The sequence below is a fragment of the Mobula birostris genome, chromosome 2 (assembly GCF_030028105.1).
Source record: "Mobula birostris isolate sMobBir1 chromosome 2, sMobBir1.hap1, whole genome shotgun sequence".
Lineage (NCBI taxonomy): Eukaryota > Metazoa > Chordata > Chondrichthyes > Myliobatiformes > Myliobatidae > Mobula > Mobula birostris.
Window position 1 is genome coordinate 28567458 of NC_092371.1, and position 144179 is coordinate 28711636.

A 144179-nucleotide genomic window follows, 5' to 3' on the forward strand; every position below is an offset into this window, starting at 1 on the left:
ACAAGGCGTGGGAGCACCACTACTTGCGGGTACTACCCCAGCAGGACCCAAGGAAAGAGCGAAGCTCGTCCAGTGGCTGGAAGGAGAGTTAGAGGGACCAGCGGTCAAAAAGTGAGCAGTGGAGAGTCTCTAAGCAGAGTGAGGCAGAATGGCATCTGGTGGCTTGGGGTAAAGGTGGCAGTGGTAAAGTCCCACTGGAGGCAGAGGATGGAAGAATATGCCCTGTTTAGAGGGAGGAGAGAAAGAGTTGACCTGCAGAGGAAGAGGCATAACTTTTCCGTGAAGAGAAAGTGAGGGAATGGACCTGTCTGTAAGGTAAATGCAGAGAGGTGGAAGGGAGAACATGAGGAGAGGATGTAGAAGGAGATGGGGCAGGCCGTGGACAGAGATAGGTGGTGAAAGGAGGTAGAGACTAGGTAAAAAGGAAACGAGAAAGACAGAAAATAACCTTGTGGGGAGTAACTAATGGGAAGCTGGGAAATGTGAAATAGGGCGATAGGTGGGGGGGGAGAGAGAGAGAGAGGGGTAGAGGGAGTGAGGAGAGAGAGAGAGAGAGAGAGAGAGAGAAAGAAAGTAGGTGGGAATATGCCAAGACCCTGTGGGAAGTGGGGAAGTGGAGCAGGGGCTTTGGGGGAAAGAGGTAAGAGCCCACGCCAAGGCAGGACAAAGAAGAATAGGCCCCTCGAGCGAGAAGTCCTTCTGGGGAGAGTCAGAGAGGGAAACAGCCCAAACGTGAGAGAGACAGGCCTGTTGAAACATAGAGGAAGGCATTGTGGGTGATGAAGGAGGTGGAAGGAAAGGAAGAGGGGAACCCAGTGAGATGGGAGATCTCTGTACCGGGTGACAGGGAGGGGGGTCCCTGTGACAGTTTATGAGAGTGTGCTCATGGCTTAGGTAATTGGGTAAAGGGATGTCTGAGAATCATTTGACGGAGGCTGTGAACTGGGTGACTGGGTGATCAGATTGGATAATGGTGTGTGGGGGTTGGTGCTGAGGTTCATGAGCAGCAGACTGGGTGATTACTTGGACATCGAGTAGCTGTTTATAAGGATCATGTGATAATTATCTGGCGATCTGGTGGTTAAATCTGAGGATCAGATGGTTATGCCTGGTAATCTATTGGTTATGGTTAGGGATTAGGTGATTGTGTCTGGTGATTAGGTGGTCCATGCTGAAAATCAGAAGCTTCCATCTAGTGACCTGGTGACTAGCCCCGAGGATCAGGTAGTTGTGCTTGGGGTACGAGTGGTTTCCCTGGGGTTTAGATGATAGTGTCTGAGGATAACATGAGAACTGGAAACTCTAATTTTCCCAGCAGGAGAGTGGGCAAGTGACATTGGTCATAATTCTCGTAAACAGGAAATGAAACATATAACCAATAGACCACAATCTAGAAACTGTCCCCACAGGAAGTCAAAATTCTGACTGCTAAGGAATTGAAACTAAAGTAAGTAGTTTCACATTCTTCAGAAAGGGGGGCTTCCTGTCTCTAACGGTCATGGCTTTAACTGGAGCTGTCCAGCAATGATGGGATTGGGGTGGAGAACGTAGTCCAGGACCTGAGGGCAACTGGAGGGGGAATGGGAGCAGAGACGATGAAGCCCAAGTGAGTCACCAGAATGAGGCAGGCTGAAGACCTAATGTAAAAACACAGAGAGAAGGAAAAGGACTAACATATTTGGCCCTGTGAGCCAACTCTCCATTCTACCAAATCAAAACCTAACCTCCACCTCAACTTCTTTTTCCAGAACATCTCCATGTTCCTTAGCTCCCTTTATATTCCGAAATGTTGCAGCTGTACAAAACATGGTTTAGACTGCACTGAGAGTATTGTGAGCAGTTCTGGTCATTGCAGTACAGGCAGCATTAGAAAGGAAAGACTCACCATGATGTTGCCTGTATTGGAGGGCGATAGTTATAAGGCAGGATTGAATAGACTAGGATTGTTCTCTCTGGAAGAAAGGAAGCTGAGGGGTGACTTTAAAGAGGTTTAGAAGACTATACGGGGCATAGATAGCAAGAGTCTCTTTCTCAGAGCAGGTGTGTCTAGAGCACAAGAAGTGACAGAATTTAAAGGGGATCGGGGGGCAGTGGTAAGTTTCTCACACAGATGGTGCTGAGTATGTGCATCGAGCTAGTGGCAGATGCAAGTACAATATTAAAAGGCATTTGGACAGGTACATAGGTAGGAAAGGAGTAGGGGGTTGTGAGCTTAATGCAGGTATTATGTTACTGATGAAGATAGGAATCATGGTTGGCAGAGAGAAGATGGACAGAAGGGTCTGCTTCTGGGCTGTATTACTTGATGACTAGGGTTGAGCTCTCAAGCTTTGATTTGACAAACTCATTGACTGACCTGCTCCAGGCCAGGGAACTTCAAAAATTCAAAAGCTCCTTCTCATCTTAGAGAGAATCCCCAGACTGCTCAATCAGGGGAAGCACCCACCTTCGGCGAGATTACCTAGAATGACAAAGCTACAGGCCTTTCAGCCCATCTAGCCTGTGCAGAACTCTTATTCCACCTATTCCCATCGACCTGTCACCTGGACCATATCCCTCTGCACCCCTCACATGCACATACTTATCCAAACTTCTCTTAAATGTTGAAATCAAATCCACATCCACCCCCTCCCCGGCAGCTCCCCACAATCTCATTCTTCTAACCACTAGAGAACAGCGGTTTTGTCCACCAAAATCTATTAGATGGCAAACCTCTCATCCACAAAGCCTGTGGATCTGCATCGCACTCCCTCCATGGCAAGTGCATCCTCTTTTAGTTAAGGAGATAGCGCCGATGACCAATGGCGATGCTTTGCAGACAGCTTACGAAACTACTAGATACTCTAGTAGCACATCCAAAATGCTGGAGGAACTCAGCAGGCCAGGCAGCATCCATAGTAAAAAGTATGGTCGACGTTTCGGGTCAAGACCCTTCAGCAGGACTGATACTCTAGTAGATTTACTTCTTCTAAACTGCGATCATTGCAGTGTGTAGCCTGTAATTTTCCTTTTAAGGACGTATATTTGAACCGACTTAACAATCTGGTACTTTTGCGATCTCCTGGGGGAATTTGGCAAACTATACTCTTGAGAGTGTAGGCTTGGCAGGGGCAGATGTTGCTGTGTCGAGGCCTAATGGTGGGAGATGAGTCTACGGTCAGCTCCATGACTCTGTGCTGAGGACAAGAGGTGAACCCGTGGTCTGTGCCGATTAAAGTGTTGAGCAGGATTAAAATCATCGAGGATGAGAGCAGAAAATGAACCGGGGTGTTCAGTGACGTCTGCCTGCATTTGGCCAGTCTCCCTCTCTTCTCGCTACGACTGTCGTGCGGGAGGTGCGGGAGTCCTGGGTTCCATGACGCCAGGTTCGGAAGCAATTGTTGCCTGCGATCCTCAGGCTCCTGGTTGGGCTTCACTCACCTCAGTGCTGGACAGGATCTGCAGCTGTGGACTCTCTGTCAGGGACTCTGCAGTTCAACTTCCATGTGTCTCTTCACTTCTTTATTACTTGCATGTTTTTGTCGTCTTTTGCAAATTGGATTTTTACTGATTTCTATTGTGTTTCTTTGTTTTGAAGCTGAATCTCAAGGTTGTATAATGATATACACATAATTTAATAATAAATTTGAACTTTGAGTGGTGTTGCAACATGTAACCTACTGGCAATACCTGTGTGAGGACAATTGCTTGAGTTGTTTAAAAATTGAACAATGTAGGTAGACATTTTTTTTTAGATGGAGGGAAACATGAAAAGATAGATGAGGCAAATTGTAACCAAGGTCTGACTGCAGCAGGCTTGAAGGCTGAAGGATCTGCTCCTTTTCCTGGAGAAGAATGAGGCATACCCCAGGACGCAGCTGGAAGAGTTACCTAGTAGCAGCAGAGTAAGGAATGGGAACTTAACACAGCTTGATCTTCAGTGAATTCAGTGAACTCCCTCTACAAGTTTGCAGATGACACCATCGTAGTGGGCTGTATCTCAAATGACAATGAGTTGCAGAGCAGGAAGGAGGTAGAGAGCTTAGTGCCGTGGGGTCATGACACCAAACTTTTCCTGTAAACTTCAGGAAGGGGGATGGTGCACGTGCTCCTGTCTACATCACTGGCGGTGAGGTTGAGGGCGTTGAGAGCATCAGATTCCTCGGAGTGAAAATCACTCCTGTCCTGTTCCAAACATATAGAGGTCATGGCCAAGAAACCTTACCAATGCCTCTACTTCCTCAGGGGACGAAAGACATTTGGCATGTTAACATCAATCCTTGCCAATTTTTACCGAGGCACCACAGAAAGCATCCTATCTGGATACATCATGGCTTGATACGACAACTGCCCTGTACATGACCACAAGAAACTGCAGAGAGTTGTGGACACAGCTCAGCACATCACGGAACCCAGCCTCCCCTCCGTGGACTCTGTCTATGCTTCTGTCTGCCTCAGTAAAACAGCCAGCATATTTAAAGACCTCGCCCACTCCAGACATTCTCTCTGCCCTCCTCGTCTATCATGCGGAAGATACAATAGCCTGAAAGCATGTACCACAAGGCTCAAGGTCAGCTTTGCCACTGTTATAGGACTATTGAATTGTTCCCTATGATAAACTGAACTCTTGACCTCACAATCTACCCTGTTATGACCTTGCACCTTATTGTTTACCTGTGCTGTGCTTTACTCTGCATTGTTATTGTCTAACCTTGCACTACCTCAGTGCACTGTGTAATATTCTGATCTGTATGAACAGCATGCAAGACAAGCTTTTCACTGCATCTTGGTACGTGTGATAATAAGAAACCAATATCGATAGCAAGACATTAGGGACTGTTATCGTCAAAGGTTCAGCACTGAGCCCTTGCAGCAGATATCAAGATGAGCCTCAAAGCAAGTGGAGCGATGGAGTGGTCTGGTGAAAGATTTGCAAAATAGTTGCCGAGCACTTGGCTGATGAATGATAGGGAGTTAGCTTACACTCTTTAAGGATGTCATTTTGAAAAGGGTTTCGGATAAGGGCAAAGGAGGTTAGCAGAGGAGTGGAAGTGCTTAGAATTTCAGTGTGGTGGGGCAGGTCTGTCCTTTGAGTTAATACGGACACTTACCAGCACTGTCCCACAGGGGAAGGGTTAGAAGGTGCTATCCACAAGTATCTGGTGTCAGTGGCAGGTCACAGACTGAGTTGGCTGCCGTTTGGTGCCTCAACGCACCTGTTGGTACAAAGAAGGTGAAGAATTGGAGAAATGTGACTCGGTTAATGAATCTTCAGGGAAGTCTGACCCAGTGGAGGGGCTGCTTCATTCCACGAGAGCACTGAGTATTGCTGTAATGTACTGACGTAGAAACAAGATTGAAGTTATATTTGGGTTTATTAAGCCCAAATGACTGGGAGGGTCTATACTGTACCGGGAGGAAGGCACCCATCCCTCTTCCAACTGCTCCTCCTTATCTCTCGCAGTCTTCCAAACATACCCAGCAACATTGAGTTGTATTGAGAGTGACTCCCAGTGGCCAATTGTTGACAGTTACTCAAGTGTAGAGTGTTGCCACTGTGGTTGGAGACAGACGACCTTTCTGTATTGAAAAGCAGGGTGCACAGTGCGTTCATCTATATCAGGTGGAGTTTTGCTGCATCATACACAGTGTCCAGTATCGAGTATCAAGTATGGCGCTCTGAACTCAATAGAACACCCTGTACCACATAGTTTCCCCTTTACTCTGTGTGATTTCCTTTATCTGTCAAGGTGAGAGCTTGGGTTTAGTTGTACCCAGTGATTTGTGACCAGTGAAGTACTCTGTATCCAGTGGACTACCTGCATCTGGTGTTCCTGTTTCACCCAGTGGGTTCTTATGAGTTTCCCATATCTATTAGGCTTTCCTGTTCCCAGTGGAGTCCCCCCACAAGGAGGCTCTGCCTATACTGTATTCAGTGGATTGTTTTACAGCCAGTGAATTTCCCTGCATCCAGTGGCCACTCTGGTGAGCCTAGCATCCAGCGCATTGCCCAGGATTCTGTTGTTTCTCCTGGAGCCAACCTGCCCCTCACACTTTCAGTGTTTCCTATTTTTTCAGATGTAAATTAATCCCTGTTGCCAGGACATTGACTGCTATTGATTGGCTGGCACTACTCTGTTGCTGGGGTGCTGGCAAATTTCTACAGATGTACCATGGAGAGCATTCAGACAGCATGCATCACCGCATGGTGTGGAGGCTCCTGTGCAGAGGGGTTCAGACTCAGTCAGATCCATCGCGGGCACAAGCCTCCCCACCATCTTCAAAAGGCAGTGCCTCCAGAAGACAACATCTGTCATTAAGGACACGCACCATCTGGGACGTGCCCTATTCTCATGATTACCATCAAAGAGGAGCTCCAGGAGCCTGAAGACCCACACTCAATGTTTTAGGAACAGCTTCTTTCCTTCTGCCATCAGATTTCTGAGCAGTTTGCCAACCCATGAACACTGCTTCCCTATTCTTCTTTTGCACTATTTGTATTTTATTATGCAATGTAACCTATAGTAATGTTTTATATCTTGCACTGTCCTGCTGCCACAAAACAACAGCGGTCACAACATATATCAGTGACAATAAACTTGATTCTGATTGCCCAACTGTTTCCAGGTTGTTGGCCTCGAAAGATCCTTGGCATAAAAAATTAACTGCTTCCCTTATCATAAATACAGCCTGACCATCTGAGTAATTCTAGCTATTCTAGTTTTGCTTTTAGTTTTCTAATCTTTGCTGTTTTCTTTTATTATTGGCCTCTGTTGAATGGACGTGATGCACTGAGTTCCCGTGGTCCCCTGGAAGTAGCAAACCAGGAAGACAAGCTGGTGACAAAGGCGAGTGGTATGTTTGCCTTCACTGGACAGAGCACAGAGTACAAGAATTGGGATGTCATGTTACAAGGTGGCTAGGAGACCATCATTAGAGAGGAATTGATTGACAAACTTGGTTCATTATGATGCCAAGACAAGATCAGAAGTTCTCAATGACATGATGACCCTGAGTAGGACAAGATTAATTTTCCTTTACTGGAAGTGATGCCCAGAACTGTATCCCCTGAACTGGAGGAACAGGTTTCCTCATTGTCCCAGAGAAGAATCACTCCCACCAACAGCCCACTCAGAGCATTACTAGTATTTATGATCCACTGCTCTGCTCCCCAGTTTGTGGAAATGTTTCCCTGATATCTACTCTTTCAAATCCTTAACCATTCTCAGATTACTCTTTTTGCTGGGGAAAAGAGCCTCAGCCTATTCAAACTATCTTGGCAAACAGAACTTCTCAGCTCCAGGATTTTCATTGTAAATGTTTTTGTACTTCTTCCACTGCCAAGAATTGCAATTCTGAAAGTTTCTGCAGACAAAATCTTAACCAAACACATGACTACATATTCTGAGGCTATGCTGGCAGCACTAGGACCCTGGAGGGATGCAGCTAAATTGGAAACAGATTTAAATCCTAACTGGCATTAAGCTTCTGCCCAGACATTATGTATGGTATTGGCTAGGTCCCAGGCTGAATATTTGAAATACTTGAGGTAATGAGATCTACCCTCACCAGACTGGTTACAGACGTGTTTCATTCCCTGTGTCTCTGCCGTCACACTTGCTGTTGCTTCTTCACCCTTGGACATGAGGACATGGTTTCCCGACCGTCTCGTCCTGGTCCTCACCCTTGCCACGATCCTACTGTGGCTGGGTTCAACCTCAACCCAAGGACTCAACTTCACGGGTGAGTTCACCACTCTCTCCATATCTCAGACGTTCTCATTACTCTCGAGTTGTATGAACAGTACCGGGAGAAACCCATTCTATGTAAATTCCTTTCATTTTCAGCAGGCAGCTAAATGCTGCTGGCTTCTGTGAGTACTGTATTCAGCTTCAGCTGCTAGGTCTTATTCCGAGCCAATGACCATCAGAACAACCCTGGCTGATTTATCTTCTCTCTTTGGCTTGATTTACCCCTTCCCTCACATCTTCCCCACTCTCTGTCTTCTATCTGCCTACGTCTGTCTCCTTCTGCATCACTCTCTCTCTCTCTTCAAATTAACTTATTTTCTCTTCTGTCTGTTCTTCCTGTCTGCCTCCTTTTCTGAGCGACACACACAAAAAAATGCCCAGGGAGTCAGCAGGGTAGGCAGCATCTCCTTTTCTCTTTGCTGTTCAATTCACTCTCTACCTTTCATAACTTTAGAAACATGAGAACAGAAGCAGGCCATTCTGTTAGCCCTGTCAGCCTGTTCCAGTGTGTAGAGTGTGCTAACCCCACACAGAACTACTAATAACTGTTTTTAGTTGATTACTATGTCAAATGTTGATTTAAGATTGATATCACTAGCACATGCCGAAGACAGTTCTGATTCCTTCCTGCCATCAGTGTATGCCAATGGCTGCCGACTCTTCCCTTGAATATCTTTGCTCTGGTATTTTTGGTCCTGACCCCTACTGTTGGATTCCTCAACTCACAAGAATCACTTTTCTCCATTGACTATTTTCCATCGTGAAAATTTCAATTAACTAACCCAGTCACCTTCTGTTTTCCAGCTGTCATTCTGTTAAATCGACATGGTACTCCCTGTGAGATAGAGGGTGGTGTCGGGAGTTACCACTGCACTCCTAATGCAGCCTTACTTGGGGTCCATTGCACATTCCCTCTCCCACCGTCCCCAGTTTGTCTAGTTCCTGCCTCTGTTATTTATCCTCCTTCTTCCCTTTCTGTTTTTTAAATCTCTTTCCCCTTTGTTTTCCTGACTCTTACACTCTCAAACTTCCTTGTTTAACTCCCTCTATGTCTTTTTTGCATTATACCTTCCCTTTTCCTGCCAGCTTCTCTCTCTCCCTTTTCTGCCCATCTCCTGGTGCCTTTCCTCCCTACATCAACATGGAAATACAGGGAAAGTTTGTGAAGCCTGAGCAGCTTGCAGTTATTCAACATTTTGAGCAATGTAATAATTCACAGGCGATCTACACAGCAGCTCAGCAGTATATAGATAAGTATGAGAAAGTATGATATAGAGATATCGCGTTACACATAGGGTGCTGTGATATCATGACTGTAAATTACACAGCACTCTATGAGAGATTCTATTCTGTGATATCATGGCTGTGCGTTACACAGCACTCTATGAGTGGTTCTATTCTGCTCTGCATCAGTGTCTGGGCCTTTAGTTCACTGACACATTGTAATAGCTTTACTAAAATCACCAGCATATCTGGCTGCACCCCATTCAATGTCTTCCATATTACCTAAATGCCTACATTACTGAAGTATCTTGTCTGTAAAGGTCATCAGGATGTTATAGGAGCTACTTAATTGCGAGTTATTTATTTTTTCCTCATGATAGAGAGTACTTCCTGCTGAATAGGGATGGTGGAGATCAGAAACTCCTGATACCCACATATTTTGCTTGAAGCAAAGTCTTGTCATTGACACATCAGAGACACAAAAGATTCTGCAGGTGCTGGAAATCTGGAGCACAAACACGCAAAGTGCTGGAAGAGATTTTGAAGAGTCCTGATGAAGGGTTTTAGCCTGAAACATTGACTGTTCATTCCCCTCCACAGATGCTGCTTGACTTGCTGAGTTCCTCCACCATTTTGTGTATGGCTCATGTCATCGGTCTTCCCATTTGACTCCAGTGATGAGTCTGCACTAGAAATGTAAAAGGCTTTACTTCTCCTTTCAAAGGTGAAATAAAAGACAAGAAATACACCAAGTGGCAGATTGAGGCTCTCAAAGTTACCTCAGGTTGTGGGAGGGGGAGGGGGGGAGCTGCAGCACCCCATGACAGTTGTCTCCCTCTGTGTAAATACAAGAGATTCTGCAGATGCTGGAAATCCAGAGTAACACATACAAAATGTCCTGATGAGGGGGTCTCGGCCCAAAATATCAACTGCTAATTCCTTTCCATGGATGCTGCCTGACCTGCTGGGTTCTTCCAGCATTTTGTGTTTTTCTGCATCTCACCTTGTCCCTGCCACACATTCCCCTCCAGCTAGACGGTTAGCTATGGCTTTATAATGAGCATCTGTTTCTTGCTTTGACTTCAAATCAACAGAGATTCAATTATAGCAACATGTGTTCAGACTCGACACAGAGACTCATTTCAGTGGCACTGAAGGCAAATGTCAGTCTGGGGTCCAGGGAGAAACCCACCCAGACTGAACAAATGCAGAAAGCAGCTGCAATTAGAGAAAATCGTGACTTTCTGAGAAATTGCTGAAAGGGTTCATTCAGCCTGGAAAATTGGGGCCTGTGCATATGTAATCTGTGAGTGAAGGAAAACAACAGCACCAACATATACATTAGAGAGCATTGTAACCAGCATAGAGTTCAGAATCCGAATCAGGTTTCATATCACCAGCATATGTTGTGAAATTTGTTAACTTTGAGGCACCAGTACAATGCAATACATGATAAATACGGGGGGAAAACTGAATTACAGTAAATATATAAATAAGTAAGTTAATGTAAGTATTGCAAAAACAAAAATGAATTTTAATAAGTAGTGAGATAGTGTTCAGGGATTCACGTCCATTTAGGAATCGGATGGCAGAGAGAAAGAAGCTGTTCCTGAATCGCTGAGTGTGTGCCTTCGGGCTTTTTACCTCCTTCCTGCCAGTAACAATGAGAAGAGGACATGTTCTGAGTGGTGGGGGTCCTTACTGATGAACGCTGTCTTCCTGAGGCACTGCTCTTTGAAGATGTCTTGGATACCATAGGTGCTAGTACTCATGATGGAGCTGACTAATTTTACAACTTTCTGTAATTTAAAGCTATAAGCTAAAAGCTGGTCCTTGACTAATGCCTGTTAAACAAACATACTGGTTAACCTGATTCACTCCCTCAGCTCAAACGTTCCTGTTCATTAATGCCCTTACACGGTCTTGACTATATGTGACTTCAAATCCACCCAAGTGGTTGAACCTCCTCACAGCCTTGCAAGTCACTGGCTCAGCATTCTGCCTCAAGGAAGCACCTTGGGATAAAGTTCAAATTTTAAGGTAAATTTATTATAAAGGTACATGCGTATATGTCACGATATACAACCGTGAGATTCATTTTTTGCAGGCATTCACAGTAGAAAAAAGAAATGCGATAGAATCAATGAAAAACTACACACAAAGAATGATAAGTAACCAATGTGCAAAAGAAGAAAAACTGTGTAAATAAAAAAAAAAATAATAATAATAACAACAACAACAACAAATAAATAATCCTGATAATGTAAGTTGTAGAGTCCTTGAAAGTGAGTCCATGGGTTGTGTTCTGTGATCAGTTCAGAGTTGAGGTGAGTGAAGTTATCCACACTGGTTCAGGAGCCTGATGGTTGTAGGGTAATAACTATTCCTGAACCTAGTGGTGTGGGACCTAAGGCTCCTGTACCTCCTTCCTTTCCTTCCCATAGTCAATGAATGTTGGCCTTTCCAGACATGCCAGATCCTTAAAAACTTATAAACTTAAAAATGTAATTGCTACTGAAAGTAGAAACTTTGAATTTTTGTTTGCAGAGTGGCCGTATCCATGTAGATATCAATTGGTTCATTTTCTATGGACTTGAAAATGGAATTGAACTTTGTGCATATGTTAGCAAACATCCCTGAAACATTATCTCTGTTTCTCCCTCCAAGGCATCACCCAGCACACTGTATTTCTAGCATCGACAGGTTTTAAGATACACTGAGTGTATATTTGTGGTTTTCTGATGCTGTTGTCCATCCACCTGAAGGTTCAATGTGTCACGCCTTCAGAATTGCTTTTCTGCACACTGCTGTTACTGTCACCTATCTGTCAGCTTGAACCAGTCATTTTCCTCTGACCGCTCTTATTAACAAGTCATTTTCGCCCACAGATCTGCCACTCACTGAATGCTTTTCATTTTGCACACTATTCTCTGTAAACTCTGAACAATGTTGAGCACAAAAATCCCAGGAGATCATCAATTTCTGAGATACTTAAACCACCCCTTCTGGCACCAACAATCATCCGCAGTCATTTCTTTCCCATTCTGATGTTTGGTCTGAACAAAAACCGAACCCCTTGACCATGTCTGCGTGCAATTTTCCGTTATGGCAATTTTCCATTATGTTGCTGTCACATGATTGACTGATTAGATAATTGCATTAATGAGCAGGTGTACCTAATAAAGAAGCAATTTAGCCCCACTTTTGACTTTTTGACCCGAGAAAGATCATTGTTGAAACTGGGACACTGCCCTGAGAAACTCCTATTGTGATGGCCTGGTGCTGAGACTATGGACCAACAATCATGACCCACTTACAGGGCCATTGATACCCAGTGACTTTGGTGCTATCAATGCTCCTTAATGAGGCCAAATGCAACCCTTGTGTCAAGGAGCATCATTTTTATCCCATCTCTGGTACTCTGAAGTTTGAGTTAACACCACAGTAGGGTTTGCAGCTGCATGGTCCTTGCAAAATCTGAACTAGGTCATTGACGAAAAGTTTTTTTTTAATTTAACCATTTTCTCAGGGTCTGGCTGTCACTAGGGCCACCATTTGCTGGCTATCCCAAAATGACCTTGAGAACGTGGAGATGATCCAGCTTCACAGGTTTGACAGGCCAATTAAGAGTTAATTCGATTGTCAAGGACATATTGAACTGATCAGGTAAGGGTGCCAGATTTCCCTCTGCCAAGGAAGTTCATGACAATCCATTAGATTTTGTGGTTGTCATTGCCAGAACTAGTTGTTCTAGATTACTAACTGCAGGGCTGCAGTGGAATTAGAACTGGCGCCTCTGGATTAATCGGTAATTTAACTACCGCACTACCAAGTACCAATTGATAATTCTGTAAACAACCCCTTCCATCACTTTAATGAAGACCAGGGGCATAAACTGGCTGAACTGCACTTGTCTTGCTCTGTGTGAACAGGACAATGGGCAATTTTCCATGTCATTGGGTAGATGCCAATGTTGTCACTGTACTGCACAGGCGTAGCTTCGCTATAACTGCTACCAGCTCTGAAGGGCAGATCTTTAGCTGGATGTTGCTGCCTGAATCAAGACAGCAAACTTCATCCCCCTCAAAGAGTAGTTTTATGTCATCATCACAGACAACAAGTTTATATATATAAAAAAATCCTGACTATTACCTGGATTTAAATTTTGAAGTGAGATTTGTACTTGGATCTCTGGATTACTAGTCTGGTAACTTGACCACTGTACCAGTATCTCAGTCAGTGTTCTTTGGAGGATGCTTTGTCTGTTACTAATGGTATATTGCTGACAGTGTTGAAGTTAGTCCTACTGGGGAGAAATAGTCTCAGTATCAATACTGTGATTATCAAAGAACTGGGGCAAACATAAATTGTATAATTAGCTAACAATGGTATCAATTTAGAAATTAGTAACAAGTGGAGAATCTACAAGTCAATGTGCACATGGGTTATTTTGAAGTCAGTTCTGATATTGCTACCTATCTTGGGTCTGCAACGATATAGACATCATTATCCAAGTAGGTATTAGTGTCAGTATATGTAATGACATCTGTCAGAGAGTGTCAATGTAAGCAGATATATTCAGGAATTTTTGTGGTCATCAACCTAGCCATTGGCATCTATTGGATTGTTTGTTGTTGGTGTTGGTACAGGTGTCAATTGAGATATGCTGGTATCTACTGAAGAGAATAGGAAGATCAATATGTAGCAGTGTGTTCTGTACCAGTACGGTTATCAACAGTGAGATTATCAACATCAAAATAAACCTGACAGGCAGTGTCAATGTATGTGTCATCACCTGTCAGGAATAATATCTGAGATGTGAATACACGTTTGTGACTTTCAGAGAGTGACTGATTAGAACTTATCATTTGGTCAGTAATGTTATTAACATCGATATATGATTAAAGAGGCAGTTCAGGAACAGATTCTTCCTCTCTGCCATCTGATTTCCCTCCTTCATACTGGCATCTGCTGTCCTTCTTCCCTCACACTGACATCTACCATCCTCCCTCCTCCACACTGGCATCTACCATCTTTCTCCCTTCTTCACACTGGCATCTACCATCTTTCTCCCTCCTCCACACTGGCATCTATCATCCTCCTCCCTCCTTCACACTGGCATCTACCATCTTTCTCCCTCCTCCACACTGGCATCTATCATCCTCCTCCCTCCTTCACACTGGCACCTACCATCCTCCCTCCTTCACACTGGCATCTACCATCCTCTCTCCTTCACACTGGCATCTACCATCCTCCTCCCTCCTTCACACTGGCATCTACCATCCTCCCTCCTCCACACTGGCATCTACCACCCTCCCTCCTTCACACTGGCATCTACCATTCTTCTCCCTCACAGTGGCATCTATCATCCTTCTCCCTCACACTGGCATCTACCACCCTCCCTCCTTCACACTGGCATCTACCACCCTCCCTCCTTCACACTGGCATCTACCACCCGCCCTCCTTCACACTGGCATCCACCATCCTCCTCCCTCACACTGGCATCTACCATCCTCTTCCCTCCTTCACACTGGCAACTGCCACCCTTCTCCCTCCTTCACACTGGCATCTACCATCCTTCCTGCTTCACACTGGCATCTACCATCCTCCCTCCTTCACACCGACATCTACCATCTTTCTCCCTCCTCCACACTGGCATCTACCATCCTCCTTCCTTCACACTGGCATCTACCATCCTCCTTCCTTCACACTGGCATCTACCATCTTTCTCCCGCCTTCACACTGGCATCTACCATCTTTCTCCTGCCTTCACACTGGCATCTACCATCCTCCTCCCTCCCTTCACACTGGCATCTACCATCCTCCCTCCCTTCACACTGGCATCCACCATCCTCCTCCTTCCCTTCACACTGGCATCTATCATCCGCCTCCCTCCTTCACACTGGCATCTACCATTCTCCTCCCTCACAGTGGCATCTATCATGCTTCTCCCTCACACTAGCATCAACCACCCTCCCTCCTTCACACTGGCATCTACCACCCTCCCTCCTTCACACTGGCATCTACCACCCTCCCTCCTTCACACTGGCATCTACCACCCTCCTCCCTCCTTCACACTGGCATCTACCATCTTTCTCCCTCCTTCACACTGGCACCTACCATCTTTCTCCCTCCTCCACACTGGCATCTACCATCCTCCCTCCTTCACACTGGCATCTACCATCTTTCTCCCTCCTCCACACTGGCACCTACCATCTTTCTCTCTCCTTCACACTGGCATCTACCATCCTCCCTCCTTCACACTGGCACCTACCATCCTCTTCCCTCCTTCACACTGGCATCTACCATCTTTCTCCCTCCTTCACACTGGCATCTACCATCCTTCCTGCTTCACACTGACATCTACCATCTTTCTCCCTCCTCCACACTGGCATCTACCATCCTCCCTCCTTCACACTGGCATCTACCATCCTCCCTCCTTCACACTGGCATCTACCATCCTCTCTCCTTTACACTGGCATCTACCATCCTCCTCCCTCCTTCACACTGGCATCTACCACCTTTCTCCCTCCTCCACACTGGCATCTACCATTCTTCTCCCTCACAGTGGCATCTATCATCCTTCTCCCTCACACTGGCATCTACCACCCTCCCTCCTTCACACTGGCATCTACCATCCTCCCTCCTCCACACTGGCATCTACCACCTTTCTCCCTCCTTCACACTGGCATCTACCATTCTTCTCCCTCACAGTGGCATCTATCATCCTTCTCTCTCACACTGGCATCTACCACCCTCCCTCCTTCACACTGGCATCTACCACCCTCCCTCCTTCACACTGGCATCTACCACCCGCCCTCCTTCACACTGGCATCCACCATCCTCCTCCCTCACACTGGCATCTACCATCCTCTTCCCTCCTTCACACTGGCAACTGCCACCCTTCTCCCTCCTTCACACTGGCATCTACCATCCTTCCTGCTTCACACTGGCATCTACCATCCTCCCTCCTTCACACCGACATCTACCATCTTTCTCCCTCCTCCACACTGGCATCTACCATCCTCCTTCCTTCACACTGGCATCTACCATCCTCCTTCCTTCACACTGGCATCTACCATCTTTCTCCCGCCTTCACACTGGCATCTACCATCTTTCTCCTGCCTTCACACTGGCATCTACCATCCTCCTCCCTCCCTTCACACTGGCATCTACCATCCTCCCTCCCTTCACACTGGCATCCACCATCCTCCTCCTTCCCTTCACACTGGCATCTATCATCCGCCTCCCTCCTTCACACTGGCATCTACCATTCTCCTCCCTCACAGTGGCATCTATCATGCTTCTCCCTCACACTAGCATCAACCACCCTCCCTCCTTCACACTGGCATCTACCACCCTCCCTCCTTCACACTGGCATCTACCACCCTCCCTCCTTCACACTGGCATCTACCACCCTCCTCCCTCCTTCACACTGGCATCTACCATCTTTCTCCCTCCTTCACACTGGCACCTACCATCTTTCTCCCTCCTCCACACTGGCATCTACCATCCTCCCTCCTTCACACTGGCATCTACCATCTTTCTCCCTCCTCCACACTGGCACCTACCATCTTTCTCTCTCCTTCACACTGGCATCTACCATCCTCCCTCCTTCACACTGGCACCTACCATCTTTCTCCCTCCTTCACACTGGCATCTACCATCTTTCTCCCTCCTTCACACTGGCATCTACCAAACTCCCTCTTCCACACTGGCATCTACCATCTTTCTCCGTCCCTCACACTGGCATCTACCACCCTCTTCCCTCCCTCACAATGTCATCTGGGAAGCAGGGCAGCACAGTGAACATGTGTTGTTGATTGGGCTGGACAGGGGCCAGATGCACTCCAGACCACTTCAAGATGGCACTGAGCTGCAGTCTGTGTTGAGATTGTGGTTCAGACTTAGTGCTTTTTTAAGTTCATAGGAATGGTTTTGGGGACAGGGAAGGGAGTCAGGGGTCAGTTTCGGATTTAGGGACAGGGAGATGGAGGAGTTGGAGGTCAAGCCTTCACTCCACACCCGCGTTTTGAGGGCTGCGATGTGGAGAGGTGATGAAGGACATTCGGAAATGAGGCCTCCACTCTGCGGTCAAAAGGCCCGCGACGTAGATATGGGACACAGGACATTGGGAGTCCAAACCTCAGCTCTGCCATCAAAAGGCCAACGATGTGGACATGAGGACAAAGGGCATCTCTAGTTGTTGTGTTGCTCCAGGTCAGTGCATGTCCTTGCGAGCAGGAGGCTTGAGGAGGCCTGACGGCTGGTCAGTTGGTGCAGTCAGTTTTTGACCCCCAGCATAGTCCAGGGTTTGATACAGAAGATCAAAACCCAAAACCAATCAGAAGTCCAGAAGTCATGATCCGATGGCTGCATTTTGGTATAGTCCTGGGCTGATACAGAAGATCAAAACCCAAAGCCAATCAGAAGTTCGGAAGTCATGATCCAATGGCTGCATTTGGGTATAGTCCTGGGCTGATACAGAAGATCAAAACCCAAAGCCAATCAGAAGTTCAGAAGTCATGATCCGATGGCTGCATTTGGGTATAGTCCTGGGCTGATACAGGCAGAGGCTAAAGAGCAAGGCTCCAGAGATAAGGACAATGTGAAGATCATTGCGGGAGGCAGAGAAACAGCTAAGGGTTGCTTCGAGTCTGTGGACTGGGCCGTGTTCAAGGACTCACCAGAGGATCTGAATGAATACGCCACAATTGTCATGGATTTTATAAAAGGTCGTAGATGAGTGTGTCCCCACAATATCATTCAGCGTCTTCCTCAACAAGAAGCCCTGGATGAGATCCACAATCTTCTGAGAGCCAGATCAGTGGCATTCATACCTGGAGGCCAAGTAAAATACAAGAAGTCCAGGTATGATTTCTGGAAAGCCAGCTCATGGGCCCAGTGGCAATTCCGGACTAAACTTGAATCAATGAAGAATACTCAATGGCTGTGGCCAGGCTTGAATGCTATCACCTCTTACAAAGTGAACTCAGGCGACATAGATTGCAGCAGGGCTTCGCTTCCAGATGATCTCAATGCCTTCTATTCTCATTTTGACCATCAAAACGTAGAGGAAGCTTCACAAACTCCCACAGTCCCTGATGACCCTGTGATTTCAGTCTCTGAGGTTGACGTGAGAATATCCTTTGGGGGGGCGGGGTGAACTCACAGAAAGCATCCAGCCCAGATGGATTATCATTGGCTCTTCAACCAACCCTGGAACATCTGAACAGCAATGATACATATATCAGGATGCTCTTTATCAACTACAGCTCGGCATTCAATGTTACTATCCCTTCAAAACTAATCAATAAGCTTCAAGACCTCGGCCGCAATACCTCCGTGCGCAATTGGATTCTCAATTCCTCACTTGCAGACTCCAGTCAGTTCAGGTTGGCAACTACATGTCCTCCACAATCTCCATCAGCACAGGTGTACCACAAAGCTGTGTGTTTAGCCCCCTGCTCTACTCACTTTGTAATTATAAGGGTGAGGCTAAGCACAGTTCCAATACCATATTCACTGTAAGTGTGCTGAAAACACCACTGTTGTTGGCCGAATCAAAAGTGGTGACAAATCGGCACGTAGGAAGGAGATTGAAAATCTGGCTGAGTGGTGCACAACAACAACCTCGTGCTCAATGTCAGCAAGACCGAGGAGCTGATTATTGACTTCAGGAGGAGGAAATTGGAGGTCCATGAGCCAGTCCTCATCAGAGGGTCAGCAGCTTGAAATTCCTCAGTTATCATTTCAGAGGATCTGTTCCGGGCCCAGCACGTAAGTGCTATTACAAAGAAAGCCCAGCAGCACCTCTACTTCATGAGACGTTTGCAAAGATTTGTTATGACATCTAAAACTTTGATAAGCTTCTATAGATGTGTGGTGGAGAGTATATTGATTGCATCGCAGCCTGGTACGGAAACACTAGTGCCCTTGAATGGAAAATCTTACAAAAAGTAGTGGTTACAGCTCCGTTCATCACAATTAAAACCTTCCCCTCCACTGAGCACGTCTACATGGAGCGCTGTCACAGGAAAGCAGCATCCGCTGTCAAAGACCCCCTCCAGCCAGGTCATGCTCTCTTCTCACTGCTGCCATCAGGAAAATGGTACAGGAGCCTCATGATTCACACTACCGGGTTCAGGAACAGTTATTACCCCTCAACCATCAGGCTCCTGAACCAATTGGATAACTTCTCTCAATTTCACTCATTCCATCACTGTTCCCACAACCAATGGACTCTTCATCTCATGTTCTCAATATTTATTACTTAGTTATTATTCTTTTTTCCTCTTTTGTATTTGCACAGTTTGTAGTGTTTTGCACACTGGTTGTTTGTCTGCTCTGTTGGTGCGGTCTTTCATCGATTCTGTTATGATTCTTGAATCTACTGAGTATGTCCGCAAGAAAATAAATCTCAGGGTTGTAAATGCGACATATATATATATCTGATAATAAATTTACTTTGAACTTTGAACCTCAGAGATCTGTCCTGCTGCTGGAGGATTATCCGTGCGTGGGAGTGAGAGAGAGGAAAGGGGTTTGCTTAGTTGTGTTCTGTGTTACTCTGAGCATTATGGGCATACTATGTTGGCCTCCAGCGTGTCGGCTATTAACACAAACAACTCATTTCACTGTATGTGTTGATAAGTAAATCTGAAACTGAGATCCCTTGGTCACGGTGTGGTCTCGGTTCGGCTGCTTTCCACGAGTGGCCTCAGTACCACGGGCGCCAACAGGATTGAACTGCCTTGCCCTGTGGAAAGATCCTGGTGTCTGGAGCAGTGCTGCAAGAAGATCAGGAAATAAGAAGGAATGTAGAGACATCAGTGCTCTGAGAGATAGCTGGGACACTTTATCTCAAGGAGTGTTTCCCATATTGCCTGGGGTGCTCCTTGTTCAATTGTGAGTGACCTGAAGATGTGTGTCATAATCCTCGTTCAGGTTTCTGCTGGAAAGAATGAGCAGTGTGTATCTTGGCGTCATCTTGTGCAAGAAATGTGTCAGAGATATGACATCCGAGCTGGGTATATTGTACTCTGAAACCCTGTCCAGTTTTCCAAAGGGTGAGACCTACAGGAAGTGTGCTCAAAAATAATTCAAAATTGCTGTGATTTATCCATAAAAAAACAGAACAGGGAGAATTTAGGAGGCAGGTGCCTTCGGTCGGCATATTCCCTAAACTAAACGTCAGTTTCCACTCAGCTTCCATGTCCCTGCGCTGAAAGCAAATCTTGTGACACAGGATCCTGCAGACATCTTCAGTGACCTTATACATAACAAGGCTGGACAAGGATTAGTAAATATATAGCACTTGACCCTACTGAATCCATTTATAAATGTTTCAGACTGATGGTAATTGGATGCAGTGAAATGAGTCGTTTGCTGGAACATTACCCTCCAAAATCTGGACCATTAGTGAGGACAAGAACGGTAGAGCACAGGAACAAGCCATTTGGCCTACAGAGTTGTGCTGAACTAACTAAATTAGTAATCAAATGGCCAACCAAGCTAATCCCTACTGCCGACAGAATGCCCATATCCTTCCATTTCCTCTATGTTCACATGCCTCTACCAATGCCAGTGCAATCCAGGCATCCACCAGTCTCTCTGTAAAACACTTGCCCCACACATCTCCTTTGAACATACCCCCTCTCACATGTGCATGCCCTCTGGTATTAATCATTTCAACCCTGGGCGAAAGATATTGGCTGTCTATCCATGCTTCTCATAATCTTAGATACCTCTATCAGATCTCCCCTAAGCTTCTGCTGCTTTATCCAACCTCTCCCTATAGCACATGCCCTCTAAATCCAGGCTGCCTGCTGGTGAGCCACTTCTGCATCCCTCTCTAAAACCTCAACATGGGCGACCAGAAATAAATGCACAAAAAGATCAAATTTCTATTAATTCACTTCAATGTTGTCCGCCCTGGTTTTACCACAGTTGGGCTTCCTGACACTGACTAACCCATTTCCTGCACAAAGGCCCTTGCTTTAGTACGATAATGAGGCCAGTTCTGTTCAGGTCTGCGGAAGAACTTCTTCAGTCAGAGCACGGTGAGAGTGTGGACGAGCTCCCAATGGAGGTGGTGGATGTGGATTTGATTCAACAATGAGGAGAAATTTGGGTATGTACAAGGATGGGAGGGGTGTGGAGGGTTATGGATCAGGTGAATGTTGATAGGACTAGGCAGAATAATAGTTCAGCACGGATTAGATGACTGAAGGGCCTGTTTCTGTACTGTCGTGCTGTAGGACTCTGTTACTCTATCTGCTGACTGCAGGACTATGTCCCTGTCAGATCTTCTGTCACAGGTCATAATTCCTTCCCCCTTTGGAGGCCTGGGGACATTACTTTGGCTGATAAACTTAGGGAATGTGGCCCTGTCGGAGGAGCCAATTTAGTTGGACATAATAATTCTACTAACAACAAGAACAGGGAAATTCTTTCCACTGCTCTGGAATGATACAGTATTTGTTTCCAACACACATCACAAGACCAGCTTTTCCTGTTTTTAACTCAGTGCAATTTGTGTGAAATTCCAGGGGGGAAAATAGTTGCTCACAATGAATTCAACAGTAATTGTCCTTCAAAAGCATTTCAATGAGTGTAAAATGTTTTGGGATGTCCCAAGATTATATAATATGCCATTGAATTGGAATGTTTCCTTTGCTTCTTCCCCATGACCACATTCTCTTGACGCTCTAATGTCTCCGGCTCAGACTGTGTTCCATTAAAGGTCACTGTGATTTCCAGTTCGTATCGGCTAAATCCTTCATGATTACCTTATATAGGTTTGTGATACTCAGTATAAGTGGAGAATGACTATTGTGTGCTTTGTGTTTGGCAGCGGTTAAATCCGGACGGTGTCCACGGAGACTGGTGGTAGCGGTGACAAAGCGCGGATGCAAGTGTGACGAAGACTGCCCTGGCGCGGACAAGTGCTGCGTGTATGATTGCGGCGCAGTCTGTGTGCCTCCGGCATTCAGTAAGTATTTCTCACCTCCACCTCATCCCTCACCTCATTCACAGGAGAACAAGCCTGGTCTTCATAACTCGTAAAAATATGAATTTGCACTTTGGAAAATACCTTGGATGAAGTCACAGCAAACACCCGGTGAACACACTTGTGAGTAAGAACAGAAGCAACAGCAGCAGGAGAAAGCCACTTCCTGAACCAATCTGACATCACTCAATCCCCTTCAGAGCTAAATTCTCTCCATCTCTGCCCTGGATGTACTGTATTTGGTAACTGTACTGTGACAGTAACAGAGAATTCCAGAAATTCTCTATCCTTTGGATGGAGATATTCCTTTTTAACTCAGTCCTGAATCAGGTTTTTATTGTATTTTTCAATGAGATATCACCTCTCATTCTTCTAAACTCCTTCATATTAACTTGCAATGATTCATGAGGAGCTCAGGTCCTCTAAATATCTACACCTTTCTATCTTAATATGTGAGAGCACACTTAGAATTTACATCTCAGAACAAACCAAATGACTATATTTAGGAAGACAACAGACACCATTGCTGAACATTCCTAGGAAGTGCATCACAGACTGCATCAGGGATCATCTCAGAGCACAAACCCTAGGGTCCTTCACTGTTGCTTTGAAACTCGGTATATCATCATGGTCAAAGTGATAATGAAGGATACTGTGTAAACCAAAGCAATGATAGCCTGGAAGATCTTCGGGGCTAAATTATCTTGTGTGGAATGTCCTGCATTCACATACTTTTCATAAATGTTTAGTGTCAGCTGCTTTGGTTCACCTGGTCTACATTAAGGGGCCCTACACTCATTTCTAGAGCAACTGGACAGTAAAGAAGCCTATGTTAGATGATTGTTTATTGACTACAGCTCTACCTTCAATAATATAATTCTCAGCAAGCTCATCACCCAGCTCTGAGAGTTGGAAGTTTCTCACTGCAGCTGGGTCCTTGGCGACCTCAATCAGGAAGAATAAGCAGCAACGCCTCTGCCATGGTTATTCTCAACACTGGTGCCCCGCAAAGCTCCACCCTCTCCCACTCTACTCCCTGTACACTCGTGACTGCATGGCCACGTTCTGCTTTAACTCCATATACAATTTTACAGATGGTCCCACTGTAGTGGGGCGAAGCTCAAGTAACGTTAAGTCAGAGTATAGGAAGGAAACAGAGCAATTAATAACATGGTGTCATGGCAACAGCCTTAATTTCAAAAACTGCAAATAAAAAGGACCGGTAATTGATTTCAGGAAGGCAGGGGTAGTGCACATGCTCCTGTTTACATCAACAGTGTCAAGGTTGAGAGATCTGAGAGCTTCAAGTTCCTAGGAGTGAACATCACTAATAGTCTGTTCAGGTCTAATCACATAGATGCCATGACCTAGACTCACCAATGCCGCAACCTCCTCAGGAGGATAATGAAATTTGGCGTGGTCCCTATTGTCCCTTGCCAATTTTTATTGATGTTCCATAGAAGGCTTCCTAAATGGATGCATCATGGTTTGGTGTGGCAATTGCTCAGCCTGAGACCACAAGAAATGGCAGAGGAGGGCTGTGAATACAGCTCAGAACATCACAGGAAACCAGCCTTCCCTCCATGGACCCTGTCCACACTTTTCACTGTCTCAGTAAAGCAACCAGCATAATCAAAAACCCCACCCACCTTGGGAATTCTATCTTCTCCCCCTATCCCACTGGGCAGAAGAAACAAAATCCTGAAAGCATGTACCAACAGGCACAAGGATAGCATCCACCTCATGTTATAAGATGAATGAGTACAACATAGGGGACTCTTGACCTCATAATCAACCTCATTATCATCTTGCACCCCATTGTCCACCTGCACTGCACTTTCTCTGCAGCTGCTACACTTTATTCTGCACTCTGATAATTTTACCCTGTAATACCTCAATGCAGTGTGTAATGAACTGATCTCTGTGTGCAGTATGCAAGATGAGCTTTGCATTGTGCCTCATTACATGTGACAATAATAAATCAATTCCAATTCCAGTTCATCATACTGAGAAAGAACATTACACCTGGCTGCTCTACGTGACGGGAGTACACCATCACATTGGAGACTGTATCAGCACGATGGTACGCTCTTCACTTGCCAAGATTCAAAAGAACAGTTCAGCATCAAACAACATACAGATCCTGGGACATGGGCAGTGGATAAGGTGCACCATCCACTGCTCGGTTCAGACTAACCTTGTAACCACCAGGAAGACGAACAGTCTCTTCACACTCTGGAAATATATCGATTGGTTTTACCAAGTCCATGTGTTCACATTTACCAGCACGCCGTGCCATCCTGTCTTCAGATTAGGTCTTACAAACATAGAGCATGGAGCACTCGTCTAGGTCTGCAGCATATCAATACTACATGCTGCTGAATGCAATCAAGAGCTTTATGCTCCTCAGTGTTGAGACAGGAATCCTCCAAAAATTGCACTAGAATGCTGTCAGAGCTACATTCCTGTATCTGGTTGAGCTGAAGTGTCTTCAGCCAACCTCTGTTCAGCAACAATAGTCTCCATGATCACTGGCAAGAGGAGTTTGAGCAGAGATCCTTCAACAGGACTATGTTTCCCATGTTTTGTGATATCTTTCCAACTTTAAATATATTCACCCAAATCTTGTTTGCTTTTTCCTCAAACACCATTTGTAGTCACGGTCCCCTAATCGTGTGTGATGAGAACCCCTTTTGGAAGCCTGTTATAGTCTTATCGTTCCCCAGCTTACTCAGCCTTTATTCTCACCTCAGCCTCATTACAACAAACAAGCTACTGAAAGAAATTCGTGGGCGAAGCAACATCTGTGATGGGAAAGGAATTGACAATTTTATATCAACATCCAATACCAGGTTCCAGCATCTCAGTCTCTTCTGTTTCCAATTCATCCTCATTGCCAGATTCTGTGACACATTAGGTTTTTGACTAGAATGAGAAATCACGTCCACTATTTTGGGTCTTCGGTTTCCCTACTCAGAGGAAATTGGGACCCTACTTGAGAAATAAGACCATAAGAAATAGGCACAGAATTAGGCCATTCAGCCCTTCAATCCTGCTCTACCATTCAATCAACAGTGATCCCTTTCTCCCTCAACCCCATTCTCATGTCTCCTCTGTGTATCCCTTAACCCCCTTCCCAATCAATAACCTAACAATTTCTGCCTTAAATTCACACAATGACGTGGGTTCTTCTGCTCTCTGTGGCAACAAGATCCACAGATTCACCACTCCCTGGCCGAAGAAATTCCTCCCAATGAATCCCCCCATTCATGGAATATAAAGATCTCCACTGGAACAGTAAGTCCTCTATTGGTGGGATATTGACCTCTTCACTTCCTCACTAATGAGACATCAGCTTCTCCACTAGTAGAACATTAGCCCTCCACTCATAGGGCATGAGGACCTCCACCTTTGAGACATTAGATCCTGCACTTATTGGCCCCTCATACAAGTTCATGAGGGGCTTTGGCTGGCCAAATATGAAGAGGATGCTTCTCCTTGTGGGAATATCTAGAACTAAGGGCTTGAGTTTTTCAGTAACACCTGTTGATTCTGAAGAAGTGTGGTGTTATACATGGGAGCCCAGCTATGCTATGTTTTAAATCACATTGCAGAATATCGCAAGCTTTTAAGATCTGCTTGAAACAATTTTAGAGACACACACAACAATGTGCTTAAACAATCACGTGGATAATATTCTTGGCCTTGTGCTGACACATTTCCCCTTTAGGAGACCCTGTTGTTGCGTGACCATTGGCCCCAATTCTCTAGTAACGGTTCCTGCAAGGCACTGTGTCGACTCAGTTGTTGCACGGACAAGACCCTCGGGCCTCAGGGTTGCCTGTTGAGAAGCCGGAATTGCTGGTGTGCCACTAGATTCCGGACTGGGTTGGCGGCTAGCCCTTCCAGTGTTCACCGCTGGGAAGACAAAGTGGATTGCGTTCATCTGTGGTTGCACTTGCGCGAGATGAGGAACTGCTGCAGCTTGTTCTTGCAGAAACGTGGCTCCAGAACAGCATCCAGTCACCATCAATCCACAGGCCATGACGCTCAGGGACTTCGGCTATTTTTTTTTGTAATTTTTTTTCTGCTGTCATAATTATATGTGCTATATGTACGGTGTGTGACTGTTGATACTGGGTTTCGTACCTTGGCCCTGGAGGAACGTTGTTTTGTTTGGCTGTATTTCTGTGTATGGTTGAATGACAATTGAACTTGAACTTGAGCTGACCTATTGCCAAGTTGCCAATCTATGTCATTATTTCCTTAACATTCGGCAAAAGTGTTACACTACATCAAAATTGGGATGATCCTTTAGGACCAGAAATTGATCTAATTACTCACAATCTGTACTTACGGTGCACCTTGAACTAGGTAAAACAAACTCAATGGAGAAGCAACATGTCTAAAACTAAGACACAAGAGAGATTGAAGATATTGGAAATCTTGAACAACACACATGAAATGCTGGAGAACTCAGCAGGTCAAGTAGCATCTCTGGAGGGGAATAAACAGTCGACATTTTGGGCCAAGATCCTTAATCAGGACTGGGAAAGAGGGGCGCAGAAGCCAGAATATGAAGGTGGATGGAGGTGAGGGTAAGTACAAGCTGGCAGGTGATAGGTGAGACCAGGTGAGAGGGAAGGTGGATGGGTGGAGGGGATGATATAAGAGCTGGGAGGTGATAGGTGGAATGTGATAGGCTGAAGAGGAAGTAGACCATGGAAGAAAGAGAAAGAGGCTAGGTGGGAGAGGGGGGAGGGGGGGAGGTAACCAGAAGGAGGTGTTGGGAAAGTGAGGATAGGAGTGCAAGGGTAATCAGAATGGGGAATGGAAAAATGGAAAAAGAGAGAAGGGAAGTTGGAGGGTGATTACTGGAAGATAGAGAAATCAACATTCATGGCATCAGACAGAATATGAGGTGTTGTTCTTCCAACCCAGTGTTAGCCTCATTGTAACAGTAGAGGAGGCAATAGACAGATATCAGTTTGGGAATGGGAAATCAAATTGAAATTGGTAGCCACCAGGAGATTCTGCCTTTTGTGGCAGAGGAAGTGAAGGTGCTTGACGAAGCGGTGACTCAATCTTCATCAGCTCTTACCAATGTAGAGGAGGCCGCATCAGGAGTACCGGATACAATAGAAGACTCCAACAGACTTGTAGGTGAAGCATTGCCTTAGCTGGGAGGATTGTTCAGGGCCTGAACGGTGGTGAGGGAGGCAGAAGTTGCAGTTGCTACAGTGGCAGGGATAAGTGCCTTGAGGCTGACCAGTGGGGAGGGACGAATGGATGAGGGAGTCATGTAGAGAGCAATTCTGGAAAGTGGAGGGGGTGGAGGAAGGTGTGTTAGTGGTACGATTCCTTTGGAGATGGTGGAGGTCGCAGAGAGCGATGTGCTGGATACGGAGGCTGGCTGTTATTATGTAACGACAATGGAAACCTTATCCCCGTAACAAAAGTGGGAGGATGAGTTGATCGCAAATGTGCACTCTACCTTCTTATGCTGGCTCTGCTCCCCTTCCTTCCCAGTCCTGATGGAGGGTCATGGCCCATCACATTTCTATTTCCCTCTGTAGATTCTGACTCAGCTGCTGAGTTCCTCCAGCATTTTGTGTGCGATGCCTAAAACTAATGAATCTAGACTTATGAGCTAGTATCAAAGTAAGGAGAAGAGTTGAACAAGGGTTCGGGGCAGTCTTCTGTTGTTATGCCCTTGAAACAAGGAGCACCAGATCAAGAAGTGTGCAGGCCAATTTATTTTACTGAATATTGTGAGAGTTGTACTTCACAGTCTGATCCAGTTCCAACTGCAATGTGTTTAACTCCTGTAGGTAAGCCTGGGATCTGTCCTCGAAGACATAGAGGAGTTGGAGTGTGTGCTGAATATTGTACAGATGACAGTGACTGCCCAGATGATGAGAAATGCTGCAGCAATGGGTGTGGGCACACATGTGCCACTCCCCAACAAGGTAGGCTACACCTGGAGCAAGTTACACCAAGAGCACAAAACATAGAAGTCAGATAATCTCCCCATCTGAATCGCTGATACAGATTGTGATAGCCCTAGATCCCATCCCCATAGCAACCCAACCTTAGCCTCCCAATTGGAAATGGGCCATTTATTCCTACTCACAAACACAAGAAAACCTGCCAATGCTGGAAATCCAAGGCAACACACACCAAATACTGGAGGAACTCAGAAGGTCAGGCAGCATCTATGGAAAATCTTTTTCCGTAGATGCTGCCTGATCTGCTGAGTTCTTCCAGCATTTCGTGTGTGACACCATTTATTCCTACAACCTGCTTTTCACCGTATAATCAATCCTCAGTCTCTGCCAATATACTTACCCTAAATTAATCTCAAGGTAGTGTTTGGCAATCTATACATACTTTGATATTGAATTTACTTTGACTTTTACTTGACTATACTCCTAACTCTGATATTGTTGATAAAGCTTGTGGGGCTCTGTATAGAAGACCTACTGAAATTCAAATACACCACATCCATCAGTTCATTCTCATTTATTCTGGTTGCTGCAACTCAATAAACTCTAATAGATTTGTCAAATATAACTTCCCTTCAAAAGTCCATGTTGACTGCACCCAATCTTATTATCTTCTAAGAGCCCTGTCACCACTTTCTTGTCAATATATTCCAGTATTATCTTAGTTTGATTTCCTCATTCACAAATATAATTTCTTCCATCTCAGTCTACAAGGGATCCACTTTAATTGCAGATAATGTGTCGAATCAAATGCCAGCTGTTTTTATATTTCTTTCTAGCCTATGTTTATACGCACCTTTTCCTTTCTTTAACACTGTTTTACTCCTACTGTGGTTAATTCTGACATTTTCACAGACCTCAATCTTTTTTAGTAAAATTATAAGCCTTTTCCTTCCTATCTTTAGTGTTTCCTAGTAGCTTTCCAGCTGGGCTAATTTTCTTGTTATACTTTTCAATGGAGTTTTTCAATCTAACAGAGACAATCAAAGCTTATGCCTCTCTAATGTGCTTCATTCAAATTTATGGTGGATTTCAGATTGAAATAAATCACCTAAAACTTATATGTAAAATTAGATTTTTAATCTAATCTGAAGGTCTCGACTGGCAGCTCAGTATTCAGTGATACAGGAGTGACAGGGGTGACAGGGATACAGGTAAGTGAAGAGGGTTGTTGCCTGTTTGATAGCACAGGACAAAACAACAGTTTTTAGAAGTGACCTTCTTTGAGGATTGTCCAGTGAGTCCATAGTGTGGGCACGTGGCCAAGTGGTTAAGGCATTCGACTAGCAGCCTGAAGGTCATGAGTTTGAGCCCCAGCCGAGGCAGTGGATTGTGTCCTTGAGCAAGGAACTTAACCACACAGTGCTCTGCGACGACACCAGTGCCAAGCTGTATCGGCCCTTGCCCTTCCCTGGACAACATTGGTGTCGTGGAGAGGGGAGACCTGCAGCATGGGCAACTGCCGGTCTTCTATACAACCTTGCCCAGGCCTGCGCCCTGGAGAGTGAAGACTTTCCAGATGCAGATCCATGGTCTCGCAAGACTAACGGATGCCATATGTTTAAAACTTAAAAACAAGAAGGAGAGCTTCATTCTATAGGGCTGTATTGTAAATCCCTAATAGCAGCAGGAACTTGAGGAGCCGGTGTATAGAGAAATTGTGCATGGTTGTAAGAATAGCAGGGTTGTGTTAGTGGGAAATTTAATTTCCCTGGTATTGACTGGGACATCTAGAGTGTTAATGGCCTGAAAGGGCAATTTGTGGAATACATCCAGGAATGTTTCCTGAGTCAATATACAGAGGGTTAGACTAGGCAGGGTACAATATTGGACCTCCTCTTGGGGATCAAAGCAAGTTAAGGAACAGAGGTGGCAGTCAGAGAACATTATCACTCTACTGAGCATAATTCTATTAGTTTTAAGATAGTGACGTTAAAAGATAGGACATGTCAACAGGTTAGGGTCCTAAACTAGAGCAGGACTAACTAAGGGAATTAGGCAGGAACTAGCAGAGGTTGACCGAGAGAGCCTACTTGAAGGGAAAGGAACAAATGGCAAGTGGGAGGCTATAATGAGATATCTAGAGTCAGGGACAGCATGTCTCTGTTAGAGTGAAGAGTAAATGGCTATGTTTAGGAAACCTCGGCTGACAAGTGATATTAAGGAGTCTGTTCAAGTTAAAGAAGAAAGCATACATTGGGTTTAAAAGGTTGGGAATGAGTGAATCCCTTTTTCAATATTTGAAAAGAAATGAGGGAAATTGAGAAGGCTAAAAGGAGGTGAAGGCAGGGAAGGGTATGGAAAATCCCAAATAGTTTTATAGATATATTAACAGTAAAAGGACAGCTAAGAAGAGAGTAGGACTCCTCAGAGATCAGCAAGGCCACCCAGTCTCCAGCCACAGAAGACAGGGGGGATTTTAATGATTATTTCTCCTCAGTGTTTACTGAGGATAAAATTATATTTCTCAAGAGATAAGGGAAACAAGTGGAAATGTTTTGGAGGACATTCATGCTACCAGGGAAGACACATCTGCAGCCTCATATGCACTAAGGTAGATAAATCTCCAGTACCTGACTGAGAACATCCTTGGACATTGTAGAGAGGAAATTGTGGAAATCCTTGCAGAGAAACTTGCTCCATCATTAGTCACTGGTGACATTTCTGAAGAATGCAAAGTGATTAACGTTGTCCTATTGTTAAGAAGGGTAGCAAGCACAAGCCAGGGAACTATAGGCTGGTCAGCCTGACATTAATAGTGGAGAAGTTATCTGAGGGATAGGATCTACCAGCATTTGGACAGGTAAACTCTGAATAGGAGGGAGGAGTCAGCATGGTTTGCATGTGGGAAATCATGTTGGTTGAAACTTTTAGTGTTCTTTGAAGAGGTAACCAGCAGGGCAACTGAGGGTAGGGCAATGAATATTGTCTATTTGGACTTTAGCAAGGTCTTTGACAAGGTCCCACTTGGCAGGCTGGTGTAAAAACTTAGGTCCCATGGAATCCAAGGGGAGCTAGTAAGGTGGCTTGGAGGGTGGTGGTTGAAGATTGTTTCTTAGAATGGAGACTGGCAACTAGAGGTGAGCCACAAGGGTTGGTGTTGGGACCCTTGTCATTTAATAAATGATTTGCATGTGAATACATAAGGGTTGATCAGCAAATTTGAAGATGACACAAAATTAGGAAGTGTTGTTGATAGTGAAGAAGGTTATTGGAGATAACGGGAGGATCTTGATCAGTTGGGGACGAAGGTCCAAGGAATGATAAATGGATTTCAATATAGATAAGTGTGAGGTGATGCATTTTGGTAAGTCCAGACAGAGTATGACTTTTATTATCCATGGAAGGGCAGTAGCAAAAGTACTGGAACAGAGCAACCTTGGAGTATAAGTGTGTAGTTTGTTGAAAGTGCTGTCAAGGGAAGAATAGGTAGTGAAAAAGGCACTTAGCGCACTGGCCTTCATCGGGGGAATGAGTATAGGAGTTGGGATGTTATGATGCAGTTGTATAAGTCTTTGGTAAGGCCAATTGTGTACAATGTTAAATTCTCTAGGGGATTTTCCTTTATAATAAATAAACCTATAAATGGTAATGGGATTGACCAAAACTAACCTGTTTATTTTCATGTTGTATGTCTACCCTGCCCCTGAACCATTCTAAAGTCCAACTGGACATCTTCAAAATGTGAGGGCTCAAAAAGGCAGCATTTATCGTTAAAGACCCCCATTATCCAGGACATGCTCTCTTCTCTTATCAGGGAGGAGGTACAGGAGCCTGAAGGCACACTCAATGTTTCAGGAACAGCTTCTTCCACTCCACCATCAGATTTCTGATCCAACCCATGAACACTACTTCACTAGTTTTGCTCTTTTTGCACAATTTATTTAATTGCATTTTTAATAGACTATATATTTCTTATTGTAATTTATAGTATGTTTTATGTATTGCTGCCGCAAAAAAAACTAATTTCATGGTACTAAACCTGGTTTCGATTCTGATTCTGTGCGCAAGCAGATGGCCGCTTTTCCTCTTGCCTACACTGATGTGGTGTTGCTTGTGTTCACACAGTGAAACCAGGAAGGTGCTCCTTGCCCCGAGGAACTAAGATGTGTGCTGAGTTCTGCCAACATGATGGAGACTGTCCAGAGGAGCAGAAATGTTGTAAAACTACCTGTGGGCATGCCTGTTCTGAGCCCTGTTAATGCCCACCATACATATTTGCATGCCTCATCAATGTTGTTAAGAGGTTTCTTTGTGCCATATTCAAGCCATTAATGCCAGATTGCTAATCTATCACTGTGCTTTTAACTGCTCTGCTACAACCCTGTTAGTGCCCAGTTACCGCTATGTTTGTGTGGCCTGTTATTGCCCTGTGGTCCCATTGTACTGTCTGTTTTCCGGCAGGACTCTATTGAAACTATAATTACCTCCCCACTTTGTTAGTACCCCATGATTACATTGAATAATACTTGCTAGGGTCCTGTTAGTCTCTCGCTCGAGTCCTACTAGAGTGCTGCTGTAAATCTGGTGGAGATCTACTGAAGTCAGTAAAGGATCCTGCTAATCCATCTGTACTGCCACCGGATCATAGCCTCCTCCTGGAGTACTGAATCAATTCACCAAGCTCATCCCATCGTTGGATGTTCACAGCCCAGGCAAGTCTCTGCTTCATAGAACAGAGACTGCTGATAGACATGGATATATCTGGAACTGTTTAAACAGAAGTATTAAATCTTTTATTTGCATAAAAAAAGTTTGTGTTTTTATTGCCTGTAAAGAGGAGGTTGATAGGTTCTTGATTAGTAAGAGTGTCAAAAGTTACAGGGAGAAGGCAGGAGAATGGGCTTGAGCGGGATAATAAATCAGCCATGATGGAATGGCAGAGCAGACTCAATGAGCTGAATAGCCTAAATCTGTTCCTGCGTTTTACGCTCTTATGGCAATTTACCATTGTGCTAGAATAATCTTCTGCGTTGTGGAGGTTTCAATATTTTGTCCTGGTATGTAATGACATATATTCCCCCTGCTACAACCTTCAGGTGAACATCAATGATCAGAAAATTTACCCACTGCCCTTTCTTACTCTGGACTCCTCATCATTTTTTTCCCCAGTCCTAACGAAGGATCTCAGCCTCAAATGTTGACTGTACTCTTTTCCATAGATGCTGCCTGGCCTGCTGAGTTCCTCCAGCATTTTGTGTGTCCTGCTTGGATTTCCAGCGTCTGCAGATTTTCTCATTCATGATTGGCCTTCAAAAACATGTGCATGATGGGTGTACCAGAGTGAGATGCTATCTACTTTTTCCATATCTGTGTTGCAAAAAATCTCTAAATTGTAAAGCTTCTGAGAAATGTTCTCTACCAAAGTCCAAAGACACTGCTTAGACTCAACATGACCTAAACTGCAGCCAATGGCTGCTGTCCATGTTGTTCCCCAGATGTGTGACTCATGAAACCATCCGTCTGATCAGAATTAGAAACTTCAACACCTACCACTGTAATCCCAATGTGTAAAAAAGGGGAGGATTGGATCATAAAATATAAACGAAATGGCATAGTATGGGACCACATTGTGTAAAATGATGTTAAGAACATGGAATTGACTGTGTAATATGTCAGTTACCCCGTGATGGGTTAAAGAACCAGCAGAAATGGAAAACACTTTGGAGTCCAGTATTGCTATTAACTAATGGTATTTATTAGTAACTATGCAATACAGTAATATAAATACAGATATCTCAAACAGGTTAGCAATGATTACATATAAGTAAGTGCGGAAATATATGAAAACCAAGCTTCTTCAAGTCTAGAGGTAAATAGTTAGTCTTACGATGATGAGTAAAGTTCAGTTCTGTTCGTGGTATTGAGTTCAGAAGTGATGGAGAGAGAGAGGTGTTTAGTTCTTCAGGTGAGCTGATGCCGTTGAACTTCCCACTGTCCTCCGAAACTTCCAAGTTAGCCAAACTTAACTAACTTAGGAGCACTGTCTCCGAGTAATAGTCTACCAACCCAGGCGAGGGTTAGACACACTAGCAAACTCTACAAGGTCGCTCTTTCACGCACTAACAATCACAGATCGATACCTCGTAATCGATCCACAGTCCTACACTCGTGGGCACCTGGACAGGATAGTGGTAACTTCACCACACCCTTGTGCGTCTGCGTGTCCCGTGAAACAAGCAATTACGCTGGTTTAAATACCGTTGTGCTGAACACCAGCTGTCCATCAAGTAGCTCCCCCCTTCTCTCTCTGTAAGAACTTAGAAGCTGCCAGTGTCCTTTTATAAGTATAAACATGCTGCAGAGAAACCGTAACACCATCTCCAAGCAGTCTTCGCCTCTCTCTCTTGATAACAAGGTGTCTGTGTTGGACACCTCTCTCTCTCTTTTAAAAGCACAGTCCATTGGGATAATTCAGGATCCCGTCACAAATACTATGGCAGAGAATGGGATCACACTTAAGACAGTAGAGAATTAGATCATATTGTGGAAAAGATATTGAAGATTATTTTATACTGAATCACAGCATGGTGAAATTTTCTCCCTAAAATTTCAGCTCTCCCACTCCCCTTAACCAAAACCACTTTAATGTCTACTCCCTCCAACACAACCATTCCTCACTGAAGCATTTGATTACATCATTCAGGATGGGCCGTCGAATACTTTCCTCTAATTCAGCTACCTCAGATATTCATCCTTAGCTCACGTTTGTTCCACAAAGGCGTACGTCCTATGACATTAACCAACAGGTCTACCACTCAACTAATCTTAGTGAAGACCAGTATCAAACAAAATGCATTACTGCCCCAACAGTTTTCTGTACCTTTCTCACCTACCACAGAGAAAGACGTATGTGTCACTCCCTCAGATATTACAAGATGGACTTTGTCAAACAGTAGATACAAGAGATTCTGCAGATGCTGGAAACTTGAGCATCACACACAAAATGCTGGAGGGACTCTCTCAGCAGGTCAGGCAGCATCTACAAGGGGAAATGAACACCTCCTCCCTTTATTCCACTCTATTCTCCTACCTCTTCAGCCCTTTACCTCTTCCACCATTCCCATCCCGCTCCTCGCATCACCTTGCCTTTCTCTCCACTATATTACATCACACCACCAATGAACCAACCATGGGTGTGCAGCTAATCTTCACAACTAATGGAAAATTGTTCAACCTATGGTGATTAAACTGCAGAATGAGAGTTACCTGAACCTAAACTGTGGAGCTGCGGAGCTGCATTGCCTTCAGAACAGCAGCATACTCTCTGGTTGATTGAAGAAAACAGTTTTTGCAAATCAAGATCTCAGACGTGGCATAAAATTTATTGTCTACAATGATCCTGTCTCTTACATTCTTCTAAGATCCGGACCAACTGCAGTAGAAGCAACAAACAATTCACTGGAGGGATTCAGCAAATCGAGCTGCATCCTACCTACAACGGACATCTTGAGACACTGAAAAATACCACCAACATTTGTCTCTGCAAAATCCTCAACCTCTTTGCAAAGTGAAGCATCATCAGAATCTTTGCCCAGACCAACATAACACACAGTTATTCTAAGACAGATGTACAATGGTTATTGCATATAAAAAGAGACAACTTTCATTCCTCAGTATCATGTAATTGTACCATGGCTATAAAATAGAAATCATACTTTACTGTTCTATTATATAGTTCCACTTAATACTATTGTGTTATATAGCGTAACTCCATTTTGTAACCATTACACAGGATGAAGTGGTATTGCACAAAATATATCGCAGTCTGGTCCCATTCTTTACAATGCTCTGCTACACAAATATCTGGTCCTATATTTACTGAGAATTCTGCAGTGCAGTTATGGACATTTAATTCTTCTCCACAAATGCTGCAGAGTATTTCCAATGTTCTGTTTTAGTTTTGTTTTCCATTTCTCTGTTGCCTCTTACATAGTGCAGTCCCATTCTTTATTCTTCCATTACGTGGTGTTGTCCCACCGCTGGCACTACATCACATGGTGTGATTCTATTCTGTACCATCTTGCTGGATATTAAGATTCCATTTTCCCATACTGTTCCGACCCAGGAGAAACAGGCGTATCGGAGCCTGGAAGCTAAAGTGGTTCTAGTCAAGGGAAGGTGGGGTTGAAATATTTGGGAGAAATCCCACTTTTCTGCAGTTAATAGTATAAAATAATTTCCACTATCTTTTTCCACAATCTGATCCAATTTGCTACTGTCTCCCATCATATTACACGATACAATGCTCTAACATCATTTTATACAACATGATCCAATACCGCGCCATTTCATTTACACTATTTAATCTAATTCTCTCCCTCTTTTTGCACAGCAAGATGAGTCTGAACTCAGCTCTTCTTCTTCTTCTATTTCCAGTAGTTTAGACGCATCTAGGCGTATTACTGTCCTCCGCAGGATGTATAATTAATTACAGAATTTCAAGAAACTCAAATTCTTGAATATAAACTAGTTGCACATATAAACTGAATAATAAACTCTTCAACCAGATGGTGGTTCTCTTGGTGGCCAAACAGGATTTAATAGGAAAACAAAATACATTTAACTCAGACAGCCTCTTGAACAATATACTTCTTTCAATTTTATATCGATTACAACTCAGCAAAACATGCTGGACTGTCTCTGGACTACCACAGTCACATAATCCAGTAGGATGTTTTCCTATTATCTTTAAATAATAGTTTAGCCCACAATGCCCCAGCCTAAGTCTTGTTAATTTCACCATATCTCTACGATTTAAAAAGTATCATTCTGAGACCTTTTTAATTAGTGGGTGACTAGAAAAGAAATGCCTTCAGTTTAATTCATTTTTCCAATCCTCCTGCCACTTCTTCTCTATACCTTTTTTAATCCTACTTCTCAATTCTGCTCTGCCTAGGGGTACTCTAATTTCTACTTGCCTGCTCTGTAAGGAAGACTTTGCAATGCCATCCACAATTTCATTTCCCTCCACCCCAGCATGCCCAGGTATCCATGTAAATCCATATTCCCTTCTCTAAACAAAACATAGAAACATAGAAAATAGGTGCAGGAGTAGGCCATTCAGCCCTTCACCGCCATTCAGTATGATCATGGCTGATCATCCAACTCAGAACCCTGTACCTGCTTTCTCTCCATACCCCCGATCCCTTTAGTCACAAGGGCCATATCTAACTCCCTCTTAAATATAGCCAGTGAACTGGCCTCAACTGTTTCCTGTGGCAGAGAATTCCACAGATTCACCACTCTCTGTGTGAAGAAGTTTTTCCTCATCTCGGTCCTAAAAGGCTTCCCCTTTATCCTCAAACTGTGACCCCTCGTTCTGGACTTCCCCAATATTAGGAACAATCTTCCTACATCTAGCCTGTCCAATCCCTTTAGAATTTTATACGTTTCAATAAGATCCCCCCTCAATCTTCTTAATTTCTGCAAGCATAAGCCTAACCGATCCAGTCTTTCTTCATATGAAAGTCCTGCCACCCCAGGAATCAATCTGGTGAACCTTCTTTGTACTCCCTCTATGGCAAGAATGTCTTTCCTCAGATTGGGGAACCAAAACTGCACACAATACTCCAGGTGTGGTCTCATCAATGCCTTGTACAACTGCAGTAGTACCTCCCTGCTCCTGTACTCGAATCCTCTTGCTATGAATGCCAGCATACCTTTCGCCTTTTTACCTGCATGCCCACTTTCAATGACTGTTGTACAATGACACCCAGGTCTCGTTGCATCTCCCCTTTTCCTAATCATTCAGATAATAATCTAAGAGAATGAACTAAGAGAATCTCAATAACTATGTCAGGACAATCTTTTGATTTATTCCCTTTTATAGCCTGTAAGGCAGCAGCAGAATCCGAACAGATGATAACCCTGCATGGTCGAGAGTCTTCTATCCATCATAAGGCCCAGTGGATTGCTAATAATTCTGTTGCAAAGACAGAAACACCATCTGCAACCCGGTGACCAATTTTAACTCAGACATCCCACCTATCCCGGAAGTTCCGGGAGTCTCCCGCATATTAATAGCAGCTCCCTGACGCCCGCAGATTATATACAATATCCCGGAAATGAGAGGGAGAGGGAGAGGGGGAGCGGGAGTGAGATTGAGAGCAAGATCGAGAGCGGGAACAAGAGCGAGCATCCTGATTGGTCTCCCTTTGTGCTAAGTAGACCTATCAATTTCCTCTATGAGCGGGCTTCACAGTCGACCTCTGTCTCTCCATCAGTTCAGTTTAGTGGCGTGCACCGCCATGGCAAAGTGTTTCAAAAAAAATATAAAATGCACTTCACCCCATACTACCCTAAAGTGTACCCCTGCCTAATAGGGGTCAAAAATAATGATAGTGTTGCTCGCTGCACTGTTTACAACAGTGACTCTTCTATTGCATGTTGAGGTGAGTTTAACAGGTGTCATTTGTTCATTAGCATAGCTAACGTTATTTAAACTAGCTGGCTAGCTGCTAAGGAGTTACTTTATTGATGTACTACGTGATGAGGCCAAACTCCCTGTAGACATGCTTTAAAGTTGTAATAGAATTTAAAAAGGATTCCATGATAATATATAAGTACATGCTGTATTTTAATGTCACATTTTCTGCATATACCCAGTTTACAGATTACAGATTAGACAAAATCACTAAACAAAATATTACATAAGACAATATAATAAGGATACACCTTATGCTTTTATTTCTTTTAGGGACAACATATTAGGGAGACTAATCGCAGGGAAGGCTGCTCAAGTATTTCACAGTTCTTTTCAGCAGAGCCACATCACAGTACAAGAAAAGTTTGCAAAAGAAATAGAAAAGCTATTCGTATTAGCATTGAGATTGCCAACAAAATATGTGTGTTTGTGTGTAGTTTCAATATGTGCCAAATAAATTATTATGTTCTTTTATAAACAAATGTCCCGTATACATGCGCCCTTGGAGGTCGACTGGGGAGGGGGTGCTATCTCCCTGAACTGAGTTTTTGCAGGGTGGGATGTCTGTTAACTCCGAGTTGAGACACGTACGTCCCATATCCTGCCTTACTGCTCTCTGGGTCCACTGAGCCATCAGTAAAAAACTTCAGATAAGATTTCCATTTAAAACTGATTCATTTGTGATCAACGCTGTTGAAATTGCAGTGCTTCCTTGAAAGTGAAAAAGGAGGAATAGGTCTACTTCTGGTTCTGGCAAAAGCCAAAGAGAAACATGTGGCAAGCAAATTTGGTCAGCTATGTTTTCCTCAATCAGTTTCAATTTCACAGCCCAGTTATTAACCAAATCTAAATATGGATAGCTTTTAATTTTACTCAGCTCGTCACACTTCGCGCATGCAATAAATTGCGCCATCGTGACCTTCACTCCGGCTTACCCGGCGCGTTCCCGTTCTGTCGGGTTCCATCAATCAGTGTCTCTATCCAGGTTTTCCACCAATCAGTGTCTCTATCCAGGTTTTCCACCAGTCAGTGTCTCTATCCAGGTTTTCCACCAATCAGTGTCTCCATCCAGGTTCTCCACCAGTCAGTGTCTCTATCCAGGTTTTCCACCAATCAGTGTCTCTATCCAGGTTTTCCACCAATCAGTGTCTCTATCCAGGTTTTCCAGCAATCAGTGTCTCTAACAGGCTTCCCACCAATCACAGGTGCGCATGCCCATCCCGCCTCAACTCTCCCAAAGCATCACCCTCGGAGCAGTCCTTCTTTACGCAAATACGCATGCACTCAGTGCGTCGTTGCCATGGCGATGGAGCAACGCGAGAGGCGCCATGAACCGCAGCAAGGTGGGAATTTACTCCCGAATATTCCACCGCACTTTGTCCATTTCACTCCTCAGCGCTCACACTCCACTCCACCCGCTTATTCTTTCCATTCTGTCCCTCCCTACCGTTTCTGATCCGTCACGGTCTTTATTTCTCCCCCCCCTTCCTCTGCCCCTCCCTCTCTCCCCACCCACTCTTCCCTCTTTTTTCTTCCCCGCTTCCCCATTTCCCCCTCTCCCTCTGCACCATCTCTTCCCTCCCTATATCCCTCACTTCTCTCCTCCCTTTACAACACCCCTTCCTTTTACAACCCCTTCTTCTCCCTCGTACACCGATATCTTTCCTCCTTTCCTCCGTCAACACCTCCTCTTCCCCTTCCGCTCTCTCTACTTTCTTCCTCCCCTCCCTCTCTATACACCTCTCTTCCCTCTTTCGTTTTAAATCCCCCATTCTTTCATCCCTCCCTTTCTACCCCCGTTTCCTTCCTGCCTCTCACTAGCTTTTCCATCCATGCCTTGCCTCCTTACCTCGACTCCCCATGTACCCCTTCACGTGCCTCTTTGTACTTCCTTTCTGGTTTTGAAGGTGCAATGACCAATCTTTCTTTATTTGTAGACCATTGTGAACAAAGGATCATTTGGTAATCTGAAACAAAGGTGGGTTGACACGTTTTCTTCAATAGCGAGTGGCCTGTTTAGTCTATTCAATGAACTTACTGTAGTAACTTCTACTTTGAAAAAGGCACAGTCGACAACTTCATGCCCAACAAACAACTTTATCTCGAACTTCAAAACCGTTATGTATATACAGACGCTTTCACAACCCGTACAGGTACACTATGTACAAAGCCCACCGGCAATAAAAAGAACGGAAGTAGAACCCCCAAATATCCTTTTAATAATGCTCACGTTACAACACTTTTCTGTCTTCTATCTCTCTGATTCATGGAGTCATGAAACATTTGGTTTGAGGCATCCATTTGACCCATTGTGTCTATGCAGGTTGAAAAAAAAGGCTGAATCGTGCCTTCCTTCTTGTGGTCAAGCACACATCCAAATACTGTTTAAATATGACGAGGATTTGTGCCTTTATCCTACTTTCAGGCAATGAGATTAGAATCAAGTTTAATATCATTGGCATATGTTCTTGAATTTGTTTTGCAGCAGCAGTACTATGCAATACATAATAATGCTATCAATTACAATAAGAAATTTATAAATTAAAATAGTACAAAAGAGAGGAAAAAACAAATAGTGATGTAGTGTACATGGGTTCATTGTCCATTCAGAAATCTGATGGCAGAAGGGAAGAAGCTGTTCCTAAAACACTTGAGTGTGTGTCTTCATGCTCCTGTATATCCTTTTTGATGGCAGCAATGACAAGGGGCATGTCTTGAGTGAAGAGGGTCTTTAATGATAGGTGCCGCCTTTTTGAAGCATTGCCTTTTGAAGATGTCCTTGATGCTGGGAAGACTAATGTCCAAGATGGAGCTGGCTGTGTTTGCACCTTTCTATCCTGTGCAGTGGCCCCTCCATACAAGATGGTGATGCAACCAGTTAGAATGCACTTCATGGTATATCTGTAAAAATTTGATAGTCTTTGGTGACATACCAAATTTCCTCAAACTCCTAATGAAGTATAGCTGCCATCGTACCTTCTTTTTAATTGCAACAATATGTTGGGCCCAAGATAGATCCTCAGAGATATTGTCACTCTGGAACTGAAACTGCTCACCCTTTCCACTGCTGAGCCCTCTGAGGACTGGTGTGCATTCCCCCAACTTCTCCTTCCTGAAGTCCACAATCTTTTCCTTGGTCTTACTGACATTGAGCGCAAGGTTGTTGTTGCTACACCACTCAACATTTGATCTATTTCACTCCTGTATGCTTCCTTGTCACCATCTGAAATTCTGCTAACACTGGTTGTGTCATTGGCAAGTTTATAGGTGGTGTTTGAGCTGTGACTAGCCACGTAGTCATGGGTATAGAGAGAGCAGAGCAGTGGGTTAATCATGCATCCTTAAGGTACACCGGTGTTGATCATTATTGAGAAGGAGATGTTATTTCTGATCCGCACTGACTGTGGTTTCCTGATGAGGAAGGCAAAGACCCAGTTGCAGAGGGAGGTACAGAGGCCCAGGTTTTGGATCTTGTTAATTAGTATGAGGATGTGATGGTGTTGAACGCTGGGCTGTAATCAATAAATAGATGTATAATGTACGTTTTCCAGATACCTACAGCCCATTTTTCCCATTATCCTCCAATCCTTCAACTGTTTACTTTTAATTCATGTCCCCAAGTTTTTTTGACCCTTTTGCTAAGAATATGTCCTTCCCAATTACTCAACCTTTGCCCCTTATTTCATAGAGTCCCTATTCTGAAGCAAGCATTCCTAGTTTAACTAATCTCGCATCATAGCTGCAGTTTTCCAGTTCCTGTGACCAAATGTAGCATACAGTTCTGGCACAACGTGACTTGTATTCTATGCCTCTGCTAATATTGGATAGTATGCCTTTATAAACCATCTTCTTGATCTGTCTTGCTGCTCTTATGGATTTCTAGAGAAATTTTCCAAAGACCCTTTTTTTGCTTCACTCAGTATTCTTCCATTTATTGTGTAATTCTCTTTCCTTGTTGCACCTCCCAAAATACAACAATTCACCACTTTCTGGTTTAAATTCTATTTACCACTTTTCTGCCAGTGGCCAGGTTATCTCTATTTTCCTGAAATAAAATGTTCCATTCCACTGCAGATTATACTATCAGCTTTTATATCATCTACAAACTTATTCGTCATGTCCCTGTACATTCAAGTCTAAATCAGTGAAATTAACAAGACTTAGGTTGGGGCATTGTGGGCTAAACTTGCAAAAATGCCTGTTAACTATTGCCCTTTGCTGCCATTGAACCGATACTGGACCCAATTTTTCACTGTCCTTTGGATCCACAGGGCTTCACATTTTTGACATGCCTGCCATGTAGGACTTTTTCAAAAGCCTTATGAAATTCTAGACAGACTACATTAAACATATGTATTGCACTTGTTACATTCTACGAAAATACATTCGAGTTAGCCAGAATCAGTCTTCCCATGCTGTCTGTCCTCAGTTCATATTTCTAACTCAAGGCTCATACTCTCTCTCGAACTGGATTCCAATAATCTCCCACTACTAAAGCTTAACCACTCTGACTTTGCATTGTTTGTCCCTCCTGTTTCCATTTTCAACAATGGTACAACACTAGCCACTTTCAGTCTTCTGACAAGACAGAGACTCATTTCTTCTCATATTTAACAGCATAGGTTGGGATAGATTTCATCCAGGCCTGGTGATTTATCCATTTTCTCTCTTTTCTTCCCCATCTCCTCCACCTCCACCAATCAACACTTTCTCTCCACTCTATCACTCTGCTCCTTTCCAGCATCATTTTCCCTTTTTTTCTCTCTCTGTCTCTCTCTCTGTCTCTCTCTCTCTCTCTCTGTCTCTGTCTCTGTCTCTCTCTCTCCCCCCCCCCCTCCCCTGTACATTGGGGTGATTCAGTAATTTGCATCTTGAGTACTGGTTTGTAATGCTAGACTCAAAGTTTCTTTGAACAGTAATAGTATTTCTCACTTCTAGGGAGCAACGTAGCATCATACGATTCAAATGTGTTTTGACAAATACTATCCTGGATGTTCTGCGGCAGCGACCTGGATGGGTTGAAGTTAAGGAGTGAGTACCCTCTAATTGTTGGATCAGTGAATATGTGGTGGGATGAGGGAAATGAGCGGAGAATAACATTAGTTGGGTGTAAGTTTGTAGCAGCTTTTCTGTTCTGAGAAATCTTTGCAGAACATAAAGGACTCAGGATAGGATTAAAAAGCGCAGAATGATCAGTCCAGGTCTGAAAAAGTTGTTGGGTTAGAGGAAAGGTTGTAATCTTCTTCCAACAATCTGCTTTCTGTAGCAGATGCAGAATCTTTGAACTCTGGAAGACTTCTCTTTGAAACCTAAGCAACTCTCTTATTTTTACATAGACCATGTGGAGGCAGAAGAGATTAGGTGTCATTAGCTTGCTTAATTAACTGGGTTCAACATTGTGGGCTAAACAGTATATTTTTGTGTTCTACCTTTCTATGTTCTATACACCATTTAAAAGAAAGAATACTTCTGGTAGTTTTCATAGGCTCAGTGAAGGCTTTAAAGTCAGTGAGGTACAGTTGTGAGTTTAAAAAAACAGCTAGGTAATACCTCCATCCCCCACCAGGAAGGTCTCAAAGCTCTCCATTTCTTTCTGGATTCCAGACCCAACCATTTCCCCCCTACCACCACTCTCCTCCGTCTAGCAGAATTAGTCCTTGCTCTTAATAATTTCTCCTTTGGCTCCTCCCAATTCCTCCATACTAAAGGTGTAGCTATGGGCACCCGTATGGGTCCTAGCTATGCCTGCCTTTTTGTTGGCTATGTGGAACAGTCCATGTTCCAAGCCTATACTGGTATCCTTCCCCCACTTTTCCTTTGCTACATCGATGACTGCATTGGCACTGCTTCCTGCATGCATGCTGAGCTTGTTGACTTCATCAACTTTGCCTCCAACTTCCATCCTGCCCTCAAATTTACCTGGTCCATTTCCGACACCTCCCTCCCCTTTCTTGATCTCTCTGTCTCTTATCTCTGGAGGCAGCTGATTACTGATGTCTACTATAAGCCCACGGACTCTCACAGCTACCTGGACAATTCCTCTTCCCACCCTGTTACTTGTAATAATGCCATCCCCTTCTGTCAATTCCTCCGTCTCCACCGCATCTGCTCTCAGGATGAGGCTTTTCTTTCCAGGACGAAGGAGATGTCCTCCTTTTTTAAAGAAAAGGGCTTCACTTCCTCCACCATTAACTCTGCCCTCAAACGCATCTCTCCCATTTCACGCACATCTGCTCTCACCCCATCCTCCCACCACCTCACTAGGGATAGGGTTCCTCTTGTCTTCACCCACCACCCCACCAGCCTCCTTGTCCAACATATAATTCTCCGTAACTTCCGCCATCTCCAATGGGATCCCAACTCCAAGCACAACTTTCCCTCCCCTCCCCTCCCCCCTGCTTTCCGCAGGGATTGCTCCCTACGCGACTCCCTTGTCCATTCATCCCCCCCATCCCTTCCCACCGATCTCCCTCCTTGCACTTATCCTTGTAAGTGAAACAAGTGCCATATCTGCCCTTACACTTCCTCCCTCACCACCATTCAGGCCCCAGACAGTCCTTCCAGGTGAGGTGACACTTCACCTATGAGTCAGCTGGGGTGATGTACTGCGTCCGGTGCTCCCAGTGTGGCCTTCTATGTATTAGTGAGACCCGGCGCAGATTGGGAGATTGCTTCGCTGAACACCTACCCTCTGTCCGCCAGAGAAAGCAGGATCTCCCAGTGGCCACACATTTTAATTCCATGTCCCATTCCCATTCTGATATGTCTATCCACGGCCTCCTCCACTGTCGAGATGAAGCCACACTCAGGTTGGAGGAACAACACCTTATATTCTGTCTGGGTAGCCTCCAACCTGATGGCATGAACATTGACTTCTCAAACTTCTGTTAATGCCCCTCCTCCCCTTCTTACTTTATTCATTTATGTCTCTCTCTGTCCCTCCCACAATAACTCCTTGCCTGTTCTCCATCTTCCTCTGGTGCTCCCCTCCCCCTTTCTTTCTTCCTATGATACTCTCCCTTCTTCAGCCTTGTGTCCGTTTTGCCAATCAACTGTCCAGCTCTTGGCTTCATCCCTCCCCCTCCTGTCTTCTCCCATCATTTCAGGTCTCCCCCTCCCACTTTCATATCTCTTACTATCTCCTTTTTCCGTTAGTCCTGCCAAAGGGTCTTGACCCGAAACGTCAACTGTACTTCCTATAGATGCTGCCTGGCCTGTTGTGTTCCACCAGCATTTTGTGTGTGTTGCTTGAACTTCCAGCATCTGCAGATTTCCTCGTGTTTGAGGTAATAATAACCATTTGAATAGTGTATAGGTTTCTGCAGAAAGCTCCCTTGTTTTTCTTCATTTTTTTTGCTTGCCCTTTCATTTGATTAGGTCATTGCTGATTTAACTAATGCCTTGTACGTGCCTTATGGTTGTTAAACAGGATAAGATCCAAATACCTTAACAGGTAACCCTGGTGTTAGATTAGGTTTGCATTTCTAGAAATGGCCCATTATAATTTCCAGGAATGTGAAACTGCGTCATATGTTACGTGTTAAGAAATGTGAGTCGGAAAAATTGTGCTTACTTGTTTACTACTTTTCACATAAATTTTGTAATAGTGAATATTCTGATTCATAGATTGTTTGGTAATGATTTGTGAATTCTGTAGGTGTGAATTTCCATTACCCGAAATGCCAGAATGTGAGGGTGGCCTGTATATGGATTACTGTATATGACAAGGTAGCACTCATTCATTCAGTTGCAAGCAACATGGTAAATAAGGGTTACCTGTTGCCACTAGCAACTAATTCTACCCATGCTGTTGGATGTATGCATCAGTAGTGGTCAGGCATTATTTAAAGAAAGCCTGCTGTTTTTGAATGTGGTCATAGAAAAGTACAAAACAGAAATAGGTCCTTTGGCCCATCTAGTCCAAGCAGAACCATTTAAACTGCCTTTTCCCATCGACCTGCACCAGAACCACAGCCCTCCATACCCTACCATCCATGTACCTATCCAAACTTCTCTCAATCGAGCTTGCATACACCACTTGCGATGGCAGCTTGTTCCTCAGTCTCGTAACCCTCTGAGTGAAGAAGTTTCTCCTCATGTTTCCCTGAAACTTTTTACCCTTCACCCTTAACCCATGACCTCTAATTGTAGTCCCACCAAACCTCAGTGGAAAAAGCCTGCTTGCATTTATCCTATTTATACCCCTCATAATTTTGTATGCTGCTATCAAATCTCCCCTCAATCTTCTACGTTCCAAGGAGTACATTGTAATTGAAATCGTTAGTGAGCCACAGTCTGCAGGCTGAATCTATGCTGTGAGACATTGAGTGTAGCTGTGTATATGGGAATGCATGGACCATGTTTATTGGAAGCTTTGATGAAGAGTTAGGAAGGAGTGCAGCCACATAACTGGAGGCTCTCTAGTAGGAAGTAGAAGCAGGATAGGACACAGTTTGGGATGTTGCTTATCAGATGTACACGTAGTGCAGTAAGAAATTTAACACTATGACAAGTTACCAAATGGGGTATTCAATCAACTGCACCATTAACATTGTCCACTCTTCATCGCTCCTCTATTTGGACTCCATCAATTATGAATGGATATGATCGTTCAGCTCATTTATCACCCTCACATACATAACTTGGATTTCACATTGGTATTTATTCAGTCATGACTGTCATATCTCTCACATATACTTGCTTTCTTGAAGAGATGATGATAAATAATAGCAGAATGTAGCAAAGAACCTGAAGTTGACAATCACACCTGCATAGAACATAGAACAGTACAGGTTCCACGATGCTGTGCCAACTTTTAACCTACTCCAAGATCAATCTAACCCTTCTGTCCCACTTACCCTTTCATTTTTCTTTCATCTATGTGCTTGTCTCAGTGTTTCTTGAATGCCCCTGAAGTATCTGCCTCTACCACCATATCCTTTAGTGCGTTCCATGCGTTTTTTTTTTAAGATAACTACCTCTGACATTTTCCGTATACTTGATTGTAATCACCTTAAAAGTATGTCCTCTAGTATTAGCCATTGTTGCCCAGGGAAAAAGATGCTAGCTGTCCACTCTATTTATGCCTTTTATCATCTTGTACACCTCTATCAAGTCACCATAATTTGAAGCAGAAGGCCGCTTTATACTGGGAGAGGGAGAGATTAAAAATGTCTGTAAACACACCTGCTAGTTGTGCTGCCCACATCCTGAGTAATTGCCCTGAGATGCCGTCCGATCCCGCAGCCTGAGATGGCATGGACTGAGCAGACATCTGTGTCAGCCTATTTGTAGAGCCGACCAGTCTTTTATAACATAGAAATCTACAGCACTTTACAGGCTCTTCAGTCCACAATGTTGTGCTGACCATGTAACCTACTCTAGAAACTGCCTAGAATTTCCCTAGTGCATAGCCCTCTCTTTCTCTAATCTCCTTGTTCCTAATGAAGAGACTCTTAAAAGATCCTATTGTATTCCCTTCTACCACCTTCACTAGCAGTGCATTCCATGCACCCACTTAACTCTGACAACCCCCTTGTACCTACTTCCAAGAACCTTAAAACTATGCCCCCTCGTATTAGCCATTTCAACCCTGGGAAAAAGCCTCTGGCTATCCACATGATTAATGCCTCTCATCATTTTTTACATGTCTATCAGGTCACCTCTTGTCCTCCGTCACTTGAAGGAGAAAAGGCCAAGTTCACTTCACCTATTCTCATAAGGCACACACTCCAATCCAGGCAACATTCTTGTAAATCTCCTCCGAACTCTTTCTATAGTATCCACGTCCTTCCTGTAGTGAGGTGACCAGAACTGAACACAGTACTCCAAGTGCGGCCTGACAAGGTCTTGTATGGCTGTAACGTTACCTCACTGCTCTTGAACTCAATTCCATGGTTGATGAATGCCAACACACCATATGCCTTCTTAACAACACTGTCAACCTGCGCAGCAGCTGATTTCTCAGTTCCATGTAGTTCCTTTAAAGGTTTAGGTGTTTCTAGACTTCATAAGGTATTTGTTAGATGCACTTTGAAGTATTATGAGCAGTTTTGGGCCCCTTACCTAAGAAAGGTTGTGCTGGCATTGGGGTGGATCCAAAGGAGGTTCATGGGAATGATCCTGGGAATGAAAGAGTTAATGTTTGAGGAGCATTTAATAACTCTCGGCCTGTACTTGCTAGAGTTTAGTACAATGGGGGGGGGGGATCTCATTGAAACTTGTTGAATATTGAAAGGCATAGATAGGGTGGATGTTGAGAGGATGTTTCCAATAGTAGGGTGTCTAGAACCAAAGAGCACAGCCTCAGAATACAAGAACTCCCTTTAGAACAGAGGAAATGGGATGGAAGAACAAAGGGAGAAAATGATTAGATGTTCCAGTTATTATGTGTGGAAGATTTTGAGTTACCTGAAATTAGAAAATTTAATGTTAATACCATTTGGCTGTAGGCTACCTAAGTAGAATATGAGATGCTATTTCTCCTATTTGCTTTTGGTCTCTCTGTAGCAGCGGAGAATGCTGAGGACAGATAGGCCAAAATGAGAGTAGGAAGACTTAAAATGGCACGCACCTGGCCGGTGTGAATAGAGCACACATCTACAGTTGGTTCAACGTTGCAATCCAGAGATATGATTCCAGTCACCACATAGGTTTCTAGGTTTAAGAAAAGTAATATGATTACATCTCTAGATACTCGTAATATATTCTTGGGGGGCCTTGAGTTTCTTAGCCTTGCACCCCAGAAATTATCTACAAAATGTAACTATTGACAACCCCATTTTTTTGTTTTTCGATTGTTCTGATTCACACACATCTAGTTTGGAGGACAGGTCTAAAATGAGGTAGTGTTGCTTACCACCAATATAACAGGTGCTCGCATGGGTGGTAACAAGTAGTTGGTATTGGAGAGTAAAATCCACTTCACATTCTGGGTAGGGCTGAGCTGTTGTGATGCAAGCAAAATAATGTATGAAGTTAGTGACCAACTTGTAATATGATGTGGAAGCCCTTAATCTGTGCAACCCTCACATATACTCCTCTTAGAGGAGGAAATGAGTCAAGGCCTTCTATCTGTGTATAGGCAACAACAATGAGGTCACTTATGAATCAATGTACTGCAAGCTAGAAAATATTGCTAACATCTTAAGCAGATATTTACAAGTGCCACAGTCATGTTGACATCCACAGAATGTTAAGCTGCCCCCTAAGAATACATTAGGAATGTCTAATGATGTAATTCACATGTTGTCAAGATGACTACATTTAGGTCACTATAGTGGTGGCAGAAATTGGCAGATTTCAGTGATAATCTCTTCAATGCTGTTCAGATGAATTAACTATTAATAACACTCATTACTAAACACCCATTTCCTTAAAATCTATTTATAGATTGACTAACTTGGTGTGAGAGCTCTCCCTTCCTCCTCCCAACAATTTGTGCTCTTCTGTGTGTCCTCTCTCCATTCTTGTAGTTGTGCATAATTCAAGGTGAAGATGACTAGGCCAGCCATGTCTACAAGATACTTGTTTGACCATAAGCTTTTAAGAAAACAAATGAGTCATTCAATATCTTTTTTTTAGTCACTTCCTGTGAATTATTGAAATGAATGACAATTTAGTGCTGCACAATAATGCTACAATTTGCATGTTGCTCTGCATGCCACTAAGGTTATTAGAACATTGTGTGCAAACTTTATAAAGTTAGCATGTGGCGCATGTCTTTCCTGTAGAGATCAAGTGGTTATGTTTCACTAAAAAAAAACATGCTCTTCCCTATCCCTGCCATTTAAAATCCCATTTAAAGCTTTTTCTTAACCAAGGAAAAATTCACTGTTCCTGAGCTTAAAAGCGATTCAAGATGGAAATTTGAAGGATGAACCCTAAGAATGGAAAAAAAAACACTGGCAGGATAAAGTTATCTGGATTCTGAACTCTGATTATGAATCTGAGAAACAGACACATGGTGACTTGTGAAGTGACTGTATTTGGCAGCATTGAATGGTGTTTTTGATTTGTGTGCTTTTTCTCTGCTGCTTGTGTTTATATCCTGTTTGTCATTGAGTTCTCCCTTGTTGACAGTGAAGGTGAATGGGACTTTTACTGGTGTGACATCAGCTGGCTGCGAGAGAACTTTGGCTACATGTATATGGATGAACATGTTCGTGTCTGTCACTTTCGTAATCACTATGAGGTATGAAAGTGGAACTCCTGCCTCCCACAGGTATGGTGGAAAACTTCACCATAGCAAACTGGATTATACAGATCACTAAGAGGATCATTTCCATGCTTATGAGAGATAGGAAAATATCATTATTAGATCTTACTTCAGACATTCCCTGAAAAACATATCTTATGATAATAAGAATTTATTTTGTGTTTTTGATATAATGGAAAAGACCCGAGTGCTGGAGACATTAGGGATTGCTGGAGTAAGGAGGTTGAATATTGGTGGAGCTGAACAAGCCAAGTTTTTTCAATGAGTCAGTTTTTAAGATGGGAAAGGATGTGCCTAAATGGCTGCATGCTTTTTTTAATATGTATGTGCATGTGTAATATGCCTGTAGGAACCAGATGTGGTATAACTTCCTGCTCAGCCGACAAAAGACATTGGTAATGTATCCCTCCTGACTTAGGGAAATCAGAGCTGTACATTGTATTCCAAGTCTAGTAAAACATGCACACTCAAAATTTTTGCAATTAAGCCCAACATACTATTGCTTTCCTAATTGTTTAGTGTATCTGCACATTAATTTCAATGATTCAAGAGCAACCAGGTCTTCAGAACACTAACAGCTTTCAATCTCTTATCATTTAGAGCTATTTTAGATTTTCTATTTTTTTTCATCCTGTGTTATAACAAGGTATGCTGTGCCCACAAAAATGTGGATTTTGAGTAAGAAGATTATTTTAAGTATTTATTAATTTAATTTGGCCTCACTGTTGTATTTTCTTAACCTTGTAGTTTTCACTTGCAGTGGTATGAAAGTGGCCTGCCATTTCCCAGTTAATATAGGTTATCAGCTAAAACTGGTTGACTCAGGTTATTATCAGCTGACTCAGTTTGTGGTATCTGGAAATATAAATTTGTGGCAAAAACAGAAAATGCTGGAAAAACTCAGCAGATCAGATGGTATCTGTGAGGAGAGAAACAGTCAATGGGTCAAGTCTATGACCTTTTGTCAGAACTGAAGTGAAGTCTTTCTCCTTCCACAGATGTTACCTGACTTGCTGGGTTTTCAGCACTTTCTGTTTTTGTTATCAGTGCTGGAAATCTGATGATTTTTGATTTTCATCCATTTCTGAGGGTTCTATTAAACAATGACTGCAGAACCAAGGGTTGACTTTGACGAATAAGAATCAAGGGTAACAATGAAGCTTTATAGTCAAAGAATTTAATATATTGTTAACGCAGGCGTAGCTGGATTGGGGATGGGAAGCTGAGATAAATTACCATTAGTTAAAAAAAATGGATAAATGAATGGGATGAAACGCTGATAAGACCTAGGACCCAATGACATGTATGGTAAGGTTTGAAAGAAAAAAAAAACTACAGTGGCCAAAAATCTAAAATAAAGACAGAAAATGCTTAAATATTCACCAGGTCAGCCCACATTGATGGGTGGAGAAGAAGTCTCTATTTCATGTTGAAAGCCTTTCATCAGAGCCTTTCACATTTTTACTAAGCTTTTGGTCATCATGATAGTTCATTATGTGGCTTGTTGTAAAATTTTTATCTTACTTGCAGTGCTGTATATTGAACATTTCACCATCTTAAAGATACAGCGTAAATGATAAACATGAGAAATTCTGCAGATGCTGGAAATCCAAAGCTGCACACACAAAATTGGTAGGTTAATTGGTCATTGTAAATTGTCCTGTGATTAGGCTAGGATTAAATCAGAGGTTTCTGGGTGGCATGGGTCAAAGGGCCAGAAGGGCCTATTCCACACTGTATCTCAATAAATAACTACATGCATAGATACATACGTTCATACATAAATTTAAAAACTGCTGGAGGAACTCAACAGGTCAAGTGGCATCCGTGGAAATGAACAGACAGTTGATGTTTCGGGCTGAGGCTCTTCTTCAGGACTGAGAAGGAAGGGGGAAGATACCAAAATAAATAAGTGTCGGGGAGGGGAAGGAGGTTAGCTGGAAGGTGATAGGTGAAGCCAGGTAGGTGGGAAAGGTCAAAGGCTGGAGAAGAAGGAATCTGATAGGAGAGGAGAGAGGGGAATAGAGGAAAGTGGGGGGAGGGGTGGAATTTGTTTACCGGAGGAGATATCAATAATCTGAATTAAAATGTTTGGCCACCACAAAGCCCCACTTGTGGCGGATGGCGTGGAGGTGCTCGACAAAGCAGTCCATGAAACAATACTAATTGTTTTATTCTGAAGATGATTTTTACATTTTTACATAAATGAAAAAGAAACAGGTGGTTTGGTCAGCATTGGTATTGATCCTTCATACTATAAGAAGTTCTGTACAAACCTTCTAACAGTGACAGCCTCCCAGCTGACTAAACATTATCTCTTCCAGTTAAAAAGAATGTGCAATGGTAAATTCAAGCAACACACATAAAAGTTGCTGGTGAACGCAGCAGGCCAGGCAGCATCTCTAGGAAGAGGTGTAGTCGACGTTTCAGGCCGAGACCCTTCGTCAGGTCTAACTGCGTTCACCAGCAACTTTTATGTGTGTTGCTTGAATTTCCAGCGTCTGCAGAATTCCTGTTGTTTGCAGTGGTAAATTGTTACTTCGTCTCCATTTGTGTGTCAATTCACTGTTCATAAACTGAGATCTAGATTACATTTTCTCTCTTTCCTCAAATGGAAGCTGACACGAAAAAACTTCATGGTAAAAAACCTGAAGAGGTTTCGCAAACATCTGGAGCGTGAGCAGGGGAAGCTAGAGGCGGCTAAATGTGACTTCTTTCCAAAGACGTTTGAGCTGCCTGTTGAGTACCACCTGTTTGTGGAGGAGTTCAAGAAAAACCCAGGAATCACATGGATTATGAAACCGGTGAGGAAATGCAGACCAAGAACCCACCTATCCCACTTTCTGCTTAATCGAGCCCTGTTCACACTTCCCTCTATCGGCATAACCCCACCCACCTTTCAGTTTTGATCCATATATATACATAGTATAGTCATAGTCATACTTTATTGATCCCGGGGGAAATTGGTTTTCGTTACAGTTGCACCATAAATAATTAAATAGTAATAAAACCATAAATAGTTAAATAGTAATATGTAAATTATGCCAGGAAATAAGTCCAGGACCAGCATATTGGCTCAGGGTGTCTGACCCTCCAAGGGAGGAATTGTAAAGTTTGATGGCCACAGGCAGGAATGACTTCCTATGACACTCTGTGTTGCATCATACATGCAAAACAGTGAGCATCACATATCACCAAGTGCCCAGAAAGTAGGTATTAAATGTTCAACCAATATGAATAGATAACAACTGACATTCCAAGGTTGACTGGTTATTCAATGTTGTGAGCAAAGCTAAGAAATTAGTGATAAAATGAGTTTCACAGTAGATAATAAGCTTTCCAATTTAATCAGCCCCTTAATTTCAAGCAAAACAGCCACTGAATTTCTGGCATGTGTCATATGTTAATGTACTCTTATCATTCAGGCAAGTGGTAGGAATTGTATATTTCAGTTTTGCTTATTACGTGAAATACTTTTCGTTTTAGGTTGCAAGGTCACAGGGAAAAGGTATCTTTCTTTTCCGAAGACTCAAAGATATCATGGAATGGAGAAAGGTACTACTCTTCTCTATCAACTTGTTAAACTAGCATTCCCATATAACGGGTGAAAGGCCTGTGGTTAGGAAGGAACAAAGAATACAACTGACAACTTGCAATGTTTGAAAATCAAAAACTACAGCGATTGGAAACCTGAAATAAGAAAACTTTTGAAAGCATTTCATGTATATCCTCTTATCACACCTCTCTCTTTCCTGACGGAGTGAGGATTGAATTTGCTTTGATTCTTGCTTTCCACCCCACCGCGTTCCACATCCAATGGATTACCCTTCACAGGTTTTGCCATCTTCAGAGGTTTCACTCCAAGGCACATCATCTTCTCCCTTTTCAGCATTTTGAAGTGACCATTGCCTTTGTGACTTCCTTGTGCACTCTTCTATTGCCACCCACTGATCTTCTAATGGCGCTTTCTCATGCAACTGTAGTAAATGCATCATCGATGCTTTCTGTCCCAGTTAGCATAAGACTTTACAGCACCAGCGATCGTGACTGGAGTTCATTCTCCCTGTGTCTGCAAGGGTTTCCTCCAAGTGCTTAATTTTACTCCTATATTCCAAATACGTATGGATTAGGGTTAGTAAGTTGAGGACAAGAGTCAAGGAAATTGGTACTCCGTTGCTGAGTTCTGAGGAATCCAATGACATTAGCATGCATTTCTTTGAAAATTCTATTTTTCTCATTAAGACATAAACATGCACATTTACACACACGCGCACTCATACTCCTCTGTATCCTTAACCTCCAGACATTAAGTAGAATGAATGTTAATGTGACACTGCTGATATTTCTCAGGAAAATGCAGCCCAATCACTGAACCAATTTCCCAAAGAGAGGTTTTAAAGTTGTTGCTTTGGGATTGCTTGTCCATTGGAATTTACACCGTGTCAAAGACAATTGCGGATCTACACTCAATGGCCACTTTGTTAGGTACTTCCTATATGTTTGTGGTCTGCTACTGCAACCTATCCCCTTCAAGGTGTGACGTGTTGTGAGAGGTCCTCTTCTGCAAACCACTGTTGTAACGTGTAGGTATTTCGAGTTTAATACGTTCAAGCTTATTTTCACTCAACTGTGTGCATGCATACTGCTGAACAAAACAATGTTCCTCCACACCAAGTTGCACAATACAGTGCATATAACTCACACTGGTAGTATTACCAAAATAAATTAATAAATAATAAAATTGATATTTAGCATAAAGTGCATTTATGACACAAGTTTAAAAAGTAAACAGTATAACACTACTGAGCTTCATATTCAATGAGACTTGGGTGGTGGCAGGGAGTTCAGTAGTCTCATAACTTGCAGGAAGAAGCTGTTTTCCATCCTATAGCTCTTATCCTAATGCTACGTTATTTCCTGCCAGATGGTAGCAGGTCAAAGAGACTGTGGGATAGATGGGAGGGATCCTTGACAATGCTAAGGGAGGACATGTATATGCAGAGCTACTGATAAATATTTCAGATAGGTGGAAGAGAGGCTCTGATGACTTTCTCAGCAGTCCTCACAATTCTTTAAGATCTTGTGGTCAAATAAGATGCCTTACAATTGAGTTACTGTCACCTTCCTGTCAGCATGAACTAGTCTGGCCATTCTCCTTTGACTTCTCTCATTAACAAGACTTTTTCACCCACAGAATTGCTGCTAACTGGATGTTTTCTGTTTTTGCACCGTTCTCTGTAAACTCTAGAGACTGTTGTGCATGAAAATGTGCATGCTGATATTAAGGGAGAGGAGGTGTTGGAGTTGTTAAAATACATTAGGACAGATAAGTCCCTGGGGCCTGACGGAATATTCCCCCGGCTGTTCCACGAGGCGAGAGAAGAGATTGCTGAGCCTCTGGCTAGGATCTTTATGTCCTCGTTGTCCACGGGAATGGTACCGGAGGATTGGAGGGAGGTGAATATTGTTCCCTTGTTCAAAAAAGGTAGTAGGGATAGTCCGGGTAATTATAGACCAGTGAGCCTTATGCCTGTGGTGGGAAAGCTGTTGGAAAAGATTCTTAGAGATAGGATCTATGGGCATTTAGAGAATCATGGTCTGATCAGGGACAGTCAGCATGGCTTTGTGAAGGGCAGATCATGTCTAACAAGCCTGATAGAGTTCTTTGAGGAGGTGACCAGGCATACAGATGAGGGTAGTGCAGTGGATGTGATCTATATGGATTTTAGTAAGGCATTTGACATGGTTCCACACGGTAGGCTTATTCAGAAAGTTAGAAGGCATGGGATCCAGGGAAGTTTGGCCAGGTGGATTCAGAATTGGCTTGCCTGCAGAAGGCAGAGGGTGGTGGTGGAGGGAGTACATTCAGATTGGAGGATTGTGACTAGTGGTGTCCCACAAGGATCTGTTCTGGGACCTCTACTTTTCGTGATTTTTATTGATGACCTGGATGTGGGGGTAGAAGGGTGGGTTGTCAAGTTTGCAGACAACACAAAGGTTGGTGGTGGTGTAGATAGTGTAGAGGATTGTCAAAGATTGCAGAGAGACATTGACAGGATGCAGAAGTGGGCTGAGAAGTGGCAGATGGAGTTCAACCCGGAGAAGTGTGAGGTGGTACACTTTGGAAGGACAAACTCCAAGGCTGAGTACAAAATAAATGGCAGGACACTTGGTAGCGTGGAGGAGCAGAGGGATCTCGGAGAACATGTCCACAGATCCCTGAAAGCTGCCTCACAGGTGGATAGGGTAGTTAAGAAAGCTTATGGGGTGTTAGCCTTCATAAGTCGAGGGATAGAGTTTAAGAGTCGCGATGTAATGATGCAGCTCTATTAAACTCTGGTTAGGCCACACTTGGAGTATTGTGTCCTGTTCTGGTCACCTCACTATAGGAAGGATGTGGAAGCATTGGAAAGGGTACAGAGGAGATTTACCAGGATGCTGCCTGGTTTAGAAAGTATGGATTATGATCAGAGATTAAGGGAGCTAGGGCTTTACTCTTTGGCGAGAAGGAGGATGAGGGGAGACATGATAGAGGTGTACAAGATAATAAGAGGAATAGATAGAGTGGATAGCCAGCGCCTCTTCCCCAGGGCACCACTGCTCAGTACAAGAGGACATGACTTTAAGGTAAGGGGTGGGAAGTTCAAGGGGGATATTAGAGGAAGGTTTTTTACTCAGAGAGTGGTTGGTGTGTGGAATGCACTGCCTGAGTCAGTGGTGGAGGCAGATACACTAGTGAAGTTTAAGAGACTACTAGACAGGTATATGGAGGAATCTAAGGTGGGGGCTTATATGGGAGGCAGGGTTTGAGGGTCAGCACAACATTGTGGGCTGAAGGGCCTGTACTGTGCTGTACTATTCTATGTTCTAAAATCCCAGGAGATCAGCAGTTTCTGAGATACTCAAACCACCCAGTCTGACACCAACCATTCTGATTTGCTTTGAACAACAACTGAACTTCCAATGGTTTCATACATTGGGTTGCTGCCACATGATTGCCAGATGAGATATTTACATTAACGAAGAGGTGTGCAGGTGTATCTAATGAAGTGACAACTGAGTCTATCCCACCATTTCATGAGCAAACTAAAGGCTACAATGGAAGTCAGAGGCAGAACTGGAGGATACTGCAACCCTCACACCTCTTGTCTGCCAGGTCTAAAAAGGCTCTGGGTTAGCTACTTCTCTCCTCAGAGCATACAATGCAAGACATCATTGCCAAAGGCTGTGGTCCAAAATTGCCAGACCTGCTCATCCTGTCTCAACCTAGTCAGTGACCTCAAAGACAGATGTTTCTCTGAATCACCAGTATAAATTTACTCAAGCTGATCCTTGTATCTTTTAGGATGGGACTCGTGCAGATGACTTGAAAGATGAAGCTACAGTAGAAAGTTACGTTGTTCAGCGCTACATTGAGAACCCCTACTTAATAGGAGGTAAAATACCTTATCTCTTGTAGAAGAACTGTGTTCATTTATAGATCAACTTTAAGATAGCAAACTATCCATAGTTAATTCAGAGGGAGGTTAACAAAAGAGTATAGATGCTGAGCCCCATAAGGAAATATGAGTGACCAAATGTTTGGGCAAAGAGATATGTCTGAGGGAAGGTTTCCTTCCACCATCCAAAGATGTACTGGGTAGGTTAATTTGTCTTTCTAAATTGTTCTATGACTAAGTTAGGGTTAATCAGGTTTGTCAGTAGTTGCTGGGATGCCGTAAGGGCCTACCCTATACTGTAGAGGTAGGAAGATTTAGGGAGTGAATGCTTCCCCCCACCCCACCATCTCCCCCCCCACACACCCCAACACACACACACATTTTGGTGTATTCTTTCTCACAAGCATTTCCTCTTTTCTGCATCATCTGAGCAACTCAAACATGCTTATTTATCACTTTTTAGTTCGTTTCCCATTTATTTTGCTTGACCTACTGAGTGCTTTTAACAATTTCTGATGGAATGCTGACTGTCAATCAGGTCTCCCATACAGACTAATTAACACAGACAAATACAGGCAGCTAGATCTTTCATACAGCAATATCAATGCACGTGCAGATACACATAAACATGACCAGCATTGACACAATATGTGGGATGTTCTACTGGACATCGGCTGTGTGTCCTGATCTTAGGAAATGAAACTGAGCAGATGGAAGTGTTGTTGGGAGAATACATAGCAAACAGTGACCATAATTCTGTACCTTTCAAGTAGTTATGGAAAGGGATACTGTTTATACCTCATTATTGTAAATTTTTTGATATTTAGAAACTTTTCATTATTTTTGAAAGCATTTTTGCTTTACAGAATTTTTTTACATATGCCTAATACTTTTGCACAGTACTCTAAATAGAGGAGGTACGAATATAATTATTAGTGTGCAGATAACACAGAAAGTAGTGGTGTTGTGGTTAGTGGGGAAGTGTGTCAGGCTGCAGCAGGATAAAGATCAGATGGAAAGTTGAGCAGAGACATAGGGGTCCAAGTCCAGAATTCCCTGAAAGTGGCAGTATAAGTGGATAGGATAATTAAGAAAGTATATGGTATGCTTGCTTCATAGGTCACACCATAGACTTTTAAAAAAAATATTGGGATGTCACAGTACAGCTTAACAGAACACTGGTTAAGATGCACTTGGAGAATGTGTGCAGTACTGATCACCACACTATAGGAAGGATGTGGTTGCACTGGACAGAGTACAGAGCAGATTTACCAAGGCATTTGCCGGGATTGGAGAACTTCAGTTATGGGGGGAGATTAAAAGGAGACTGAGACTGACCTGCTGTAGTTGTAAAATTGTAAGGGGCAGGTACTCAGAATTTCTGTCCTGTGGTAGGGATATAAAAACAAGAGCATAGGTGGAAACTGGGAGGAAGGAGTTTTAGAGGGGATTAAGGGTAAAGGTTCTTTTACACTTACTGACTAAGTAGGTGGTGGAGTCAGATACATTCATTAAGTTTAAGAGACATTTAGGCAGGCACAAATAGGCAAGGCATCAAAAGAAATAGATCTAATATAGGCAAAGGGGATTAGTGTAGATGGGCAAAAATATCATCATGGTCACAGTGGGTCAAATGGCCAATTTTTGTGCTGTACAACTCTCTCTATGGTACTACGTAGGAAGTGAGTCATTCATCACAGAATAATCAGCTTCTGAGCTGTTCTGTTGATGGATTTCTGGTCAGATAGTGAGCAGCTGGGCATTGGTAATATTATTGATTGTTCAAGTAAAATGAATTGACATTTTTATTCATGATAACATTGTCTGGCGGATGTGTGGCCAGAATATAACATTTGATCCTACGTGAACGTTGCCTAGGTCTTGGTGTAAAGAACACAAACTGCTTCACTTGTTGAATTGCTGTGAGTGCAACTGAACACTAGCAATCATTGGCCCTGGTGCTAGCCTTGTGGTGGAAGAATTAATAAAGTTCAGAAACACCCTAGTTTTTGGATGGCCTGACTTGGAGAAACCCAATAAATGTTTAAAGGACTTTTCAATCTATAATAATAATAAAATATTTTGTGATATTTATTAATGACCAGATACAGTATATGTTCCATTACTTTAAGGGTAGTGTTAGGGTGACTATTTAATAAAATTCACCCTAATACTATAATTTTAAGGATTATGGTAAGTGTATGTGAAGCAATATGAGTCTGGCCTTGTAGCTCAGAAGGGTAGGGCAAGGAAGAGGAGGGCAGTTGTGATAGGGGACTCGATAGTAAGGGGGTCAGATAGGCGATTCTGTGGACGCAGTCCAGAGACCCGGATGGTAGTTTGCCTCCCTGGTGCCAGGGTCCGGCATATTTCTGATCATGTCCAAGATATCCTGAAGTGGGAGGGTGAGGAGCCAGAGGTCGTGGTACATATAGGTACCAATGACATAGGTAGGAAAAGGGATGAGGTCCTGAAAGGAGAATATAGGGAGCTAGGAAGGGAGTTGAGAAAAAGGGCCGCAAAGGTAGTAATCTCGGGATTACTGCCTGTGCCACGCGACAGTGAGAGTAGGAATGCGATGAGGTGGAGGATAAATGCGTGGCTGAGGGATTGGAGCAAGGGGCAGGGATTCAAGTTTTTGGATCATTGGGACCTCTTTTGGCGCAGGTGTGACCTGTACAAAAAGGAGGGGTTACACTTGAATCCTAGGGGGACCAATATCCTGGCAGGGAGATTAGCGGGGGCTACTGAGGTGACTTTAAACTAGAATGGTTGGGGGGTGGGAATCAAATTAAAGAGGCTAGGCGTGGGGAGGTTAGTTCACAACAGGGGGATGGGAACCAGTGCAGAGAGACAGAGGGGTGTAAAGTGAGGGTAGAAGCAAAAAGTACTAAGGAGAAAAGTAAAAGTGACAGGCCGACAAATCCAGGGCAAGCATTAAAAAGGGCCACTTTTCAGCATAATTGTATAAGGGCTAAGAGAGTTGTAAAAGAGCGCCTGAAGGCTTTGTGTGTCAATGCAAGGAGCATTCATAATAAGGTGGATGAATTGAAAGTGCAGATTGTTATTAATGATTATGATATAGTTGGGATCACAGAGACATGGCTCCAGGGTGACCAGGGATGGGAGCTCAATGTTCAGGGATATTCAATATTCAGGAGGGATAGACATGAAGGAAGGGGAGGTGGGGTGGCGTTGCTGGTTAAAGAAGAGATTAACGCAATAGAAAGGAAGGACATAAGCCGGGAAGATGTGGAATCGATATGGGTAGAGCTGAGTAACACTAAGGGGCAGAAGACGCTGGTGGGAGTTGTGTACAGGCCACCTAACAGTAGTAGTGAGGTCAGAGATGGTATTAAACAGGAAATTAGAAATGTGTGCAATAAAGGAACAGCAGTTATAATGGGTGACTTCAATCTACGTGTAGATTGGGTGAACCAAATTGGTAAAGGTGCTGAGGAAGAGGATTTCTTGGAATGTATGCGGGATAGTTTTTTGAACCAACACGTCGAGGAACCAACTAGAGAGCAGGCTATTCTGGACTGGGTTTTGAGCAATGAGGAAGGGTTAATTAGCAATCTTGTCGTGAGAGGCCCCTTGGGTAAGAGTGACCATAATATGGTGGAATTCTTCATTAAGATGGAGAGTGACATAGTTAATTCAGAAACAAAGGTTCTGAACTTAAAGAGGGGTAACTTTGAAGGTATGAGACGTGAATTAGCTAAGATAGACTGGCAAATGACACTTAAAGGATTGACGGTGGATATGCAATGGCAAGCATTTAAAGGTTGCATGGATGAACTACAACAATTGTTCATCCCAGTTTGGCAAAAGAATAAATCAAGGAAGGTAGTGCACCCGTGGCTGACAAGAGAAATTAGGGATAGTATCAATTCCAAAGAAGAAGCATACAAATTAGCCAGAGAAAGTGGCTCACCTGAGGACTGGGAGAAATTCAGAGTTCAGCAGAGGAGGACAAAGGGCTTAATTAGGAAGGGGAAAAAAGATTGAGAGAAAACTGGCAGGGAACATAAAAACGGACTGTAAAAGCTTTTATAGATATGTAAAAAGGAAAAGACTGGTAAAGACAAATGTAGGTCCCCTGCAGACAGAAACAGGTGAATTGATTATGGGGAGCAAGGACATGGCAGACCAATTGAATAATTACTTTGGTTCTGTCTTCACTAAGGAGGACATAAATAATCTTCCAGAAATAGTAGGGGACAGAGGGTCCAGTGAGATGGAGGAACTGAGCGAAATACATGTTAGTAGGGAAGTGGTGTTAGGTAAATTGAAGGGATTGAAGGCAGATAAATCCCCAGGGCCAGATGGTCTGCATCCTAGAGTGCTTAAGGAAGTAGCCCAAGAAATAGTGGATGCATTAGTGATAATTTTTCAAAACTCGTTAGATTCTGGACTAGTTCCTGAGGATTGGAGGGTGGCTAATGTAACTCCACTTTTTAAAAAAGGAGGGAGAGAGAAACCGGGGAATTATAGACCGGTTAGCCTAACGTTGGTGGTGGGGAAACTACTGGAGTCAGTTATCAAGGATGTGATAACAGCACATTTGGAAAGCGGTGAAATGATCGGACAAAGTCAGCATGGATTTGTGAAAGGAAAATCATGTCTGATGAATCTCATAGAATTTTTTGAGGATGTAACTAGTAGAGTGGATAGGGGAGAACCAGTGGATGTGGTATATTTGGATTTTCAAAAGGCTCTTGACAAGGTCCCACACAGGAGATTAGTGTGCAAACTTAAAGCACACGGTATTGGGGGTAATGTATTGGTGTGGGTGGAGAATTGGTTAGCAGACCGGAAGCAAAGAGTGGGAATAAACGGGACCTTTTCAGAATGGCAGGTGGTGACTAGTGGGGTACCGCAAGGCTCAGTGCTGGGACCCCAGTTGTTTACAATATATATTAATGACTTGGATGAGGGAATTAAATGCAGCATCTCCACGTTTGCGGATGACACAAAGCTGGGTGGCAGTGTTAGCTGTGAGGAGGATGCTAAGAGGATGCAGGGTGACTTGGATAGGTTGGGTGAGTGGGCAAATTCATGGCAGATGCAATTTAATGTGGATAAATGTGAAGTTATCCACTTTGGTGGCAAAAATAGGAAAACAGATTATTATCTGAATGGTGGTCGATTAGGAAAAGGGGAGGTGCAATGAGACCTGGGTGTCATTATACACCAGTCATTGAAAGTGGGCATGCAGGTACAGCAGGCGGTGAAAAAGGCGAATGGTATGCTGGCATTTATAGCGAGAGGATTCGAGTACAGGAGCAGGGAGGTACTACTGCAGTTGTACAAGGCCTTGGTGAGACCACACCTGGAGTATTGTGTGCAGTTTTGGTCCCCTAATCTGAGGAAAGACATACTTGCCATAGAGGGAGTACAAAGAAGGTTCACCAGATTGATTCCTGGGATGGCAGGACTTTCATATGAAGAAAGACTGGATGAACTGGGCTTGTACTTGTTGGAATTTAGAAGATTGATGGGGGATCTGATTGAAACGTATAAGATCCTAAAGGGATTGGACAGGCTAGATGCAGGAAGATTGTTCCCGATGTTGGGGAAGTCCAGAACGAGGGGCCACAGTTTGAGGATAGAGGGGAAGCCTTTTAGGACCGAGATTAGGAAAAACTTCTTCACACAGAGAGTGGTGAATCTGTGGAATTCTCTGCCACAGGAAACAGTTGAGGCCAGTTCATTGGCTATATTTAAGAGGGAGTTAGATATGGCCCTTGTGGCTACGGGGGTCAGGGGGTATGGAGGGAAGGCTGGGGCGGGGTTCTGAGTTGGATGATAAGCCATGATCATAATAAATGGCGGTGCAGGCTCGAAGGGCCGAATGGCCTACTCCTGCACCTATTTTCTATGTTTCTATGTTTCTATATGGGTAGCGAAAGAAAATGGCCATTTCTGACACAGAGAAATCAGCTTAGGGACAGTACTCAGGAACGATAGCTTTATGTAATTCTGGGACTGCCTGTATTTGAAGAAAGGTAAGCCAAGAACACTGTCCTGCAGGACCTATGCTGTGATATCTATTAACTGTAATGATTGATCTCTGAGAACTGTATCCATCTTCCTTGGAGCAAAGGCAAGACTTCAACCATTGAAGTGTTTTCCTTGATGCCCATTGACTTCAGTTTGACCATGATACATAATCAAAATGGGTTATGTGCTTTAGTATCCAGGGCTTTCACTTCTGGAATTCAGCTCCATGATTATGTTTGGACCATTGCTATTAACTAGAGCTGGTTAATCCACAAGAAACCTAAAGTGCTTGCCATTGAGCTGGTTCAGATGTATGAATAACTTGTTGGTCCATTTGATTTCAGTCTGTTCCATCAGTCTGTGGATGACTGAACATAGGTTGGATCAGTAAATTGTCTTTTTTTGTGGATGATTTCCCAATACTGAAATGTTATTCTCCCGAACTAGCTACATCTCCAGCCAATTCTTTTAGAGGTGTTGCAGCTCAGACATCTTCCCCTCTTGGGTAGATGCCCAGGCTGCAATCCCTCTGGTGATGTAGCTAGTTCAGGAGTACGAGATTTCAGTATTCTAACCTTTATTGTGCCCACTGGGGTTGATTGTTGCATGATACTGTAGAAGTGAATCACACTGGCCGAGAATTGACTTCTGTAATGATGGGGATCTCTGGAGAAAGCCAAGATTGATCAACATCCTCTCCTACTGCCTGAACGTGGTTGCAAAGGTTTGATCCTTGTCTTTATGCATTTGCTCACTGGGTTCCATCAAAACTGAAGATGCAGATGTTCCCCACTTGGACTATTTAACTATCAACTATTATTGACAGCTGGATGTAGCAGCACAGCAGAAATTTAATCTGATCGTTTGGTTGTGAGTCTACTTTAGGTATGACTGATGACGTTCCTACAGTTGTTTGATGCTGATTATCACATGGTTGATCTCCTAGCTTGATGGTACCCGTAAAGGGAGGGATTTGCCAGGACACAAGGTTTCAGATTTGATGCAGAATAATTCTTCTGCTGATGATCCATGGTGCCTCATGAATGTGTAATTCTGAGCTGCTAGAGTTGTTCTGAATAGAAGCCTTGGACCCAACAGTCACATATTGCAATATGATGTATTTATTTGTTGAGGTACAGCACGAAATGGGCCCTCTGGCCCTCTGAGCCATGCTGCCCAGCAACCCCCAATTAACCCTAGGCTAATCACAGCATCACTTATAATGACCAATTAACCTACTAAAAGAATGTCTTTGGTCTGTGTGAGGAAACCAGAGCACCCGGAGAAAACCCACTTATTCCACAGAAAGGACGTACAGATCTTCTTACAGATGACATTGGAATTGAACTCCAAACAGTTGTAATAGCATCATGCTAACTGCTATACTGTCATGGCAGCCAGTGATAGAATGTATCCTCAATGTCAAAGCAGGACTTTGTCTTCATAAATGTTGTGTTACAGTGACTCCTGAGTAATGAACAGAGACAATTAATGCTGCCTTTGCCATGTTCTGTAAATAGCAAAAAGAACACATACAGTACTGGGGTTTGTCCCTGTATATAGCACCTGTTGCTGTGCACGATCCTTGACACAGACAAAGATTCAGGATAATACTTGTACAGTTCATGCAACTGTATATAATTCCTAGACTGTCCAGAATACTTTGGCTGTACGCAGTCTACAGTCTCTTCAAATAGCTAATCCTTTTGGGGAGGGAAAGTTTTCAATTTAAGAACTATTAATGGTTTACTCATGAGACCTTTGGCTATTTACAGGGAGGAAATTTGATCTGCGGGTATATGTACTGGTGACATCTGTAAGTAGATTTTGCTTCTAAAGCCCCTCGGGCTGTTTGGTTATTAAACAAATGTAGTATTCAGCTGCTTCAAAGTGTTAAAGCAAGTGAATGTTCTTGAATTGTCATTGGGAAAGCTCCTCCCATGCATTTGTATTTATTAATCATGTTTGTGCTTTTGTTCTGATTTGTTGGACTCGTATTAGGCCAATGAAAAAGTAGGTATAAATGTTAAATCTGATCTCTAATTTAAATTTATGATTGTGTTTAGAAAATACCATTCTTGCAATTTGATGATGTTGAGCATAGGACATTACCCTGTGCACATCCTGTCCAGTATCCTGTGATGAGCTAATTGGTGTTGACAATTACACCAGAAGAAGGTCTTCCATTTGTAACTGAGCAGGCACAAATAAACATCTGTTGGTCAAAACAAAATGCATGGCTTTGGAATTAAAGTATACTTTGCATTAGTGTTTACTAAGGAAGAAGTTTTTGCCTAGCTTGTTATTAGCAAGATTACCATGACAGGAGATTTGGTAGAAACAGATTAACTATTATAAAGTCAGCTGCGTTTCAGGTTTTCCAATTGGGAAACGTCCTAGGTCACTGAGGGAAGTAGGAGGTAGAAGTTTTGGAGATGTTGTTTGCTAACTTTAGTCCACTTAAGTACAATAATGGTGCTTAAGCAATGGGGTTTACAAATGTTACACCACTGTTGCAAGAAGGTCAAAATCCTGGATCTGGACTGGTAGATGAGTTAGTTTAATGTTGGTGGTGGGAGTGCCTTTGGTAACAATAAACTTGGAGCAGATTAGCAGCCATATGAGCAAATTTGGACAAATAAGATGAGTCAGACTTGATGCGTGCAAGTTGTGTTGCACTAACTTAATACGAGATTCATGGTTAGCTTATAGAGAGTGGAGTGAAGTCAAGTTTATTGTCTTTTAACTACATACATGTATATCATCAAATGAGATGTTTCTGCTGACCAGGGTGTAAAGCACAGTAGTACACATAACACACAATAACTTGGAAAAGTAAAACTTAAATCTACAAATGAATTGCGCATAGATAAACAAAGTAAAGTGCTCACAATGATGCTCCTGTAAAATTCAGTTAATATGGGGAGGGGGCGCCTTGCTTCCCTCAATCTCCTTAGGAACTGGAGGTGCTGCTGTGCCACCTTATGCAGGGAGGTAATATTGAAGGAACAGGTGAGGTCATCCGTGATGTGAACTCCCAGGAACTTGGTGCACTTAATTCTCCGCAGAGGAGCCATGTATGCGCATATGGCAATGTTTCATCTGCACCTTCCTAAAGTCCACAATCATTTTCTTTGTCTTCTCCACCTTCAGACTTGGGTTGTTGTTCTCACACCAGCCCACTAGCTGCTCCACTTGCTCTCTGTACCCCGACTCATCGTCGTTGTTGATGAGGCCAGCCACGGTTTTGTCATTCACATACTTGATGGCACGGTTTGAGCTGAATCCTGTGACACAGTCATGCGTAGGTGTGGACAGCGGCAAGCTGAGAGCACAGTCGTGGGGAGCACCAGTGCTCAGCATAACGGCACTAAAGATGTTGCTGCCCACACGGACTGACTGTGGCCTTTCTGTTAAGAAATCCAGGATCCATTTACAGAGGGGCTTTGATAACAATGCAGTGACTTTGAATGTGGATTTCCTGAAGATGTTTGAGAAAGTACCACATTGACTTGTTTTACAAAATGAAGGAAGGAAGGACATGTCCTACATTGCAACAGTAACTACACTTTACATATACTTCGTTGTCTCTAAAGCATTTTGAAGGGAATGTCAATAGCACTGCTTAAATGAAAGTCTTCCTTCTTTCAATAACAGTGGAAGTCACACCTTAGAAATTGCAAGGAAGAGAGCAGTGGTTATCAACCACTTCACTGACTGGAAGAAAGCATACAGTGGTGCAAGGCTGTCCATGAATCAGAATCAGGTTTATTATCACCGGCATTTGACATGAAATTTGTTAACTTGGCAGCAGCAGTTCAATGCAATACATAATATAGAAGAAAGAAAGCACAAAATAAAATAATAATAAAAGATAAATAAGTAAATCAATTACAGGATATGTATATTGAATAGATTAAAAAATCATGCAAAAAACAAAAATACTATATTTTTTTTTAAAAAGTGAGGTAGTGTCCAAGGGTTCACTGTCCCATTTAGGAATCGGATGGCAGAGGGGAAGAAGCTATTCCTGAATCACTGAGTGTGTGCCTTCAGGTTTCTGTACCTCCTACCTGATGGTAACAGTGAGAAAAGGGCATGCCCTGGGTGCTGGAGGTCCTTAATAATGGACGCTGCCTTTTTGAGACTCCGCTCCTTGAAGATGTCCTGGGTACTTTGTAGGCTAGTACCCAAGATGGAGCCGACTAAATTAAACCCTCTGCAGCTTTCGGTCCTGTGCAGTAGCCCCTCTGTACTAGACAGTGATGCAGCCTGTCAGAATGCTCTCCACGGTACATCTATAGAAGTTTTTGAGTGTATTTGTTGACATACCAAATCTCTTCAAGCTCCTATTGAAGTATAGCCACTGTCTTGCTTTCTTTATAACTGCATTGATATGTTGGGACCAGGTTAGATCCTCAGAGATCTTGACACACAGGAACTTGAAACTGCTCACTCTCTCTACTTCTGATCCTTCTATGAGGATTGGTATGTGTGAAGAAAGGCCATACTGACTTTTCTAATCACTGCATGGGGTCATTAAGTGAAACAGCTTATTTTAACCACATTTCAGGTTCTTGTATATTTGATTTCGCATTGCTACTAAATGAAGGCAAAGCAATATTGGTCACTTTATTTAACATAGAACATAGAAATCTACAGCACATTACAGGCCCTTCGGCCCACAATGTTGTGCCAACCATGTAACCTACTCTAGAAACTGCCTAGAATTTCCCTAACGCATAACCCTCTATTTTTCTAAGCTCCATGTACCTATCAAAGAGGCTCTCAAAAGACCCTATTGTATCCACTTCCACCACCGCTGCCTGCAGTGCATTCCACACACCCACCACTCTCTGTGCAAAAATCTTACCCCGACATCCCCTCGGTGCCTATTTCCAAGCACCTTAAAACTATGCCCCCTTGTGTTAGCCATTTCAGCCCTCAGAAAAAGCCTCTAGCTATCCATATGATCAATGCCCCTCATCATCTTATACACCTCTATCAAGTCACCTCTCGTCCTTCATTGGTCCAAGGAGAAAAGGCCAAGTTCACTCAACCGATTCTCATAAGTTGCGCTCTCCAATCCAGGCAACATCCCTGTAAGTCTCCTCTGCACTCTCTCTATGGTATCCACATCCTTCCTGTAGTGAGGTGACCAAAACTGGACAAAGTACTCCAAGAGGGGTCTGACCAAGGTCTTGTATAGCTGTAACATTACCTCACGGCTCTTGAACTCAGTCCTATGGTTGATGAATGCCAACACACTAAGTGCCTTCTTAACAACACTGTCAACGTGTGCAGCAGCTTTGAGTGTCCTGTGGACACTGACCCCAAGATCTCTCAGATCCTCCACACTGTCAAGAGTCTTGCCATTAATATTATATTCTGTCTTCAAATTTGACCTACCGAAATGAACCACTTCACACTTATCTGGATTGAAGTCCATCTGCCACTTCTCAGCCCAGTTCTGCATCTTATCGATGTTCTGCTGTAACCGCTGACAATTCTCCAGACGATCCACAACACCCCCAACCTTTGTGTCATCAGCAAACTTACTAACCCATAAGACCATAAGACAAAGGAGCAGAAGTCGGCCATTCGGCCCATCAAGTCTGCTCCGCCATTTTATCATGAGCTGATCCATTCTCCCATTTAGTCCCACTCCCCCACCCTCTTTGATGCCCTGGCTACTCAGGTACCTATCAATCTCTGCCTTAAATACACCCAATGACTTGGCCTCCACTGCTGCCTGTGGCAACAAATTCCATAGATTCACCACCCTCTGACTAAAAAAATTTCTTTGCATTTCTGTTCTGAATGGATGCCCTTCAATCATGCCCTCTCGTACTAGACTCCCCCATCTTGGGAAACAACTTTGCCACATCTACTCTGTCCATGCCTTTCAACATTCGAAATGTTTCTATGAGGTCTCCCCTCATTTTTCTAAATTCCAAGGAATACAGTCCAGGAGCGGACAAACGTTCCTCAGATGCTAACCCTCTCATTCCCGGAATCATTCTAGTGAATCTTCTCTGTACCCTCTCCAATGTCGGCACATCCTTTCTTAAATAAGGAGACCAAAAGTGCCTGCAGTACTCCAAGTGAGGTCTCACCAGCGCCTTATAGAGCCTCAACATCACATCCCTGCTCCTATACTCTATTCCTCTAGAAATGAATGCCAACATTGCATTCGCCTTCTTCACTACTGACTCAAACTGGAGGTTAACTTTAAGGGTATCCTGTATGAGGACTCCCAAGTCCTGTTGCATCACCGAACTTTGAATTCTTTCCCCATTTAAATAATAGTCTGCCCGTTTATTTTTTCTGCCAAAGTGCATAACCATACACTTTCCAACATTGTGCTTCACTTGCCACTTCTCTGCCCATTCTTCCAATCTATCCAAGTCTCCCTGCAGACTCTCCGTTTCCTCAGCACTACCAGCCCCTCCACCTATCTTCGTATCGTCAGCAAACTTAGCCACAAAGCCATCTATTCCATAATCCAAATCGTTGATGTACAATGTAAAAAGAAGCGGCCCCAACATGGACCCCTGTGGAACATCGCTGATAACCGGCAGCCAACCAGAATAGGATCACTTTATTCTCACTCTCTGTTTCCTGCCAATCAGCCAACACTCTATACACGTATGTAACTTTCCCGTAATTCCATGGGTTCTTATCTTGTTAAGTAGCCTCATGTGTGGCACCTTGTCAAAGGTCTTCTGAAAATCCAAATATACAACATCCACTGCATCTCCCCTGTCTAGCCTACAGGTAATTTCCTCAAAAAATTGTAATAGGTTTGTCAGGCAGGATTGTCCTTTAAGGAATCCATGCTGAGTTCTGCCTGTCTTGTCAAATGCCTTCAGGTACTCTGTAACCTCATCCTTGACAATCGACTCCAACAACTTCCCAACCACCGATGCCAAGCTAACAGGTCTATAATTTCCTTTTCACTTCCTTGCCCCCTTCTTAAATAGCGGAGTGACATTTGCAATCTTCCAGTGCTCCGGAAACATGCCAGAATCTATGGACTTTTGAAAGATCATTGCTAATGCCTCCGCAATCTCCACAGCTACTTCCTTCAGAACACAGCTACTTCTTCATCCAGGTCATTTATAAAAATCACGAAGAGGAGGGGTCCCAGAACAGATTCTTGCGGAATACCACTGGTCACTGACCTGCATGCAGAGCACAAACCATCTACAACCACCCTTTGCCTCCTGTGGGGGAGCCAATTCTGGATCCACAAAGCAAGGTCTCCTTGGATCCCATCCACTTTCTGAAGGAGCCTTGTATGGGGAACCTTATCAAATGCCTTACTGAAATCCATATACACTACATCTACTGCTCTACCTTCATCTATGTGTTTTGTTACTTACTCAAAGAATTCAATCAGACTCATAAGGCACGACCTGCCTTTGACAAAGCCATGCTGACGTTTCCTAATCAGATTATGTCTCTCCAAACGCTCATAAATCCTGCCTCTCAGGATCTTCTCCATCAACTTGCCCACCACTGAAGTCAGACTCACTGGTCTATAATTTATAATGGGTTATCTCTGCTCCCTTTCTTGAACAGCGGAACAACATTTGCAACCCTCCAGTTCTTCAGTACTTCTCCCCTCCCTATTGATGACGCAAAGATCATCGCAAGAAGCTCAGTAATCTCCTCTCTTGCTTCCCATGGTAGCCTGGGATATATCTCATCCAGTCCTGGTGACTTACCTAACTTAACGCTTTTCAAAAGCTCCAGCACATTCTCTTTCTTAATGTCTATATGCTCAAGTGTTTCAGTCAGCTGTAAGTCATCCCGACAATTGCCAAGGTCTTTTTTCCCTGGTGAATACTGAAGCAAAGTATTCATTAAGTACCTTCACTACCTCCTCCGACTCCATGCACACATTTCTACTCTTGCACCTGATTAGTGCTATTCTCAACCTCTTGCACTTCACATACTTGTAGAAAGCCTTGAGGTTTTCCTTAATCCTGCTCACCAAGGTCTTCTCATGGCCCATTCTGGCTCTCCTAATTCCATTCTTAAATTCCTTCCTACCAACCTTGTAATAATTTTCTAGAGCTCCAACAGTACGTAGTTTCTTTTGTAAGCTTTTCTTTTCTTCTTCTTAACTAGATTTTCTACATCCTTTGTACACCATGGTTCTTTAACCCTACCATCCTTTCCCTGCCTCAATGGAACATACCTATGCAGAACTCCATGCAAATATTCCCTGAACATTTGCCACATTTCTCCCGTGGATTTCCCTGAGAGCATCTGCTCCCAAGTTCCTGCTCAATAGCATCATATTTTCCCCCACCCCAATTAAATGTTTTCCCAAATTGTCTGCTCCTATCCCTCTCCTGTGCTATGGTTAAAATACAGGAAATTGTAATTTGTGGTTTTATGGGTCTGACAGTCTTGAGGTTTCAACAACATTTTGACTTCAAAACTTTAATATTTTGTACACTTCATTTATTCAAATTATGATCGTGTAATCTTTGAAGGCGTAGACACTATTCAACAAAACACTTCATGGAACATAATCTAACCTGGGCTCTACCAGAAGAGGCAGAGAATGAACAGTTTTGTTAAACCCATCTAAAACACGAGTTCAGCCCCAATTTTGAGCGCCACTCTTTAGGAAAGATTTGATGGTATAGTGGAGAGAATAGAAGGGACATATTGAATTGGTTCTACGAATAAAAGATCATAATTACATGAATATGTTGGGGAGCCTGGGATTGTTTTCTTTGCTGCAAAGAAGAGGATAAAGAGTTTTAAATTAATTAAGGGGTTTGAGTACAGTAAATTCATTTTTAAAATGTTTCCAGTACCTAAAGGTCAATATTAAACTATTTAAGGTGTATGACAAAATTATATTTGTGTGCTGTAGCACTTTTTATTTGCAGTTATTTTGTAAATAACACTATTCTTTGCATTTCTGGTTAGATGCTAACTGCATTTCATTGGCTTTGTATATGTACTTGGCACAATGACAATAAAGTTGAATCTAATCTAATCTAATCTAAAAATAAACCTGAAGCAAGTTTGAGGAAAATTATATTCAAACAATGAACTCCTAGGATTTAGAGTGTCATGCTTCAGAGGTGGTAAATGGAGAATCAACAGCTGCTTTTGAAGGGATATTAGATAAACATCAGAAGAAGTTAAAATCTGCAGTGATGTGGAGCGGCAGAAATATTGTTTGAAAGATATTCATGGAGCATCGAAACACACTAACTCACTCAGAGTTCTGTTGCAGGTAGAGTAAAAGTTTAGAGTTTGTTCAATAATGCCACACATTATTTAATTGTTTAATTATCCCTTTGCCATTTTTCCCTTGTTGTAGTACATGCCTCTAAAAGCCTGGTTATATAGAGATGGATTTGCCCGGTTTTCAAATACTCGCTTCTCCCTGACCAGCATTGATGATAATTGTATCCTTTGCTATATAATAATAAAGTATAACAATCCCTGAAAACTCTTACAAGGACACTTGTGCATTTGCTGTAACCTGCAATATTCAATATCACTTCCAGAACTACTGTACTTTTTATTTTACCTTTTAGTTTCTCAGACATCCCACCCTGCAAAAACTCATTTCAGGGAGGTAGCACCATCAATTTGCGGGAGACTCCCAGAACTTCCGGGAGAGGTGGGATGTCTGCAATAGAGTAGCTCCTTAGCAGCTAGCCAGATAGTTTAAATAACGTTAGCTATGCTAATAAACAAATGACATCTGTTAAACTCATCTCAACATGTCTTTTACAGTCTTAACCCACCATGGCCAATAGAAAAGTCACTGTTGCAAACAGTGCAGCGAGCAATACTGTCATTATTTTTGACCCCTATTAGGCAGGGGTACACTTTAGGGTAGTCTGGGGTGACATACATTTTATACTTTCTTTTTTTGGAACACTCTGCTGTAGCGCGCATGCGCGTTCTCTCTCTCTCTCTCTCGCAAAAAAAATTAATTTCTGGGATATTGTATATAATTTGCAGGCCTCAAGGAGCCAGTAGTAATATGCGGGAGACTCCCGGAACTTCCGGGAGAGGTGGGATGTCTGGTTTCTCACTATAGCCTCAGCAAAGCCATGTTACCCATTTCACTATTTCCCATGAAATCTGCTATTTAACTTGCACAAAAAAAAAATTCTGACAGTCGGACACAGTAATTTCTTTGCAAGAAATAGACACGAGACTATAGATGCTGAAAGTCTGCAGCAACGCCTATAGGAGCTGGAGGTATTCAGCAGGTCAGGCAGTACCCACAGTATGGAGGAGAATGGACAGTCAATATTCTGACCTGAAATTTTGACTATTTCAAAGTCCAAAGTAAATTTATTATCAAAGTATATACTGTATATGTCACCATATATTACTGTGACGTTCATTTTCATGCAGGCATTCATAGTAAAACAAAGCAATACAATAGGATCAATGAAAAATTACACATAAATAAAGGCCAAGTAGCAAACAATGTGCAAAAGAAGACAAACTGTGCAAATAGAAAAAAAGTAAATAAACAATATTGAGAACATGAGTTGTAGAGTCCTTGAAAGTGAGTCCAAAGGTTGTGGAATCAGTTCAGTTGAGGTGAGTGAAGTCATCCATACTGTTTCAGGAGCCCAATGGTTGGATAGTAATAACTATTCCTGAGTCTGGTGGTGTGGGACCAAAGGCTCCTGCACCTCTTTCCCGATAGCAGCAGTGAGAAGAGAGCATGGCCTGGATAGTGGATGGTGTCTTCCTATGGCAGCACTCCTTGTAGATTGCATTATGGTGGGGAGGGTATCTATTATGATGGATGGGCTGTATCTACCACTTTTTGTAGGCTTTTCTGTTCTTGTGCATTGGTGGTTCCATACCAGGCTGTGATGCAACCAGTCTGGATACTCTCCACTGTGCATCTATAGAAGTTTGTCAAAGTTTTAGTTGACATGCACAAACATCTAAGAAAGTAGAGCACTTTTGTGCCTTCTTTGTAATGACACTTGCATGCTAGTCCCAGGACAGATCCTCTGAAACAATTATACCAAAGAATTTGAAGATACTGACCCTTTCAATTTCTGATTCCTTAATGGGGACTGGTTCATGGACTCTGGGTTTTTTTCCTTATATAGTCAATAATCAGCTCTTTGGTTTTGCTGATGTTGAGTTAGAGGTTGTTATTGTTGTGGATAGATGCTCCATAAATGCTGTCTGACCCCCCCCCCCCCCGAGTTCCTCCAGCTTCTTTGTTTGTAACTCCTTTGCTACTTGTTTCCTGCTGTGTAACACAGTATTTCCATGTAACTCACTCCAATCTATCAGCCAGTCCCTCAGGATTGAGGTTGACTTACTTTCACTTCACTTTTGTGGGATCTGATTCCTTACGAGTCCTCTGCCAGATCTGCACTCTGCAATAGATGGAGGCCAACAGGTGAGTGAGTGGGCATGTCGTTCTGTTTGCATGTCATTCATGCCTTCTTTGTGCTCGTCTTCCATTTGTTTCTGCTGAGGAGATTTGGTGGTTTGCTCAGATGCTTCTTTTCTAGTTTGAAAGTCTCAGGCCAAGGATTCCCATAAGTTAGTGAGGATGCTACTTTAAAAAACAAATTGGTTTAGAGGACACTCTATATACATTCTTTCTGTCCTCCTGGAAACTGCTTACCTCAGTGGAGCTTGGAGTTGCGTGCCCATTTTGCGAGTCTGATCTTGGGCATAAGGATGGTTCATACCCACTCCCACACCTTTCCCACCACAGTTAGCTGACCATGATTATTGCATTAATATTGATACCATTAGTTGACATTAGTTTAGCTATCCTGCCGTTGGATTAGGTGATTTCTTAGTCTGATGATTCCATAATTCATGTCTCCTTACTAGTTTTAGTATACTTGGCTTTAATAGTTTTATCTTCAATATCTCCACCTCTATACTACTTCCATGCCTTGGGATCTGTATTTCCTCTCTGGCCCTGACATCAATATTTGCTTGGAAACTTTGACTTCTGGACCCTCTTTGTTACCCTACAACAACTCTTGGAACTTCTCAAATTGGGCACAAATTTCTCATTCCATTTCACCTTTTCATTTGTACATGTGAATTATTAATTGTTTTGCTTCTGTCCTTTATACTCCTGTTAATGAAACTACTGATCCACAACAACTCCTATAGCAGATATATTAAATAGATTACACTTTTGAAGAATTGTATATTGTCTTTCTATTCCTCTCTTGCTTCACAAAATGTATCAACTTCCATTTCTCTGCTGCATGTGATCTGCTGATCTATGCATTTACCCTCGTCCACCCAATTGCCTCTACAGTTCTCTTCACTGTTAACCACTGTTCTACTCAATAATCATGGAGCTCTTCCTTTGGTTATTTTTTTCTGGACTGTGTGCCTTTAATTTGCCTCTCTCCAGGGTGGAACCTTATCAAACAACTTTTGAAAGTCTGTATCAGCTATCTCCTCTGGACATATCTAGGGTTAGAAATGAGGTCCTTGTCAATAAATAGATCGCACAGAGTACAATATCAAACATTGTCTATACTTAAATATATTTTTGGTGTAATAGGTACAGAGAAAGACCATTTAACTCCTCAAACCTAGTCTGCTATTCAATATGATAAAGGCTGATTGACAGTAGCCTCAACTCTACAATGTTATTTGCCTATGATATTTAAGGATTCTGCTTCTGTCTTAAATTGGCAGTTCTTTTTTTAAAAAAATCGGTGATCCCTATTTCTAGATTTTCCGACAAGAGGATTCTGATAGGGTGTTGTTGCCTCAGGATCATTCATATCCTCCTTATTAAAACTACAATGGATACAACCCTAGGCTCTCTAACCTTTCTTTGTGTGACAACCTATTTGTTCCAGATGTTAATTCTAATCAGCCTTCTCTGAATTGCTTCCAATGTATGTGCAACCAACCAGACAAATACACTCTTTTCGCCTTCCGAATTACTTGCTGTGCTTTCATACCAACCTTTTGCAAATCGGGTACTGTATTAGAACACCTAGGTACATTTATATCACAAAACTCTGTATTTTCTCACCGTTTAGATAATATTCTATTTTAATTGTTCTTGGCAAAATGGACGATTTCACATATTCCCGCATTATATTTGCAGTTCATTTGTGAGGAGGGGATTTCACTCAGGACCACTGTCTGAGTAGAAAAAGGCAGTGCCGGGTCTTGCCAGCTTATTTGAGTTCCGACCAGTGACCAATCTGGATATCAGAAGTTTGTGAGGAGGGGATTTCACTCAGGTCCATTGCCAGAGTAGGAAAAGACAGCAGTGGATAGCGGCAGCGTAATTGAGCTCCGACCAGTGACCTGTTGGTATTTGGGATTGAATAGCATGTACAAATTAAGGGAAGACGGGCAAGCGTAGTGGCCATCATAGCGGCACCCATAGTCTGAGCGGACAGAGTTAGAGTAGTGAGGCTTTAACACTTCGCGGCTTCAGTCAGAGAAGGCAAAAAAGAACAGCTCTAGGAAAAGTTTTGTTTTTTTGTCCCCATCCCTTCTTTACATTTGCTTAGCTAGGACAGTAGAGATGCCAGGCAGAATAGCTGAATGCTCTTCTTGCGGGATGTGAGAGGCAGTGAGACCTCCAATGTCCCTGACGACTACAATTGCGAGAAGTACATCCTGCTGCAGCTCTAACAGTCTGCGTTAGAGTTAGAGCTGGAACTGGATGAACTCTGGATCATTCAGGAGGCTGGGGGGGTGATAGAAAGGACATATAGAGAGGTAGTTACACCCGAGGTGCAGGACACAGGAGACTGGGTGACAGTCAGGAAGGGGAAAGGGTTCAAGGAGCCAGTGCAGAGTACCTTTGTGGCCGGCCTCATCAACAACAGGCAACACACTCAAAATGCTGGAGGGACTCAGTAGGCCAGGTAGCATTTATGGAAAAGAGTAAACAGTTGATGTTTTAGGCTGAGACCCTTCATCAGGACAACAACAGGTATACCACTTTAGATACAGTTGGAGGAAATGACCTAGCAGAGGAAGTCATAGCAGTTGGGTCTCTGGCACTGAATCTGCCTCTGTGACTCAGAAGGGAAAGGGGAAGAAGAAGTGTGCTGTGGTGATAGGGATTTGTTAATTAGGTGAATGGACAGGAGGCTCTGTGGGAGGAAAAGGGATTCCCAGATTGAATGTTGCCTCTGGGTGCCAGGGCCCGGAACATTTTGGATGGAGTCCTCAGTGTTCTAAAGTGGGAGGGTGAACAGCCAGAGGTCATGGTCCACGTAGGTACCAATGACATAGGTGGGACGAGTGACAAGGTTCTGCAAAGGGAACTCAGGGAGTTAGGTGCTAAGTTAAAGGGCAGGACCTCAAGGGTTGTGCTCTCCAGATTGCTACCCATGTCTCATGCTAGTGAGGCCAGAACTAGGAAGATTATGCATGTGGCTAAAGAGTTAGGGTAGGAGGGAGGGCATATGATTTTTGGATCACTGGGCTATCTTCCAGGGAAAGTGGGACCTGTGAAAGGCATGGATTGTACCTGAACTGGAGGAGCACTAATAACCAAGCAGGAAGGTTTGCTAATGCTGCACAGCGGGATTTAAATTAGAGTTGCAGGGGAATGGGAACCAGAGTGCCAGAACAGTGAGCGGAAAGCAACACTCACAACACACTGGAGGAACTCAGCAGGTCGGGCAGCATCCGTGGAAATGATCAGTCAACGTTTCGGGCCGGAACCCTTCATCAGGACTGAAGAAGGAATGGGCAGAGGCCCTATAAAGAAGGTGGGGGAGGGTGGGAAGGGGAAGGCTAGTAGGTTCCAGGTGGAAAAACCAGTAAGGGGAAAGATAAAGGGCTGGGGGAAGGGAGGCAGGGAGGTGATAGGCAGGAAAGGTGAAGAAGGAATAGGGGAAAACACAATGGGTAGTAGAAGGAGGCGGAACCATGAAGGAGGTGATTGGCAGCTGGGGGAGGGGGCAGAGTGAAATGCAGATAGGGGAAGGGAGGGGGAGGGAATTACTGAATTACCGGAAGTTGGAGAATTCTATGTTCATACCAAGGGGCTGGAGACTACCTAGACGGTATATGAGGTGTTGTTCCTCCAACCTGAGTTTAGCCTCATCATGGCAGTAGAGGAGGCCATGTATGGACATATCCGAATGGGAATGGGAAGCAGAGTTGAAGTGGGTGGCAACTGGGAGATCCTGTCTGTTGTGGCGGACGGAGCGGAGGTGCTCGACGAAGCGGTCCCCCAATCTGCGTCGGGTTTCACCGATGTAGAGGAGGCCGCACCGGATGCAATAGATGACCCCAGCAGACTCACAAGTGAAACGTTGCCTCACCTGAATGGACTGTTTGGGGCCCTGAATGGCACTGCCATCTTCTCGTTCCCTCCAATTTTGTAGAGATCGCAGACTGTTGTGAGAAACATAAGGTTGTTATGGTAGGTGATTTTAACTTTCCACATATTGACTGGGAATTCAAAACTGTAAAAGTGCCAGATAAGACAGTTTGTCAAATGTATTCAGGAGAGTTTCCTTTGTCAGTAAAAAAGGCTCAATGAGAAACTGCTCAATGCTAGATCTGCTATTAGGGAATGTGACAGTGCAGGTGACAGAAGTTTGTGTAGAGGGAACACTTTGCATCCAGTGACCACAGTGCCATTAATTTCAAAGTAAATATGCAAAAAGATAGGTCTGGTCCACAGGTTGAGATTCTAAATTGGATAAAGACTAAGTTTGATGGTAGCAAGTAAACAAGTTTATTTGTATAGCACTTTTCAAACACAAGGCAGTTCAAAGTGCTTTACATAGAACCAGATATAAAAATCAAACATCAGATTTCAGACAATATATAAAGAGAATAAAATTACACAAAAAATATCTATGATAAATATAAGTTACAGTACAGGAGATTCTAATTAAAAGCTACAGCAAAAAGAGAACTTCTAAGCCTCGATTTAAAAGAGCTTAAAGTTGGGGCAGATTTCAGATCCTCTGGAAGGTTATTTCAGATACTGTATGTGGAGCACAGTAACTAATAGCTGCTTCACCACGTTTAGTTTTGACCCTGGGGACGGTAAGCAGACCCGCCCCAGATGACCTGAGAGCTCAGGAAGGTTCCTAATGCAGCAAGACATCAGAGATGTATTTTGGCCCTAGACCATTCAGTGCTTTATAAACCAATAGTAATATTTTAAAGTCAATCCTCTGGACAGGAAGCCAGTGTAGTGATCTGAGAACTGGAGTGATATGTTCTACTTTCTTGGCCTTGGTGAGGACTCTAGCAGCAGTGTTCTGAATGAGCTGCAGCTGTCTGAGGGATTTTTTAGAGACCTGTGAAAATGCTATTACAGTAGTCAAGCCTACTAAAAATAAATGCATGGGCGAGTTTTTCTAGATCTTGCTGAGATATAAGACCTTTAACTCTCGCTATATTTTTAAGATGGTAGTAGGCTGACTTTGTAATTGTCTTCATGTGGCAGTTAATATTTAAGTCGGAGTCCATTACAACACCAAGGTTTCTGGCTTGGTTTGTGATCTGTAATGACAGGAATTCTAAGTGAGCACGGACTTTTAAGCGTTCTTTTATTGGCACCAAAAACAATCATTTCGGTTTTCTCTTTGTTCACTCGGAGAAAATTTTGGCTCATCCAATCAGTGATATGTTCAGTACAGTTTTTTAGTGACTGTATGGGACCATAGTCACTTGATGATGCTGTTATATAAATCTAAGTGTCATTTGCATAATTTTGGTAAGATATTTTGTTGCTTACCATGATTTGAGCGAGAGGGAGCATGTATATGTTAAACAGAAGAGGCCCTAGTATGGACCCTTGGGGCACTCCACATGTTATTTTTGTTCAGTTAGATATGCAGCTACCAAACAATACAAAATAGTCCCTGTCCTGTAAATACGATTCAAACCACTTTAAAACTGTACCCGGAAAGTCCCATTCAGTTTTCCAGTCTGTCCAGTAATATGCCATGGTCAACTGTGTCAAAAGCAGCACTAAGATCCAGTAAAATCAAAATTGAAATTTTATCATCATCATGGTTTAAGTGAATGTTATTTAAAATCTTGACCAGAACAGTCTTAGTGCTATGCTGTTGTCAAAATCCAGACTGGAAAACATCCTTACAGTTGCTCAATGCCAAAAAGCTGTTAAGTTAGATAGATAGATATACTTTATTGATCCCGAGGGAAATTGGGTTTCGTTACAGCTGCACCAACCAAGAATAGAGCATAAATATAGCAATACAAAAACCACAAACAATCAAACAACAAAATGCAAACGATGCCAGATGGAAAATAATAACCTTTTCTATTATTTTACTTAAACATAGTAACTTCAGTATAGGCCTGTAGTTATTAATTACTGAGGTATCTTGGTTGTTCTTTTTTAAAAAAGGCTTAATAACTGCAATTTTCAGGGCTTTTGGGAAGCAGCCTGTAAAAGAGAAGTGTTGACTATTTGTAGAATCTGGCGCCATGCAATTAAAAACATTTGTTAAAAAAGATTGTAGGTAAAATGTCAAGGGAACAGGAGGAGGATTTCAGGTGTAGCACAATTTCTTCTAAAAATTTTATAGTCAACAGGTTTGAACTGTGTTATCAAAATAAAAACTAGTTCTAATTTATCGAAATTTTGTGGATTAGGACAGTCAGTTTTCTGGCAAAGGTGTACTTGGTAAGTAGGAGGCCTTCAAGAATGAAACTTTGAGAGCACAAAGCTTATACGTGCCTGTCAGAATAAAAGATGAAGATAACAAGTGTAAGGAACCTTTGTTTTCAAGAGAGGTTGAGACCCTGGTTAAGAGCAAAAAGGAGGTGCACAACAGGTATTGGCAGGTAGAAACAAATGAGGTACTAATGGAGCATAAGAAATGCAAGAGTACGCTTAAGAAAAAAATCAGGAAGGCTAAAAGAAGGCATGTAATTGCTGTAGCAGACAAGATGAATGAGAATCCTAAGGGATTCTACAGATATGCTAAGAGCAAAAGTATTGCAAGAGACAAAATTGGTCCTCTGGAAGATCAGAATGGTAATCCATATATGGAGCCAAAACAGATGGGGGAGATCTTAAGTTAATTCTTTGCATGTGTATTTACTCAGGAGATGGGCACAGAGTCTATAGAAGTGAGGCAAAGCAGCATCAACTTCACAGTCCCTGTACAGATTACTGAGGAGCAGGTGTTTGCTACCCTGAGGCAAATCGGGGTCGATAAATCTCCAGAGAGGCAAGTGCAGAAATTGTCATGACCCTGTGAGAGATATCTAAATCATCCTTGGCAACAGGGGACTTACCAGAGGATTGGAAGGTGGCCAATATTGTTCCACTATTTTAAAAAGGCTCTAAACAGAAACCAGGAAATTGTAGGCCAATGAGACTGACATCAGTTCTGGGAATGTTATTAGAAGATATATCCAGCCCCTTAGAATATAAATATTTAGATAGTCATGGACTGATTAAGAATAGTTAGCATGGCTTTGTGTGTGGTAGTTCATGTCTCACCAATCTTAGTTTTTCAAGGAGTTACCAGGAAAGTAGATGAAGGCAAGACAGTAGATGTTGTCTACATGAACTTTAGTAAGGCAGTTGACAAGGTCCTACATGGGAGACTGGTCAAGAAGGTTCAGTTGTTCGCATTCAGGATGAGGTAGTAAATTGGATTAGACATTGACTTTGTGGAAGAAGCCAGAGAGCAGAGGAAGAGAGTTGCCTCGCTGGAAGCCTGTGACTAGTGGTGTACTGCAGGGATCAGTGCTGGGTCCTTTGTTATTTGTCATCTATATCAATGCTCTGGATGATAATGTGGTTAACTGGATCAGCAAATCTGCGGGTGACACCAAGATTGGGGATGTAGTGGACAGCGAGGAAGACAACCATGACTTGCAGGATCTGCATTAGCTAGAAAAATGGGCTGAAAAGTGGCAGATGCAATTTAATGTAGACACTCGATAGGACCAACTAAGGTAGGTCTTATACAGTGAACAATAGGGCACTGAGGAGTGTGGTAGAACAAAGGGATCTTGGAATACAGATCCATAATTTGTTGAAAGTGGTGTTACAGGTAGATAGCGTTGTAAAGAAAGCTTTTGGTATATTGGCCTTCATAAATCAATGTATTGAGTACATGAGATAGGATGTTATGTTCTAGTTGTATAAGACATTGGTTAGGCCTAAAATTTTGAATATTGTGTGCAGTTTTGGTCACCTACTTACAGGAAAAGTGTAAACAAGGTTGAAAGAGTACAGAGAAAATTAACAAGATTGTTGCTGGCTCTGGAGAACCTGAGATATAAAGAAAGATTGAATAGGTTAGAACTTTATTCCTTGGAACATAGAAGACTGAGAGGAAACTTGATAGAGGTATACAAAACTATGAGAGATATAGGCAGGGTAAATGCAAACAGGCTTTTTCCACTGAGGTTGGGAAAGACTACAAGCAAAGGTCATGTGTGAAAGGTGAAAGGTTTAAGGGGAACACGAGGGGAAATTTCTTCACTCAGGGTTGTGAGAGTGTGGAATGAACTGCCAGCATAAGTGGTACATGTGAGCTCAATTTCAGTGTTTAAGAGAAGCTTGGATAGGTACATGGATGATAGAGGTTTGGAGGGCTGTGGTCTTGGTGCAGGTCGATGGGAGTAGGCAGTTTAAATGGTTTTGGCATGGACTAGGTGGGCCAAAGGACCTGTTTCTATGCTGTACTTCTCTAACTCTAGAACATCCACTTGTTTTTCTTTAGTCACATCTAAATATAGTACATATGCTGCTTCTACTTTAACCATATCACGTATTACTACTCCAAAAGTCTTCAGTAAAATGATCAGATATGATTTTCCAATCACAAGATTGTCTTTTCCTGTATACTTTGAATTTTTCTAAATGCCCTGCTATAACATATTTAATATTAGCTACGAAACTTTATCCCATGACAGATGTAAAAACAGCGGTTTCTGCCTTTTTAAACCATAAGTGATTGGAGAAGAATTAGGCTATTTGGCCCACCAAGTCTGCTCCACCATTTCCTTATGACTGATTTATTATCCCTCAACCTCATTCTGCTTTCTCCCCGTAACCTTTAACACACTTAATAATCAAGAGCTTATCAACTTCTGCCTTAAATATACCCTCCACATCTGTCTGTGGCAATGGATTCCACAGATTCTCCACCCTTTGACTAAAGAAATTCCTCCTCATCTCTGTTCTAAAGGGATGTTGTTTGATTTGGAGGCTGTGCCCTTGGTCCTAGACTCCCCGCTATAGGAAAATATTTTTGTCTATCTTTCTTTAGTAAAATAATGACACACAATTTTGAATGTTTTGGTCGTAACCTCTGGACACCAGTTTGTCTGGGAGTGTAATCCACATAATTATGCAATGCAATTATTGTTTGTAAAGATTTTTTTCCATAACTCATAACTTAAAACAGTCATACATCTTACAAATGTGGCAGTCCAGAAAACCGCACCGGACTATGATCCAGAAAAGGTAAGGAACAATGATCAGTGAAATGGGAAGCAGAAGTAAAGTGATCTTTTGACCTGGACATAGGGTCCTGGTGGGAGAGACATTAGTGAGGGTGGGGCAGAGGGGTTACTGCTTGCAATCATTCTGTATTGCTGTCTGATTTGTATGTAGATATCATGGTGAATGCTAATTCATAAGTAACATGAGAATACAGAAAAGGAGGAAACCATAACCCCTTGAGCCTGTCCTTTTTCAACATCTCTCATCTTACTCATATACCTTTACACATTTGGATAAGAAAAAAAAAGTCCCCTATCTCTGAATTGAAATCAGTAATTGACTACATGTGCTGAAAGGCTTCTTAATTTCCCTTCTCAAAATCCTGGTTGTTCCACTCATACCTCTGGACCTCACCAACATGTTCGACACATTCAGTACCTGTCCTCATCACTAGTCTACCCAGAAAATGGTTTATTGATTTACTTTGCACAAGTTCACTATCCTGCTGATCCCTCAACCTTCTCACCCTCACTGCCAACGTAATGACCATCATCTCTGCTGTTTACTAAGGCAAATAACAGAGATGGAACTATCAGCCGAGCCACCTTTACTGTGGGCAGGAAGTCCAATTAAAAGCTGCCTCTGGTACAACAATGTATTCATGCTATGTCACATGGCACACTTGCTTGCTAAAGTTACCTCTCACTTGTATGTACTGCATTAGGGAAAGGTGGTGCAGTTGTGTAATTCAACATCATGCAATGTTGGATCCAAAACCTTGGGTCTTGGCTCCTGGTGTTGATTTCCACTGCAAGTTCTCTAGCATGGCTATAGGCCACATGTCGAGATGACTTTCTTACCCACCACATATGGTAGATGTCACTTCTCCTTGCCATTTTGTCCATCACTATCTGAAAGTAACAAGGAGTTTGCCCAGTGTCTTCACTGCTGTTCAATCTGGTCTCTTAGTATTTCTTTAATAGGTATTGACTGAGGTAATCTCATCGCATTGACCTTAAAATGAAGAGATACACATCAGCATTAAGATTTGCAACAATATACAGGTGTCCCCGCTTTTCGAACATTCGCTTTATGAAACCTCACTGTTACGAAAGACCTACATTAGTATCCTGTTTTCGCTTTCAGAAGGTGTTTTCACTGTTATGAAAAAAAGCAGCGCACGAAAAAATCAGCACGCGATAAAAGGCAGCGCGCCGTGCGCCCTGAGCAGCCACTCTCCCCCGGATTCAGAACTGCATTCTCGCCGGCATTGCTTAAACACGTGCCTGTGAGCAGTGGTTTGCAAGATGAGTTCTAAGCTATTGGAAAAGCCTAAAAGAGCTCATAAGGGTGTTACACTTTGCATAAAACTAGACATAATTAAGTGTTTCGATCGTGGTGAACGAAGTAAGGACTAAGTGAGTTTGGCTTGTGGAAGTTGACGAAGATGATGTTGAAGAGGTTTCGGCATCCCATGACCAAGAACTGATAGATGAAGAGCTGATGCAATTGGAAGAGGAAAGGATAACAATTGAAACCGAATGCAGTAGCGAACGGACCGAAAGTGACTGTGTGAGATTTTCATTGCAATGATAAAGTACGACTTTAATTTTGAAAGGTTTAGGGGATATTTGCAGGATGGTTTGAGTCTTTCCTTATATAAGAACTGTATGATAGAAAAATGCGCGAGGGTCAGCAGTCAAGCAAGCCTTCCGCATCAGCCACAGCAGACGACGAACCTCGACCTTCGACATCGAGGCAGGCAGTTATAGGAGAAGATGAGCTGCCTGCTCTAATGGAAACAGACGAATAGGTGACACCCCAGTGTCCCACCACCCCGCGATTCGTGGAGAATGCAGTGGTAGCCGGGAGGCACACAGCACATCTTTAAGAAAAAAGCCAAAATAAACATGCTAATTAATTAAGTGTTGGGCAGCACCTAATTAATTAGCATGTTTATTTTGGCTTTTTTCTTAAAGATGTGCTGGATGCCTCCCGGCTACCGCTGCGCCCCTGCAGGCTTCGCGGTTCGGTATCAGTCGGTGGCCCGGAGGGTGGGGGCCACTGCACCACCCCAACCTGCGACGACCCAGCCTAACACACCATCAGCAGTGTGCTCAGCGTTGAACCAATTCCCGTAAGTGATACTACACTGTACATACATTATTTCAACTTTATATCAGCTGTGTATTTTTACATGTTATTTGGAATGATTTGGCAGCTTCATAGCTTAAAGGTTACTGGAAAGCGCTTGTGCGGTGTTTTTGCCAACGGCACTTGCGTGAGATTTTCTGCCAACGGCGCTTGCATGAGATTTTCGCTACAGAGAACAGTCCAGTAATGATTGTGGAAAAGTATTTCTACTTTATATAGGCTGTGTATTTATCATATCATTCCTGCTTTTACTATATGTTACTGTTATTTTAGGTTTTATGTGTTATTTGTCATGATTTGGTAGGTTATTTTTGGGTCTGCGAACGCTCACAGATTTTTCCCATATAAATGGTAATCGCTTCTTCACTTTACGACATTTTGGCTTACGAACTGTTTCATAGGAATGCTCTACCTTCGGATGGCGGGGGAAACCTGTAGTTAATAAATACTGATTTGCTCCATTCATGTTAATGTAACCAAGTAAAGAATTTTCCACAGGAGTTTAGAGAAGTACAGGCTAACCACACATTTCCTGTCATGCTACTCTTTTATTTAGGACTAAGTAACCTTAGTCTACCCAGACCTCATTTTTTTTTACTGAAAAGCACCATGAGCACAGATATTGCAATCCAGGAAGGTGGTGTGAGATATATATTGCCCACTGTGGGACACAAACACAAAGTTAATTTCAAGGAATTAAAGCTAGTCTCATTTGAAGTAACCAGGGGATTGCTAGATTGTTGTACAAACCTGTTAGTAATTTACTGACTGACACAGGGATGCTGACCCACTGTGACACACTATTAGAGGTTCTGAGTTCCTAAAACACATGGCAAGACACTGGAGCTCAGTGGTGAGACATACTGGACTGTGACACACCTCAAAACAATGAGATGCTTTGCTGTCTTCCAGGGATGCAAGTGGTTGCTGCAACAGCTGCGACTGTATCTGTCAGCGAAACATGGCACTGAGGCTGTAGGAACCCTCTTCAGAGACATGGACAACATATTTATTAAGAGCTTACAGAGTGTCCAGAATGTCATAATTAACGACAAGCATTGCTTTGAACTGTATGGATATGACATTCTGATCGATAAGAACCTGAAACCGTGAGCATAATGAATGATAGATTGAATTAAATGTTACATTTGCCTTTTGTGTGTTTGTTTGCACGTTAGTGTCTTATATGACAGTGTGCATATGACCTGTATGGGATTCAATATGCTTTTGTAATGTGATATGTGTAGCTTTGTGTTGTGTGGTTCTGAATGTGTTCCTGTATGTCAAAAGCAAAACATTGTTGATCCAGCGAACAGAAAATAAGACACAGTCCCAGAAATACGCAGCAGAACAAGCAAAGTCTGTGGCGAGACAAAGAGTCAATATTTCAGGACGATGACCTCTCATTTTCATTTGACTGCATTTTTAAATGTTTTGCTCAATGTACTTGTACCTGTGGTTTGGCTGTGATTTGTATCTTGTGTCCTGTATAGCTTACACATGTCTGTGTATGTAGATTTGTGTATCGTGTATTTGTGATCTGATCTAAAGAAATTAGTTTTTAAGTGAGTGTTAGTAAAATTATGTGACAGTTAGAGTGCCTGTTACAATAAGCTGAATGTATGAAATGCTTCAATCGGCTTAGTACTTGTACACTCAGACCCCGCTTAATGCTGAGGATGTGTTCCTCGTAGGTGGAGCACAATGTAAATCAGTGCCGTGCGGGATCATTATAACATTTCTTAAATGGACATGTGTACCTGATTTAAAAAAATCAAACCTGAGATATAAATGATGTATTATTTTATGTATACACAGTAATTCATGGAGTAACAAACATGCAGATAGGCCTAACCTGTACATCAATGGAGCAGCAACACATTGCAGCAGCAGTGGGGGAAACAGGTAATGTTTACCTCTTGGAAGAGGGACCAGGCTGCGGGTCCTCCTCTGACTTTGGCTTCTTCTTCAAGTAGGCTTTGAGATTTGACTGCCTTTTCTTAAGTTTCCTCTCGTGAAGCAGTTCTCAGTAGCAGGGAATCATGTTGAGAACACTTCTCTTTGCCTTATTGCTTCACTCCTAGTCAGGGTTGTTATCGATGAACTGGTCCATGATTTGTGTGATCATGGTGATGCTAGTGCTGAGGTTTCTTTCTGATGTTTCTTCTCCATCCGTGTCCTCAGATTCACCCAGTATGCGTTGCTCTTCCAATTCTCAAAGCTCTTCGTAGTTCAACATCGTCGTCATTGACATCCTGTAATCCTGCTTCAAGGGCCAGTTCAACGATATTTTGGATGACTGATTCCGCTTGAAGTCCGAGGATGTCATTGCATGTTTCTGGCCATAGCTGCTTCCACACTCTGTTCATGCAGTTTGAAGTTACTTCATCCCAGGCAGCTCTGACATTGTCTACAGCTTTCATGATGGATTTTTTTTGCCTTGACCTTTTGTTTCCTCTACAAGTTGCTTGAATGTGTGACGAAGGTAGCAAGCTTTAAAATTCAATATGATTCCTTGATGCATTGGTTGGGGTAATGAAGTGATGTTGGGTGGAAGATAAACCACTTCTGTAGGAGTGCAGTTCCGAAGTGTGTCAAGATTCTTAGGGTGGCCTGGGGCATTATCAAGTACCAACAATGCTTTAGGTTCAAGGTCATGCTGCTCACAATACCGCTTCACTGCCGGACAAAAGTGTGAAACAAACCAATTTTGGAAAACATCAATCGTCACCTAGGCTTTATTGTTTGATTTCCAAATCAGTGGTAGATTTAATTTTAAAATGCCTTTCATGGCTTGTGGTGTTTCAAAGTGATACACAATCATAGGCTTTAACCTAAAGTCAGCTTTAGCATTGCCTCCTAGCAAAAGAGTTAACTGGTACTATTTAGCCTTGAACCCAGATGCATGTTTCTCTTCTCGGGAGATGAAAGTATGAGAAGGCGTTCTTTTCCAAAATAGGCCTGTTTCATCTACACTGGAAACAAGCTCGGGTGGATAATCATCCTTTTTGATTATGGCCTTCATTGTTGCAGGAAAATCCTGGACTGCCTTACTGTCTGCACGAACCACTTCACCAAAAAATACATATGCTATGGAGGTAACTGTGTTGTTTAAATCTTTCAAACGACCTCTGCTGGCTGTGAATGTTACCAGCATATTTTCTTCTTGAATATGATTGAAGATAAATCTTGCCCTTTCCATTATTATCAGCAGGCTTAGGGGCATGTTTCATTGTGTTTGGTCATCCACCCATATACTTAGTCTATTTTCCATTTTTTCAAGTAAATGGCTCCTTGAACGAGTCACCTTCATTGAAGATAACTGTGATGTCATCATTGCAGAAGCATTTATCTTGTCTGCATTTTTAATAATTGTTCTGGTCATCGATGTAACCAATTTCAAAGCGGAGCCAACATCATCCTGACGCTCGCCAACTTCCAAACGTCGTATCACTTGCAGTTTCACTTCATGCTAATGCTTTTCCTAGACACCTCAGATGTACTACCTTCACTGGAAGTTGCAGGCCGTTTTCCAGACATTAAGGGTGAAAAAAATGGAATAAATTGATGAAGGAGCAAAAACGTTTACGCACGCAGGGAGAGGCACAGCGTGAACTAATATGTGATTGGCTGTGATTGGCTCAGAGCGTATGTAAAACACTCTCATTGGCTGATTGAATGTTTACTAATGGCAACTGCTCTTGAGAAGTTTTAAGTGTTGTTTAGAATTTGTGTCATTTTAAAACATTTCAATGAAGAATTGAATAACTACATTGTAACGAATCAGCACAATGCGGGGTAGCATTATGCAGGGTCTGAGTGTAATTAGAGTCATTGAGCATTACAGCATACACAGCCCATCCAGTCCATGCTGAACTAATTTTCTGCCCAGTCCCATCAACCTACACCTAGACCAACACTCTCCATATCTCTGCTGACCATATACTTACCCAGTTGTTATGGAGAAATATACTGCCAATGCAGTTTAGAATGATCCAAATCCTAATGCACGACTAAGAACAGAAGTGAATGCCCCGTGTCTGTTTGTACAATTACACTGGACAGCGATCAGTCAAATATTACAGTCTCGTGCTTTCACACCTGTTACTGGGTACCTTCTACTCTGCTCGTGTTGCTTGGCTTTGTCAATGTTTACTGGGCAGCTTCTGAAAGCAGTGAGATACAGCCTTATCACGTATTTGGTTCCTTCCTGTTTCCTCAGCTGGCTTTTGGAAGTGAATGCGTCTCCATCACTGATAGCCAGCAGCCAGGAGGATTATGATTTGAAATGTCGCCTGCTGCAGGACACAGTGAACGTTGTAGACATGGAAGGAAGGTGAGTCTGCAATCTCCAATCTCCAATGTGTTTTCTTCAGAACTGTGCTGGATTACCACGTTCTTTCCTTAACAGGCTATATTTTACAGGCTCACTGGGAAAGAGAAGCAGGTTGGAGGTTTTGACCTGATGTGGAACGATGGGCCTGTTTATAGTGAAGATCTAGATTTTGAAGGAGGCATTAATCTCGTTGCTAACACTCACTTGGGTAATAATATATTGAAATATGCTTCTCCTCTACATATTTACTACTTGATTTCTTGTTTGTAGAAGGTTCATAAACAACTTTCCTTTCTGTCACTGATTAGCTTATCTTGTCTTGAGGATCCTTAATAGGGGAAAGTGGAAAGAAATTTAAATTTAAAATCAATTCAAACAGCCCCTCAACCTGAACCACAGTATCAATGTTGCTTACGTATTAAAAATGTGTGGCTGTGGGTAAGATGTACATTGGGGCTAACTGAATTTTGAGAAGCTGCATTCTTGAGAGCATTATATGAATATAGAGATAGGGTTAAGGATTTTTTTTTAAAGTGCATGGAAAAGCAGATTGTTTTATTGTGATTAAGATCAATTATATGCGGTATGTTTGAAGTTGAGCATATGGACTTATAAAAGATGTTTCAATAATTGGCCCATGTTGGTCTGATTTGCAGACTTGAAGCCCAGGAGCAGTTCATACATTGTAACACTGATTACATTTCAAAATATTTTATTGTTTTAAAGTTCTTTTGTCACCTTGTAAAAGGTACACAAACCGAATGATATAAATGTAGTCTTTCAATAGCATAAAACTTAGAAAATTGCTTAAGAGCTAGAAAGCAGAGTGTTGTGATAAATTATGTTCTTAAGATTGAAAGATAGTAGGGAAGTCAGGAAGCCATGAGCCATGATTGTGTTGAATAGTAGAACAAGCTTAAGGAGCTCCCATTGATACAATGACTGTAAGCAGGCAATTAAATAGCAGATACCACAGTTGAAGAAGATTCAATCCTTGCCCCTCAGAGGCACTCAGAGGGGTGATACTGTTTGGGAATGGCCCTGTCAGTGAGATCCTTGGGCACTATGTGAGTTGAATGGAACAGGTTGAATATTGAGTTTGGGACTTTCTGCTCTGACGACTGGGCTATCAGAAAACTCTCTTAATCTTTTGTGTGGCCAGCTGTTTCCTCGCTGACACATACTATTTCTTGACAGCTGCTCTGTGTTGATGGGTCCGGTTCATTTCACGTTTGGTTTGTTTTATTTCCAGGTTGCCTGAATGACAGGGAGAAGCAGTTGTGGCATCTGTTAAAGCCGTTCACCACCCAGAAGAAGTAGCAGTGAACAGTGGGAGGAAACAGAAGAATACATGCAGTATAGTGTCCCTGTCCCACACAGGGCTAGCTAATACCTGTGCTTCAAATCTAATACAGGGCAGGACAGTCTATTTGCAGTTTTATGTATGTATCTGTTTATCAGACAGTATATTGCCCTTGTCCTAAAAGACTCCACTGGGTATTGGAGTATAATGCATGGTACATATTTTCTGCAGGAAGCAAAAACCAAATGCAACATCACTGTAGGTTCTCTATGCTTATTACCAAATACTCAGCACAGATTGTCTTGGCTTCATGCATAGGTGACATCAATTTTAACTTGTACTTAATTTATAAGAACTTGGAGAAAAATAGTGACATGAGCAGTGGAAGATTCAGTGACAATAAATGTGTAGTTGACAAACAATTTCCCTGAATGTAGGAGATGGGTAGCAACGTTGTCCTGCACCCACACTGGACAGGCCTGTGGTTCTTGAACCACACATGAAACATTGTATAGAACACCTTGAGATCACTCGTGACTGATGTTAACAGTACAGCAATTACTTCAGTTGCCTGCCTGCATGTGATCCATTGTCCTGCCCTAACCGTCTCCATTAACACTGGGGATGGACAGCAACTCAATTCAGAAAGAGGCCTCCAGCCAAGTTTCCTTAATGAAGCCTGTGCAATGCAATCAACTCCTTTTACTGTGGGGATTGAATTCTGCCATATGATTCAAGCTTCCACTCCCCACCAGTAGTGCATCTCCCACAAAAGTAGTCAACACAGACTGTCCCTGAACAATTGCTCACGCTTTACAGCTCCTGCACTGACACTGCATGCAATGTGTGAGATGTTCTCCCTGTAATCGGTTAATCCTAGAGTGCCCAGCTCAAGCTGAGTGCATGCTGAATGGTTCTTGAGATAACCTCCTGCATCCAATTAATCCTGCTCAAACAACTTTTCATCCAGATTCAGACTAAAACAAAATGGAAAATCAGCCATGTAGTGTCTGGCAGGATTACTCAGTTACAAATAAGCTTCAATTATTGGCGGCTCCAGGACTCTGGTAACCCGAACTACTCAAAAGCATATCGTATGACTGTAGTGTTATTATTTTGGGCAGATGGGGCTCGTCAGCCGTGGATGGCAGATCATCTAGGAGAAGGAAAACTCTGATCTCAAACCTCTGCTGCCTTGCGGTTATACCCTCTCATGGGGTAGGCTTCAGGAATAAACCTGGAGGAAAAAATCCAGAGCTGGAGTCCCTAAAGCAGTCCTTCATTAAGCTTAATGTTGACTGGCAACTCCTGCAACGCTGCTGGTACCAAACAATATCAGTCTCTGCCGTTTCTTTGGGTTCATCAGATGCGTGGAAGGGGGGAGTTTGCTACACGGGTAACAGCTTGCTCTCCATATCATACTGTCCAGGCTTGCATATCTAGACAATATCCATGGTCAACCCAGACTGATGGAGGCCCTCACATTGTTATTGAAATGATTGACCTGTCAAAGAGCTTCCAGTTAGTTACATGTGTCCATGTAGACTTAAATTTTTTAAAAAAACTCCTGAGTTCTTATCTGATAGAGAACCATGATTTTCACATGTATAGTGGTTGTTGACTCCAGTGACATCTAGTAGTTTGGTATAATTCTAAAGCAATAACAATTAAGACCAGTTGTTAAGCAAGGTCCATTGTAAGAGACTGAGCAAAACCTCACTAAATCAGGACACTGTGGCTTGGTAAAAAATAAATGAGCCTACTGATCATAATGTTGAGGGAGTTGTTGGCTATAACCTGGGGAAAAGTGCTTGGTTGAACTACTGGGCTAGAGGCTGACGGTGATGTCACACAGAACACATAGAGAAATGGTTGGCTAAAAACTGGCAGGGATTTTGGAGGGAACACTATACCCAGAACATTTGGATTGGAATCGGCCAGGGCCAAGGACGGCTGGCTAGAAAATTGGAAGATCTGCCTAGAGCATAAGAGATAGAAGCATGAGATAAAGTTATGATCAGTAGGCTCTTTTATTTTATACCAAGCCACAGTGTCCTGATTTAGTGAGGTTTTGCTCAGTCTGCAAGAGACTAAGCAAAACCAATGAGAGAGAACTTGATGATGGTGAAGACAATATGAGTGAGGTTGATGTTCTGGAGCATGTTGATATTAAGGGAGAGGAGGTGTTGGAGTTGTTAAAATATATTAGGACAGGTAAGTCCCCGGGGCCTGACGGAATATTCCCCAGGCTGCTCCACGAGGCGAGGGACGAGATCGCTGAGCCTCTGGCTAGGATCTTTATGTCCTCGTTGTCCACGGGAATGGTACCAGAGGATTGAAGGGAGGTGAATGTTGTCCCCTTGTTCAAAAAAGGTAGTAGGGATAATCCGGTAAATAATTATAGATCAGTCAGTCTTACGTCTGTGGTGGGAAAGCTGTTGGAAAAGATTCTTGTAGAGATAGGATCTCTGGACATTTAGAGAATCATGGTCTGATCAGGGACAGTCAGCATGGCTTTGTGAAGGGCAGATCATGTCTAACAAGCCTGATAGAGTTCTTTGAGGAGGTGACCAGGTATATAGATGAGGGTAGTGCAGTGGATGTGATCTGTATGGATTTTAGTAAGGGATTTGACAAGGTTCCACACGGTAGGCTTATTCAGAAAGTCAGAAGGCATGGGATCCAGGGAAGTTTGGCCAGGTGGGTTCAGAATTGGCTTGCCTGCAGAAGGCAGAGGGTGGTGGTGGAGGGAGTACATTCAGATTGGAGGATTGTGACTAGTGGTGTCTCACAAGGATCTGTTCTGGGACCTCTACTTTTCATGATTTTTATTGATGACCTGGATGTGGGGGTAGAAGGGTGGGTTGGCAAGTTTGCAGACAACACAAAGGTTGGTGGTGGTGTAGATAGTGTAGAGGATTGTTAAAGGTTGCAGAGAGACATTGATAGGATGCAGAAGTGGGCTGAGAAGTGGCAGATAGAGTTCAACCCAGAGAAGTGTGAGGTGGTACACTTTGGAAGGACAAACTCCAAGGCAGAGTACAAAGTAAATGGCAGGATACTTGGTAGTGTGGAGGAGCAGAGGGATCTTGGGATACATGTCCACAGATCCCTGAAAGTTGCCTCACAGGTGGGTAGGGTAGTTAAGAAAGCTTATGGGGTGTTAGCTTTCGTAAGTCGAGGGATAGAGTTTAAGAGTCACGATGTAATGATGCAGCTCTATAAAACTCTGGTTAGGCCACACTTGGAGTACTGTGTCCAGTTCTGGTTGCCTCACTATAGGAAGGATGTGGAAGCATTGGAAAGGGTACAGAGGAGATTTACCAGGATGCTGCCTGGTTTAGAAAGTATGGATTATGATCAGAGATTAAGGGAGCTAGGGCTTTACTCTTTGGAGAGAGGGAGGATGAGAGGAGACATGATAGAGGTGTACAAGATAATAAGAGGAATAGACAGAGTGGATAGCCAGCGCCTCTTCCCCAGGGCACCACTGCTCAATACAAGAGGACATGGCTTTAAGGTAAGGGGTGGGGAGTTCAAGGGGGATATTAGAGGAAAGTTTTTTACTTGGAGAGTGGTTGGTGTGTGGAATGTACTGCCTGAGTCAGTGGTAGAGGCAGATACACTAGTGAAGTTTAAGTGACTACTGGACAGGTATATGGAGGAATTTAAGTTCAGGGCATATGGGAGGCAGGGTTTGAGGGTCGGCACAACATTGTGGGCCGAAGGGCCTGTACTGTGCTGTACTATTCTATGTTCTATGTTAAATGTAGCAATTCTGAGGTGATTGTCCTCATTCCTTATTGAATCATAAAGTTCAAAACTGTAGCTTCCAGTTGTGTTATCACAGGGATTTCACCAATGCAACTGAAACAAGCACTTAACATTTGAAAGACATTGTACAGATGTGTGCTCAACATATTGCAAATGAGTACCCTGTCTAACCTGTCTGTTTCCTCTTTCCATATTAGACATAGTTAATTAGCTGCCCATCTGGAAATTTGGTATTTTACTGTGTTTCTCTGACTTTGAGAAAATGCTTTTGCTGATTTGGGTCTGTGGGAGGGTCTGCAGAATGTACTTCCTTTCAGGACCACTAAGCAGTCTGCCTTTAAATTATTAAAGGATAGGAAGGGTCCTGACGAAGGGTCTCGGCCTGAAGTGTCGACTGCACCTCTTCCTAGAGATGCTGCCTGGCCTGCTGCGTTCACCAGCAACTTTTTATGTGTGTTGCAAAGGATAGGAAGAACCTGGATTGATGTAGATCACAGCACAATCTGATTTACTAGCAATTTTAAACCTCCTTAATCATTATTATTTCAGATTTGTTTATTTATACTGTATACTTCAAAACATACTGTACAGTGAAATGTGAGTTTATGTTAACAGCCAACACAACCAAAAAATACTTCACACATATTCTCACTATTATGTTAGCCCTGTACCATTTCCATCATCTTGTGAGAGTTTGTACTATGGAGTGGAACACTCATTTCCCGGAACAAAACAAAAACATGCAATAATAAATGAACGATAGAAGTAACACAGGGAAAATGTGGAAGTTGTTTGGGAAGCACTAACATGGGGTTCTGGATAGGATTGTCTCATTGAGGTAGGGAAGGAACCTTGGTTGACAAGAGATGAGGAGCATCTAGTTGAGAGGGAATTAAGGGTTATGGGGAAAAGGCAAGTAGGTAGAGATGAGTCCATGGTCAGATCAGCCGTGATCTTACTGAATGGCTGAGCAGGCTTGACAGGCCAGGTTGTCTACTCCTGATCATATTTCTCAAGTAAGAGGAAGAAGGGAGCAAGGTTTAGGAAGCAAGTATCAGACAGGGCTCCTGAGAGTTCCGTGGTAGCCAGGAGGGAGTTTAAGAATGGACTTAGGAGAGCTAGAAAGGGGTGTGAGAGGCTTTGCTGACTAGGATTAAGGAAAGCCCCAACGTATCTATACATGTGTGAAAAACAATAGGGTATTGAAATAACAACAAGAAGGAAGGACTGATCAGGAGCAGAAAAGAATTGTGGAAGTAGGTAGTACTCATCAGTGAGAGGGACTTTGATGATGTGAGGACAGTGTAAAAGAGGCTGAAATGCTGGAACATGTTGACATTAGGAAAGAGGAAGTACTGGAACTTTTGAAAACAGGGTAGTCCCCAGGGCTGGATGGGATTTACCATGGGAACTGACACTCTTAGTAACAAAACATACCTAATTTAGCCGAACAAGCCAGAAATAAAACAAGTAAAAAAGAATATCAAGGCACACAAAAAACTCTAACCTTTAAAAGAAATTACAAAATGTATAGACTCAGCTATTACAAATGTATTCTTCCTGATTGACAGACCATAAGAGATGGGAACAGAATTAAGCAATTTGGCCCATCAAGTCTGCTCTGCCATTTTATCATGGCTGATCCATTTTTCTTCTCAGCCCCAAACTGCTGCTTTCTCCCTGTATCCCTTCATGACCTGGCCATTCAAGACTCTATCGTCCTCTGCCTTAAGTATACATACAGACTTGGCCTCCAAAGCTGCCTGTGACAACAAATTCCACGGATTCACCACTCTGGCTAAAGAAATTCCTCCTCATCTCCATTCTAAAAGGGTGCTCCTCTATTCAGTGGCTGTGGCCTCTGATCTTAGACTATCACACCATAGGCAATATCCTCTCCACATCCACTTTATCAAGGCCTTTCACTATTGGATAGGTTTCAATGAGGTCACTTCATTTTTCTGAATTCCAGTAATTACAAGCCCAGAGCCATCAAATACTCTTCATATGACAAGCCATTCGAACCTGGAATCATTTCTGTGAACCTCCTTTGAACTCTCTCCAATTTCGGCAGATCCTTTCTAAGATAAGGGGCTCAAATCTGCTCACAAAACTCCAAGTGAGACCTCACCAGTGCTTTATAAAGCCTCAACATTACATCCTTACTTTTATATTCTAGACTTCATATTCTCATAAACCAGAAAAAGAAAGTGGAAGGAGGGGTAGGAGCACAAGCTAGTAAGTGATAGGTGAGTGTAGGTGGGGGAGCAGGGATAAAAGGGAAGAATATGAAAACCTAGGAGGGGAAGAGACAATGAGCTGAAGAAGGAGGTATCTGATAGGAGAGGGCAGTAGGGCATAGAATAAAGGAAAGGATTTGTCAGGAAAGAAGTAGACCATGGAATAAAGGGCAGGGAGTGGGGAAACAGAGGAAGTGATGGGCGGATGAAGAGAAAGGGCAAGAGAGCCAGCAGAATGAGGGAAAACAAAGGGAGTAGTTCCCAGAAGTGCCGCCAAAGTGAGCAGAATAGAGCAGGTACAGTTTATTGAGTACCGTATCAGGCAATGACTGTCTCCAACAAGACCTGCTGTTGATGTTCGGTGAAGTTACCTTTGCTGAGTTCCACATTGTGAATATCCTGGGGAGTTACCATTAAACAAAGATCTGACCAAATCAGCCACATGAATAACATGGCTGCAAGAGCAGTTCCAAGTCTGGGTTTCCTGTGGTGTCTGACCCACCTCCTGACATCGCAAGTCTATTCTACAAGGCAGAAGTCTGGAGTGGAAGTTTTTAATCAAAATGAACTTTATTCATAATAAAACTTATTTCCAAACAGTGCAATGCCTTTTAATTCTTTACATTCATAGTCAATGCTTTCAGTGCTTACCTACACACCAGTAGCATAGCTGCCTCTCATGTGGCCCCCTTGGGTGGTATTTACAACTGAGAGGCTTCCTCACTCAACATGGCCCCTTCCTCTCTAATAGCAGAAGAACCATATATTGTGGCCCTTGCATTAGCTGCATCAAGCTTCCGTGTGTATTCCTGCAGTCTAGGATGTGCCAGTTGGTGGCATTGCTCTATGGATATCTCAATTTGCTGGCAGACCAAAGGGTATTTTTGCTGAGTTGATCTGACAGCAGCACTTGACTATGTGTGTCTCTGGGAACAGCCCATAGATCAGAGCGTCCTTTGTCATGCAGCTGCTCAGGATGAAGTGCAACACAAGCCCTTGAGTCTTTCTCCACAATCTCTTTGCAAACCCATAGTCTGCAAAGAGCTGAGCAACCAACTCGTCCAGAGTGGAATAGAATACTCTTCATATGCCTGAACGAGCACAGCACCAACAAATCCCAACAAGCTCAGCACCATCCAGGATAAAGCTCACTTCACTGACATGGCATCTACCATCCTAAACATTCATTCCTGACACCAACTCCAACAGCAGCTCCCTATCCCATGAGCTCCACTACCAAGTAGGGCACAGGCAGGAGGTGCACAGGAACACCACCCATATGTTGTCTTCCAAGCCACTAGGAAATGTAGTATGACTCAGTGAACCAAATCCTGAAACTCACTGCCCAATTTCAACGACAGAGTAATGGCTCAAGCTGGCAGATCACTGCCTCCCCTACTACAGAATTTATGGGTAAATATTAAAGATTAGCTTTATTTGTCACATACATCGAAACATGCAATGAAATGCATGATTTTGTGTCAATGACCAACACAGTCCAAGGGTTGTACTGGAGGTGGGGGGCAGCCTGCAAGTGTCAACACACTGCCGGTGCCAACGTAGCATGCCTATGATTCACTAACTCTAACTGTACATTTTTGGAACATGGGAGGAAGCCCGTGTGGTCACAGGGAAAGCGTACAAACTCCCTGCAGGCAGCAGCAGGAATTGAACCCTGACCAGTGAACACTGGCACTCTACAGCAATGTGCTAACCACTACATTACCGTGCCACCATAGGGGGCAGCACCGTGGTATAGTGGTTAGCACAACGCTTTACAGTACAGCCGACCAGGGTTCAATTCCTGGAGTTTGTATGTTCTGCCTGTAACCACGTGGATTTCCTCCAGGTGCTCCAGTTTCCTCCCACAGTCCAAAGACATACCAGTTGGTAGGTTAATGGGTCATTGTAAATTGTCCCATGATTAGGCTAGGATTAAATGGGGGAATGCTGGGCAGCATGGCTCAAGGGGCCAAAAGGGCCTACTCCATGCTGTATGTTAAAAAATAAGTAAATGCATACCATGAATTTACTTGGACTATAAGTTCAGTTCTTGAAGTTGACACAGATGGTGAAAAATGTTGGGTAAGATAGAGATCAGATGGGAGGACTACTGGAACGTGTTGGATTGGACAATTGAGGGAGTTACTTGGTAGGACATTAGGGGGTGCTATTAAAGAGGACACTGGTAGCTTTTGGACAAGATGTTGGGGTAGAAGGTAAAGCTTTATATGTCACATGTACATCGAAACATACAGTGAAATGCATCAAATCAACAAGGATTGTGCAGGGCAGCCTGCAAGTGTCCATGCTTCTAGCATTAACATAGCACACCCACAACTCACTAACATTAACCATGCAGCTGTGGAATGTGGGAGGAAACGGGAGCACCCAGAAGAACCCTACCTGGTCACAGGAAGAATGTACAAAGTCCTTATACAGCAGTGGGAGTCAAACGCCAGTTGGTGATTGGTGGTCACTGGTGCTGCAATAGCATTACACTTGAAACTGGAGAATCATTGGACAGATCAACAGGGCAGGTTTAGTCACGACAGTTGGTGTCTCAATACTGGGAAAGCTTTTTTCCATTAAGAATTCTGAGCTGTTGGCTTTGCACTCTCAGTGCGGAGAGCTCAAACAGTAATCTCAAGAATGCAGAGCAAGCTCTTCCCCAACAAACTGGAAATGCTGTTGGACAGAACAAAACAACAGGACAGGACAATGGTGGGATGCAATATTCATTCCTGATGGTTGTTCCAGCCCTGGTCCCATGAATAAATGAATACTGAAAACCACACACAGAAACTCAGAGATAGATCACAGCCACAGTGAATGAACAATGGTACATTGAACTTTCCATGAATACTAGTACTCTCCAACACTTTGCCATCAGGTATCAAACAGGAGGCACTTGGCTTCAATATTGTACAATTTTGGCCCACCAGCAATTAATTTCCATCACACTTGGATGTTCAAAGTGCACTGAAAACTGGCTGAAGTTCCACAAACCCTTGTAAATTTAATGTGTACACCCTAGAGATGGCAGCAGTCAGCAACATAAAAGCTGGGAGGCCTACAGTACATCAATCAAGGCTTGAATGGACACCCCAGGTCAGCGTTACCATCCTCACTTAACTCATTTAGAGAATCTTAACAGAGGTGGTGGGTCAATGTTCATCTTACATTGACCACAATAGAGGCATTACTGGCTGTGCAATGTCTGGGTATATTCAAGCGATTACAAACTCATATGTCAGTTAGAACATTTGCCAAGTCCTTTTCAAGTACTCCTCAAATAAATAAAAGTTGCCTGAATCACGGAAAGATTGTTGGCCACGATGAGGATGTCGGCTGGACAACATGCACTATTGACTGTCCTGGGGAGAGTTGTTAACTAGGACATTGAAATACTTGTAAGGACATTTTAAGCCAGCACCCCTCCGAGTGTTTGTCATTATGATGGTTATGAGCCAACAAACCACACAACTTTTCACAGAGCAAAACTGATTGTGCATTCAGTACATAAAAAAATTCCCCTCTTGACATGAAGGTGAAATCTGGTGCAAGCAAATGTTTCACAAGGAGAAGATATTTTGCATATCAGTCTGGATAAAACAGAACCCTAAATCTTTGCCTCACACACCTTACACATGTTTGCAGAACAATAATGATTGGTGACAGTCTCAAGTGCCAATTAACTGTTTAATCATCAGAACTTGATAGAGTTGGTTATTCATAAGGTGTTGTCCCAACACAAAGAGGATTCTGTGAACTTCTCAACTTGATAAGTGCATAGAAATACTTCTAACATCCTTTCCTTAGATCCTGGAGTGTTACTCAGAGTACACAGGAGAACAATTATATTATTCCAATACCAATGTCACTTGGTGAGACGGCTTACTTTTTTCCATGGCCAAACATTATGAGGTGTTAACTGAACCAGCACTAGGCACTCAATTGTTTGAGTGGTCTCATATTTTCTGCAGAAAGCAAGGGCAGGACCTTGCTGTGCTTCTCCCACTCCATTCCAGTCAATGTCAGCAGCCTATTCTGATTCTTGGGTCCCTCAATTAACTCCTGTGATTATCCGCTTGAATTCCCCGTGGAGTGGGGTGGGAGGACGACCACACCCAGTCTCTCATTAACTTTTGCACTGCAGGCATTTCCGGAATCTCTGGAGTCTCTTGGCCCTAGGGTGATAAGCTTACCCCAATCATACTGCATGCTGCCTGGTTTTCCTCAATTTTTGGTTCTTGCCAATTGTTGGTGGTCAGTTGAAATCGACTGTCCTATCCTCGTTGTCATTGGGGACAGTGCCTGAAGGGACTGGTAGGTCATCTTGTAATTGCTACCACGGTTATTGTCCCAGAACTCTAATCCTTCAGCTTTGTACTTTATAGCAAACTGTATAGAGCAGCCCAGCTGAAGCAAGTGGATCAATGGATTCAGTGTGAATGTGAAACGATCCATTTTGCCTTCAATGTTGCTTTCAAACAGAGCAGAGACATCAGTGAAGAACTTCCAGTCATTGCAGGTGTAACGGACTGTCACCTCCTTGTGATAGGCCAGGTTTATGACCAGCATGGTACCACTGATCACCAGCTCTGCCTCTGACACTGCCTCCAGGCACACTTTCTGACTGTTTAGTCGCTCACTGAAGTTTCCATCGTCCCGGGGATTCATGAATTCCATTCTGAAACGCTGTATCCATATCACTTGTGCTGTGGGCTGACTGGAACTGAAACTGGACAGTACATGTGCTGGTATAGTTGGCTCCTCTGATGAGTCAAAGCTTCGAACTTCTGCTAACTCCAAACCGACTGAGTCAGCAAATCTCACTCTGCTGCTGCTGCTGCTGCTGCTGTTACTTCTGATGCTCCCCTGCCTCTTTGTTAGGGAGCCCGGGCAGAATTTTGCTTGTCTCCGCACTTTTGGCCATGCCCACCAGTCCCTTTTACCTGGACCAAGGAGGTATCCCAGTCCATCCGTGAGTTGCACTCTAGCACACAGGCCCGAGAAGTGACACAGGCTTTGAGAGAGAGTGATATATATTTGCTGTTCTAGCCCTACATCTGGAGTGAAGTCTGAGGAGCCCACATCCTGGCACTCGAGAGGCAGCAGCTGTTGACTAGATGCCCTGCTTCCAACCAAGGGTAGATGAAGACACTGTTCCAATTTCTTGTCCCATTCTGATCTCACATCCTGAAACTGGGCTAGCCTGACCCACTCCTTCAACCTTGTGGCTGACAGGTTGTGCTGTAAAGGTGGAAAACGTTTCTCTTTTCCCTGCACCCCTTCTTCCGATTCCAGTTTCAGTCTCATGACACTGCCAGTTCTTGGATCAGGTGCCAGGTTCATAGCTTTCGTCAGAAGGTTAGGCTGCTCTGGAATGACACTGTTACCCTGGGCATGGTGCAGGTTGCTTACAATAAATTGGGTCTGTTCTTCTGATTCTGATCTGCAAGCATCTACAGGCTGAATACCTTGGTCCACCTCATCTCTCTGATCCAGCTTACACTCTGTGACCTGCTCTGACCCACAACACTTACTCAGTGCTGAATGCACAATCCAGCCTAAACTGCTGATCTCAGGCAGTGCAGACTGGGTGCCCTGCTCCAAGCTACAATTGTCACCCACAGTGGACTGGATAACCTGCTCTAAACTACCATTCTCATTCAGAGTAAACTGGATGACACTCATACCTAGTGCGGATTGGGTGGTCTGTTTCACACCGCCACCCACAGCCGATGCAGTTTGGACGACCTGTTCTAAACCAGCAATCTCATTCCTGCTGGACAGGGTGACCTGCTCTGAGTCACCATCCTTACCCAGGCCTGACTGACTGCCCTGGGTCAGTCTTTTGCCCCGATCAAGCACAGAACTGGCCTTTTCAGTGGTGGAATCAAGTACTTGCTGCCTGTTGGATGGCGAAACCAAATTCAGATCCACTGCTTTGACTCTTGGCTCCACCTCAGAAGTGCTAACAAATATCATTTGGCCCCTCCCCGGTCTCATCACCTTGCCCAGAGCGAACTGAATTCTTCGGTCCGACCCGCCTCCTCTGACTGGGACAAGCTGGCTGACTTGCTCTAACCCAGGGCTACCCATGTCAGAGTGGATGCTCCTGCCGTGCTCGAGAGGGGACTCGCCGGTTGCTGACAGCTGTTTAATTCCTTTCTTCCAGCCAAGCACCTGCTGGATTTGGTTCTTGAAGCCCGTGCAGCGGATTTCTGGTGCTGCCCGGGCTTCGGGCGCTGGCGCCGGCGCCGGGCGGCCCCGGACGGCGCCGGCTTCGCCCAGACTCGGGGAGGCTGTTGCCATTAGCAGGGCGGGCGGGCGGCAGCCAGCGACCCTCGGCGCGGCTCTGTCACCCCGCGCTTTGTGACCCACGGCCCACGTCAGTCGCCCCGGGCCAGCGGTCAGTTCGCACGGAGGGGACAGCAGCGGCGCGGCGGCGGTCTGGTTCAGCGAGGCAGGCAGCCCCCACCCACGGGGGCGAGCAACGTCCTGTCGCACAGTACAGTAGTTCTCTGTCCTCCCCATCTCACCCCCCCCCCACACACACACACACACACACTCCCTTGTGCTACTCCAGCGGTGATTATACTTCACTCACCACGTAATGTTCAACTTTCATGATTTCTAGTATCCAGTCATGAATCTCCTAACCAGGATTTCTTGTCTTGCCTTCATTATTCAAAGATAAAGTTGATCTTATTGTCATATGCACAAGTACAGGTGCAGTGAAACTCTTTCTTGCAGCAATATTACAGGTACATAGCATAATACTAGCAAAATTCACAAGTAAAACGTAAAATAATTTTTGCAGGAAAGTGCACAGAAAATGCTGAGGGTAGAGGTGGAGAGGTTCCAGTGCTGTGGGCTGGGAGTGCGCATTATCCTGTTCTGTGCTACTCTTTTAGCCCCACTCTAATTAGTCTATATTTTGTCTCACTTGTTCTGCTATTCCTGTGTCACAATTTTCTCTGTCAGCTGATTGGAGTCTTCACAGCCCATTCCTATCCTCACAAACATGAGAAAATCTGTAGATGCTGGAAATCAAAGTAACAGACACAAAATGCTGGAGGAACTCAGCAGGCCAGGCAGCATCTATGGAAAAGAGTAGACAATCAGCGTTTCGGGTCCTGATGAGGGATCTCGGCCCAAAACGTTGACTGTTTACTCTTTCCTATAGATGCTGCCTGGCCTGCTGAGTTCCTCCAGCATTTTGTGTCTGTTACCATTGCTCCCCTGTTCACATTAACCCCTATGTCAGCCACTAATGTAGAAGTTATAATTTGTCATCAGTTAGGTGTTGGCTTACATTAATAACTGGCATACATTAGGAGAGACGAGAACACAGATGTGGAGGAACACACAAAAGAAGAATTAGAAGTGCAATGGTCCCAGCACTGATACCCTGGAAACACCATTCACCAGCCTTGTCAAACACTCAGTGAATGACCTGTTAATTCCATAGGTCACAGCTTTCTCAACCAGCTTTTATTTGGGTCTATCACTAACAGCTGTATTTATTATTTTTATATGATCAGGGTAATCAAACATGTCTTGCTCTTAAGTGTGTTGGTTCTCTTTTATTGACTTAAACTTTGCTGAAAAGGACTCATGTCCTTGGGTTAGTGGATTATATTGAAGAGGGAGTAGGGACTTATCGCAGGATGAGAAATCGTATTGAATGGTGACTTCATATTTATGGGTCAGGGCTCTCTTATTGGTTATAGACTTTATACTGATGAGTGAGAAATTATAAACTCACAGTTACTGGCAAAAGATTTGCTGAGATTTCTCTCACCACAAGGGTTTATACTGAGTGAACAGGTTTTAATAATAAATGTGAGGATTAATAATAATAAGATGCTGTTAAGGATTATACTGATGAGTCAAGTTGTTATATTAGAAGAGTGAAAGGTTGAGGTGAGCAAATTCAACACAAGGGATTATACTATATATTTATGGTTATTTTGATTATTCTAGTGTTTGTTTTGATAGTTAAGGGACATATTAGAAGCGATTTTGTTGATAATTGAAAAGACTGTATTGATTTAGTGAGAATAACATTGATATTTGAGGGCTTATTATGTTAATGTGCAAGGCACTGTCATGTTGACTAAAAAGGTTTTATCATTATTCTGCTAATAAGCGAGGTGATTAAATCATACAAAAGTTATATTGATGGGTAGTATGGGTGAAGGATCTTAAGAGAAGTTATTAAGAGAGGTTGTTTATATCATAAGGTGTTTGATAAGTGAGGGGTTACATTGATGGGAGAGAATATTGGATCAATGGGAGAAGGGTCCATATTTTAAAGAGAGCGATTACAGTGGAGCAACACACATCAAAGTTGCTGGTGGACACAGCAGGCCAGGCAGCATCTCTAGGAAGAGGTGCAGTCGATGTTTCGGGCCGAGACCCTTCGTCAGGACTAACTGAAGGAAGAGTTAGTAAGAGATTTGAAAGTGGGGGGGAGGGGGAGATCCAAAATGATAGAAGACAGGAGGGGGAGGGATGGAGCCAAGAGCTGGACAGGTGATTGGCAAAGGGGATATGAGAGGATCATGGGACAGGAGGCCCAGGAAGAAGGAAAAGGGGGAGGGGGGAAGAACCCAGAGGATGGGCAAGGGGTATAGTCAGAGCGACAGAGGGAGAAAAAAGAGGGAGAGAGAGAAAGAATGTGTGTATATAAATAAATAATGGATGGGGTACGAGGGGGAGGTGGGGCATTAGCGGAAGTTTGAGAAGTCAATGTTCATGCCATCAGGTTGGAGGCTACCCAGACGGAATATAAGGTGTTGTTCCTCCAACCTGAGTGTGGCTTCATCTTTACAGTAGAGGAGGCCATGGATAGACATGTCAGAATGGGAATGGGATATGGAATTAAAATGTGTGGCCACTGGGAGATCCTGCTTTCTCTGGTGGACAGAGCATAGGTGTTCAGCAAAATGATCTCCCAGTCTGTGTCGGGTCTCGCTAATATACAGAAGGCCACAACGGGAGCACCGGACGCAGTATATCACCCCAGTCGACTCACAGGTGAAGTGTCGCCTCACCTGGAAGGACTGTTTGGGGCCCTGAATGGTGGTAAGGGAGGAAGTGTAAGGGCATGTGTAGCACTTGTTCCGCTTACAAGGACAAGTGCCAGGAGGGAGATCAGTGGGGAGGGATGGGAGGGACGAATGGACAAGGGAGTCGCGTAGGGAGCAATCCCTGCGGAAAGCGGGGGGGGGGGAGGGAAAGATGTGCTTAGTGGTGGGATCCCATTGGAGGTGGCGGAAGTTACGGAGAATAATATGTTGGACCCGGAGGCTGGTGGGGTGGTAGGTGAGGACCAGGGGAACCCTATTCCTAGTAGGCTGACGGGAGGATGGAGTGAGAGCAGATGTGCGTGAAATGGGGGAGATGCGTTTGAGAGCAGAGTTGATGGTGGAGGAAGAGAAGCCCCTTTCTTTAAAAAAGGAAGACATCTCCCTCGTCCTAGAATGAAAAGCCTCATCCTGAGAGCAGATGTGGCGGAGACAGAGGAATTGCGAGAAGGGGATGGCATTTTTGCAAGAGATAGGGTGAGAAGAGGAATAGTCCTGATAGCTGTGAGAGTCAGTAGGCTTATGGTAGACATCAGTAGATAAGCTGTCTCCAGAGACAGAGACAGAAAGATCTAGAAAAGGGAGGGAGGTGTCGGAAATAGACCAGGTAAACTTGAGGGCAGGGTGAAAGTTGGAGGCAAAGTTAATAAAGTCAACGAGCTCAGCATGCGTGCAGGAAGCAGCGCCAATGCAGTCGCTGATGTAGCGAAGGAAAAGTGGGGGACAGATACCAGTATAGGTTTGGAATATGGATTGTTCCACGAAGCCAACAAAAAGGCAGGCATATCTAGGACCCATATGGGTGCCCATAGCTACACCTTTAGTTTGGAGGAAGTGGGAGGAGCCAAAGGAGAAATTATTAAGAGTAAGGACTAATTCCGCTAGACGGAGCAGAATGGTGGTAGAGGGGAACTGATTAGGTCTGGAATCCAAAAAGAAGCGGAGGGCTTTGAGACCTTCCTGATGGGGGATGGAAGTATATAGGGACTGGACATCTATGGTGAAAATAAAGTGGTGGGGGCCAGGGAACTTAAAATCATCGAAAAGTTTAAGAGCGTGAGAAGTGTCATGAACATAGGTAGGAAGGGATTGAACAAGGGGGGATAAAACCGTGTCGAGGTATGCAGAAACGAGTTCGGTGGGGCAGGAGCAAGCTGAGACAATAGGTCGGCCAGGTCAGGCAGGTTTGTGGATCTTGGGTAGGACGTAGAAACGGGAAGTGCGAGGTGTGGGAACTATAAGGTTGGTAGCAGTGGATGGGAGATCCCCTGAGCGGATAAAGTCGCTGATGGTGTGGGAGACAATGGCCTGGTGCTGCTTAGTGGGGTCACGATTGAGGGGTAAATAGGAGGTATAGAGAGAGGCTAATTTTATTTGGGGTTTGTTGGTGACCGATTTATCCTGATGGATAAGGAGCTTGTATTGGATTAATTAAAGTCAAGATTGGGGGTGTTATCAATGAATGTGTTATATTGATTGCTAAATCACTCATGTACTTCACTTAATATGTGACACATCAGCTCATCAACCCAAAGCACCTAATCCCATAATGTATCCAAATGCAGATCCAAGTTCTTTTTAAGCGTAATGGAGGGCTCTTCATCCACCTCCCCTTCAGGCTGTGAGCCCCTTCATCCATCAGGATAAATCGGTCACCAACAAACCCCAAATAAAATTAATAAAAGAACATTGCACATCAAACTGACCACTTTAATCATCAAAGTAACCACAATTATCTAGATAACAAATGTTTTCCCCATCTCCCCACTAATTCTGATAGTGTTCCTTTATGTCCATTCCTCTGGCTTTTATCATCTCTGTTGAGGAAAATAACGCTTCCTTTCACAATGTTATGCACCTTTATTTGGTCTCCCCCTTAGACTTCCCTGTCCTAGAGAAAACAAACCCATCCGATAAAAAGCTGCTAAATCAATTTCTGTCATCTTCACAAGCCACCTCTGTGCCCTCGCTACTAATGTGGTTACGTCAGTGGTTGAGGTAGGAGGCAGAGGACTTCAAATTGAAGGATCCTGAACCTTCTGGATAGACATGGGGAGGATGGTTCCTCGTGTGGCAAAGTCAAGTACAAAAGGTCCCAGTTTAAAAATTAAAATGTTCCCCATTTAAAACAATGTAAAATAACATTTTTCTTCCCTTGGAGAATTGTGTGTCTCTGGATCTCCCTTCCTTGAAGAATGTGGAAGGAGACACTTTGACGAATTTTGAGCCAGAGTTTGCTAGTTCTTGATAAATGGGTGGGGGGGGGCGGTGGTGGGCATCAGGTCGGCTGTAAACTTTTTGAATGCCAGAGTCAAATTGAGAGGCCAAGTGGCCCCCTGCTGGTCCTAACCTGAATGACTGATTCTGCAAAAGCAGGTTCGATTAATGGATGAGGTCATTATATTGAGTTTATTTCAGGATTATGGTGCGATGCTAACAGAAGAAGGATTAAACGGTGGTTAGGGCTACATGGATGGATTAAGTGAAGGGTGAGGGAAATTATATAAATGGTTGGGAATGTATCACACAGAGATATACTGATGAATCTCTCAGTGGAAGGTTAATGAGGGCGTGAATTCAGTGAGCGGTATCTTCTCCGAGAGCATGCTGGGGAGCCTTGTAACTTCCTGAGATCCCAAGAGCGATGCCGTCTGGAGTTTAGCCATCTGGTGATTAGTTCCCGGTAGGGTCACCCATGGGAGTAGTGTCAAGGATGGAAAAGACGAAGAGCGATCCAACCAGGACCTCAACAGTGGAGCTGGCGAAGTTGATGACACTTCACAACGGCCGCGAAGGCCAAGAAAGGCTGTAGCAGTGAAGAGACCCCAGCCGTCTTGCATTCTATATCACTGAAACTTGAGCTCGATTTATTGCAGACCGTGTGGCTGCCTCCCCACACTAAACAAAGTCACATGTTCTCCATTAAGGAAATGCACCCTAATACCCTGGATTCACCAATTGACAACCCCTTAGGAGAATACCATACTCAACTCAAGTGATAAGTGATTGCACTATTACTACTATAGGGTTTTATTTGTAGATCAGGGTTTATGTCAGAGTGTGAGGAAGTGATATTAATGAACAAAGCTATTGACAGAAGAATATATTTTATTGATTAAAAAGATTCTATTGATGGCAGGTATAATCAACACAGATGGATTATGTAAGATGTGTGAACAGACACAATTGTGAATAAAATGTTATCGATGAGTGATAGGTTATATTAATCCTTGAAGCTGATGGATAAGAGATTATATCGAAGGGTTAAGTGATTATATTAATGTTGAGGATTTATTTTAATGGCTGGGACCATTATATTAATGGCATAATTTACAACTTGTATAGAATTTTAGAGTTCACTCTAGGGATTTATTACTGAGACATTATGCAATATGCTGCTTCACTCTTGTAAAAGGAAGAATAATAATTATTACTGCAGTGATAGTTCAAAAGCTAAGTTCAAAGATGACTTGAAAGCCCTGGCAAGGCAGCTTCAGAAGAATGTAAAACTGATTTCTCAAGGAAGACCCTGGGACCCACAAGGACACAGAATAAGCAATGGCATTAATTTTCAGAAAGTCTGCAAACTTTAAAGCTACAAACAAACAGTTCCAACAGACAAAGAACAACAAATTAACAAGAAGACAGACACTGCGGAGGTCTACGTTTGATCGATGCTGTTGCCTGTGATTATGCTTTAGCCATCCTCAAGCTTCAAACCCTGAAGCTTCGGTGTGAAAAAGGCTGTGAAAAAAATCACACTGGCAAAGAGACAGGAAATGATTAAATATAAAAGGATGGTGAAACATCTGCAGATGATGCCTTTGCCTTCAGTTCCCATTGGGAAAATAGTAGCACTCTAAAAAACTGAAGGAAGCAAAGGTATAGAAATACTGGGGAGAACAACCAGTGCATATATCAATGCTCAGTGCAGTTGCCAAGATGTACCTGGACAGCTTGAATAGATTCAGAGCAGTTTGTCCCAGATGGATATTTCCCTTACACTGCCCATGCTACAGGCTACAGGAGAGGACAAAAAAGCAATACCCAGCCTTTGAGGTAACGTCATCTGGAAAAACATTCATATCTAAAATAGGTAGTGCTGTACAAAGTTCTTTGACCTTTTCCCAATCTGATGAGGAAATCTCATCAGAGTTTATTACAGTAACAATACGAAGTAGGATTTCATTCTTGTGTCTTCCTTTTTGTGCTCGAATATCAGACAGTTTCAGTGTGTTAATGAAGAAAATTGACACAAAATTAATGAGCCAAGAAGTCTAATAATCCCAATGGCCTGAATCTAGAGGTTCTAAAAAGTTAGTTGCAGATGCAGAGGATCTACGAGTATTGAAAGGCCTAGATAGAGTGGTCATGGAGAGGATACTTCCTATATTGGGAGAGTCTAGGACCAGAGGGCACAGCCTCAAAATCTGATCTCCCTAGTCATAGTCATAGTCATAGTCATACTTTATTGATCCTGGGGGAAATGGGTTTTCATTACAGTTGCACCATAAATAATAAATAGTAATAAAACCATAAATAGTTAAATAGTAATATGTAAATTATGCCAGGAAATAAGTCCAGGACCAGCCTATTGGCTCAGGGTGTCTGACCTTCCAAGGGAGGAGTTATAAAGTTTGATGGCCACAGGCAGGAATGACTTCCTATGACGCTCTGTGTTGCATCTCGGTGGAATGAGTCTCTGGCTGAATGTACTCCTGTGCTCACCCAGTACGTTATGTAGTGGATGGGAGACATTGACCAAGATGGCATGCAATTTGGACAGCATCCTCTTTTCAGACGCCATCGTCAGAGAGTCCAGTTCCATCCCCACAACATCACTGGCCTTATGAATGAGTTTGTTGATCCTGTTGGTGTCTGCTACCCTCAGCCTGCTGCCCCAGCACACAACAGCAAACATGATAGCACTGGCCACCACAGACTCGTAGAACATCCTCAGCATCGTCTGGCAGATGTTAAAGGACCTCAGTCTCCTCAGGAAATAGAGACGGCTCTGACCCTTCTTGTAGACAGCCTCAGTGTTCTTTGACCAGTCCAGTTTATTGTCAATTCGTATCCCCAGGTATTTGTAATCCTCCACCATGTCCACACTGACCCCTGGATGGAAACAGGGGTCACCGGTACCTTAGTTCTCCTCAGGTCTACCACCAGCTCCTTAGTCTTTTTCACATTAAGCTGCAGATAATTCTGCTCACATCATGTGACAAAGTTTCCTACCGTAGCCCTGTACTCAACCTCATCTCCCTCGCTGATGCATCCAACTATGGCAGAGTCATCAGAAAACTCTGAAGATGACAAGACTCTGTGCAGTAGTTGAAGTCCGAGGTGTAAATGGTGAAGAGAAAGGGAGACAAGTCAGTCCCCTGTGGAGCCCCAGTGCTGCTGACCACTCTGTCGGACACACAGTGTTGCAAGCACACGTACTGTGGTCTGCCAGTCAGGTAATCAAGAATCCATGACACCAGGGAAGCATCCACCTGCATCGCTGTCAGCTTCTCCCCCAGCAGAGCAGGGCGGATGGTGTTGAACGCACTGGAGAAGTCAAAAAACATGATCCTCACAGTGCTCGCTGGCTTGTCCAGGTGGGCGTAGACACGGTTCAGCAGGTAGACGACGGCATCCTCAACTCCTAATCAGGGCTGGTAGGCGAACTGGAGGGAATCTAAGTGTGGCCTGACCATAGGCCGGAGCAGCTCCAGAACAAGTCTCTCCATGGTCTTCATGATGTGGGAGGTCAATGTCACCGGTCTGTAGTCATTGAGGCCACTGGGGCGCGGCGTCTTTGGCACAGGGACGAGACAGGACGTCTTCCACAGCACAGGAACCCTCCGGAGCCTCAGGCTCAGGTTGGATACATGGCGAAGTACTCCACATAGCTGAGGGGCACAGGCTTTGAGCACCCTGGTACTGACAACCATCCGGTCCTGCAGCCTTGTTTGGGTTGAGACGTTTCAGCTGTCTTCTCACCTGTTCAGCTGTGAAGTCCACTGTGGTGGTTTCGTGTGGGAAAGGGGTATAGTCATGAGAGCAGGGTGGGGGACTGTGAGGAGGGGTAGGAGGGGAGAGTGGAATATGTGTTGGTTGGGGGCCGACAACAGATGGCTCATGTAGGGGATGGGCAGGGGCCACAATGTCAAATCTGTTAAAGTTCATTGGCCCTGTCCACACTGCCTTCAGCTCCTCTGCTGCTAGTTTGCCGGAACCCAGTGATGGTCCTCATCCCCCTCCAGACCTCTCTCATGTTGTTCTGCTGGAGTTTCCACTCAAGCTTCCTCCTGTACCTGTCTTTACCCTCCCTGATCCTGGCTTTCAGGTCTCTCTGTATTGCCCTCAGCTCCTCCCTATTTCCATCTCTAAACGCCCTCTTTTTAGTGTTCAGGATGTCCTTAACGTCCTTTGCTACCCATGGCTTGTTATTTGAATAACAAAGGACAGTTCTTGTCGGAACATTGCAGTCCACACAGAAGTTGATGTAATCAGTGATGCATTCTGAATAGAGATAAGAAGGAATTTCTTTACCCAGAGGTTGGTGAGTCTATGGGATTCATTGCCACAGACAATTGGAGAGACTAAGTCATTGGCTACATTTAAAACAGAGGTCAATAGGCTCTTGATTAGTCAGGACATCAAAGGTTATGTGGAGAAGGCACGAGAATGGGGTTGAGAGGGATAGAAAATCAGCAGTCATGGAATAGTGGAGCAGACTCAATGGGCCGAATGGCCTAATTCTGTTTGTGCCTCATGGCCTTACAGTCCTATGGATGGATGCTGCCTGAACTAGAGGGTCCGAGTTAGAGGGAAACGTTGGCCACAATGGATCTTTATTCCTTGTAGCATAGAAGAGTGAGGGGTGACTTCACAGAAGTTTATAAAATTATGAGGGATATGGATAAGATGGACAGTTATAGTCTTTTCGCCAGAAACCTGAAAGGCAACTTCTTTACACCAAGAGTAATAAATCCCTGGATTAAGCTACTAGAGCAAGTGGTTGAGGGGGTACAAATGCAACATTTAAGAGGCAATTGGATAGGTACATGAAGGGAAAGAGCTTTGACGATTATTGGCCAAATACAGGCAACTAGGATCTGCGGGGGGCGGGATGCTGTGGTCGGCATAGATAAGTAGAGCTGAAGGACCTATTTCCATGCCATATTACTCTATGATGCTCTGACTCTAATTGAAGCAAAAAACAGTAAATCTAAGAGGTTGGAGGGCAGCAAAAGTCATCCTGTTGTTCATTAAAGAAGGGCGAATGAACATCAATTGTATTGGAATTTATTCAACATTAGTAATAGGTGAATTTTAAGGTTTTATTTACTTGGTAAATCATAAAGTGATTAGTCATAATGAGCATGGCTTTACAAAAGTAATGCAGCCATTTAACCAGAAGAATATCAAGAGAGAGTTCAGCAAGTAGTGTGAGTCAGTCTGCTAGTCAGTTAGAGTCTTTCCCCAGGTAACTGGTATTCCCTGCTTGTCTCCCATCCAAGTCCTGAGCAGACTTTAAACAAAAACAGAAAACATTGGAAGTACACTGCAAATCAGGCAGAATCTGTGGGGAGAGGAACACAGCTGAGGTTTCAGGTTGATGACCTTTCATTATTGAGCATGGAACATAAAACAATCCAGCACAGGAACAGGCACCTCAGACCACCATGTTATGCCAAACTAACTAATCAGACACTTAATTGCTAGTTGAATTAGACCAGTACAGAAATGAGAAAAGTCAGAAATGAAATTTCTGAGTTCTTGAGCAGCGGCCAGTCAGTGACCAGAAAGTGAAAGAAGACGTAACTCACTCTGGTTCGCCAGTTGAGTACCTAAGGCATTGAATTGCTGCAGTTTGGTGTTTGAGCAACGGCTAATCAGTGATTGTGATTGATTGGCAAAGACAGATAAAAATAAGGCAGGGCAAACGGAGAGGGCCATTGTTGGAGTGGACAGTGTTAGAGTGCTTATTTGAGGCTTTAGCTCGACGAGGAGAGGCTCATGTAGAGAAGGCGAAAAAGCTGTAGGTAGATTTTTTTCCCAGTTTATTTATTGTTTCCTTCTTTATATTTGTACAGTTAGAAGGGATGCCAGGCTGGATAGTTGAATGCTCCTCTTGCGGGGTGTAAGAAGGCAGGGTCTTCAGCATCCAGCGTCCCCGACAACTTCACCTGCAAGGTGCATCCAGCTGCAGATTCTAATGCTCCACACTAAGGAGTTGAAGCTGGAAAAGGGTGAACTCCGGATCGGAGGGGGTGATAGATAGGACATACAGAGAAGTAGTTACACCCGAGGTGCAGGACACAGGAGACAAGGTGGGGGTCAGGAAGGGATAAGGGGCTAAACAGCCAGTACCCTGTGGCCAACCCCCTCAACAACAGGTATGCCATTCTGGATATTGCTGGGGGTGTTGGGATGACCTGGCAGAGGAAAATCACAGCAGTCAGGTCTCTGGCACCTATTCTGCCTCTGTGACCAGAAGGGAAGGGGGCAGAAGAGGCGAGCTGTGGTGATAGGGGATTTTTTAGTTAGGGGAACAGACAGGAGGCTCTGTGTATGAGAACGAGATTCCCAGACAGAATGTTGCCTCCCAGATGCCAGGGTCTGAGATATCTCAGATTGAGTCCTCAGCATTCTCAAGTGGGAGGGTGAGGAGACAGAGGTCATGATCCACATAGGTACCAATGACATAGATAGGAAGAGTGACGAGCTTCTGTCAAGTGAGTTCGGGGAGTTAGGTGCTAAATTAAAGGACAGGACCTCCATGGTTGTGATCTCAGGATTGCTATCCGTGTCACATGCTAGTGAGGCCAGAAGTAGGAAGATCATACAGTTTAACATATGGTTAAGAATTTGGTGTATGAGGGAGGACATCAAATTTTTAGATCATTGGGCTCTGTTTCAGGGAAGGTGGGACCTTTTCAGAAGAGATGGTTTGCACCTGAACTGGAGGGGAGCTGATATCCAAGCAAGAAGGCTTGCTAGAGCTGCGGGGGGGTGGGGGGGAGAGGGGGGGTTAAACTGGAGTTGCAGGGGGATGGGAACCAGAGTACTAGAACAGTTAGTGGAGAGGTCGTGGAGACAGATGTTGTTAAGACCTCAAACAACGTCAAGAATCAGAAGGTCGAGCATGGTGCAACTAATGTTCTGACCTGTGTACATTTCAATGCAAGAAGTATTTCACATTCTACAACAGATGGGGCAGGCAGTACCCTATGTGATGGCTTATGAGCTGGTGTACTGGCTGCATACATTCAAGAATGAGATCCATACTTCTTTGGGCAATACACTTTAATGTGTGTATAAGGAGGTAATATGGTTTAGCCATGATCTTACTGAATGTTGATATGTCTTACATTCTTGTACACCATCAACCTTATATTCTCTCTCTCTCTCTGTCACACACACACACACAGATCCTTCATCTGATAGTGGCACATCTATATGCGCACTTACTATCTCTATAATAAGAGACAAAGGTGGCGATAATTTATCTCAGATAAAGTCAGGATATCACTAGAGCAGTTCCCCAGGTCCAATCCCAGTGCTCTCACTTGTGCTGGATAAAATTCCAACCTGTGACGATTTCCCCATTCTTGAAACTTCAGCTTCTCCTGTCCCCTCAAAACTACACTTGGCAAAATGCTGCTTTGATTCAAGGGCGGCCACTCTCCAATGCAGTCCTGTCACCACATCCCATATCAGTACAACTACCTTCATCTATCTCTGATGCTGATGACTCTGTTGCCTGAATCACAAAATGTTCTTTACACTCAGCACCTTCTCGTCTGCACCCACAATTGCAGAAGCACGACAGTTGCTGGGATGGGGAAAGGACACTCCTTTTTCAATCTTATATAAACTTCTAAGAACAGTGAATGAGTTAACTGTGATAGTCTCACCCTTCACATAAGACCGTAAGACACAGGAGCAGAATTAGTCCCTTTGGCACATCGAGTCTGCTCTGCCATTTCATCATGGCTGATCGATTTCCCTCTCAATCCTATTCCACTGCTTTCTCCATGTAACCTTTCATGCCCTGACTAATCAAGAACCTATCCACCCTAAATACACCCAATGACCTGGCCTCCATAGCCACCTATGGCAATGAATTACACAAATTCACCACCTTCTAGCTAAAGAAATTCCTCCTCTTCACTATTCTAAATGGATATCCCTTTATTCTGAGGTTGTGCCCTCTGGTCCTAGCTGCCCCACCATAGGGAACATTCTCTCCACATCCACTCTATCGAGGCCTTTCAACATTCAGTAGGTTTCATTGAGATCCCCTCTTATTCTTCTAAATTCCAATGAATACAGCCCCAGAGCTATCAATCGCTCCTCATATGATAAGCCTTTCATACCTGGAATCATTCTTGTGAACCTCCTCTGAATCTTCTCCAGTGTCAGCACATTGTTTCTTCAATAAGCAGCCCAAAACTGCTCACAGTACTCCGCGAGGCCTCACCAGTGCCTTATAAAGCCTCAGCATTATATCCCTGCTTTTATATTCTAGAGGATATTTTATATCCTCTTGAAATGAATGCTAACATTGCATTTTTGCCTTCCTCATCACCAACTCAACCTGCAAATTAACCTTTAGGGAAATACTGCATTAGGACTCACAAGTCCCTTTGCAGCTTGGATTTTTGAATTTTCTCCCAGTATACAAAAAAGCTTATGCTTTTATTTCTTCTAGCAGAGTGCATGACCGAACTCTTCCCAACACTGTATTCCATCTGCCACTTCTTTGCCTATTCTCCTAATCTGTCTCAGTCCTTTTACAGCCTCCCTGCTTGCTGAACACTACCTTCTACTATCTTTATATCACCAGCAAGCTTTGCGACAAAGCCATCAATTCCATCATCCAAATCATTGACATATAACGTAAAAAGAAGTGGTCTCAGCACAGACCCTGTGAAACACCAACAAACTGGCAGCCAATCCAAAAAGGATCCCTCTATTCCCATTGTTTTCCTCCTGCAACCAGTCACTGATCTATCCATGCTAGTATCTTTCTGTAATTTCATGGACTCTTATCTTGTTGAACAGCCTTATGTGTGGCCCTTTGTCAAAGGCCTTCTGCATATCAAAGTACACAACATACACCAATTCTCCTTTGTCTGTCCAGCTTGTTATTTTCTCAAAGAATTCCAACAGCTCTGCCAGGCAAGATTTTACTATACGGAAACAATGCTGACTTTGAACGATTTTATCATGTGCCTCCAATCATGTTTAATAATCACATCCTTAATAATCGACTCCAACCTCTTCCCAGCCACTGAGGTCAGACTAACTGACTAGTTTTTTTTCTTCTGCCTCCCTCTTGAAGAGTGGAATGACATTTGCAATTTTCAGTCATCCAGAACCATGCCAGAATCAATATATTGATTCTTGAAAGATCATTACTAATGCCTCCACAATCTCTTCAGCTACCTCTCTCATGCCTCTGTAATTCCATTACTTCACTGTAATACTGATACCTGGCTTTAGCTTTTCCCTCTCACATTGCAGAGTGAATTCTATCATATTATGATTACTGGCTCCTAAGGGTTCCTTTACCTCAAGCTCCCCTAATCAAATCTGGTTCATTACACAAGACCCAATTCAGTAGCGCTGATCCCCTAGTGGGTTTAGCCATTCTACTAATTCTCTCTTGGAATCCAGCACCAACTGAATTTTCCCAAGCTACCTGCATACAGTATTGAAATTCCCTATGACTATTGTAACATTGCCTTTATACATGCCTTTTCTATCTCCTGTTGTAATTGGTAGCCCACATCCTGGCTACTGTTTGGAGACCTATATATAACTCCCATCAGAGTCTTTTTACCCTTGCAGTTTCTTAACTCTACCCACAAGGATTCTATATCTTCTGATCCTGTGTCACCTTTCTAAGTACTTGATTTCATTTTTTTAATCAATAGGGCCACTTCATCCCCTCAGCCTACCTGCTTATCCTTTTAATACAATGTGTATCCTTGAATGTTAAGCTCCTAAATATAATCTTCTTTCATCCATGACTCAGTGATGCTCAGAACATCATACCTGCCAATCTCTAACTCAGCTACAAGATCATTGACCTTATTCTGTATACTGCGTACATTCAGATATAACACTAGTTCTGTATTCGTCACGCTTTTTGATTTTGTTTGAATGCGAATTTGCCCTCTCACCTGCCTGTCCTACCTGACAGTCTCATTACACACTGCCTCTGCTTGTAAAACAACAGCCTTCTCACTCCAGTTCCCACCCCCCTGCCTAACTAGGCTAAACCCTCCCCAACTGCTCTTGTAAACCTGCCCACGAGAATATTGGTCCCCTCGGGTTCAGGTGTACAGGTCATACATTCCGCAGAAGAGATCCCAATGATCCAGCAACCTGAGACCCAGCCCCCGCACCAATTTCTCAGCCACTCATTCATCTGCCAAATCATCCTATTCTTACCCTCAGTGGTTTATGGCACAGGCAGCAATCCAGGGGCTGCTATCCTGCAGGTCCTGCTTTTCAGCTTTCTACCTAGTTTCCCAAGTTCTCTTTTCAGGACCTCCTCACTTTTCCTACCTATGTCACTGGTGTCAATATGTACCAAGATTTCTGGTTGCTCTCCCTCCCCCTTTAGAATGTCGAGGACCCGATCTGTGAAGTCCCTAACCATGGGACCTGGGAAGGCAACGTACCATTGGGGTGTCTCTATCGTGTCTTCAGAATCCTGTGGTTATTCCTCTAATCATGGAATCTCCTATCACCACTGCAGTCCTCTCCTCGCCCATTCCCTCAGTGCCAGAGACCTGGTTGCTATGTCACCCCCCCCCTCCAACCATGGGTCATCAAAACGGTATACTTATTGAGGGGAACAGCCACAGGGTACTGGCTGCCCTTTTTCCTTCCCTTTCTCGATAGTCACCTGTCTCCTGCAACCTAGGGGTTACTATCTCCCTGTGGCTCCTATCTATCATCTCCTCAGTTTCCCACACAAGCTTAAGGTCATTGAGTTGTATCTCCAGTTCCTTAGCATGTTCTCTGAGGAGCTGCAGTGTGGGGCTCTAGGCTACGTAACTTGAGACCAGAGACCAGACATATCCCAGAAAATGTTTGACATTCTCAGCTCAGATTTATTGTTTTATTTAATGTCACTAAACAAATGTCTGTTTTGTTGTTTTGGTTCCCACAGGGAAGATAAATTCAGATTGTCAGGACATGACTGATGATTTGCTGTGGTAGATAAACTACAAAAATCGATAAAGGTAAGGGCCAGCATTTAAAGGAATACAAGGCTTGCAACTCATTTACAGTCCTTTAAGGTACAAAGTAACAACAGGAAAAGTGGTTCAATCATGAATTACAGGGAAAATTAAAGATAGCACTGAAGGTTTATAGATTTGCCAGGAAAACACATAAACCTGAGTAAAACACATACAAAATGCTGGAGGAACTGAGCAAGCCAGGTAGCATCTATAGCGAGGAATAAACTGTCGATATTTCGAAGCTATGGAAAGGAATAAACACCAACTATTTATTCCTCTCCACAGATGCTGCCTGACCTACTGAGTTTCTCCAGCATTTTGTGTGCGTTACTCTGGAGCATTAATGAATTGAACAAAAGAAAAAAAGACATTGATTTTGAAAAAAGGGAAAACAGGATGTAAGGGAATTGAACTAATGAGGGCTAGTAAAACCTGAGGACTGGAGCAATAGTGAATTGAACAAAGGATAACCACAAAATTGTTAAAGAAAGGGAAAACAGGATGTGAGGGAATAGAATAGTGAAAGAATTAAACAGGTATGTAAATAGCATAGGATAAATGTATTCCCTTTACTGAAAGAGATGGGAGAATTTACACTGGGGAATAGGGAATGTCAGGACCATTAAACAAATGCTTTGCATCTACCTTCACAAAGGATTTTTTAAATTCTTCCCAGAAACGCTGGAGAACCAAGGATTCAGTACAAAGGAGTAAATAAAATAAATTAGTAAAGAAAGACTTAGAGCAAAGTTTTAAAAGAGGTCACTCTAAAGAGTGGATTTTTATAGGTGAATATATTTTATTAATTAAAAATTCGGAAATATGTAATACAGAAAATTTAAATCAAGATTTTTATTAAAGCAGAGTGAATGAACATTTTTTGGAATTGGTCCAACATTAGTAAGAGATCCCATTGGATTTGTCATCTCCTACTCTTGCTGGTCTATGTGTTGAGCAGTACCTGACTGCCTTATGGATACCTCAATTATCATCTTTTGAAATTCTGCAGGTTCTGGAGATGGAATTAGGTTTCCTGCAGTTTGGAAGGTAGCAAATATGACACCATAATTTAACAAAGGACAGAGAAAGAAAACTGAGAACTACTGACCAGTTGGGAAAACGCTGGAATTGATAATGAAGTATGCAACGTCAAAGCACTCCACTAAAGTGGTGAGTATGTGGAATGGGCTGAAGGCGATGGTGGTGGAGGTGGATACTCTTTTGAGAGACTCCTGGATAGGTACATGGAGCTTAGAAAGATAGAGGGCTACGGGTAACCTTAGGTAATTTCTAAAGTAAGTACATGTTTGGCACAGCATTGTGGGCCAAAGGGCCTGTATTGTGCTGTAGTTTTTCCATGTTTCTAAACTCCAATAATCTGTTATCCAGAATTCCTGATGGTTTGGCATTGGGTTCAGCAAATGTTTGCTGTGCTCCCTTTCATCTCACTGGTTCCCTTCAAATGTGAAAAATACTGTGGAACATCTACGAAAATTGAGCCATGGGTGTTAAGATTACTAACAGGAAAAATTTTCCACCCTAGCATAATTAAAGTCCCAAGCATGCCAGATTAACAAAGCTGTACTGCAATATGATTCTGGAGAGGCCACATAAATTTACAAAAAGGGACTAAAATCTGACTAATTTTACTGGAGTTCTTTGAGGAATTTATTGGTAAGAGTAGATGAAGGGAAAACTGGTGGAAGTAGCGTATTTTAATTTTCAGAAGGCTAAACAAAGCTAGAAGGAATGAAATTGAGGTATTAAAGCAGATAGGGTAATAAATGGATTGAGAGTTAGTTAACAGATAGAAGACTAAGAATAAAGTCCTTCCAAGGTTACAAGCTGTGGCTGGTGGGTGCATCAAGGAGCAGTGCTCAAACCTCATTTATTCACAATCTGTATTGATAAGGAGACCAAATGAAACGTTTCCAATCTTGCTGCGGACACAAAACTGCGTGGTGATGTGGACAGTGACAAGCATACAAAGAGGCTTCAAGGGGATATAGTTGACTGAAGTGAGGTGCTCCATTTGTCATATTATTGCTCAACTTCAAAAAGAGGTTAAAGACATTAAAATGTTGATACTCAGAGGTAGCTGGGGTTACATACGCACAACAGCAAAAGCTGACATGCAGGTCCAGTAGACACTTAGGAAGGAAAATATTATGCTAGCCTCTATTGTATAAAGACTTGAGCACAAGTGTGAAGTTTTACTACTTGGACCACTGTGTACAATGTTGGTCTCCTTACTGAAAGAAGAATGTACTTGTTGTAGGGAGAGTGCAGGAAAGGATCACCATTTTAGTTCCTGGGATAGGTGTGCCATGATCTGACTGAAAGGCACAGCAGGTTTCAGGGGCTAAATAGCATATTTCTCCTCTTATTTCACTTCTTCTGTTTTGTGTGTCCCCAGGGATCTGCATATAAACTTGCTTTCACTCCATTTATCAGTAATTTAGATGAGGAAAAGAGATGTGATATACTCAATTTTCCAGAAAAGATAAAAACTGAGAGGTGATATGGTAAAGATATTTTGGGGATTATGGCTGTTACTGACAGGAAATGAGTGGACAGAAAATGATCCGAGCATCAGTGGGAAGGCCACCATTTACTGCCAATCCCCAATGCCCTTTAGACAGTGCCAGCTTTAAACTACAACACACAATGATGGTACAACTGAATATTGTGCTGGGACATTTCAGAGGACACTGTCACATACCAGTGATAGGTATTTTCTTAAAACTCCAGGTTACTATATCCGAATTAGATTCCACACCTGTTACGGTGGGACTTGAACTCAGACCTTGGATTATTAGTCCTGCAATGTAACTGTAGCACCATCATCAGAGAAGTGGGCTAAACTTGACGGGGGAGATACTTCGTTGGGACTGTTACTTTTCACGTTACGGTCAATGATTTGGAGGACTGAATTGATACTTTGTGGGCAAGTTTGTGGACGATATGAAGACAAGTGGACAGGTAGTTTTGAGGAAGTAGAGAGGCTGCAGAAGGATTTACACAGATTAGGAGAATGGGCAAGGAAGAGGCAGATGAAATAGTGTTGAGAAGTATATGGTCATGCACTTTGGTAGAAGAAATAAAAGCGAAGACTATTTTCTAAGTGGGGAGAAAATACAAAAAAAACTGAGGCATAAAGGAACGGGAGTCCTTGTGCAAAATTCCCTTAAATTTAATTTACAGCTTGAGTTTGTGGTGAGGAAGGCAAATGTGATGTTAGCATTTTTTTGAGATAATAAAATAATGGAGTTGATGGCTCTATGGCAAAGTTTGCAGATGATAAGAAGGTAGGTGGAGGGGTAGGTAGTGCTGAGGAAACAATGTGATTGCAGAAGGATTTAGGCAAATTGGAAGAATTGGCAAAAAAAATGGCAGATGGAATAGTGTTGGGGAATGTGTGATAATGTATTTTGGTAAAAGGAACAAAAGTGGAGACAATAGGGAGAAAACTCAAAGACCAGAGGTGCAAAGGGACTTAGGAGTCCTCGTGCAAGACTCCCAGGAGGTTAAGTTACAGATAGATCCTGTGGTAAAGTTGGCAAATGCAATGTTGGCATGTATTTCAAGGGGGAATAGATTATAAAAACAAGGAGATAATACTGAGGCTTTATAAGACACTAGCCGGGCCACATGTGGAGTATTGTCAACAGTCTTGGGCCCCATATTTCAGAAAGGATGTTTTAGTCATTGGAGAGAATCCAGAGGAGGTTCACAAAGATGATTCTGGGAATGAAGAGGTTAACATATGAGGAGCCTTTGGCAGCTTTGGGCATGTACTCACTGGAAGTTAGAAGAATGCATGGGGATCTCATTGAAACCTACCGAATGTTGAAAGGACCAGATAAGGTGGATGTGGAGAGGATGTTTCCTATGGTGGGAAACACCATAGGAACTAGAGGGCACAGACTCAAGATTGAGGGGTGACCCATTAGAACAGAGGTAAGGAGGAATTTATTTTAGCTAGAGAGTAGTGAATCTTATGGAATGTTCTGAAACAGACTGCTATGGTGGCCAAGACTGTGGGTATATGTAAAACAAAAATTGATAGTTTCCTGATTGATAGGGCATCAAATGTTATGGCAAGGTGGCAGGTATATGGGGTTGAGTGGGATCCCGGATCAGCCATGTTGGAATGGCAGAGAAGACTCAATGGGCTGAATGGCCTAATTCTGCCTGTGTCTTATGGACTAGAATATAAAAGTAAGGATGTAATATTGAGGATTTATAAAGCACTGGTGATAGACAAATTGATACTTTATTGATCTCAAAGGAAATTACAGTGTCACCGTAGCATTACAAGTGCACAGATATACAAATACACAAATAAATGGAGAGGGAGGAGAAGATGGCTGCGCAAGGCAGTGCGCACAGTTGCTCCGGAATGATATCGTATGTGTTAACTAGGGGTCGTGCACAATCCTGATTTGATGGAGACAGACGTAAGAAGCACAGAGGAACACCTGGAGAAACTTCTGAAATGCCTGCTTCGCTGCCGCTGCTACTGTGCAATTGTGAACCTCCAGAGAGGAGGGCCCCAAATCCTTGGCTTTGCCTATTGCCTGTTGCCGGGTCCGGGGTCAAAACGCTCAGCAGAGATGGTGCTCGGTGCTCGCTGTCAGAGGGCTGGTCGGAGGCTCAATATTTTTGGGCGGACTCAACAGTTGGCTGTGGTCGGGTGCTTCCAGGATGCTGCATCGGCAAACTTGCAGCGCTGGAAGCTCATGGCAGGAAGAGTTTTTTCCCTTCCTTCTACCATCTGCGTGAGATGATGGGACTTTCAAGAGACTTTGAGACTTTTTTTTTACCATGCCCATGGTCTGTTCATCATCAAATTACGGTATTGTTTTGCACTGTTGTAACTATATGTTATAATTATGTGGTTTTTGTCAGTTTTTCAGTCGGTTTGTCTTGTGTTTCTGTGATATCATTCTGGAGAAACATGGTATCATTTCTTAATGCATGCATTACTAAATGACAATAAAAGAGGACTGTGTGTCCTCATAATCATAATCTAATCTAATTAATAGAGAAGTAAGAAAGAATAAAAAGCAAGTTACCTCAAACAGTCTAACAGGAGGGGGTCATCACTTCCCCGGCTATAGATTGACTCTCTTACCCTTGGCCATTAGGCTCTACAATGAGTCAATCTATATGACCTCATATAGTGCTCCTTGGAGCAGCGCAGTTGTCTTTGTCTATTCCTAAAAGTCCTTCTCTGTTCAGCCAAGGTGGCATGCAGTGGGTGAGAAACATTGTCTAGGATTGCCAAGATTTTCCATAGGGTCCTTTGCTCTACCACAGCATCCAGTGTGTCCAGTTTGACTCCTACAACAGAGGTAGCCTTTCTAATTAGTTTATTGAACCTGTTGGCATCACCTGTGTTGATGCCATTGCCCCAGCACACCACCACATAGAAGATTGTACTGGTGACAACAGACTGGTAGAACATGTGATTCCTCACTTTGAGTATTGTGAGCAGGTTTGGGCCCTTCATCGAAGAAACAATGTGCTGACATTGGAGAGGGTTCAAAGGAGGTTTACAAAAATGATTCTGGGATTGAAAGGCTTGTCATATGAAGAGCATTTGATGGATCTAGGACTCTACTCACTAGAGTTCAGAAGAATGGGGGGTGACCTCATTGAAACCTATCGAATGGTGAAAGGCCTTGGTAGAGTGGATGTGGAGAGGATGTTTCCTATGGTGGTGAGAGGGAGGGGTCTAAGACCAAAGGTGACAGTCTCAGAATAGAGGGACGTTCTTTTATAACACAGGTGAGGAAGAATTTTTTTAGCCAGAGTGCTGAATCTTTGGAATTCGTTGCCACAGGCAGCTGTGGCGGCCAAGTCATTGGGTATATATTTAAGGCATAGGTTGAGACATTCTTAATATATCAGTGTGGAAATTGTTGTGGGAAAAAGGCAGGAGAATGAGGCTGAAAGAAAAAAATAATCAGCAATGAAGAAATGGTAGAGCAGACTCAATGGACCAAATGGCCCAATTTTGCTCCTATATCTTACGGTCTTAATGGGCAAACAAGGAAGAGACAGGAGGGTACCAACTGCAGTTGCAAGAAAAAGTTTGTGAACCCTTTGCAGTTACCTGGTTTTCTGCATTAATTACTCATAAAATGTGGTCTGATCTTATCCAAGTCACAATAACAGACAAACACAATCTGCCCAAACTAATAATACAATTGTACCACTTCTCACCAATACTGAGTACACTATCTAAATAATCACAGGCTAGGTTCAAAAAAAGTATGTAATTCCTTCTGAAAATCTATCTGGAGTCAAGTGTTCCAATTAATGAGATAAGACTGGAAGTGTGGGTTGTAGAGGTGCCCTGCTCTATATAAAAAAAGACACAAAGTCAGGTCACTGACAGAGCCTGCACTTTTCAAGGAAGATCTGTTCATGTACATATGCCTCAAACAAAACAACTTTCAGAGGACTTTAGAAGGATTGTAGAGATGCATGAAGCTGGAAAAGACTTCATTTCTAAAGACTCGAGTGTTCATCTGACCACAGTAAGAAAAATTGTCTACAAATTCAGTACTGTTGCTACTCTCCCTAGGAGTGGTGTGCTGCAAAAATCACACCAAGAGCACAACGTGCAATGCTGAAGGAGGGGAGTGCGTGGAATGGGCTGCTGGCAACGGTGCTGGAGGTAGAAACAATAGGGTCTTTTAAGAGACTCCTGGACAGATACATAGCACTTAGAAAAATAGACGGCTACAAGTAAGCCTAGGTGGTTCTAAGGTAAGGACATGTTCAGCACAGCTTTGTGGGCTGAAGGGCCTGTATTGTGCTGCAGGTTTTCTATGTTTCTATGAACCCAAGGGTAACAGCAAAAGACCTGTAGAAATCTCTAGAACTTGCTAAAGTCTCTGTTCATGTGTCACTATAAGAAAAACACTAAGCAAGAATGGTGTTCATGGAAGAACACCACGGAGGAAACCACTGCTCTCCAAAAATACATTTTGCTGCATGTTTGCAAAAGACTGCCTGGATGTTCCATGATGCTTTTGAGAACATATTCTGTGGACAGATGAGCCAAAAGTTGAACTTTTTGGCAGAAATGCACACTGCTATGTTTGGAGGAAAAAGGCACACCAACACCAAAACCTCTTAACAACTGTTAAGCATGGTGGAAGGAGCATCATGGTTTGGAGCTGCTTTGCTGCCTCAGGGCCTGGAGAGCTTGCAACTGTTGATGGAACAATGAATTCAAAGTTGTATCAAGGCATTTTACAGAAGAATGTCAGGGTAGCAGTCCGTCACCTGCAGCTTAATAAAGTTGGATAATGCAACAAAATAATGATCCAAAACACAAAGAGTAAATAAACACAAATGAGATGCTGTGGCATGACCTGAAGAGGGCTGGTCATGCAAAGTATCACAGAAATATTGATGAACTCAAACAGTTTTTGTATGGAGGAATGGTCTAAGATTCCTCCTTGCTGTTGTCCAGGTCTGATCAACAGCTCAGGAAATGCTTGGTGGAGGTTACTGCTGCTAAAAGAGATTCTACCAGTTACTAACAAAGGTACACATATTTTTTCCAGCCTGGACTGTGAATGATTAAACAATGTGTTCAATAAAGACAGGGGAAGTACAATTGTTTGTGTGTTATTAGTTTAGGCTGATTGTGCTTGTCTATTGTTCTGACTTAGATGAAGATCAGACCACATTTTATGGGTAATTAATGCAGAAAACCAGGTAATTGCAGAGTTCACAAACTCTTCCTTGCAACTGTAAAATGAGATGACAGTAAAGATGAAAAGTGCAGAAAGCAAATTAACTTGGGAGAGCTTTCAGCATGTAAATCATATGAGCTTATAGTAGCGTAGGAAAAGAAAATTGCCTTACTATGCACGTCTTGTGTTCTCAGGATCACAAATCAGCACTCTACAGTCATGTTTATAGCACTGAAAAAAGTGCAAGAGAGCTTCTGTGTAGCAATCTCTCAAACAGCAATGTAATGTTGCTTGGTTGAGTGATAAATTTTGGGTAGGATCTGGGATAATTTCCCATTCTTCCTCTGTATAGTGCAGAGGGATCCTATACATTAACTTCAGAAGGCAGATAAATCAATTCAATATCTCAAGTGGTCTGGGGAGGAAATGGAAGTGATAACCTGACAGATGAGGTTTCAGTTGAGTGTAGTTGTATGCTGGAGGTCAGGAAAAATATCATTAATTCTATTCATATAAGGGGAGTCTATGCTGGATGGATAATTAAAGGACAGTTTGCAATTCAGAATGAATGCCAGTAAATATAGTTATTTTTATAAGGGGAAACTACAGGATGGGTAATTAAAGGCTTTGTAATGCACAATCTATTTTAATAAAGTAATATAGGGTAGTTGAGCAAATGCTATACTTCCAAAGATGATGTGCTTTTACCAAGCTCCCTGAGTCTATACAAAATGAGTGAGTGTGAAGGCCATATTTCTAAAAGCCTTGTTACTGTCTCAGAAGGGATTGCTATTCAGTAGGATTCAGTGCTGCCTCTCAGCTATAGGAAGCCAACACAAAGTATACCGAAAGTCAGCCGTGCTCCCTGAAGAATACTAAACAACGGAAACACAAAGGCAGAGCCTGAGAGTTCAAAAGGAGTGTTATGTCTGGTGCTGAAGTTTATGAAGTGGGAATCAATGATCCTGTGGGAAAGAGAACAACTTTCCACACTAATATCTCTCTCTCTCACACACACACACACACACACACACACAAGTCTGGAACTGGTATCAGACCATAGTGGCAGGAAAATGAACCACAGACCAAGGTCATCAAACAGCACCACCTTACACAACAGAACAACATCCACATAGTAAAACCTTTCCTTTTGGCAAATGAATTACAGATCCCTTATTTAAAAAAACATTTTACTGAAAAAGTACCCATTACAGAACGGGGCAATTCTAATTATGCATCAAAAGTTAAAGAGAAGATGTAGATCACAGCAGTATTCACAATCACCAAAATGATGATTTTTACAATTTAAATATATTAATATTTTGTGATCTGGGCATCACTGGCAAGGCCAGCATTTATCGCCTATCCCTAATTGCCCTGGAGAAGAGGTTGTGAGCTGCTTTTTTGAACTGCTACCGTCGTTCTGGTGAAAGCACAGGTGTTGTTGGGTAGGACACTATAATAGTTAGACCAGGCTACACTGAAGAACCATTAATATATTTCTAAACCTGAAAGGGGCACTACTTGGCAGATCGTGGTGTTTCTTTGGCTCCTTACCACCTTCTTGCCAATAGAGGCGGTGGGTTTGCAAGGTACTATCAAAAAGGTTAATGACAGAATTCTTAGTGGTGTGGAGGAACAGAGGGATCTTGGGGTCCACGTCCACAGATCCCTCAAAGTTGCTGCACAAGAAGGGTGGTTAAGAAGCCGTATGATAGGTTGGCTATCATCAGCCGGGGATTGAATTCAAGGGCTGCGAGGTAATTTTGAAGCTCTATAAAACTCTGGTTAGACCACACTTGGGAGTATTGTGTTCAGTCCTGGTTGCCTCATTATATGAAGGATGTGGAAGCTCTAGAGAGGGTGCAAAGATTTACCAGGATGCTGCATACTTTAGAGAGCATGTCTTATGAGGAAAGGCTGAGCGAGCTGAGGCTTTTCTTCTTGGAGAAAAGGAGAATGAGAGGTGACTTGACAGAGGTGTACAAGATGATAAGTATAGATAGAGTGGACAGCCAGAGACCTTTTACCCAAGAGAACAATGGTTAATATAAGAGGTCATAATTTTAAGGTGATTCAAGGAAAGTATAGGGGGAATATCAGAGGTTAGTTATTGATTTTTTTTAAACAGAGCATGGTAGTGGTAGGGGCAATCAACATCGAATCTCTTTAGTTTCACTTCTACCAGGATGCCCCACAACTACCTGGAGTTAGACCAGAACTTCAAATGGAGCAACACTAGTGCCCACTACAACTTGTCTCCAGGAATGAAAGGGTTGGAGCAAGAAACCTGAAGTCAATGTGAGTTGTATCCAGATTAAACACATTTATTCTTCCCAAGCATGAGGAACCTCTAGCATCATGCATTATCCAATCTCAACGTGACTAATCCTCTCCATTAAACACGTCCCTTCCTTCACTATGAGGAATCTCTGCCATCAAATAATCCCCTCCATCACTCATCCCCTTCAGTATTAGGAGTCCCTTCCATGAAATGCTCTCCTCCATCACTACAAAGTTCCCTCTTCATCACACACTTACATGAGGAATCCCTAAAACTAAACACATCTCTCCAGTGGATTTTCCAGCATTAACCCTTCCCTCTCCTCAATGTGACCAATCTTCTGCGTTGCGGCACGTTAAACTCATTGTGAGGACTGATACAGGATAACATTCTAAGTTTCTCGCCATCAGCCTGAACAACAGGTGTCTCGTGGTACCAGCCACACACCCTGATCACTTCCTCATTTGGATGAATGAGTCCAAGTCATTGTGGAGCAGATATTTTCTGTTTATTAACAAAGACTACATTAAAACCCACGTTAAAATTACATTAAGAAGATCAGCTGCTACTTCGTGTGGATACGTGATAGTACACAAGGGTCCCAGGTTGAGTCAGTGCATGACGTCAATGGGTCAGGAGTTAGCTGTGACATGAGGCTCAGGTCCACCAGTGGTCAGCGCACAGCATGCGATAGAGTTTAGGGTGCAGAGTGGCTGAAGATCATCCTTCTGTGAGATTGTGGATAGTTCAGAATGCGGAATATGAAGAACTGGGCCCTCTCACTCCCCCATGAAATGGAATATAGTCTACCACGTCCTTCTTGCCAGAGTTAAACACCAACTATAAAGGCTAGGTCAGAGGATGGGGGTATCACTAAAGGCAATAACCAGTATCCGTGCCTCATCCCTGATTCTAGTGGCACCAGGTATTACCTCTCTGACTGTTGCAGAGAACAAGTCAGTAGTTGGAGACCAACGTCACCACAGGAAGTGCTAATGGAACTCCATCTTTTCTAGATCAAATAAAATATGACAGAAAGAGAGAAGTATCAGGCTAATGTCAGCCCGTCTTGTAATTGTTCAGTGAGATGGCAGCAATCACCCGTATATCTGCCATCCTCGGATTCTGAATTCTGAGCTGTTCAGTCCAGCTTGTTCATCGACCCCACGGAACCTGCAACAAAACCAAAGAGTCAGAGCAACAGAAAATAGCTTCCGGAACACTAACTGCAACTTAATCAAGATCACTGGAAAACTAGTAAGCATAATCTAAGAAATGCTAATGACGATTATCAGCTATTCACTTAAAGGTGGAAATCCCCAGTAATGTCCTAAAAATGTTCTGAGATACATTACAAATCAGATACATATACAGCATCTCTTAAAATTTAACTATTCCCAGTCCAACACCGTACACCTCAGCCACAGTCTGAATATCTACTCTCTGCACGCAATATTACATAGAATCCTAACAGCAAAAATTCAGGCGTTTAGATTTGGTGGTAGCAAGAGACACAAGTTGCATCTAACTTATCTAGGAACGGTGGGCGAGAAGGTACTGAAGGAAGTAGATCTAACTCAGATAAGGGTAGCAGTAAGCTGGTACTGTAGGATGTGTGTCTATCCAAGGACAAAGACTCCAGGGTGAGTTGATGCCACAGAAGGTAGTCCAGACCAGGTATGGAGGGTTATTGTCCAGGTGCAGGTCAATGGGATTAGGTAGAACAGTAGTTTGGCGTGGACTAGATGGTCCAAAACTTCTGTTTCTGCTCTGTAGTACTCGAGGATTCTGTTTGCTGAGCAGGTGCTTAAGGAGAGTTCTCCATCCTGTTCTCTGACTGGGCAAGTTGGGCCAAGGAGTCGGGTTTAAAGAAGACCGAAGGGGTAGAGTGAGCTGAGAGGGGTCAAGGGTGAGGGAATGCCAGGGCAAGGTAAGATGAAAGAAGGGCTGGGGTGGGGGGGTTGTGGGCAGGTGTGGAAGGGTCTGTGTGGCATTTATGTTCCACTCTGGGCTCCTCAGATATCTATTCAGCCTCTTCTTAAAGGCATCTTTCCTGTACCCCTGGGGAATGTTTAAATGATATATGTACAGGTATCTGAATAAGACCAAAAGACAAAGCAGGAGAATTAGGCCATTTGGCCCATCAAGTCTGTTCCACCATTCAATCATGGCTGATCTTTTTTTCCCTCCTCAGCCCCACCCGACCTTCTCCCCATAACCTTTGATGCCATGGCCAATCAAGAACCCATCAAGCTCTGCTTTAAATACACCCATCGACCTCCACAGCTGCCTGTGGAAACACATTCCAAAACTTCACCATCCACTGGCTAAGGAAATTTCTCCGCATCTGTTTTAAATGGATGGCCCTCTATCCTGAGGCTGTGTCCTCCTGTCCTCAACTCCCCCATCATGGGAAACATCCTTTCCACATCTACTCTGTCTAGGCCTTTCAACATTCAAAAGATTTCAATGAGATCCCCGCCCCCCCCCATCCTTCTAAATTCCAGTGAGTACAGACCCAGAGCCATCAAACGATCCTCGTATGATAACTCTTCCATTCCCAGAATCGTTCTTGTGAATGTCCTCTGAACCCTTTCCAATGCCAGCACATCCTTTCTCAGATAAGGAGCCCAAAACTGTTCACAATACTCAAGGTGAGGCCTCGCCAGTGCCTTCTAAAGCCTCAGCATCACACCCCTGCTCTTGTGGAGTGGTGTCACAGCAAAAACCTTGCACTCAATGGCAGTAAGATGAAAGAGCTGATTGTGGACTTCAGGAAAGGCGGAACACATACCAATCCTCAGAGGGATCAGAAGTGGACAGAGTGAGCAGTTTTAAGTTCCGAGGTATCAAGATCTCTGAGAATCTAACCTGGTACCAACATATCGATGCAGTTATAAAGAAGCCAAGACAGTGAGTATACTTCATTAGGAGTTTGAAGAGACTTCGTATGTCAACAAATACACTCAAAACCTTCTATAGATGTACCGTGGGGAGCATTCTGACAGGCTGCATCACTGTCTGGTATGGGGGAGGGGCTGCTGCACAGGACAGAAAGAAGCTGCAGAGGGTTGTAAGTTTAGTCGGCTCCATCTTGCCTACAAAGTACCCAGGGCATCTTCAGGGCGCGGTGTCTTTGAAAGGCAGCGTCCGTTATTAAGGACCTCCAGCACCCAGGACGTGCCCTTTTCTCACTGTTACCATCAGGTAGGAGGTACAGAAGCCTGAAGGCACACACTCAGCGATTCAGGAACAGCTTCTTCCCCTCTGCCATCCAATTCCTAAATGGACATTGAATCCTTGGATACTACCTCACTTACCAAAGTGCATGACCATGCATTTTCCAATATCGTATTTCATTTGCCACTCTCTTGCCCGTTCTCCTAATCTGTCTAAGTGCTTCTACACCTCACCTGTTTTCTCAACTCTAACTGCCCCTCCATCAATCTTTATATCATATGCAAACTTGACAACAAAGTAATCTATTCCATCATCTAAATCTTTGATATACCGCATAAAAAGAAGTGGTCTCAACTCCAACCCCTGCAGGACACCACTAGTCGCTGGCAGCCAACCAGAAAAGGATCCTTTTATTCCCACTCGCTGCCTCCTACCAATCAGCCAATGATCTAACCATGCCAGTAACTTTCCTGTAATACCACAGGCTCTTAACTTGGTAAGCACCTATCAAAGGCTTTCTGAAAATCCAAATATACAACATCTACTGCGTCCACTTTATCTATCCTACATGTAATCTCCTCAAAGAATTTCAACAGGTTCACCAGGCAAGATTTTCCCTTAAGGAAACAATGCCGACTTTGTCCTATCTTGTCCTGTGTCACCAAGTACTCCATCACCTCATCCTTAACAATTGACTCCATCATCTTCCCAACCACCGAGGTCAGTCTAATTGGTCTAAAATTTCCTTTCTGCAGCCTTCCTCCTTTTTTAAAGAGTGGAGTGACATTTGCAATTTTCCAGTCCTCCGGCACTATGCCAGAGTTCAACAATTTTTGAAAGATTATTACTAATGCTCCCACAATCTCTTCCACTACCACCGTAGCATGCAGTTCATCTGGTCCAGGTAATTTAAGTACCCTTAGGTCTTTCAGCTTTTTGAGCACCTTCTCCCTTGTAATAGTAACTTCACTCACTTCTCTTCCCTCTCACCCTTCAACATCTGGCCCTCTGCTGGTGTCTCAGGGTTAGGGTTATGAGGGTTACGGACTGAGTGCAGGCAAATGGGATTGGCATAGATGGGCAGCACCGTGAGTAGAGACAGAGTGGGCCAAAAGGGTCTGCTTCTGTGCGTTATGTTTCTGTGATTCTATTTTCATTGGGCTCTGGGAAAAGCAGTTTATTCTGAATTACCCCTTAGATTTCTCTGTGACCTCTAGTTATGACTCTCACCACAGGTGGAAACATATTCTCCACAGCCATTAAAGAGCTCTGTTAGCCACCACCACCCCACCACCAGCCATTTCTCAAGGGATAAAAAGGCCCAAGTCTGATCATCCTTGCGGCAGTCTGTAGATAATTGAACGCAAGTACCAACAACCTGCCAACACCAGAGAGTGACACAGCGGAACTAAGAGGTGGGTGGGAGACAGACAGGAGAGCAGGGAGACACCTACCAAAGCTGTGAAGAATGAGCAGCCAAGGACAAATGTAAGTTGTAGAGGTAGACACAGAAATGTGGAATGAAGTTGTCACAGATATCCAGAGCGATGCATCCTGGCTAGGTTGTAAAATTGCCCACTATACAACTATTAACTTTTCCTGGAGGTACAAGGTAAAATACGTCCTTCAGGTCAGCAGGAACAGGAACCTGATCACAAAGTGGAAGAGCAGCTAACAATGTCAAGTAATAATTGGCTCAGAGGTGTTGGACGATGAACCATTTTCTAAGCACAGGACGATGGATCTCATGAACAAGATTTGTTCGAAAACCACATAAATGTAAGATGAACAACCACTGTGCACAGTGTGATCTACACACCCATTCTGACGACAAGGAATATAATGGAGGTTCAACAATAGATCAGCAGGTCAGTGACTGGAAATGACCTTGTACTGTAATGTGATGAAAGGTATAACCTGAATAGACCTCCTCTTGAGACGGAGAACATGCAGAACCTACCTCTGGTCAGTGTAACTTACCCCATCTCCAGTGATGCAGTTTCTCCCCCACAATATATAGTGAGACAGTTATAAGGACAGCAATGGTGAGAAAGACTCCCATGGAAAACGGACTCAGCACCTCCAGAATGGGGTACACCCAGATGGCTGCTATGTGGTAAATCCACAGCACCCTGAGAAGGGGGAACGACAGTACGGTTCATATCAACAAGATCAATCCTTTCCCACACAGTCACAGTCCACTGCTGACACACAAGTGTGTACCACCGACCCGTGGCCAACAACCCCAAACCTCACCTGTACATGCTCACCAGCCAACTGATCCACAGGAGGGTGGGCGGAGGGGGTGCCGTAAGAGGAGGGGGCAGGAAATGGATTGGAATGGTAGGGGAGAAGGAGAGGGGGGAAGGGGGAGGGAGGGGACGGGGAAAGGGAGTTGGGGGGGAAAGGAGTCGGGGGGAAAGGAGTCGGGGGAAAAGGAGTCGGGGGAAAAGGAGTCGGGGGAAAAGGAGTCGGGGGGAAAAGGAGTCGGGGGGAAAAGGAGTCGGGGGAAGGAGTCGGGGGAAAGGAGTCGGGGGGAAGGAGTCGGGGGGAAGGAGTCGGGGGGAAGGAGTCGGGGGGAAGGAGTCGGGGGAAAGGAGTCGGGGGAAAGGAGTCGGGGGGAAAGGAGTCGGGGGGAAAGGAGTCGGGGGAAAGGAGGAGCAATTAGATGCAAGGAGACAGAGCAAGAGAGGGAAACAGTGAGTTGATGAGCTGGAGATAATGTGTGCAAGTGAGAGTTGGGAGGAAAGGAGGAACAGAAAGGGGATGGAACAAGATAAACATGGGATAGGTTGAGAAGAGCGTGGGTGGAAAAGAAGGTACATAAAAGATTATTTATTCCCCTCCAAAAATGCTGCCTTCTCATCAACTCATGGTTTCTCTCTCTTCCTATATCTCCTTGCATCTAATTGTCCCACCCCTCCTCCCTCCCTCCCTCATTCACCACTTCGCCCTGCATGAAGTCAGAGCAGTCATAATATACCATGCAAACTAATTACTCACCACAGTAGGTAGCAGCTGCAGAACATAACAAGAACAGCAATGCCTCCCTTGCGATTGGGACAGTGATGCGGCACAGTGACTAGCTCCACCATCAATAGCAGCAGAACCAGTGTGTGCTGTAAAGGTAAAACAGGATCAGAGGTTGGAAGTCGACATTGCTTCTGAGGAGGGGTAAATCGTATTACTGTGTTAGGTGAGATAAAAATGGGGCCACATCTCCCCACCCAACCATTACCACCAAGCCAAACTCCAACCATGCTGCAAGAAGCCAAGACCGATTACTCAAAATGGTTGCCACATTCAACCTACCTTTTCTGTGACTGTAAGGAACTCAGCAGGTCAGGCAGCATCTATGGAGTTCCTCCAGCATTTTGTGTATTGCTCTGAATTTCCAACATCTGCAGAATTTCGTGCTTAAGGTATTTTCTCAAACTCCCTTCTCTCTTTCTACCAGTACATGCTCTGATGCTTCAGATCCCTCTCCTGAGGGGAACTATTTATTCCAACTCAGAATTTTATCCATCTTTATTAACTCTTCACCTAGTTTCCTCCACCCAAATGAAAACAACCCCAGTGGAACCGAACCTACCTCAAAGCATCAGTTTCCCAACTTCTGAAATCCCCATTCCCCTTGCTTGCAACTTCTCCAGAGTAACTGTAACTTGCTCAATTGTAACTTGCAGGCAGTGATCAAGCTGTGCTTGAACCAGTGCTTTATATAGCTCTACGAAGCCTCTCAATTTTATACATACTCTACACCAAGGCTATTATTTTACACCACCTTTCTCTCCTGCCCGTAATGTCACCGCTGTTTCCCAGTCACTCACGTATGAGGAAGACCTTCCCCCCGCCCACTTCCAACAGCTTCTAGCCCCATAATCTCCCGATGCTATACACCCCCAAATCAACAAGCAAGACTGTATATTGTTTCAGCCTGTCCATTTGCTCACAGAACCTGTCACCTCCCCCCTTGTACCTGATCTTTCTCTCATAGTTCAGTCCTTTTTCAATTGCATCCTCTGATGTTCATTGTCACTTTAAGTTTCCATTTTCACCATGGACAAGTCTCTCAATTCCACATCAGCACGGTCTGAGAACCTTTCCTTTCTCTGAAACGAGGCCCAACCAATTCTTCTTCCAACTGCTTCACCTGATTGAATATGTCTCACAATAGAGAACTTCACCTTCAATTCCACTCACTTTCTCCAAGTGAATTGGGAGAGCTGTTGGGATAGTTCTCATTTCAGTCATATTCAAGCTCCCTCTCTCAATTCACTCTGTTATATTGATGTTGTGTGCTGCTTTCTTAGCACAGAACTTTTACTGCCCTGCTATCACTTTCACATTATCAGTATTTGACTTTTCCCTACCTTTTTTTGAGCTCTCTACCTCCACCTCAGGTTATAGCCGAGCAACCATTTTAAGGTCACTGACTCCCACAGTTGTCTTGAAGTCACTTTCTTCCACCCTACAACCTGGAAGGACACCAGCTTATTCTACTAGTTTCTCTGTATTTATGGTATCTGTTCTGATAACATAACTTTCTACACCTGTGTTTAAGAAGTTTTCTGTTTTCCTGAACAGTGGGATCTCCTCTGCCAGAGGTTGTAGTGCTCTCAACAACATCTCCTCAACCAGCCCACTCCTGCTCTCACTCCACCTCCCCCATCAGAACACACAGAGAATTGTCTTTATGTTCACCTTTTACTGTGACAGTCATGACTCATTCAAAGTAATATCCTCTATAATTTTGGTTACCTGTAACAGGATGCCAACATCAGGCACATAGACCATAAATCCATGATACAGGAGCAGAATTAGACCATTTGGCCCATCGAGTCTGCTCTGCCACTTCATCATTGCTGATCCATTTCCCTCTCAACCCCAATCTTCTGCCGTCTCCCCGTATCCCTTTATGCCCTGACTAATCAGGAATCTATCAACCTCTGCCTTAAATATATTCAATGACCTGACCTCCACAGCCACCTGTGGCAAAGAAATTCCACAGGTTCACATCTATCCTTTTCAATAGTCTGAAGAGGTTGCTTCTCTTGTTACTCCCTTCTCTACCCTTCCATTACCACCAACTTTTACCCATCATGTTTCCACACAAGCAAAGTCGATGCAATATCAAGCACATTTGCTTCATCTGAAACAGGGAGGATTTCCCAGTGGACAGCTATATTAATTCCACTCCCCATTCACATTCCAATATGTTGGTCCTAGGCCCCGATGAGGCCACTTTCAGGTTGGAAAAGTAACAGCTTAGATGATGTTTGGATGGCCTCCAACCTGACGGCATGGACACTGCTTCTTCCAACTTCCAGTAATTTCTTCCCCCTCCCCTTCTCTCCTTCTCCATTCTGGCTCCCCTCTTACTCCTCTTCTCCTTACCTGCCCATCACCTCCCTCTGGTGCCCCTCCTCCTTCCCTTTCTATGGTCCACTCTCCTCTCCTAATAGATTCCCTCTTCAGCCCTTTACCTTTTCCACCTATCACCTCCCAGCTTCTCACTTCATCCTTCCTCCTCTGCCCACATACCTACCTTCCCCCTCACCTTCCAACTTGTAGTCCATTCCCTCCCCCTTCCTTTCCTGTCCTGAAGAAGGGTCTTGGCCCGAAACACCACCTGTTCAAATCCCTCTAAGGACAGTGCCTGACCTGCTGAGTTCCTCCAGTATTTTGTATGTGTTACTCTGGATTTCCTGCATCTGCAAAGTCACTTGAGTCAATGAAATACATGTCCTTTTACATTTTCCCTTTCCACCATCCAGAAATCCATAGTCATTCCAGGTGAAGAAGCAATTCACCACATTTCTACCTATAGTGTTTTTATATGACCCTTGGAGTCAGAGTCATGCAATATTTAATGTTAACTATTTCAAATAACCACTCCTTTATCTCTTTACTGATGTGTCTGCACACTTTTGTTCAATTAAGCATGCACATTCTCTTACTTTTCCAGGTCTGATGAAGGGTCCTTGATCTGAAATACCAACTCTCTCTCTTTCCCCACTGAAGTTGCTTGGCCTATTGAGTGGATCCAGCATTTTCTGTTCTTGTGTTAGATTTTATGCCAGTCTGACAAGTTACTGCTTTCAGAAGCTGTTAGGTGCTTACTGTTCCTTCGTCATCAACACCAGTCCATGTAGGTTTGATCCTACCAAAGGAAATTCATTAAGATCCTTACCCACATCTTCCTCCTCCTCCTCCTCACTCTAATAGGCCCTGCTCTTCACTCTACTCTTGCGCTTTTCACACTTATAATACCTATGACATAGGGGTACAATTACTCCATTCGGCAAGCTGGAAATTTCCTGCCAGTATTCTTTCATCAAGCAAGACACATCAAAGTTGCTGGTGAACACAGCGGGCCAGGCAGCAACTTTGATGTGTGTTGCTTGAATTTCCAGCATCTGCAGAATTCTTCGTGTTTGAGTATTCTTTCATACCTTTTTTGCTTTCCTAGTTTCTCTTCACCTGATTCTTTTTGTACTCTGTCAGGATCTTTGTTATATTAAGCTCTTGATGGTCCCACAAACTTTCCAGTATTGCCTTATTTGATGCTCCCGCACCTTGTTCTCTGAGGAAGGGTGACTTGATTTGCCACCTCCACCGTTTTTATTTATTTGTGGGAACATGCTTACACTGAAAGCTCTTAAACGTTCCATTGTTCTGACACTTATTCCAGCAGCTATCTCAGGTACTTTGGTTAAGTACCTTCCCATCTTAGTCAAATTAGACTTGTCCTAATTTTTAAAGTTAGGGTAATCTTTGTCCTTTCCACATCTATTCTAAATTAAACCAAAATATGATCTCTACTATTATAATGTTCCCCCACTAATAGATTTGCAAAGCTCCATTCTCTAAAATCAAATCCAAAATTGTGCAACACCCCCACAACAGCTTTTCCCTTTTTGGCTTGTTATACACAGGTATAAAAATGACTACTCCAGCACACTACTCACCATGGCATGGTTCAGCCACCTTGGGATTATTTGGTCAAGAAACTTCGGGTAAACGAGCTCACGGTCATAGGCGTAAATCAACCAGAAACTCATGACGACGAACTGAAAGACAGAGAAAAGGCTCAGCTCCCCATCTCCATATCCAGTGTCTGGATCAGACCCCCATGGAACTGTGCTGATGGCATGCATACACTTACAAAGCCCACAGGGAATGCCAGAGCCGAGAAGAACCAGTCCTGTAGGACAGTCATGCGGCAGATGATGTGCTGCATTCTTTTACCAGGCTGAGGAAGAAACCTCAGGAGATCTGTGAGGACACACATTCCAAAAAAACTGGTCTGTAGAACCTGGAGGGAAAATCATATGTATCAGAGAGAGATGTGGAATTGGAATATAATTGTCACATGTACCAGGGTACAGTGAAAAGCTTGTCTCACATACTTATTCATACAGATCAAATTATTACACACTGCATCAAGGTGGAACACAATAAAGTAATAACCATGCAAAATCACAAGTGTAATAAACTCTGCAGATGCTGTAAATCCAGAACACACACAAAATGCCTGAGGAACTCAGCAAGTCAGACAGCATCTACGCAAGGGAATAAACAGTTGATGTTTCAGGCCAAGGTCCTTCATCAGGATTGGAAAGGAAGGAGGCAGAAATCAGAACAAGATGGTGGGGGAGGAATAGAAGTTGATAGGTGAGGGATAAAGTGGGTGAATGGAGAAGGGGAGGATGAAATGAGAGGGCAAAGGGCTAAAGAAGAAGTCTGATAAGAGAGGAGAGTGGACCATGGGAAAAGGGAAGGAGGAGCGGCACCAGAGGCAGGTGATGGACAGGTGAGGAGAAGAGAAGGGGTAAAAGGGGAGCCAGAATGGGGAACATTAAAGGAGCGTAGAGGGTGGAGGGCAAAATTACTAGAAGTTGGATAAATTGATGTTCATGCCAACAGGTTGAATGCCACCCAGACTGGAGAGGGTTCAAAGCAGGATCATGAAAATGATTCCAGGATTGAACGGCTTGTCATATGAAGAGCATTTGATGGCTCTGGGCCTGTATTCACTGGAATTCAGAAGAATGAGGGGTGACCTCATTGAAACCTATCAAATGGTGAAAGGCCTTGATAGAATGGATGTGAAGAGGATGTTTCCTATGGTGGGAGAGTCTAAGGCCAGAAGACACAGCCTCACAACAGAGATGAGGAAGAATTTCTTTAGCCAGAGTGTGGTGAACCTGTGGAAATCTTTGCTACAGGCAGCTGTGGAGGCCAAGTCTAGGTCTGTTTAAGGCAGAGGTTGATAGATACTTGATTAGTCAAGCATGAAGGGATATGGGGAGAAGACAGGAGATTGGGGCTGATTAGAAAATTGGATCAGCCATGATGAAATGGCAGAGCAGACTTGATGGGCCGAATGGCCTAATTCTGCTCCTGTATCTTATGGTCTTACAAAATGAAGTATTGCTCCTCCAACCTCGAGAGTGGCCTCATCAGAGCAGTAGAGGGGGCCATGGACCGACATGCCAGAATGAGAAAGATTAAAATAGGTGGCCACCGGGAAAATCCCGCCTGCGGTAGTGGATGGAGTGAAGGTGATTGACAAAGTGGTCCAATCTACGTTGGGTCACACAAATATACTGGAGGCCACGCAGGAAGTGAAAGTGCTGCGTCTGCCATAAAAGACGCAGAATAACACTGCAGAATAAAGTGCGACAGCTAGTTGGAGTGCAAGTACAGTGACTCTTTAGATTGGGAGGTCTAGAGTCCACCTTGCTGTACTAGGAAAACATTCCAAAGTCAAAAGAGCAGAGATCGAACTCGAGAGAATCATAATGAGAATTGGAAAACAAAACAGAGCAAGTCACATATATCAATTTTAAAAAAAGGTCAAACACAATGCAAACACGAGGAATTCTGCAGATGCTGGAAATTCAAGCAACACACATCGAAGTTGCTGGTGAACGCAGCAGGCCAGGCAGCATCTCTAGGAAGAGACTGTACCTCTTCCTAGAGATGCTGCCTGGCCTGCTGCGTTCACCAGCAACTTTGATGTGTGCTGCTCAAACACAATGCAGCCTTACAAACTGGTCAGTGAGGATGGGAGCAGTGAAGAAGACAGTTGGATAGACGGGGAAGGGATGGCAGGGAGGAAGGTAACTGAGATAGGGGAGATCAGATGGTGGGACACCCATGGAAGGACGGCGGTAAGGCCAGAATGGTCACAAGCGGGACGGCTGGGAGTCAGGAGGGGAGCAGGTGCCGGAAGGGTAAAGTATAGAGGAGAGCGGGGGCAGGAGACTAGCTCACCATGTTGATGAAGGTGAGGTATTTCCAGTGGCCTCCGTAAGAGCTGACACCGAGGTGCCGGCCGCCGGAGGTGACCTGCAAATTCTGATGCACGGCCGCCAGGTACCAGAGCAGCGCCGCCAAGTGCAGGCCCAAGCCGGCAACGCGCTCAAGCGCCATGATCCCGGCCCAGCTTGTCCCTGGGACGGTGTGGGGTGGAGCGGAGCGGGGCCGGGGCGTGTGCCTGGGGCGGGGCCTGAAGCGGGTCACGTCGGGGCGAGACTTGAGCGCAGGCCCGCCCGGTGGTTGAGGGCGGGACCACCCACGTCTGAACAGACTGAGCTCGCACTTCCCGGCTCCGAGTCACACTCAGCGAGAGTCCCAGCCACGATTCCTCCCTCCCCATTCACTAGTGGCGCTGCATTTCCTATTTGTTCTTGCTGTGACCTCCTCCTCAAACAAGAGGAGTAAAACTGTAAACTGTGCTCTAGGTTTGGTCTCACCAAAGAACATTTCCTGACACTTCTCTCCGTCATGCTGACAACAGTCCCCAGCATCCAATTTGCCTTCCTAATAACTTGCTATATTTGCAAATTAACTTACTGTGTTTCCCGTAGGACGGTAGCTCTTGCTAGCACTCATATCCACCTATCACCTGCTAGCTCTTGCTTTTCAAATTTCCCATAACAGGTTTTCCCTGTCTTAGTCCCCCCTTTCCTTTATTTTCTCGCACTTCCTGATCTAACTAACCCCCGTCATCCTATACCTACAAGTGTATCTCCATCTGCCCATCACCCACGCACTCTTCCTATTGGTTCCCCTTCCCACCTCCTTCCCTTTATTCCATGTCCCACCCATCTCCTATCATATTCCATCATCTTCAGCCCTTTTGTCACCTCCATCTACTCACTTCCACTTCTGATATTATTTCCAACCCATCTGCCTATCATCTGCCTATCCGCTCCTGGATCTACTTATCACCATTATTGTTGTTCTACCCCTTCCCCTCCACTTTTGCTTTATATAATTGCTAATTACCCCTTTCTTTCCAGCCCAGATGAAGGGTCTTC

At 43.5% G+C, this 144179-nt stretch overlaps 4 protein-coding genes across 6 annotated transcripts; 2 read left to right on the forward strand and 2 right to left on the reverse strand.

The window, feature by feature from the left end:
* Window positions 1–7466: 7466 nt before the first annotated feature.
* wfdc2 (WAP four-disulfide core domain 2) lies at window positions 7467–32710 on the forward strand. Of its 2 annotated transcripts, none has more exons than XM_072276605.1 (4): window positions 7467–7722; window positions 21811–21948; window positions 27798–27935; window positions 32040–32710. In XM_072276605.1, the coding sequence occupies exons 1-4, from the start codon at window positions 7623–7625 to the stop codon at window positions 32171–32173; spliced, it is 510 nt and encodes a 169-aa protein (XP_072132706.1). In that variant the 5' UTR covers window positions 7467–7622; the 3' UTR covers window positions 32174–32710. The 2 variants fall into 2 exon arrangements, with proteins under 2 accessions (XP_072132706.1, XP_072132707.1); XM_072276606.1 differs by lacking the exon at window positions 7467–7722 and adding an exon at window positions 20997–21087.
* A 6971-nt stretch (window positions 32711–39681) lies between these two features.
* On the forward strand, window positions 39682–98903 carry ttll9 (tubulin tyrosine ligase-like family, member 9). Of its 2 annotated transcripts, XM_072239317.1 has the most exons (14): window positions 39682–39740; window positions 40335–40375; window positions 43336–43428; window positions 50479–50590; window positions 53233–53418; window positions 54101–54169; window positions 57960–58050; window positions 65835–65875; window positions 73412–73499; window positions 84465–84523; window positions 87569–87765; window positions 90879–90992; window positions 91082–91200; window positions 92245–98903. In XM_072239317.1, exons 1-14 carry the CDS (start codon window positions 39726–39728, stop codon window positions 92310–92312), a joined length of 1293 nt encoding a protein of 430 aa, XP_072095418.1. In that variant the 5' UTR covers window positions 39682–39725; the 3' UTR covers window positions 92313–98903. The 2 variants fall into 2 exon arrangements, with proteins under 2 accessions (XP_072095418.1, XP_072095427.1); XM_072239326.1 differs by lacking the exons at window positions 57960–58050; window positions 65835–65875.
* A 3676-nt stretch (window positions 98904–102579) lies between these two features.
* On the reverse strand, window positions 102580–103667 carry ppp1r3da (protein phosphatase 1, regulatory subunit 3Da). Its single transcript, XM_072276616.1, is given in 2 exon segments — window positions 102580–102626; window positions 102629–103667. Coding segments are annotated over 2 exon segments (1086 nt in total).
* A 27487-nt stretch (window positions 103668–131154) lies between these two features.
* adtrp1 (androgen dependent TFPI regulating protein 1) lies at window positions 131155–143360 on the reverse strand. Its single transcript, XM_072239339.1, has 6 exons — window positions 143131–143360; window positions 141017–141166; window positions 140820–140921; window positions 136852–136967; window positions 135829–135980; window positions 131155–131841 (listed from the first exon to the last, which is right to left on the reverse strand). The coding sequence occupies exons 1-6, from the start codon at window positions 143287–143289 to the stop codon at window positions 131810–131812; spliced, it is 711 nt and encodes a 236-aa protein (XP_072095440.1). The 5' UTR covers window positions 143290–143360; the 3' UTR covers window positions 131155–131809.
* Between the last annotated feature and the right edge of the window lie 819 nt (window positions 143361–144179).

Coding starts and splice junctions, on each gene's coding strand:
- wfdc2 (XM_072276605.1), top strand. CDS start 7,623: ATGAGGACATGGTTTCCCGACCGTCTCGTCCTGGTCCTCACCCTTGCC. Junction 21,949..27,797: donor CTGTGTGCCTCCGGCATTCA/GTAAGTATTTCT, acceptor TAACTCCTGTAG/GTAAGCCTGGGATCTGTCCT. Junction 27,936..32,039: donor ATGTGCCACTCCCCAACAAG/GTAGGCTACACC, acceptor GTGTTCACACAG/TGAAACCAGGAAGGTGCTCC.
- ttll9 (XM_072239317.1), top strand. Junction 65,876..73,411: donor TATATGTACTGGTGACATCT/GTAAGTAGATTT, acceptor CCCTTGTTGTAG/TACATGCCTCTAAAAGCCTG. Junction 90,993..91,081: donor GTTGTAGACATGGAAGGAAG/GTGAGTCTGCAA, acceptor TATATTTTACAG/GCTCACTGGGAAAGAGAAGC.
- adtrp1 (XM_072239339.1), bottom strand. CDS start 143,289: ATGGCGCTTGAGCGCGTTGCCGGCTTGGGCCTGCACTTGGCGGCGCTG. Junction 136,968..140,819: donor GGTGGCTGAACCATGCCATG/GTGAGTAGTGTG, acceptor TTACCTTTACAG/CACACACTGGTTCTGCTGCT. Junction 135,981..136,851: donor TGCAGCTGCTACCTACTGTG/GTGAGTAATTAG, acceptor CCCCCTTCTCAG/GGTGCTGTGGATTTACCACA.